The 143,518-nt window shown below is 39.4% G+C and overlaps 7 protein-coding genes and 1 long non-coding RNA gene across 16 annotated transcripts in view; 5 read left to right on the top strand and 3 right to left on the bottom strand.

Annotated features, from left to right (window-relative positions):
* The window catches only part of LOC114152322 (uncharacterized), a 10,906-nt gene extending 7,766 nt beyond the window's left edge, over positions 1 to 3,140 (bottom strand). Inside the window, exons 1-2 of the mRNA XM_028030171.1 lie at positions 2,885 to 3,140; positions 2,695 to 2,796 (exon numbers count right to left, since the gene is read on the bottom strand). The gene's annotated coding sequence lies outside the window, so the exon portion shown is untranslated. The remainder of the gene's footprint in view (positions 1 to 2,694; positions 2,797 to 2,884) is intronic.
* Positions 3,141 to 5,846: 2,706 nt separating this feature from the next.
* On the top strand, positions 5,847 to 12,303 carry LOC114151732 (transmembrane protein 273). 3 transcript variants are annotated; one of them, XM_028029098.1, is made up of 5 exons: positions 5,847 to 5,953; positions 8,278 to 8,331; positions 10,015 to 10,143; positions 10,234 to 10,259; positions 12,041 to 12,303. In XM_028029098.1, the coding sequence occupies exons 1-5, from the start codon at positions 5,893 to 5,895 to the stop codon at positions 12,095 to 12,097; spliced, it is 327 nt and encodes a 108-aa protein (XP_027884899.1). In that variant the 5' UTR covers positions 5,847 to 5,892; the 3' UTR covers positions 12,098 to 12,303. The 3 variants fall into 3 exon arrangements, with proteins under 3 accessions (XP_027884899.1, XP_027884900.1, XP_027884901.1); XM_028029099.1 differs by having other exon boundaries at positions 10,015 to 10,122; positions 10,213 to 10,259; XM_028029100.1 differs by having other exon boundaries at positions 10,015 to 10,122.
* Positions 12,304 to 16,480: 4,177 nt separating this feature from the next.
* Positions 16,481 to 34,104, top strand: vstm4b (V-set and transmembrane domain containing 4b). Its single transcript, XM_028030140.1, has 8 exons — positions 16,481 to 16,702; positions 18,813 to 19,220; positions 29,292 to 29,345; positions 29,557 to 29,664; positions 30,169 to 30,202; positions 30,351 to 30,475; positions 30,854 to 30,918; positions 31,399 to 34,104. The coding sequence occupies exons 1-8, from the start codon at positions 16,651 to 16,653 to the stop codon at positions 31,522 to 31,524; spliced, it is 972 nt and encodes a 323-aa protein (XP_027885941.1). The 5' UTR covers positions 16,481 to 16,650; the 3' UTR covers positions 31,525 to 34,104.
* Positions 34,105 to 38,725: 4,621 nt separating this feature from the next.
* lrrc18b (leucine rich repeat containing 18b) lies at positions 38,726 to 40,962 on the top strand. Its single transcript, XM_028030141.1, has 3 exons — positions 38,726 to 38,948; positions 39,113 to 39,371; positions 39,593 to 40,962. Exons 2-3 carry the CDS (start codon positions 39,117 to 39,119, stop codon positions 40,016 to 40,018), a joined length of 681 nt encoding a protein of 226 aa, XP_027885942.1. The 5' UTR covers positions 38,726 to 38,948; positions 39,113 to 39,116; the 3' UTR covers positions 40,019 to 40,962.
* A 6,806-nt stretch (positions 40,963 to 47,768) lies between these two features.
* On the top strand, positions 47,769 to 80,619 carry arhgap22b (Rho GTPase activating protein 22b). Of its 2 annotated transcripts, XM_028029081.1 has the most exons (10): positions 47,769 to 47,942; positions 59,166 to 59,365; positions 62,359 to 62,446; positions 74,040 to 74,168; positions 76,977 to 77,184; positions 77,285 to 77,417; positions 77,494 to 77,567; positions 77,652 to 77,773; positions 78,187 to 79,189; positions 79,812 to 80,619. In XM_028029081.1, exons 1-10 carry the CDS (start codon positions 47,900 to 47,902, stop codon positions 80,032 to 80,034), a joined length of 2,223 nt encoding a protein of 740 aa, XP_027884882.1. In that variant the 5' UTR covers positions 47,769 to 47,899; the 3' UTR covers positions 80,035 to 80,619. The 2 variants fall into 2 exon arrangements, with proteins under 2 accessions (XP_027884882.1, XP_027884883.1); XM_028029082.1 differs by lacking the exons at positions 47,769 to 47,942; positions 59,166 to 59,365; positions 62,359 to 62,446 and adding an exon at positions 68,064 to 68,457.
* Positions 80,620 to 85,864: 5,245 nt separating this feature from the next.
* On the bottom strand, positions 85,865 to 116,777 carry mapk8b (mitogen-activated protein kinase 8b). Of its 5 annotated transcripts, XM_028029084.1 has the most exons (13): positions 116,456 to 116,776; positions 112,359 to 112,532; positions 105,764 to 105,944; positions 104,904 to 105,033; positions 104,192 to 104,250; positions 102,459 to 102,597; positions 101,782 to 101,947; positions 98,836 to 98,907; positions 97,021 to 97,203; positions 96,439 to 96,563; positions 93,763 to 93,826; positions 93,054 to 93,131; positions 85,865 to 91,907 (listed from the first exon to the last, which is right to left on the bottom strand). In XM_028029084.1, exons 3-13 carry the CDS (start codon positions 105,883 to 105,885, stop codon positions 91,726 to 91,728), a joined length of 1,320 nt encoding a protein of 439 aa, XP_027884885.1. In that variant the 5' UTR covers positions 105,886 to 105,944; positions 112,359 to 112,532; positions 116,456 to 116,776; the 3' UTR covers positions 85,865 to 91,725. The 5 variants fall into 5 exon arrangements, with proteins under 5 accessions (XP_027884885.1, XP_027884887.1, XP_027884884.1 ...); XM_028029086.1 differs by lacking the exons at positions 98,836 to 98,907; positions 112,359 to 112,532 and adding an exon at positions 100,832 to 100,903 and having other exon boundaries at positions 116,456 to 116,777; XM_028029083.1 differs by lacking the exon at positions 112,359 to 112,532.
* A 1,560-nt stretch (positions 116,778 to 118,337) lies between these two features.
* frmpd2 (FERM and PDZ domain containing 2) overlaps positions 118,338 to 143,518 on the top strand; it is a 29,063-nt gene continuing 3,882 nt past the window's right edge. The window contains exons 1-25 of the mRNA XM_028029055.1: positions 118,338 to 118,562; positions 124,180 to 124,315; positions 124,604 to 124,767; positions 125,666 to 125,731; positions 125,817 to 125,996; positions 126,089 to 126,164; positions 129,235 to 129,322; positions 130,794 to 130,950; positions 131,061 to 131,132; positions 131,217 to 131,391; positions 131,499 to 131,634; positions 131,920 to 132,058; positions 132,861 to 133,013; positions 133,096 to 133,281; positions 133,367 to 133,526; positions 133,918 to 134,095; positions 134,881 to 134,984; positions 135,143 to 135,223; positions 135,953 to 136,060; positions 137,601 to 137,717; positions 138,911 to 139,092; positions 139,938 to 140,036; positions 140,666 to 140,759; positions 140,855 to 140,940; positions 141,880 to 142,075. Coding sequence (XP_027884856.1) covers positions 124,183 to 124,315; positions 124,604 to 124,767; positions 125,666 to 125,731; positions 125,817 to 125,996; positions 126,089 to 126,164; positions 129,235 to 129,322; positions 130,794 to 130,950; positions 131,061 to 131,132; positions 131,217 to 131,391; positions 131,499 to 131,634; positions 131,920 to 132,058; positions 132,861 to 133,013; positions 133,096 to 133,281; positions 133,367 to 133,526; positions 133,918 to 134,095; positions 134,881 to 134,984; positions 135,143 to 135,223; positions 135,953 to 136,060; positions 137,601 to 137,717; positions 138,911 to 139,092; positions 139,938 to 140,036; positions 140,666 to 140,759; positions 140,855 to 140,940; positions 141,880 to 142,075 — 3,130 coding nt within the window. The 5' untranslated portion in view covers positions 118,338 to 118,562; positions 124,180 to 124,182. The remainder of the gene's footprint in view (positions 118,563 to 124,179; positions 124,316 to 124,603; positions 124,768 to 125,665; positions 125,732 to 125,816; positions 125,997 to 126,088; positions 126,165 to 129,234; positions 129,323 to 130,793; positions 130,951 to 131,060; positions 131,133 to 131,216; positions 131,392 to 131,498; positions 131,635 to 131,919; positions 132,059 to 132,860; positions 133,014 to 133,095; positions 133,282 to 133,366; positions 133,527 to 133,917; positions 134,096 to 134,880; positions 134,985 to 135,142; positions 135,224 to 135,952; positions 136,061 to 137,600; positions 137,718 to 138,910; positions 139,093 to 139,937; positions 140,037 to 140,665; positions 140,760 to 140,854; positions 140,941 to 141,879; positions 142,076 to 143,518) is intronic.
* Positions 138,883 to 143,518, bottom strand: part of LOC114151698 (uncharacterized) — a 33,860-nt gene continuing 29,224 nt past the window's right edge. For both annotated transcript variants that reach the window (XR_003596986.1, XR_003596987.1), the window contains exon 2: positions 138,883 to 139,111. This is a non-coding gene — a long non-coding RNA (uncharacterized LOC114151698). The remainder of the gene's footprint in view (positions 139,112 to 143,518) is intronic.

A 143,518-nucleotide genomic window follows, 5' to 3' on the forward strand; every position in this document is an offset into this window, starting at 1 on the left:
TTTACAGGTAGAATTTAAAAAAATAAATAAATGAACTTGGTCCATATCATTTAAAAAAAAATACAACTGCATCCCATGTGTACAATTCTTTTTATCAGGAAGGTGCAATAGTCCAGACGCTAACATCTGGACTATTGCAAACAAATGCAAAGCTATTAAAATTTCCAGCAGTTGAGATATAACAAGTGGCACAGGAAATGAGACACAATCAATTACAAATCTCAGTGTACCTCAGCAACAGCTGCTCTACTGTATCTTGCTCTAGCTACCCTGAGTTCTCAGAATAGTTCAGTAACCCATTTATACCTCCTGACCTGAGAGCCTGCCACTCACATAAAACCTAAGGCTTCAACCACTCATGCAAGCATCTCTTCAAAGAAAATGACTTTGACCAAATGAATAGTGAATCTTGCTGTTTGAAATATAACGAAACAGAAGAAAACAAAAGCATTATCGAGTCTAGACATGTTCACATTCACTTTGATGAAGGGCCTGATGAAAAGTGGGTGATCAAGACAAATTATATATTTTCCTTTGCAAGCAACTTTACGGACATGCTCAGATTTACTCAAAGTGAACTTCTGTTAAGTTGTTCCCTAACCTAATGTATGAAGATGTGTTTTTTGGGGGGCAGTTAGTTTGTAGAAAAGTAGATAAATCATTGAGTGATTGGGAAACTAACAAATGTTTTTGTTTTGGGTTTTTTTTCCCATAAATTTAGCCTTTGAAAAATCTTAACCAAAAGTGCTTTTAGCTCTGCCATTCAACTCTTATTTGTTGTACTTTTTTCAGCTGAACGAATGGTGGAAGGCAGACTAAAGACAGACTAGTTGGTTTTAGAAATTGAAATGGAAAAACTTTAAAGGTTTATACCCTGAAGGTACATTTTTATGTTAGCATTATTTAAATGTCTACACTGTCAAACTATTTCAACAACATCAAACTGTCGGACAGCAGTTAGTCTTACAAATAGTCAAGCAAAACCCCCTATTTAGTTGTTGTGCTTCACCAGGCACCAATATTGTTTGGAAGCAATTAACGCTAAACCACAGTGTAACCACATTACATCCAGCAATCCAAACTAACAGAACTATAGTTACATGAAATGAAAAAAAAAAACCTGGAATAACCTTAACAACAGTCTCCTGTGAAGGTTTACATTTCATATCCATTATAATAGTCCTGCAAGCGATGGATTTAAACATTTTTAGTTAAGTTGTTTGAAATGACTCAAGTTAGCTTATCCGGGGAATGACTTTGACTAGTGGTTAGCCTTCAAACACTCTGCAGTTGTTTAGCTGAGAAAAAAAAGCAGCAAACTTAACAAAAGCCTTTTGTTAATTTGTAATTGTTAATACTAAACTGCCTATTTGCGGAATATCCGCTGATTTTTCAGTGGTATGTGACTAATTTACTCATGGGAAATGGCACCTAATATTTTGTCTAAGAACATATCTAAGAGTTTGGAGAGAAAATGCAGCTTGGGAAGCTAAAATACCTGGGCGTAATGCTATTTGACATACCAATTGGCTGGCGTTTTGGGAGTCATTTATTTTCCTTAGCACTGCTACTCTGGAGCAAAAATAAGACAGATTCTATGTGTAGCATTGCATTGTATTCAATAATATAGCATTGTGCCCAATAGAGATAAGCATTTTCAATTTGAGCTTCTATTAACTACCAGTCAACTTTCCACTGCTCTGAAGTTGTTTACTTGAGAAAAGTGACGCAGACTAAACGGTTACTTTTTAAATTTTAGTGATTTATTGCTCTCTCTATATATATATACAGTACAGACCAAAATTTGGACACACCTTCTCATTGAATTCAATGAGAAGGTGTGTCCAGACTTTTGGTCTGTACTGTGTATATATATATATATATATATATATATATATATATATATATATATATATATATATCCCATGGAGATAAACATATAATGTAGTTGTTTTTATTGCTAAGATTAGATCAAACAGCGTCAATTAAGCTAGCAGTTAGCTCGTCATGTCTCTGAAGAGTTTTGCCCTGAGAAAACAGTAAACAATTTAACAGTCTCTTATTAGATTGTAGTAATTTAATTTCAGTAAAATGGAATTGCATCCCATGAACATTTTTAACTTAGTTTTAATCACTAAAATTAGTTTTAATCGCTCAAGCATATTGTCCATTTTGCTAGCAGTTAGCTTTCCACCTCTCTGGGGATTTCTACACATTTCTACAAACTCAGTTAAGAAAACTATTACTAATGTCTTTTTCAGGATATCCAGACAGTTCAGTTCACCAGGTAAAAGTCTCAAGACCTTATTGACTTCACTGTATGTATTCACTGTATGTAAGGCCAGACTTACTGAATATTTGGCTTTCTAGGACATCTTGGTTGCCAGCAATCTTCTACCTCTCATAACTAGATATCAGTTAGCAGCCACGGTACTTTCCCAGCATCTGCTTGTGTATTTATACTCACAAACTGAGATAGCCATACTAACTGTACTGTAAAAAGGCTCAAACTATAAAGAGTAGATATTCTTTTTCATTGTAGATATTACATTATGGGTGGAATGAATAAGACAACATGTCTGTTTAGTGGTTTAATAGTAAGAAAACATATGAGCGTTTAGCCAAAACACTATGAAACGTTCAGTGTCTGCAATTTATCACATTTTAAATCATTTAATTTGAGTTCTTCCTTACCTTGGTGATGGGTGTGTCATGCTCACAGCAAGAGGTCTCCCCACACTAACGTATGGTTAAGAACAAATCCCCAGAGTTAAGTCCAGCAATCCAGAGTGGCACCTGTAGCCAATACTCCAGTTAGTAATTCCTCGTCACTAACATTTTTTCCATAGTTACACGTTTGAGATCTAGGACAAAGAAAACTCACCTCAGTGAGTCAAGCCCCTGGATCCATGTTCAAATGCGCTGGTGTGGCCGGCCTGCTCTGCGCGAGCTCACAAGGTACCAAAATAGACGCACAAGTCAGCGTGGCCAAACTGAGCAGCAACACAGGACCCGGCTTGATGCCTCTCATTGGAATAACCAGTAGGTGTCGAGTGGCAGGGTAAGACGGGCCAGCCACCATGAAATGGACACTGTCATTGGTTATTTTTGTAACCTAGCATTCAGATCTGATTGGTTCTTGAATCAATATTCTCTTTACTGTCTGGTACCTTTGAAAACAAGGCTTGTCATAGAAGAGGAGGGAATGACTAGTTTGGACAATATATAGTGGCTGGAGGGTGAACCTAGCTGGTTATAACACTGACTTATATTTAGCTGCCAACTTCTATTGCCTGAGTCACTCAGAGAAACGAGTGTTTGATGTTGCACACTGCCTCACAAAAGTCCAGATTAGGTTTGTTGGGTGCAGACGTCTGCTGACTGGCATGGCCAAGGCAGTGCTGGACTCATTCTTGTTGCTCAAGCTCTGTTTACAAGGCCGTGATGTGGAAATGTGTGACCAGATAGTCTAGTTTTAGGACTGATGCAGCTGTTGTTGCTGTGTGATTATGCTGAAACTTAGGAGGGGTGTTGTGTTGACTTATTGTGCCTCACGGAAGGATAATACATGTGATTTATGTGACGGATCATCTCTGCACATTCCAAAAGTAGAGATGTTTTTATTTCTCCAAGCTCTACTGTGTGGCTCCATGCAAGCGTTAAAGCTATTAACAGCTATCTGTTTATTAATGCCAATAAAGTTGTTTTTCCCATCTTTCCTACATTATTAATGTCCAAACACTACCACTGTTGCTTCAACCTCGGTAAAATGATACAGAAAATGGACTTCAGGTTTTTCCCAAAAGCCAAAAACGAAAGTAACTTTTTTAACGCATCTGTCCTTGTAATGATGACTGCGCATTATTATCACATGTACAGCAGTTTCACAAACTCATGCTTCCTGTAAAAACTTCGATGAAAAACCACTGTGTATCCATAAAAACTATCAAAACATAGATTAGTAAATAATGCACTTTTATGGTATTTATGAACGTGGAGGAGAAGGTTTGGATCGAAGCACAATCATGTATTAGAGTGACCCAGTCAAAGTCCAGACTGAAATCCAACTGATAGTCTGACCTTAAACACTTCATCCAAGCTTGGGTAAAAACATTCTGTCTCCAGCTGATAGATATGCTGTATAAAAAATGGTGAATACGAATGCATGAGTCATTTGCACAAAATATAGAAAACCAAGCTAGATTATTTTCCCTTCACAATTATACGTTAATGTTTATAGCTATGTCAGATAAAATCCCAATAAAACGCATCAAAAAGGTGTAAATACTTTTGCAGGGCGCTGTGTGTGTGTGTGTGGGTGTGTGTGTGTGTGTGTGTGTGTGTGCGTGCGTGTGTGTGTGTGTGTGTGTGTGTGTGTGTGTGTGTGTGTGTGTGTGTGTGTGTGTTTTCGATATGCCATAAACTGGACAGCGGACTTCCCCTCTTTGTCATGGACTAAATAGACCTTGTTCTGTGAAGTCAAAGTGTGAAGAAGTAGGTCAGCGTAGAAGTGAAACCGTGTGAACCTTGTGAATGAGGTCCTTAGGGATGTAGCACAGATGCTATCTTCTGTGTTCGATGCTGGTTTTCAGCAGGTGTAAAGGAAGTTATTTATATTGCTGTGTCTGAAGTTTGAAATAATTGAAACTAACCAAGGCTGACGAGGCAATTAGCAAAGATCAAGGCTCGTTTATCAGATTAAAATACGCTTTTGAAAATGAGATTTAAAGCTGCAGGATGCAACTTTTATAGATATGTAAAAAAAAAAAAAAAACATTAATACAATATGTTTTTTTGCATATCTATTAAAATATTTTTATTTCCATATTGTGACAGTTTGCTATGAGGCAGATAATCTGTGAAAAGATTGTTCTCTCACCTTGGGCTGCATCTGCAAAAATGCACAGCTCCAGACCAAAAACAGTCAATCAGAGCTAGGAGGAGGGTCTTATCGCTGCCAATCATACACATGTATGTGCTGCTAAATGTGCTAATGGTGGAGAAACAACTCGCCGTTGCGGGAAGTTGTGGGGGAGGGAGGATGAGCAGCGCCACACGAGATTGAGACTGACAGCTCTAAGACCCGCCTCCTGCTCTGATTGGTTGTTTCTCATTACTAAAGGGAGCACTGGGCGAAGGTAAAGTAGCTAAATTTTTTTCACATATCTGTCTGATAACTTAATTGACTAAAAATGTGAAATTGAGTCCTAACACTAATCTAAACCATATATTTTGATGGTGTTTGAAAGAAAAAAAATTAAAAGATGACATTTTATTTACTTTATATTTTTATATACTGTAGTGCTGGGAAAAGTGTTTGTCCCCTAAAATAATTTTTATGTTTTGTTTTGCTAGCCTAATGTTTCAACCCAATTTTGATATTAGACAAAGATAAAGAGTAAATACAATATGCAGTTTACCATTGATGATTTCAGTTAACAGGAAAAAAAAAATCCCAAATGAAACTAAACTGGCTCTACATGTGAAAAAGAAATCACTAAATGATGATTTAGCTGATTAAGATTTTTTGGAAAGTTGTGTTTCATTTCCATACCAATAGTTTACTGCAGTACCTGTGCAATCATGGAATTGTTTTTGTAGTGGTTGATTTTAATAATTTTTGGACAAACTGGAACATTTTAGTGAAAAAAGGTCAAAAACAGAAAAAGCTTAAAATGGACAAATATTTTGTAGAAGCACTGTGGTTAAAATCCACATCAGTCCACATGCTGAATAAGTGAAGAAAATATTGTACGCTGAGCGCAGAGTTTAGGACGTAATCATTTAACCAGCAAAGCTTTGAAACCACAAAACACAGGAAGCTGCGAGTCTTTTGTAAGAAAGTGTCAGAGCCCTTTGAGAAGTCAGTAAGCGCAGCAGAAACATCCGGAGATGAGGACAGATCAGTTCCCTGGGTGCATGCCAGCCGTAATCAAAGCTTTCCTGATTACTGGTGAGTATAACGAACGCCTCGTTTTCCTCTGGTGAAAAAGCTGCATCACTTTTAGAACACAACGGAAACAAAACCACAAATTGGAGAGTCAGGGTGACAACAGCAAGTTCTCACCCTGACAAGTCAAGAGTCTTGTCAAGAGTCTAAAAGTAACTTTGAGAGGTCACAAAGACACGGCTGAGTTAGAACCTTGGATTACAAATTATGTCTTTTTGCAACAGATTGGATTTAAATTATTTTAGGACCTTGTAACGACCAGCTAAGATACACACTAAAAACGCTTAAACTGAAAAGGAGGAACTCCTCTTTGACACTGATGTAATGGCAAACTTTATTATGGTCTGCACTCCGAGGCAGAAAGGCTACCCTTTAACATGTCAAAAAAAAAATTCACAGGGGTAATAGCTTATTTTTGATTTTTAAATAAAGGCTCCGGGCTGGGACCTTTGTATTGGCTCGTTTCTGGTAAGCCCATAAATCCGTCGCACAAACGCACCCAGCTTGATTCATTTTTCTTTTTATTGAATTCCATGGCTCATGAAAATAAATAATTAGAAAATAAACTGAACAATACTTCACAGCATGCATTAGAACAGCCCAAAGCGTTAGAGTACCAATTATATGCTGTTTACTAGGCATCTGAAAGACACATCCAGCTCAGCAGACACTGTAACTAGTATTAAATTGTTTTTTTTCTATTCTACTGTTGAGAAATCAGATATTGGTGTGTCTTGTAACATTGAGTGAATTAACAATTTAATGTAAAGGGTTAGTACAAACGCATTGGGAGTAAATGTGTTTGACTGCTTGGCGTCCCTGTTAGACACGACCCATTATGTAAGAGGTCACATCCTGGCCACTGGAAACTTTATCCGACACTCTGCAGGCACTCAGCATGTCGAGCTGAGGTGACTGAACTGATTTTTATTTTTTTATATAAATAGGAGCACGTTACTGCCGCCCACTTTCATGTGGTTTAGATTTTACGTACCTTCCATACAGTAACGACTCATACAGCAAAAGTTCAGAGTAAGAAGCGTGGCGAGGTTCGGGCTGTGAGAGATCTCCTTACTGAGCGTTTCTGCACCGTTTTAGCAGCGCAGTTCCCACAGCACCACTCCACCTATTTTGGCTCCAGAGCCAACAGCTGGGGGACCGAGTGCTCGGCTGATGGGTGCCATAAATTTGAGTTTTCCTCCTCTGCCCTCGGTGTCCTCAGCTAGATTAACTAGCAATGACAGCCGACAAGAGCTCACTCAAAATTTGTAAAAACAAAACACACACAAAAAAACAACCCAAGCAGAATTTTATTCACCAAAGTCAGCAATTTTTGGTTATTTGGGGCACCATGCAAAGTTTGTGTTGTAGTTTTTCCTTTTGTTACTCGATTCTAATTTGATATTCAGTAAGACTGAGGCAGCAAAGTTGTAGAAGTAAGTAATACTGCCAATTACTAGGAGGTAGCAGTCATTTAAACCCAATGTTTTTGACAATTTAAGGAAAATTTGCAATAAGTTTACAATTATGCATTAGCACAAAAAAATAAAATAAAATAAAATGTGGAAATCTGTTGATTTTGTGTAAATACCCACAACCATGAAATCACAAAAAACTGGAAGGACTGACTATTGAATCTAGAAACATTACATGCAGTAGGCTTTTTGTATTACCAGTGGTGCCCCCAAAAGGGGAACAGCGGGTGCCATGGGCCCACGTAAGAAATACTGGCTACCCCATTTCACACAATGAAATATTGTTTCAAATTCGTTTAATCAGATCCATAATAAGCATGTTGTATCTATATCTTTCTTAGTTGTGTGGAAGTTGCTGGTTAAGGTCTGAATTTCGTTTTTAGGTGTATTCTACACGTGTGTCTGTAGGTACTGTGTTTGAGGTAGGAGCCAGAAGTCAGAGGTTTACCTCTCTAACCACAGACAACATGGCAGCATGGAAGCAGCGCTCCGGTTCCGTCTCAGCAGATTAAAGAGAAGACAGTAGATGTTGTGATTGTTAAAAAAAAACAGGAAATAGTGAAACTCTAAAGGAAAGACAGGCTGATCAGTGTTCAGAATACACCTGACTACAATAAAAAAAAATATAAAAAAATCTACGGCTGCAAATGTTTGACCCAGAAATGTTATTTTCAAAGTGCTGCTTGTGCATCAACGCACCCCACGCAGGCAGGTGTGCAAAACAAGTGTCACAGTAGAACTCGGCCTTATCTGATCGCAGCGACAGAAACAGCTGTGGGTTTACAGTCTTCCTGTTTCTGCACAACACCATCTGTGCGCTGAAGATGATAAAGTAAAATCTCTGTTTTTCAGATTGTCTGCTGGTGAACGTAAAGGGAGATGGAGGAGAGTCTGACGACAAGCTAGGTGGGTCAACAGAGAATGAGCTAACTCCTTGGCTAGAGCTGAATAGGATGTAGTATTAAAATATACTTTTATTTTAAAACAATTTTTAGTAGAAATTGTTTATTTATATATGAGGCAAAAAAAACTGATGGTAATGTAGTTATTTAGTGCACACCCACTAAAAGCACCACTTTTGAGCACGGTGGAGGATTTGAGATGAAGAGGCCTGTAGGATATTGAATCTTGCAAGACTAAGCGACTCTTTGAAAATACAACCAGAGTTTTATGAAACAGACATCTGGTGGTCATCTGTAGCAAAAACAACATAGAAATAGTTCAGCAGACAGAAAACCAACCATCTCCAGATTCTAAATCTTACAGAGAAACCAGCTGGCTGAGCTGAAGAGAACAGAGAATAGGAGAGGCACCATGACTCTGGAAGATCTAGAGAGATACTGTGTGCTCCAATCACAAAGTATTGTCTTTACGACTGGGAGCAGCTGGTTATCATTCCAAAAGCTCAAATAGTACCTGAACTACGACCCCAAATCCCAGAGTAGAAAAGGAGGCTTCATGGAACAATATCTTCCATCGACCACAATGGTCTATCAATGTCTACTCCAATGTCTGTCTGAACAGGTTTCTGACCAAACAGCCAGAAAGCAGTAACTTGTCCTGGATGGAGCCGTCCAGGAGTATCATCTTGCTGCCTGAAAATTGAGCTGCTAGCTGCTAGCATCTCATGACAGTCATTAGATGGCCATACTTCACTCTACAGTCAGATGCCTCACTATCCACAATCACTCCTTGAAGAAACTAAGGTGATATAGGTTACCGCAACATCTACTTCCCCTCTGGGAGAATTAAAGCATTTTTGAGCTGAATTGAAAACTGCTGCCTAAGATATTTCCCCCACTAAAATGGATGGACTCAAACTAAAAGATGCATTTTTCAAAGTTCTTCAAAAAGAGATTATATTTCTTTTTCAGCTTCTTTATCAGAGAAGCCAAAACATTTGTTCACCACCCTTACAGGTGTTGGAGCAAGTAAAATTTAGTAAAAATATCTGCAAAAACACAAAATTTTACTAAGTATATTTGGTTAAGTTTTCAGTACAGACATGTTAGTACACTTGAAATTAGAAAAACTTTACTTACAAGTAACTTTTAAGCAAGATATGAGTTTGTTTTAGGCCAATAATTCCTTAATATTGCTGGAAAAAAGTACTTGTTAATGGCAGATTATTTCACTTTTAATCTGGAAAATATGTCTTATTAGTTAAATAATCTACTGATTTAAAACCATTTCTTGGTGAGGTTTTGTGTTTTTTGCAGTGAAACATTAAAAACCTGCAGGACAGATAGACTAATCTTGACATGACCATTATCTTCATCACTCCACCCGTCCCAGTTTTAATGCTTCTAGTTGGTCATCCGGCTTCGACTCTGACCTGCTGTGACCTCCTGGCCCTGAAAGATTCCCAGATATACCGGATTCGGATTGCAAACACTCGTGACGCAACTTGCATTGCAGACGGGCAGCGTGACACCGTGAATCAGACCGACGAGTAAACATGTTGTGAAATCAAACGTGTCTCCTTCATTCACGCTTGCTAGGCGTTTGACAAGCTGGCTTTCTGCTTGGTCACGTGGGGGGGGGGGAGAGGGAGGCCCTCATGTTCACTGCCGCTTGTTTTGTTTCCAGACTTCAAGTACGTTTTGATCGGAGGTGGGATCGGCCTCTTCCTGTCCGCCCTGTTTATTCTGTCCAAGCTCTGCATGATCAGGAAACAAGCGGAGATAAACTTCCCAGGTGAACAGATACACCTGGCAGGTGAACACATTCGTCCTCCCAAGTATTAGATGCATTGTAAACTTTGTTTGCTTTTTTTTTTTCATGAAGTAAAACCGTTTTCCTCTTTAGACACGAGCGTGAGGAGACCTTCAGAGGTAAGCTCTTGTGTCACAAATTTCAATGTGTTTTATTGCGATTTTATGTGACGGACCAACACGAAGCAGGGCAGAAAGTGTGACCATTTACTCTGACGCCACTAAATAAAATCTAATGCAAATGAATTACCATGAGAATTCCTTTAGTAAAGGCTTCAGAGGTTTGTTGGAGAACAATAGAGAACAAAAAGCAACATGAAGACCAAGGAACCCAGCAGGCGGGTCAGGGAGGAAGTTGGAAGCAGGGTCAGGTTATAAAGCAAGCTTTAGATAAAAGTGGAAAGTATAGGCGTGCGATTTTTGCATATTTTGGTATCAATCTGATACCAATGTGATATGGGCCATATTGCAGATACAGATGCAGATACCGATACTTTTTATTAAAGTTTTCCATACAAATTTGGATAAAGCTCATAAGTGTCTGCTAAATATTTTAACACATTAATTAAGCCTGTTGCAATAAATCAATTAATTGCATGATAAATTAAAACAAGTTGAATAATTTCCAGTTGCATGATTTGCCATTTGTCTCTTTTCTCTCTTTCTACCAAACCTGGATGACAAAACTCTTCATTCTGGTTTTTTGGTCTCCACTCCCTTTATTGAAGGACAATTTTGCACTTCATAATTCATGTTATTTGTTGTCTCTGTTGTTTTGGATATTTAAAATGTCTTCCAGTTCCAGTGTTAAATGTTTGTTCAAATTTAAAGTTTACTGATCTTTGAGAGTGTGTTCTTGGATTACTATACCATTATCATTATATTACCTGGAAATGGTCTCAAAACAACAATATTATCATTTATTACATTAACTTCTGGGACACTAACCCTCCAGCAAAGTTTGTTATTGTGACAAGCCTACTATTAACATCAATGTGTGCATTTTTTCTAAATAAGTGTGAAAAATTTGCATTTGAGAGCAAATTAAAACAAAATCTTTTTCGAGATGGAGCTGAGAAACTGCAAGACAAAATTTCAAGATGGGATCTGAAACTATCCATCAGTTTCAGATCGACCTTACCAATGTGGTAAGGAAACATGAAATATCAATAACATATTATATTTTAGTTGATATTGATATTTTAGATTTATCCGCACACTTCTAATGGAAACAGCAATAACAGAACCAGCCAAGAGATTTCATGGCAGCTCTGGATGTGGGGTAAGCTTTTCTCTAGGTACAGGAAAACTGTTGGGAGGTTAGACAAAGCTAAAAAAAAAAAAAAAAAAGCCACAATGTTTAGAGGCAGCAAAAAAATCTAAGACTAGGGTGGAGGAACAGCCAGCCAACACACAGCCAGAGCTACAAAATGTGCTAGATTGGCCTAGTTAAAGTCCAGGCCTAAAGTTGCTCTCTTTCCAATCTGACTGAGCTTGAGCATATTTGCAGATAGGCATCAGCCATGGTTAGCGTCTGGATGTGCAAAGCTGGTAGAAACAGACCGCAATAAACCTGCAGCTACAAACGCAGTGAAATGTGGTTCTGCAAAGTGTGGAGGGCTGAAAGCAAATGCTCAGCATGCTTTTCGGGTTTTTATCCAGAAAATAATCCAGAAATTTCTGAATCCTTTCCCTTCCACATCCGTATTATTCACCGCTTTGGGTCGCTCTGTCAAATAAAATCCCAACAAAACACACTGAAAAATGGAGTTGTAGATCGACAAAATGTGACAAAGTTTACCAGGTGTGAATATTTTTCTGACACAGTCAATTAGCATATTCTGTAGCAATAAACTATCCCCAATCTTTTTTTTTTTCTTTCTTGTTACTCTTCACCACAGCCGCAATCTATTATTTTGAATCAGCGCAGCCAATCAGCTGGCAGCGGTATCGAGTGACAAGCGGTGCTAAAGGTCAGGCAGAGTGCAGAGCGGCGTCTGGGTGAGGAGTCACACACACGCGGCTCCATGTTGCTTCTTGTGCTGCGGCGCTGAACGGTCCCACCTTTTCTACCTCCTGAAAGGCATCACTGTGGAGCTGCTGATGCATGTCTTATTGGTTCTTTCTTGTCTCGCAAACTTTGTAAATAAAATATTTTTCGACATGTACCATGTGTGTTTTGATATTTTTTTAGAAAGTATTTTACTAAGGAAAAGCACTCTACTCAGGCGGCAGTTTTAAACATGTCCACCAGATGGCAGCACCCACCTTCAAAATGCCCTGACATTCGGATCACCAGAGAACTCAAAATATAAAGGTGAAATATAAAGGTTTCATCACTCATTTTCCACTATGTGTGTTAACTTACTGCATATACAGTTTCATAAATGAACTCATTCTGACTCCTGGAAGGGTAAGTGGGAGTAGAAAGTGGATGAACAGACTCATTTGAGGATTTTGCATCTTTAAAGCATGTGTTCAGTCAAACCTGCGCGTCAACGCTGCTCAGATTGGGCCTGCTGTGTTTCGGTGCCGTTTTACCTCCACTGCATATGGTGGATATTAACATTATGAGACCTCTGCGAGCTTTCTGACAGCATCTCTTCCACAATGGAAACACATGCAGGAGAATCAGAGAAATCTTCTCCAATAACCCAGACGGCGTATACGCAAACAGGGAGTAATAACTATCAGATGGAGACGGGTTTAAAAGGATGATTTCAGCCGTTTTCTACACACTGGCTGAAGTTCAGCTTTTTCCTCCTCATGAAAACTGAAGAAAACGTCACCCTCTTTAGCCACATGTTAGGTGGAGTCAGAGTTAGCAAAGCAGCTATATTTTCAACAAACTCCGAGCCTCTTATTCTTCTAGTGTACCTCTGTTTGCTGAAGCCGTCTGGGCAACTGTTATCAACACCTGCTATAGGTTGTGCAAGTGTCTGCAGCACCTTCAAATTAGTGTCAACGGTTGGGGAATTGGACCCAAACGCAGATGGGGAAAAAGGAGTCTCCTTGAACAGTAACACAGACACAAGAGGAGCTGGAAAACATTCGACAGGAAACAGCAAAGCAATGGGAATGGCATGGAAGACAATGGAAGAATCTGATGAAGAGGTGATCAGTACCTGGGTGAAAAAGCAGGACACAAACAAACTAAATCAAAATACATTCACTAATATAAGAATCTAAGATTATAAGAAAGAACCTCAACACTAAGGCATGAGTATGGTACACGGGGCACAGGGGCGCTGCCAGGAATCTTGCAGAGCAGCACCACATGAGATTGTGATTGACAGCACTAAAACTCTCCTGTCTCTGATTAGTTGTTTCTAGATAGTACTGGGAGAAGGCACATGAAAATAGATTTTTCACAGATTATCTCTCATGCCGTACTGTCACAATATAATGACAGTTTTAACAAATATGTAAAAAATAATAATAATTTCTGAAAAGTTACATACTGCAGCTTTAATTTCACTTAGGAGAGGACAGGTCAGGAGGGACGTGAGTTAGAGCTGCTGCTGACTGACCACCTGTTGTTAAGTGGTAAAAGGTTCAGGGACAAGTTCAATATATGAATATCTTGGTAATTTATTTCCTTAATTCATTAAATGTTAGTGAAATGACGGCAAACAGTCTGTAGCTAAGCTAACTATGCTGAATGGTTGATAATCTCACAGTCTAACCACCTCGGAGAAAAACTGGGTTACAAATTGACACTTTGTCTTTTTCTCTCTGTCTCTATTTTTTTTAAACCCAACTTTATTATTTTTCTAGGCACCATACAATACTGCCACTTGTCTTGTCTTCTACTGTCTGCTGCTGAACACCGTCACCGTCAAGCAGGAACGAACCATTTCATGCAGACCCAGGGGGGGTTCAGGGCAAATGTGTGCATTTTGCTCTCCGAGTGCTAACATTTAATTTTTACTGCTATAAACAAATTCAGGAAACACTATATAATTAATTTTGTATTTGACAGGTCCCCGTTTTTTGAATTTTTATGAACAAAAAATAAATAAATAGTGGAGGCCCCCCTGTTGGTCAGGGGCCCTTGGAATTGTCATAACTTTTTCCCCCCTATACGGAGAACCTGACAAGGCATGACAACAACCCAAAGTGACAAATCAAAGAAAAAGACCCCTTTCTCATTATCCTTTTTACCTTCTAAGCCAGCTCTTGCTCTGACGGAAGACTGCTGATTTGATTGACTTCCCATCATGAATCATGTCTAAACAGGGGCTATAAGTTGCCTTTGCATATGGTGAAGAGGGAACTTTCATAGATGGTGAATTATGAATAAAAACAGAATTCACCTGATCATAGATCAGGACAGAAATTAATGACAATAAATCATACTTGCATGCACCATTATTCAGTGTCTAAAATATTAAAATAGAGAAAATGCCTAACTAGCTAGTTAGTTATCTAGCTAGTTAGATAACTAGCTAGCACTATCTAGCTATCTCGCTAGTAGGACGGATGGATGGATTGATAGACACTTTGAACAACTTGAAAGGCCACCATCTCTACGTCATTTTTTTTTAACATGGAACCAATTAGAAATTTTGTGTATGAACAGAAAAAATGACTGAGAGTCAATAAGCCTTAGTGTTTTACTCACTTACCCTTGACAACAGGTAAAGAGGCAACTTCTCTCCATTCTAGCCATCAGCCTGAATGGATAGCTAGAATCCATTCAGGAAAATGCATCAGAAATCATCTTGGCGTTGTGGTTCAAGCCCTAATTAGGCAAATAATTTCCAACATTTTGCACTGACTCCCAAAAAGATGGGGTCTTTGGGAAAGTGGTCTCTTCTTTGTCAGGGAATCATATCTGTTTGTTCAACTGTTGCCAGACTAGGAACAATTTAGAGGCGTCTACAGACTGTCGCCTTTATCTTCATGTTCACAGCCACCCTGGTCTCCAACGTTCTGCTTTCTGAGGGTCGATAAAAGCCCACAAAGAGTCTCAAAAACTGACAGGGCTGTAAACAATGATTCACTGTGGGATCTTGTAACTGGAGACATGACGGGAGAAAGATGGAGACACATACAGGCCATTCAGAGATCCAGCATAGAGAGTGAAAAAGTAGATTAAGAGGGAAAAAAAGGGGGGGAAATGTCATAATTTCACAATGTTTCAAACAGGTTCAAACTAAATATTTAGTTAGCAAGCTAAATGTTTACCTTCGAAATATTTAGTACTGAGCTAAATATTCAGTTTACAGACTAAACATCTAGCTTCAAAATAAATATTTAGACAGCAAGCTAGACTAGGTTAGTTAATATGCTAATTTACATGACGCTAACTGGAAGTGTACTCCCAAAATAAAAGCTAGCTCTTGCGAATGTTCATATTAACGCCACTTGGCATTACTGACATGCTTCAGTTGTTGCTCACGTCATCTCTCAATCGTTTTTTCTTCTTGACATGTAAAACATTTCAGCGTGAAACACAGGATGAGTCATCACAGATATTTATCAATGGATCTATAGCAACAGGTGACTGCCACCAATAGGACTTTAGCTTATATGTAAGTTTTTATTTTGATTTTTCACTTCCAGTTAAATATTTAGCTTCAGGTGAAATATTTACTTTGAAGCCAAATATTTAGGTCATCAAATAATATTTAGCTGAGAGCTTGCTAACTAAATATTTAGCTCAGATCTAAGTATTTAGCTAGCTGACATTCAGTCTGAAATTACTAACATGGTGAAAATATGACTATGAACTCCCATGTTTTTATGACAGGCTCAATAACCCAAATTATTGGTGCTAATTTTTGACTAACTTCACAAACGAAAGTTACAACGGCTTAGCTAGTTGAGCAAAAGCATGTGTGAGCATCGTGTTGCCACATATTCAGGGTTGGATGTGGATCTGGACTTTGACTGGACAACCAACATGAATTTGGTTTGATCCAACTATTATTTTTTTTTAGTGTTGTCCTGACATTGGGTTTGAGTTTAATAAAACTTTGACTAATTGGGTCAAATATGTGATATTTTAGCACACAAAACCAGCCGGCGTGCTCCTGCCTGTGTGTTCCAAAATAACAGCTCTGACTGAGGTCTGCACCCGCCGTCCTGCACAGCTGGAAGTGTAATATGCCCACAGACGATCTCAAAAACACACACACACACACACACACGCCACCTCCCTGCTCTCCTTTCCTGCTCAGGAAGCTACGTTTCCCACTTCTCTGACTAGAACTAAAGCTTGCCCGCATGTGTGTGTGTGTGTGTTCTCACACACGCCAGCACGTCTGTTTTTGTCTGCTCCGCGTGCGCGACGCAGACAAATGTGCTTTTACTGTCTGGGAGGAGAGTGGGAGGGAAGGAAGGAGTTTCTGAGTGGAAACAGAGCGTCCAGTGTTTCATATTTCACCTCCTAGTCAAAGGGAAGAAAAAAAAAGAGAAAAAGAAGAAGAGAAGGAGGAGGAAACCTGTGGACAATTTTCTTGAGACGCATTTAACTTGGAGTTTATGGAGGCTGCAGTTGTGGAAAATGAAGATCTCCTCTCTGGTCTTTGCTCTGCTAACCCGAGCATTGTGTGGAGGTAGGAATATTGGTTTTGGAATGTTGGGTTTTTTTCCCCCTCAACTTCTGCTGGAGTCAACATGGTGAAGGTTTTTAGACTAACTGAGGAAAACAGAGAATCAGAGATGATGTAGAGTTGGATTTTGGCCAATAATTGGGGATGACTACTGGACCCGTATTCAGAAAATGAGAAGGAATTCTAGAGTAAAGATTCATGTTGTTGGACTGTTTAAAAAGGTTTTCCTTTCTCATTAATTTAAAACAGCTTCAGGGTTTAAGTGAAACAGCAAAGATATTTCTCTGTGGTTGCATCTGTTATTCTGATAGGCACCGATTGTTTTCTGACTTATTTTTAAAGCATTAAGGTTAAGATTACTCCCTAATGTGGCTAGGATTACTCCTATCCCCTTTCTGGTTAGGGTGTTAGGGTGCTAGGGTGGTACTAATGGCCTTTATTTGCAGTATTTAGACAGGGAAAAGGCAGAAACAGTAGAAGGAAGACATGCAGCAAAGGTTCCCAACCCTGAAGTTGGGAATTGAACCCCAAATGGCTTCATTGAGGACTAAGAGCCTGTGTCTACGGGGCACCTGCTCTACTCTTGTACTACGCGACGGCCCCCTAACTGACTTTTGTAACCCAGTGTGGTTTGTGGAACTGCTTACATCAGCACAAGCATGCGTATTGTAAATATTCCCATTCAACACGTAATAGCAAGAGTTGTTCCTCATTGTCTGAGACTAACTGTTTGTCATCATGAGTACCAAAAATAACCACATCGTCAGAGGGAAAAGGGAAGGCGACGTTCCATCTGGTCCTGGAACCAGATTTGCTGATGTGTCCATTTTGGGGTTTTATTTAATCTGATAAAGACAAAACAGCACAAAATTGGGAAGTGGACAGTAAATTATTGATGGTACCTGAAAATATTTGGAGGTTATGAAACTGCAAATCTTTCCATATACTGTATATCTCTACCAACTAGGTACATCTAGAGAGTTAAATTCCTGCCTGTTTTCCTTTGGAAAATAGCTTAACCCTCAGTTGGATTGGATGGAAATGTGAGTGTTCACTTTCACGCTTTGCCACAGTCTGGACAAATCTGTGGCCAAACTAAGGCTACATTCACACAGAAAATCTTGATGCTCATTTCCAATTTTTTCCTGAAATTGTATCATTTTGCGTGGTCATTCATGCTGCTAACTGAATACGAGTGCAATCAAACTTCTTTGTGAACAATTTATAGATCCCAAAGTGACCTGCATTCACAGAAGAAAAACGTAGACGTCACAGCAGAGCACTGTTTATGGAAGTAATACTGGAAGGAGCCATTTATGGATTGTTTTAAAGTTTATCCAGAAATGGGAGCCAACAGGATTGTCACAAAATAATAAGACTAAGGAAGCTAATAAAAAGAAAGCACAACTAATAACAGCGTTTCATGGAGCATTGACTGCAACTTTTGTAGCGAAGTCTGATTGGATGTGTAGTCGGAGTAAAGAGTGGTGGGATTGTGATGTGATTCACTTTGATCACAGACTTCTTTTATTTGATTATATGATATGATTTATATGATTATTACTTTCATCCATTGTTTATGTCTGGATTTGGTTTAGAATTATAATGTCATGTCAATGATGTAGAAGTCGGATAAAATGCGACATGACCGTTCAGACTGCAGACGCTTCGAAAACAATAGCATACGTATTCAATTTAGCAACATATACTGAAGAGGCATGTATTGGAATTTCTTATAGGGGAAAAAATTCAGAATTGGACCATTCAGACTTCAGTTTATGATTATAACTTTGGACATGGGCAAAGAATGTGCAAAAAAATTTGACCCACATCAAAATATTTTTGATGTGGGTCAAATTTGCTTTCTCTGTGAACGCAGCTTAAAACTGCATTTCACCTAGGACGCCATCCCTGTGGAGAAACATAGTGATGGACGAATGATGGGACAATTTTTTTGTTTCAGCAGGGGCAAGGAAACTGGACAGAGATCATGGAGCTAAATGCAAGAAAATCCTGGTATAAGAACAGTCAAAGGCATAAAAAGTCTTGAGACTAGGGCAGAAGTTGACACCAAATATACTCAGATGTAACTCAGATGTAACTTCGTCCTCAGATTTCTGCTTGGCTATCAACGCCACCATCACTCCATCGCCCTTCACGGTTGCCCAGGAGGGTCAGAACATCACACTCACCTGCGTCGTCTCCCAGAGACGGCGAAACACAGCCCTACCCGTCGTCAAATGGACCTTCTTGCCGGCAAGTGCGGATCGACCCGAGGACGAACTCCTGATCGCCCGGGTCAACATGCGGAAAGCCCGCTTCTATGGGAACTACACCAAGAGTTTCCCCTGGCCAAAGTTCAAGTTGACGGTGGTGAAGCAGGGGAAGATCTTCGAGCTGCTCGTCCAGAAGGTGTCCGAGGAAGACAGAGGACTCTACATGTGCCGGGTGCAGGAGTTCAAGAAGCACCAGGACCGCTGGAAGGCCTCGACCAACTATACCGCCGCTACTGAGCTTAGAGGTAAGGGGCCTTGATTTTTCTTTTCCTCGTATTGGGAATTAATTGGAATCATATGGTTCTGTATCAAATGTCTTACATCCCTGAAGAGTGGCAGATAGAACTCACAAATTTAATAGACATTTGTTTCACAAACCAACTTTTGCGTCTTCAGAAGCTGCAGTTTCTGACCACAAGTAGGTGATGTAACTTGTGTAGCTGTTATTCCAGAGAGGAAAAAGCACAATTCTGCGTTTCATTTGGGAAGGGGAAATGTCATCAGTTAGGAGCAGGCCAGGAGATAAAAGGAATCCTGCACATCACCAAGCTGCGGCTGAGTAACTGATCCTGGAAAACGAGCAAAGTGTCTGAGGTTTTTCACTGCCAAGAACTGGCAGGAGAGGCTTTAACACAGTGGGATGGATGGCATGGCCTCTCGCCCTAAGATGATGCAGAACATTTTAAAAGTTATTTTTCTGCACTTTTAACGATGCGTTTGAGTCAGTCTTTTATCCCCACTGAGCTTCAAAAGTAAGAAACTGGTTCACTTGTTTGAATTTGTTCTGGGTCTTTAGACAACCCAGAATAACTTTCTCTAACATTTGGACCAATGTCCCTTTGCAATTGCAAGTTACACCTCAACCTTATGCTTTGTGTTTCCATCAAAGTGCTATTCGCTCACTCCGAAGTTTTATCATGTGTCACTTGTGATGTAGAGCCTCCTAGTGAAGCTGTTTACTTTGACTTTTTCCAATCCTTTTTCCTGAAAACTCTAAGTGAGGTAATTAAATCGAGGAGTTTTCTGTATTATCAACATTTGCCTTACAAGGGTTTTAAAATAAGCTTTAGCTCTGTCAGTTTGCACAGGTCCAGCTGTAATTAATTCGTCTTTCTGTTCCTTTCAAACTGTGCTTGCAGCTGCTTTTGAAAGAAACTTCTCTGGACCCTTTGATAACTATAGACCTATGTATATACAGGGTTTCATTCATTTCTATGTCTTTAAAAAGGATTGATCTCATTTTAAGATTCCAGTTCAGTTTTAGAGCAAACCACAGCACAGTGATAGCATTACTGAGAGCAACACTGGGTTGGCATTTCTGGTATGATCTTAAGGTTTCACATCCAGTTGTACGACAGATTTCATAGTGTGGTTGTTAGCAATTGCTTGTCCTAAACCAAGACGGACCCTGGAGTACCTCAGGGTTTCGCTCTTGGACCTCTCCTCTTTTCTTTAGGCATGTTTACCCTTGAGAGGCATCATCCAGCTGCATATTGTCTATTTTCATTCTTGATTATGATACACAGCTCTACATCTCTTTTCATTCCAGAGACACTTTTAAAAGATTTCATGTGCTTTTATTCCTGCTGCTAAATGACTGCCAATGGTGTGACTGGACCAGAAATGTTTCTTTTTTTAAGTGCAAGAACAAACATGTAGGTTTGCTTCACTTGCTTAAAACAAAACACTCAAAGCCAACCAAATATTTATGCCATTCAATTCCAGTAGTCTTTATAATTCAGACATTTTTGCTGAACTTTTAATTCTGACAAAAACAAGTAATTAAAAATATCTCCCCATGTACTGCTGCTCTCGTCCCATCACTCCCTGTTGTTGGCTGGGTCCAACTAATCTATAGCTGCTTTGGAAATTATAATAATATGACTTGATTCTCATACGTTTATTTTTCTTAGTATGGCCCTAGTACTCTAAATAGGCCTTATAAAAAAGACAAAAAAAATTAACCAGAAAAACTATATCAATATTTTTAGTCAGCTCAGTTGCTGATTAAAATGGTTCATCTGAAACCATTCTAACTAATAAAATGCTGGTGAAGACAAAAAGCAGACTTTGACAGACACAGTTCTGTCTTTGAAACAAAACAGAACAACAATGTTCCAAAGGTGTGTAATACTAGTAATTTGGTCTCCTGCATTCTGCTCCAATGTGTAATGTTTGGCCTGAAGCAATAAACTGAGCTATAACTTATTTTCTTTTTGTGCCGCCTCTGCATTAACTAGGTTGTTCTCATGGCACACCTCAAACATGTGACTAATGGTCCTCAGATTATGCTCTATCCCTCTTTTTACTCTGTAATTGTGTAGTCATGCTTTATTTTCTAAAGCCACATTCCAAGCTACTGACACGTACCTGTGATTTTATGTTGTTTAAACAAAACCTTTGGTGGTTTCAGAAAAGCTGAAAACTCCAACTGCTGTTTAACAGAAAATTACTCATTTTTAAAATGCAGTTCTTCAACAGTCTGGCGTTTATATTTGAGGACCATTGACTCTATTTTATGCAACACTACTTGACTCTAAATATACACTTTTTCGCTGCGGTTTCTCTCTGATGTTGCAATCATATTCCTTCGTGATCAAACAAATTTAACACATAAAACAAACCGTGAGGATTAGTGTCCCTATAACCAAGTGAAGTTGTTAGATGTAATTTTACTTGAGCATATATGCACTTCCATTAACCAAACAATTGTGCGATTTGAATTTATCAAAATAAAACAGTTTAATGGAAACACGACAATTTAGAAAAATCTCACATTTTTCGCTAAAATGTTTTTGCGCTAGGATGACATGGTTTTTCTGCCGTGTGGAAAGACGTGTTTCGCAAAACTACGACATACACACATTTATTGCTGAGCAGGACTTTTTCAAAGCAAACTTCTATTTCAATAAGCTTTCTATAGCTACTGAGGTTACTGAAGAGATTGAGTCACTATGAAGGGTTATGCCTCACAACCTAAAATCTAAAACATCCCAAATCTTTACATCTACCAGTGTTTCATTCTCAACCGCTACCAGTTTCTCTACATGTTTTATCGATGTAGTCAGAACATCTTAGCTGTTATGTTCAGCTGAGGCGGCTATGGATCACAGAGGATGCTCATTACCCCTAAGAGCTGTAGCCATTGGCCTTAATGTGGAGTCTCTCAAAGTGGAGTATAAAAAGAAAATTCAAAATGCAAAAAGCGAACAGAGATAGGTGTAGGGAAAAAGGTAAAGCTTGATTTTAACAGTCCGGAGGCGAGCCGCCTTATGTGTGGGTCCTGACACACTGTGGTTAAGGAAGTGGGAAGTTATTTCAGTCCAAGGAAGCACTGCTCTATTTTGGTTTGAGTAATAGTCAAAATGCTTACTCCACCATATTTTCATGACCCCAACAATTTAGACACGAGAGCCATTAGCACAATATGTGTCAATAGGAAACAAACCGAACAGGCTGTGTTCTCCGTGGGCCGGTCCAAGCTGAGTACCGTACGTAGATGTCATGTGAAAACACAACCACAGCCTTTAGAAAACCGCTGAGCTGCACATTCTTTGGGAGTCTTACAGATAAATGGGAGGGAGATTTGGTGGGCTTCATTTCCACTCTCCACTTTGAGCCCCTTCTTGTTCATGTTGAGAGATTTTTCAGCAAGGCCAGTAGAAACAGTACGAGCTCTTTGGTTGAGTTTACGCTTTTAGCAAATTGTATTCTTTCCAGAGGTTTGTCCAATCTAACAGGTTATTTTCACACCTGATGGTCTGGTCGGCTCAATTGGAGACCAAAATTGCAACATTTGTTACATTTTCAGATGAAGCGGTTCGCTTTCACACTGCACTGTCAAACAAACCAAACTGTTTGAGGAACCTGTTCACACCCTCCGTGTGGCGGCGCTGCATCAAGATCCACTGAAATAAAATACACGAAGGCCTCTGTCAGGTCTAAATACCTATTAAACAAACACAGGAAAGACAAGAGAGTTAGATTCTCTGTTTCTCGCGAGGAGAGCAGACAGAGATGTGCTTTCAGTTACAAATCTCCAACCGCTCTGAAAAACACATCTCCCGCTCCTCTGTTTTATTGATTTTAGGAACCCTGCCACACGGGGCGCTGCAACTCTAAAATGGTGGAGGGGAAAACAATTCACATAGTTGCAGCGCTAAATGATAATCACTAACTAAACACATGTTATCTACAATCTAAATCCTTCTTGCTCCAGGCACGGCGTCGAATGGGACACGTTGTATAGCTTCAAAGCAACGAAGAACAAAGCAGAGTTCTTTGCAGGACTGTGAAACTCAGCTGGGAACAACTAACACCTCCATCTCCCAAGGAACCCAGCAGAGTAACAAATCCTGAGAATAGCCGTCACCTCTCTCTCCCAAAGGAGGCCTTTAGGAAAGAATCAAACTTATTTAACACACAGAAACATCACTTAAAATAGAAGGAAAAGAGTAAAAGCATATAATTTAACATTATCTAAATGTAACTACAAGGCTACATGATACAACAAATATTTGATAATACTAATAATACAATTTACCCAACAGCCTCTGAAGAAGACATTGAGCACAACTTCCTTCTTCACAAAACAAACAAAAACGAAGTAGTGTCAGATTTTAACGGTTGTAGGATTTCTCTTTTATCTTTGGTAAATAAGAAAAAACACGAGCCATGTCTCCCGCTAGCGCTGGTCTCACACGTTTGTTTTGGTTGTTTTTACCCAGAATGCCCTGTGCCACAGTCCACTTCCTGCTTTTGGAGCAGTCTCCTGCTTGCTAGCTGTTCACAAATGCATTGAAGCCACACCAGAGTTCAGTACCACCAAACTGATAGCTAGGTTTTTAGGATCAGAGCCGGTGTTTTGTTGGGGTAAGGTTGCGCTAGTCCATATTACATACAATACTATTCTGATTTCACACAGAGTTAATTTTGAAGTGCAATGTCATCCGCATATAATCTAATATTAAAAAACCCTTTATCGTAAAACGATGACTTACAGTGACTTTGGCAAACCAACGTTTGAAAGATCTATTTTTCCTCTGTGGTACAACAGGGGTGAAAATTTCCTCCCATTATTTATGCAAAGCACTGAAAGCAGTGATATAACTCAGCTAGACATTCAGCAGGTTAAAAGCTCCCCTGGGGCTTTTAACCCCCAGCAACATAGCTCATGCTTTAGATGACTCTCACAAGAATACTGGAGATTAGACGTGCATACATGTGTGTGACATCAAACTAATTGGATTCTAATGGTGGGAGAACATTAGGTGGCCAGGTGTTTTTACAATCAGGCACATTCACCGAACCCCCAGCAACATAGCTCACTACGATAATAAACAGCTCATCAAGAGGTCAGGAGGTTTGCTGGGAAGTTCAAGGCCTCAATAATAGCCTTCATCTACATCTGTTACTTATCCAGGTGGGATAAGTAACAGATATTAGAGATTTCTTTACAAGTTTCTCTGCTCTTTTGAACAATTATGGTTTTAGATACAGTATCAGAATCATGAATGTCTTATTAATTCTGAACTTTTAAAAATGTATTTGAGTGTTTGAGAGTGGAACAACCATTTTGTCCTAGTAACACAGGAATAAACCTATAAACTTTTCATTAAATTATAGATGTACGCTCCCACTAATGTTTTGGTGAGTGTTGACAGCACTTCTGTTAGCCGCCTACAAGTTTCTGCCACAATTTCGACTGGTTTGCTTAGTACTTTTAACAGAAGTTATTTAAACTGGTTGGTTTTGATGCTACTTTAAAGTATAGTCCACATGTTTTCAAGCCTTTCAGGTAGCTTTATGTAACCCCTACAAAAGCAGTTTTTATATGTTGTATTTCCATCAACACTTTTTTTCAATGGGCATTTTGAAGTATCTCATTAGAAAAGGTTGATGGAAATGGCAAAATTCAAAATAATGAAGAAAAGTTTTTACACTTGCTTGATAGCAACATGAGCCCCCAAAACACAGAGGAATAAATAAAACAGGATAACACCAGGCATCAAGAAAGACCTCGGCCTCAGTGGAAAACTGTTATGAAATATATGTTACATATGTCAAGTTATGTATGCTCTAAAATCCCATAGCGGTAAAAGTTCCAAAAACTCTGAGGAAAAACCCCACAAGTGAAACTACCTAAAATGCTCATCAGACCTGTAAAAAGTTTCAAGGGTCCAAATTTTCCTTACATCTTAAAACGCAAATTAGAAGGGAAAGCAATAAATACGCAAGACATGCATCAAAACTGACAACAGGAAGTAAGTGGATGGAGTAGTAAAGGCTTTGTTAACAGTTTGTCTTCTCATTCATTTACAGTCATCAATAGTACAGCGGATCGGAGCAGTGACGATTCCATCACAGAGGTTCATTATGCAGTCCTGTTCATGTCTGCGTGCCGATGTTTACTGGCTGTGTTGGCGCACAGAAAGGAGCCACAAGTCTAAAACACAGAGTGCAGCTGAACACAACTCTGGCTTTTGTATTCAAACAGAACGTGAAAGAATCCCTCCACTGTGGCCTTTTGGCTTTGTCAGCCATTTGTTGAAAAAAAGATATGTTTCAAGATGAGGGGAAAACAGTTTCATGGCACACAAGCCCTGCAGATTCAGGAGGTCGGCCATTACTCTGACACGCACTGCAGTCACGGAGAACCACTGGCAAAAACGTAAACCTGATTTAGTTTGGTGATAACCTGCTATGAAGGAATGATGTATATTTCTACCAGCTTAGCTGCTATTTAGGAGAAAATAATCAGTGAGAGAAACATAATAGTGTGCTCACTACTAAAGGTTTATGGGAACGAATATGTGTGGGAAATTTTCATAATAGCCCATTTGGTTTTACAGGCACGTGTACTCAACAGTTACATTGTCTTAATGTTTATGTGTAGAACTAAGAGCTATTAAACACCAAAACGAACTGGGTTTATTCCCAACTATAAATAAACTCTGCTACTTAAAGTTATTTTTTCATTTTCAGTTATTGTGACAATGGAGAAAGAAAGAATCTTCCCTATCACCATTTTTAACACTTAACTGAATTACTTACCTGAAACAATTTGAAGCCTAATGTTAACACCACTGGTGTTAGCTGATGTCCAAATCCTGCTACGGCATTTAGCTAGCTTAAATGCTACACAGCTGCAGACATGTGGGCAGGATTCCCTCTCAGGAGAGAGGGAAGTTCCCAACAGCTGGACTTTCACTGTGAGTCCAGGAAAAACTCAAACATTGGGTGTACTAAAACGACGTCAAAGCGACAACATTTCATATTGTCAAATATTCTATATCACATAAGGGCGACGGTGGCTCGGGAGGCAGGAGTTTGTCCTGTAACTGGAGGGCTTTCAGTTCAAATCCCCGCTCCGTCTATCTTAGCCATTGTGTTCTTGGGTAACTCGCCCTGCCTGCAGCTGGTGGTCAGAGAGTCTGACAGCCTGGCGCAGGACAGCTGTGGCTACAACGTACCTCACCCCCATCAGCGTGTGAATGACTGTATTACGACAGTCTTTGTTTTCAATTCTTTAAAGGATAATCGCTTATGGACACTTTTTTTTTTATAGCATTTTATCCAGTTCAAACAAAATCTAGAGTCAGTCCTTTGCAAGCCACTCTTTGATGCATAGTATGTTCAAACTAGTTCTAAAAATTTGAAAAATATTTTGCTTACCATTGAAAATTGTAAAAGAATCAAGACATGTTGTAAACATACCGACCTATAACAGCGTTAAAACCAAACTGCGTCCCGAACTGGGAAATTTAGTACGGCCGTCTTCAATAAATTAGAATATGACGACACAGATGAGTTTTGTTTGTCAGATTAGAAGTACTTTAAGTAGCATGTAGTACCTTTAAGCAGGTATTAACATTTCATTAAGCCCACATTTCTGTTTTTAAAAAAGAGATTTTCTATGGGTCTAAAATTTAAACATGTTTTTATTAACTAATGAGAAACTCGTCATAGTTAAAGGTTTTCAAATATCCATCTCTGTGTGTAATTAATCTACATAATGTGTTTCAATTACTGATAAAATTCATAAAATAAATGGACTTCAGATATTCTCGAGCGGCTCTATAAAATAGGAAGGGGATTTCTTTAATATAATGAAATAATTTTTTTCTTCTTTTAATGAGGTTATCTTTAATAATGCAATTTTGTTGATGATCTGAAACATGTAAATGTACCAAAAAAAAAACAAACAAAAGAAATCCATAGGGGTTGGGAGGATAATGTGAGCTTTCATTAATGTCACTTGTGAAAAGGACATTAATATTTCTCCAGACGGACTTTTCCTGCTCATGTCCTCCTCCTGATGCCGTGCCGTCTTGGTAACGTGTCGGCCACGAGGTTTGGTTTGTTAGTCTGCCAGCTGGCCTGTGAGAAAGTCTCCAGTAGGCGAGATGGCGAGCCAGCCCGTCGTCAGCTGCTGGTGGTTGTGGGTATTTCGAGATGTGCTAGTGGGTGTCACTTCACAAGCTTCCTGCCACTGGCTCGACAACAGTACCGCCATGTTAAGACTGCTGTGGTTGGATGGGGTGGAGAAATGAGCGAGTGTGTGTGTGTGTGTGTGTGAAGTGGGGGGACTTCACTTTGAGCATGGGAAACATTGGGAATGAGAGGATCACCAGTGGCTTTTTATTTGAATTGTTCAGGGTGTAAATAAGACTTGGAGTGACTTGAAGTTAGCAGATTCAATAATAATAGCCAGCCAGTTTGACAGAGGAGAAAGACATTCTTGTGGAACAAACATTCAAACATCGGATTGTATGTTGTTTCCTTTTGCAGATTTATGAGTTGAATTTGAAGAGGATATTCAAAGTCTGAATTTGCGAGATAGAACTAAGGATAATGGTATAGCTGAGTTTCAATTTTTGATTTCTCGTTTCCCGTCTCATGGCTATAGTAATTTAAGCCTTAAACCAAATGTGTCGAAAGTTGAACGTACTCGAAGTCCACCGGTTTCAACGTTTTTCTCAAAAATGCTGAAGTAAACTTATATTAAATCTGTTTTACCTAAAATCAAAGAAAAAAATATATATATATATTTTAATGAAATAAACATACCTACTGTTGAAGAATTGGGATCTCTCAACATACAGAACCACTGAATGTAACAATTCTGGTATCTGAATATTCCAATCTGAAAATATACCAATTCACACAAATGTGTTCTTAAAAGTTTTCTAATTTTTCTGGATGGATTGTTTACTATTTTTGTCTGGGGCTGGATATGGGTCACTCTTTCTGAAAAAAAATGCTTCCTGTATTTTGCCAAATTGAACGAATGGGTGTGTCCACGAGCTGAAAACGAGTGGTTAATGATAGAAACATATGTAATGAACTTAAAGTAGAAAAAAAATGTTATCCACATCATAAAATAAAAATAGAATTCTCATTTACTGATAGTTTTAATATTTTTCAAGGTGGCCACCATGGATGTCATGGAGAATATGTTTGCACTAAAATACGTAGCATGTATTGCCAGTAGACAGTAGACGGCGCAAAACCAGCGCAGGTAGGTTCGCTAACCACTAATTCACTAAACAAGAATCTTAGTGCTGCTAGTGCTAAACACGAAAAAAGAAATTAACAGAAGCTAGTGCTAAACTGTTGAATCCATTTAAAAATGACCAGAAGCTAAATAAATCCATAAATCCATTTAGAAATTACCGGACACTAATGCTAAAACCGCTAAGCACAAAACAATTGGCAGAAGCCAAAGCTACTGTAGCCATTAAGACAACGGTCACAGTCTGTCACACATCTTCATTTCCTTCCAGTTGTCGACTGTTGTGAGACTCACTAACAGCAAAGTCTTCAGTTTCAGCTTTAGGCTCTGCTTTTTCTACATATTACTTTATAGTCATTCGGTTCATACAACTTTAGTCAAAAATATGAAATAAAGATCACCCAAGTCTTTAAATGGGTAACATTTTACTCAAATAAATTATTCCAAAAGTTCAGAAATGGCAGCCATCTTGGAAAAATGGCATCCTAATGGCAGAATTCAAGCGGCCAAAGGGAAATAGGAAAAGCCTGAGACCTCAGAGGTAAGCGTACAATTTTTTATGCTCGTATCCAGACATAATGGGGGAAATCTGAAAAGTGAAATCAAACATGAATGTGAAACATTTAGATGCTTTTACACAAGGGAAGAGGTCAGCTTTGGCTCCATGTCTTCCTACAGTTAGCTCTATTTAAAGCACAAGCGTATGTGTAATCAAGCTGCAAAAAAAAAAAGGGAGAAAAAAGCCACAGTGATGACTACAGACCTCACGTGTTTCTTTTCTCTCCCCTCTCTTTCTGTGCAGTGCATGTTCTACCGACCACCGAGACCAAAGAAAGCCTGTGGAGTTTGTTTGAAGGTGAGTTGTAGTATTTTTAGCAGATGTGTCCACGTCTGTGGCGAACATGAGCAGGCGAAAATATCCCTGTCTGAAGGAGCAGTTTAGAATAACTCCGCATTATTTTTGTTTTTTGCTTTGTTCTGCCTGTAGTTAACGAACATGATGTTTTTTTGAACCAATGTATATGTGTGTGTGTGTGTGTGTGTGTGTGTGTGTGTGTGTGTTTCAGACGTGTACTTGTGTGCGGTGCTGATCTGCTCTGTGGGTCTGCTGTGCATGTGCATGTTCACTGTGACCATAACCTGCCAATTCATACAAAGGAAGCAGAGGCTAAAAGGTCAGCAACACTTTTTTTTTTATTTCATATTTTCTGGGTTATGTAGTGTGATCACCAACATAAGATATCGTAAAATGGAAGGAAAAGGATCCATGGTTCCCAAATGTTTTCAACCCCTTTGACTTCAGTACTCTTAGATAAAATGCAGTGCAAAAAATTACCTTCAGAATTCACCCAGTTAATAAAGACGTTCCACCTGCATCCTTCATAGCCTCTAAAGTGAATATTCGCAGATGTTCTCCATCCCACATGACCGAGCTTGAAGTATTCTGCAAAGGATACATTTCCACCTCTAGACATACTTTTATACATTTCTTTGTTAAAAACCTAAATAAAAAAAAACATGTATGCTTTTGCTTCTACATCTTAATTTGTGCGGGTCGATAAGATACATTTTTGATGAAATACATTGTTGTTGGTACTTTTAATAAGGCAATAACATTTATCCAGTTCTCTTCCTGTCGTCCTGCTGATGCTAAAACTAAATCTGTTATATTTTCGCAGATCAGTACCACTTGGTTAAAAGCCCTCAGAACAGGTAGGATTCCCTGAGTCTTTTCTTTTTTATTATTATTCATTTCCGTTTCTTTCAGAACTCCTCTCCTGTCAAGAATGAAAACCAACTGGAAAAAAAAAACAAACCAAACACACTAAAACTCCACTGTTTAAATCTGGTTTCACTTCAGCTCAGGAGAGACGGTCACCAGCGTAGTCAGCGTTTCTCCTGCTCTTCCTAAGAAGGAGAGGAGATACAGAAAGAAGAGGAGCAGAGACTACCAGGAGGAGAAACCGCCAGAGATACCAGCTAAAGGTGAACGCAAACGTGGTGCTTTTACAAGAACAGAAACAAGTCTGGAAGAATATATCGCCCTCCACACAGAAGTACATCAGAATTTAGCTCGGAAAATTATATGGGAAGCCGTTGAGCGTTTTTAAAGTTAGCAAAAATGCTAAGCGCTAAATGAAAAATTAGCTAGATGTCAAATGTTATCGTAACAGAGTTTACAAAAACAGTCAAGCGTAGCAAAATTTAACCCTGAAAAAGTTAAAGGAAGCCAAGTGTGCAAAACAAAACATTAGCGTCGCTGTTAGCACAGCAGTGAATTAGCGGGAGTGTGCCCACCACTGTTGTTTTCAACAGCAGAACATTCAGCTTTCCACAGAACTCATCTGTATTTTGTCCTTGCAGCCCCCATCGAAGACAAAACTCGCAAACCCAAACTATTAAAACCTCAACCAAGGAAAGTAGTTCTGGTGAGTTTTTGCTTTCAGTTCATAATCTTGTTTTTAAGTATTCTTTTTAACCTAGGTTGTATATCCAACATGTTTGGAGGGGAGCTTTATATGTTCAATCCATGTGTAAAACATTCAGTCACACACAGTCCACATGCTATTAAAAGAGACCAACAAGGAGTTTAAGGTGTGGAAGATGAATGTGAGAATTTTCCATAAAACGTGTGATGATGTGGTTTTTTGATTATATATGTTTTAAAGTGCTTTTAAACCCAGAACTCCTGGTTGGTGGCAGCTGCAGCAAGCATGTTCACATTTACCCAACCCAAAAATGTTATGCACTTAGTAAATCTACACCATCTTTAGCCCTTTAATTAGCCTAATTAAGTTTTTTTATAATGGATTTTTTTCTTCTTGTCATGCTTCATCCCACCGCTGACTCCCCTCTCCTCCGTCATTATGTTTTCCTCCGCCCTTGCCTCACCGCCATCTCGTCCCCAGCCCAGGATAGTGGAGGAGAATCTGACGTATGCGGAGCTGGATCTGGTGAAGCCGATCCCAGAGACGAAAGCATCTCGGAGCGGGACTGTGTACGCTCAGATACTGTTTGAGGAACAGCAGCTTTGAGACGGAACACAAACCACTAAGAAAAACAAAAAAAACTGTGCCTTGTATAAAAACTGTTGTCTATTTATGCTCTGTTTCTGTGCTGTTTTGTAAAGATGGTTTGCGGTGGAGATAAATGGGTATTTTTTTTGATGCGATAAATTTCTACATGTGGTTTTGTAGATATTTTGTATACCTTCTTCATATGATAGCAACATACAATGTGACTTTTTTTTTTTTGCTTTCTTTCGTTTGTTTTATATTGGAGTATTTGTATGAAATGTGGTTAAGTCCGGTGTACCCCAAACTAACATGGTAGACGACTTAAGCTTAATGAACTTTAAATTTACTGGAATCTGCGGAAGGAAACACTTTGGAGAGGTTTCTGAAAAGCTACAATAAAATGAACTGGCATTAATCCAGATTATACAGCCAACAATCAATAGGCCCAGGCCGTGTTCCCTCGCATCAACCACCTGGTCTCCACTATCTGGACTAAGGTGAACCAGTCTCCTTAACATATGGGAGCCTCATCTATGGTTGTGGTCTGAGATTCATCAAAACCAATGAACTGATCTTACTCAGACCCAGTCCATGAGAAGATAAGGCCTTTAACAAGAATGCTCATTGGATTACCAAAACCCCTCCACCGTGTCAAGCTGACAATTCCTTGGACGTTTCAGATGAGAGTCAGTTCCTCTGAGTTTGAAACCACTGTTCTCAACAAGGAAAGGGATTACGCCATCCATGCTTCAAGTAGAGGAGTCCCAAGTATTTTGCCGTCTTGTTCTGAAGGATTGGAGTCTTGTATGTGGTTACGCTAATTTCCTGTGCTGAAGAAAAATAAGTTCATGATCTAGTGGCCCGTCAATGTTCCGACTCTTACCAACAGTCATAAGATACAGGGCAAGGAAACGATCGATTGGACCAGGTTTGCCCTTGGAGATGGTGCGAAGAGCGCCACCATCCAGGGTGAGGCATCAAAAGGAGTGAGTTCAGGTGGGGTCTTTTTGGCCATATTGAATTTTTTTCATTTCGGAAAACAGCAATGGAAGCATTTTTTTTTTAATCACAAAAATCACATGATCAACAGCTGGATGTTGCCACTGGCACAAACCAAGAAGAAGATAGCAGGAAGTACTGGGAGGACGATGGTGCGGCATGTTTGTTGATGAACAACATGTGACTTTAATTGCATAACAGAAACAATTGCAGAACTTTTTTTTTTTTTTACAATACAGGAATATTGACAAAGTTTTGTGCATGTTTGTAATGGAAATGCATCTAGTGGATGAAGTAAACATTTCTGAACGAGTGACAAAATTACTGACATATGTCATCATGACTGTGAACTAATCCACTCTCAAACATCATTTCCTTCTAATGTGTCCACAGCAATATTCCCCTTCAAAGCATCTGGGTTCAGTCTGTTTCCGTTTGTCCTGCAGCAATTTATTATGACCACAGAGTTGATTCAAACCAGTAATTAGCTCCCCGCATCCCCCCACTGGCAAGTATGCGAGACCATGCAGGCACTTTCATCTGGCACCAATGTCAACTCAACGGACTGTTCACAGCACACACACATTTATACACTCATGAGAGACAGGACTGGGGTTACAGGAACCCTGAAATGGAGACAAGAAAAAGCACACCTGATTGTTGAGGTAATGCACATGAATTTTGAATGCACTGTTTGGCATAAATGTCTGCTTAATTTGAATCTCGGTGGAGGGAGGGAGGGGGGGGGATGTTTGCTGATCGAGAACAAGAAGCCACAACACGTCCTACAAATCTGTGCAACTCTCGTTTTTCCACTTTCCATCACTGTGTGTGGGTGAAAACAATTGGATCCCCTCTCTTTTCCACTCAGCGATCGTTTGGACTCAAGAATGAGAAAAACAAAAGGGGAACCATTTTTAAACGGTGAACTTGAAGCCCAGACGCAAAGGCACCCGATCCTTCCCTTCCCTCAAGACTTTCACCATCTTCTCTGGGCTTATCCATACAGCTGGAGGACTGCTGCCTGCATACTGAGGCTCTTAAAAGAGTTTATCTCAAAAGGGAAGTTTCGCCTCATTTCCTGTCATCAAACGTGAACTGAACCAGCGCATGACTGTTTACCAGTTTAACTTCATATAAAGCCACTGAACAGACGGTACTGGCTAACTAAAGACCGTGATGTCAAAAACATCGGTTAATAAAATTAAGAAAGCAGAGTCGCATGACTGTGCATAACATATAGCACACACTGTTCTCTGGGTGTTTGTAGGAAAAACGCTTGTTGTCGAGTGTTTTTCCCGATGTTTGTATTCTCTCTGTATAAAATAAGTGACATTTTGGTGGATAGTAGAAGTGTCTTAAAAATGCCTTCAGACTGTGAAAAGTAAAGTTCCTTCCAAACCACATTGTCCATAATGGGCGTCTACTAACCAGAACCATGTGTGTGAACTGTGCCTCTGTGCCACTTCTCGCTTTTCGCTCTCTGCCCTCCACTGACCTTGGCACTGGTCCACATTCCTGCATTTAGGCTTGTGCCTTTTTTTTTTTTGGACCAACGTGTATAAAGAAGTGAAATAAATAGACGATAAAGGTGAAAAACTTTGTAGGAGAAGTGTTTCGGGTTATTTTTTCATAGTTTCGTGTATGCTGATGTTGGTTGGTGAAGATAAAATGTCTCCCAATTTCAGGGACAAATATCTTATTTCCAGACAAAAAGTAGTCAGCATCACGTAATACAAAATAAATCAGCTTCAAACATTGCTAAAACATAAAAGGGATACAATTTTTGATTTCTTCAGATGGCAATAGCAGCTCGTAAAACGAGGAAGGAGCTCAGTCTTTTCACAGATTATCTCTCGTATTGTTCTGTCACCACAAGTCTGTGGCTCAGTTTTAAGATGTAAAAAATATTTTTAGAACAGTTACGTACTTCAGCTTTAAGTAAAAATGGTAGATTGCGACAGGAAAACAAAGAAAATTAATATTCAGGAAGGGGAACACAACAACAAACTAAAAAATAACAGACCTTAAAGAAATATGGCAAAAACTAGAAAGAGATTAAGTAAGAGAAGCACTACTTTAACATATTTTTACAGGAGTAAAGGTAACAAATATCCATTCAAGAAATTACTCAAGACTAAAGTAGTACTTGGTAAAAATGCTACTCAATTACTGACTGACCAGAACAATATCTAAATATATTAATCTGACAGATGATTAATATGTCATAACCTGGAGGTGAAGGTCAATCCTGTCTGGGGATTAAAACATGCAGCCCCTAAAGATATACAAATGATGTCAGAGGAAAGACACAACCTATTGTTAAATCTGAAGAGGTTGTGCATGATTCTGGGCGTCTTGTGTACGTCCTCCTTCCGGTCCATAAAAATACAGCGCGTAGTAAACACTTCGTCTATGTCCAACGGTTCCTGTGTGGTCACGATAATCCATAGCTACGCTGGCTTGGAAGCTAAAACAAAAATCAAATGAAAGGCCTTGGGAGGAGAAGATCACAGGACGGAGGAGCGCGATCACCGGATCCCCGACCAGCAGTCGGCCAGTCTTGGCTGAGTCTCTTCCTCCTGATTCCTGTCTGACTACGAGGGCCCACCAATCCCTCCAAACCCAATCTGCTTCCAACTACAAGACAAAGCAGCCAGCTGACCGTGCCGGCTACACGAGTTCACAAACATTTTTCATTGTCCTCCAAGTCCGGTCGGTTTAAAAATACACACCGAGTCAGTTGGCCTAGAAATTTACAGAGCTGTGCTTGTTTTGCCAAGATCCCAGTTAAGAAGAAAAAAAGGAGAAATACTGTAGATATTTTCATCTCTGTGACAGTAAAGAACATACAATGCTGTGAGAAAGCACTCCTTTCTACGCCATAAGAGAGAAAACATTGTTGTGAATTTCTTTTGTTACCGCTACTTAAATGTGTCAGATCATCAAACAAATCTAATTATCAGACTAAGTTGAGCTGCGTTTCCATTGATCATACAATTGCACAAACTAGAGTTATGAAAATAAGTTTGCTTAATTTAAACACGGCAATTTTAAAAGAAAATTGCCGTGTTTTTCCATCAAACGTTTTTGAATAGGTCGGGCTGTATCAAAACTTGTGTATTTCACAAAACAGCAAATGAAACTTTTTCTGCGCCACACGAGTCATGTGATCAACAACCAGATATTACTACAGGCGGAGCAGAAGAAGAAGATAACAGGAAGTGGTAGGAGGATGGTGGCCAGGCATGATTTTTAATGACATATTGCAACAACAGGCTTATTCATGTGTGATTTTAATTGTATCTTTTATTTAATGGAAATAAGAAATGCTATTTCACAATTGTGAAATTGTGTTTTTTCAACATTAATCGAATATTCACTAAGTTTTGCCACATTTATAATGGAAAAGCAGCTACTGAGGAGTTTTCTTCTGCCTCGTCTTTGTTGTCTTTTACGGACGGAAGAAAAAGCAAAGAGGCTCGAGAATTTAATTCTTCTCCCTGACCATCCAGCATGTAAGGAACTGAAATTTAATTTACAGATTTTTTTTTTTGTCCCATTAAGCAAATAAAAATAAGAAATGGTTTTCCTCAACTCCATTTCAATCTGGAGAGACTCACACAGAGAAGAAAATAGCAGTTAAAAAGATTTAATGGTACAATTTCTTTGGCGCTCGGACCCGGCAGAAGACCGTGAGCCGAGGATCGCCGTGAGCAGGCGGTCTGCTCGGCGAGCTCGGGATACTCTTCCCCCCCGGGACCGAAACTGGTGGTGGAGCGGAGCTTGGAGAGGAAGAGCACAAGGGATCCTGGAGGACGACCCTCATGGTGAAGGTGGAGAAGGGGAGGAGGTGGGTCGAAGCACGGCTGACGAGCAGGAAGACCCCAGGGTAGCTCGGACTTTTGAAGGTGTCTTTGGACGACGATTGGCTGGAGCGGCGTGAAGCTCCGGTCCGGATTGGCTGCGGTCGGGCGTAGTGATTAGATGATGTGGTGAAGCTGGTCGAGTCTCCCAGTTTGAATTTTCGCCAAGGCTCCATTTCTAATTCTGACTCTACGTTTCGCATTGCTTCAACCTCTCAGCACTTAAAACTCCAACCCAACAATCATTTAGAAAAGCTTTCTCAGAGCTCCGGCAAACATTACGTCCAGTCTACAATGGGCTTGTCTGGGTGAAACGTGAAGAAAAAATATACAAAACCAAAAGGAGCTCTTTGATTTTGTCGCGCTAAAACAAAGGCAACACAGCAGCCACACAGTTTAGAGGAAAGGAAATCCTTTAAACAAACACAGGGCTGGCTCTGCCCCCGCGGTGCCAGCTTTCCCAAACATGTCCTACAGTCTGTCACTTATCTCTGCTTCTCTAGTTTTCAATTAGAAGGTTTGAAGAATAATAAAGAAGGAAGAGTAGTGTCTGCCCAAAGTGTACACAGCGCTGTTAAAATGGTGGCTTTTTGTGGCGTAAGAAAAGGTTACAGTAAATCATTTCTTGCCTTTAATGAGACATTTATTCTGCGTGATTCAACGGGAAAGTTAAACGGTTGGGGGGTATAAAAATTAAAAAGCTACAATCTGAAGTGTTCACGCCATTAAACGAAACCAGTTGAAGTACTTTCTGGTCCAGTTTCAGCATTTCTGCAGCAGAGGTCTGTCTGCATCAGACATACTGACTCCACAACACTTCCCCACTCTGCTTGAAAAGGACCAGTCCATCGGCGTCATCAGCCAATAATCTTATTTTGAATGTGAACAAAGCAAAAGAGATGACTGTAACTAAAAAATAAATAAATAAAAATGGGGTCAAACCCTACTTTCATCACAGGAGAAGAAGCGGAGGGGTTGGAGGAAGGGGCACACCGACTGCAGTTTTCTGGTCAATCGCCGATTACCAATCTTTAAAAAGCCTGACCTGCTGATCCCATTTTGGCTAATACCAGGTTTTTTTTGCCTGAAATGTTGCTAAATATAGCAAGAATGCTGCCGAGTTGGCAACAGAGGGGTGACTAGTAATTCTATAACACGACCTGGTGGACCAGTCTTTCAGTCAGACCTTTCTCATGGGAGAGCAGAAGAGGACAGCGGTTGATTTTTAGACCTTACATCACATGTAACTATGGGCCGGTTGGTGCACCCCTAGTTGGAGGTGTATAAATACCTTGTGGTTCAACTGGGCAACAGCAAGATGCTGGAAACACTAAAATTCCAAACCAAAGACATCACGCAAACATTTTTAGGAGTTTTGTTCATAACATAAGAATAAAATGTTATGGTTGTAGAACAAACCCTAAGGGACAGGTGATTAAAAGTTATAAAAATCTTAGGTTTTTGAGCATGTTTAGGGGGTGTGGCCAAGCCCCCTAAACTGCATGTAACTTTCACATCCAACAGCCAAGTGGCACCAAACTTGGCATGAGTCATCCAGGTTGGATGTGCGACGATCCTATGTGGTCATATTCTGACGTCATCTACAGAGCAGAAGTTAGTATTCTGTTTATCCTCACTAATAATGTGGTTTTTTATAGTTTATTTTTTCCACTGTGCGACTGCCAGCTGTGCTTGTGCTTTTTCTATTAGAAATACTATCATAGTTCCAATTTATGGCTTGGACAGCCTTTTTTTTTTTTCCATTTTACTATTTTGTTTATCTAAGAACTATGTATGTTTTTCTGCAGCTTCTTTGATGGAGTTTATTTTCAAGCTGACACCGCCCCCTGCTGGCACAAAGATGTTATTTTTTAAAGCACGTCAACAGAAATCATTTCACACCTCATTGTGTCTAATGCTTTTTAGAAGCTGGATATTCTGTTGCACTTCATAAGCTTTGAAGAAATGTTCCATCTCGCTGGTCATTTGTGCTCACTAGATAAATACAGTGTGCATCTGTGTTATGTCAGAGCCGTTTTTTCACTTTTTCTATTACAAAATTCATTAGAATTCTAAACATTTTGATCAAAAATGATTTTTGTTTTGATTGAAATTAGTTTTGGTTTGAATAATAATGAGAAGGTTTTCATGAAAAGTCACTGAAGTTTGTTTTTTACATAATATTTTTAAGTGGAATCATCAATAAAACTCGTTAATCCTTTCTGCTGTCTTCAGGCTGTAGATAGTGCGGAGGTTTGTTTTTAAAATAGAGTTGTTATTATTCTGTTGTCATGGAAACAGATTGTGTAATTTAAAAAAATAATAATAATCTTAGTTCCCCAAAGGACAACCTGTTCCACTGCACAAGTTGGACAGTGAGGGCTGTAAAATCCGTCCACATAAAATTAAAGTTGCTAGGGAACGGATAAAAACAAACGGCCTCTGAGGCCAAATGAGAAATGCGTTGAAGCTCTAACAGCTTGTATTCAGAATCTTTCTGGTGGACGTTTTTAACCAGAACAATTCTTCCATGGTCTGTGATGCTGTCAGTCCAAAGATCCAGCCTCATTAATCCTGGTAAGTGACCAGATTTGTTGTTTTAAACTAAAGCTCCTTGCTGGGTTTTGTTTTTAACTGCGTCGTCATGGAACTAAACGAAATGTATCCGAGGACCGAGATGAAGCCTAAAGATCATATTTAAACAGTCCGTTGTGTCTGACTGCTAACTACGTGTTCTGCAGCAATATGGCCAAGAAGAAGAAAGGGGGTAAGAAGCACAGGCCGCTTACTCTGAGAGCGGTTCAGAAATGCGTGGACTTGACAGCGGATGGCAGACGGAGGCTGGACCTCAGCTACAAAGGCCTCACAACGGTGCCCGCTTGTGTCCAGAAGGTGACGGACGTCAGTGAACTGAATCTGAGCAGGAACCTGCTGAAGAAGTTGCCACCTTTCATAGATCACTTCGACAGCACCGCGGTGTTTGATCTGCACAGCAACTATGTGAGTATTTCTAGCAAATCTTTGACTTTCAGAGCTGAGAAATTTTCTTTTTTTCTTCTAGAAAATTTATGAGCTTAATCTCAAAATTTCTGGAGTTTTTTGGCAGAAATGTACTCCTTCCACGCCGTCGTAGTTACTCAATTTCCAGATTGTGACTCATCGGGTTAGGAAGCGGCAGCTCCACCGCGTGACCATGACTGTCGTTGCTTCTCTGATCGCAGCTGGAGGAGATCCCTCAAAACATCAAAAACCTCACGACTCTGACCGTCTTGAACCTGTGCAACAACCGTCTGACGAGCCTCCCCACCGAGATCGGCAAGCTGAGCAACCTCCACATCCTGAACCTGGGACTCAACCTGCTGACAGCCCTGCCCACCTCCATCGGCAACCTGAAGGAGCTGCGCTACCTCGGCCTGTCCTACAACCAGCTCACCGCGGTGCCCAGCTGCACCGTCAAGCTGAAGAAGCTGGAGAAGGTCAACCTGGAAGGGAACCCCATCAAGTACCCGGAGGTGGCCGGAGTCAAGAAGTCGTTGAAAGCGGACCGTTTTCGCGTGGTCAAGGAGAGCCTTCTGTGTAGGAATTGTCTGGAAAGTTTTCAAATCGAAAGGGAGAAGCTGGACTCCATGGACGGCTACGACACCTAGCGGCCGGACGGGGTGGTGGTGGGGAAGGAGTTTGTTGACTTAAAATGCATTCGCGCAACTCACAATGAGGTCAGTGAGAGCATCATTTATCCTTGATCTTTTTTTTTTATGGTGGATGCATGTAATGCTGGTTGGGTGAGAGTTGCTTTGGGTTTTTGTTACAGCACATCTAATATGAATTAATAGACACCAATTTAACAATAAACTATTTGGTTTTTATGCGAACACGAATAAAAATGATTTTCAAATATAATCAAATATTGGAAGAATATTTAATTGAAAATTTATGGATTTTTGTTTAAATAGTAATATTATATACCAACATTTAAGCTGGATTAAATGTAAGGATGAACTGATGTGAAAATTTGGGCCGATAGGTATCCAAAATTCAATATTTACTGACAAATATATGTTAATACCTTTTCGACACCTTGGGAGAAAAAAGAAAAGAAAACAAAACAAACAAAAGAAAAACACTTCAGCACTTTTTCTCTGCTTCAGTTAAACTTCCCACAATCCCCCACTGCATCAGTATCACCGTCATATGACCAATCTGTTCTTACATTTCTTTAGATTATTTGGAATCTTTTCAGCCAACTTCATGATGCATTTTCTGCATTCAACATCTGTGGCAGTAATCTGCAGGTCAAATTCTGATTTTAACTTGGGCCAGATTACTTTGGACACATCTTTCTCCAATTAATCACTTGAAAACTTTTGCAATTTACTTAGGTCGTCTTTGTATGATACTGTTTTCAATAATGTCAAGAAAATTATGTACAACCCTGATTATCCTCTTTAAGAGACCATCAGTGAAAAGCAGTGTTCAGTCAGAGGCCTCTTCTAATTTCTTGTACTACAGACTGCTACAGGAGATTTTTCTTTTTCTGCCTACTGCCATCATCATCTAACTTTAATTGCTGATTAAATGAGTTACAAAAATATTTAATTTGTCTTTGGGATCAATAATATACTTTTGAATTCGGACATTGTTCTGTAAAACTTTCCAAACACCAGTGGCTCAACTGTTTAGGTCATAACGCTCAGAACCTCACATCTGAGATTACAGAACATTTCCTAAGGCTCAAAAGACTTAAAGAAATGAATGCATCACTGTATGTTTAATGAATCTAGATATACAAGCTTAACTTTTTTTTAATAAAAGTATTTTTTTTAAATAGGTTTTCTGTAATATTTTTAATCAAATATTTGACATTTAAAAAGCAGCACTGCATGTTTTGACAGTTGTAATCCGCTAGAGGGCAGCAAAGGCTGACTGCAGCCGCTTTTGGTTACTACCGCCTTATTAGATTAGAAAGATCCAATCACAGTGAAGGGGTCTTTATTTCTCTGATTTGTTTTGGGTTCTTGGAACAATTGATGAGGCAGCAATGTTGTTTTGACTCTACAGTTTGAAAGGAAACGCAAGTTTCACTTTTTGTCTTTTGTTCATTTCTCACTTTGGATCAATGTGGACAGTCCGATGGCCTATTTGTGTCAATGTAGATATGGGGGGAGGGAGGAGTACATTTCTGCCAAAATAACTTTTGAGATTAATTTCAGAAATTTTCAAGGAAAAATGCATTTTCTGCACTCAAAAAGTCAAACATTTCCTTGTGCATTTCTCAAGCAGTTCGTAGCAAATGTAGCAATCAATTATTTGCTTTAAATGACGATACATTATTTGCATCGCTATGGAGGAATATATTCTTCACTTTTTTGCAGAATTGTTTTAAATTGGGCCACATTGGAGGAGTCCTGAGACTGAATAGCATCTCAATCAGACTGAATTAAAGACTTTAGGTGTAGAGCAGGGGTCTCAAACTCCAGTCCTCAAGGGCCGCAGTCCTGCAACTTTTAGATGTGCCTCTGCTGCACCACCTGAATAGAATAATTAGGTCATTAGCAAGACTCTGGAGAACTGATCTACACAAGGAGGAAGTAATTAAGCCATTTTATTCCAGTGGTTTGTACTGTAGCACATCTAAAAACTGCAGGACATCTTAAATGTTATTCTTGGTTCTCTGGATGAGCTGTGTTCTTGGAGTAATTTTGGTTGGCCGACTGTCCACTGGGAAGAATCACTACTTAAGATTCTTTTTCCTCATTTTTTCCCCCCACTGTGTTTCTCACAAAATGGCTTTGTAACCATCAACTGATAAATCTCCATGACTTTGTTTCTCCTTTGTTCTTACATTTCTTTAGATGATTTGAAGTCTTGTTTAGCCAACTTCATCATGTCAGATGGGTTCTGTTCATGTATTTTTTTTTATTCTACATAGTAGAATAATGTAATCTGTTCAATTAAATCATAAAAAATTACATTTTTACATAGGGCTAGGTAACTTTGGACAGAGTTATTCCTTAAATGAATTTGTCGCTTGAAAACAACATTTGTAATTTACTCAGGTTATTATTTTCTATAATATTTATGGAGTAACAAAAAAAATGAAAAACAGCCTGTTGGTGGAAAGTACATTTTCACAAATCTGAAGGTAAAGAAAGACGTCATGAAAAAGAGATAGTTGCGAAGACTCAACATTCATTTGAGATGACACAGAGGACTAACCGCAGATGGACGGCTGCTATCCTGTCTGCTCCTCAAAGAGTCACTGGTGGATGAAGCCATGGCCCTTTTGTTAATTGTCGATGACAGAGAACAGGGGGAAGGTAATGGAGGGCAGCACCAGGGTCAGAGAACCAGACAGGCAGCACACGAGGGAGACGGCCACTGGGGAAACACCTGAAAGTCTTCAAACAATCCTACTTCTCTCCTATCTGCACTTCCTTCATTCTAATTAAAGATGTGAGATGAGATCAAGCTGATCAGCATGAAATACAAAATCATATTAAGTTATATCCTAACTGAAGTTATCCAGTGGCAAAATTCTCAGCTGCCAGTGATGCACACCGATAGCTACAAGGTTAGCTGTACTATCATAAACATCATACTAAAGCTAAAGCGCTAAACCAACATGGTATTTAGCAGAAGCTAATGCTAATGTGCTAAATTCAAACATCTTAATATCCACCAGGAGACAAAATGCGTTGCAACAGTATATGTCCGAGGAGAGGAAAGGAACTGCTGCGTAAAGTCTTCACAAACTTCAAAATAAGAGCATGAATATAAACATCCAAATACTTCAAAAATTCTTAAGGGGTGATAACCAAAACGTCAACATACATGTTGAAATTTACTAATGTTAAAGTTCACAAAACCACCAAGTATATTATCAACTTTGAATTTGTTTGAAAAAACAAACTTAGGTGAAGCTAACTGCGCTAAATGTTTTCAAAGTTAGCAAAATGCTAAAGCGCAAACAGAATGAAGTAAAAATGTGTTTTGGATTAAAGAATGCCTCAAATCAACATGCTATAAAGATATTTACCTCCAAAACATTGAAAAATGTGCTTCTAGATAAAACACCAAGTTTATTTAAGATCCCAGCAGCCTGTCTGAAATCAGTTTTAATGCATTTGGTCAGAAATGATCAATAAGTAATGCTAAGTCAACAGTCACACCTTCAGCAGCCACCCTGCAGTGTGTGTTTTGGAACAGCCCTCCAGCACCACTATGAAATATTAATCATGGTCAGTATCAATATTTTAAAGGTTTTCCAAACATTGCGGATTCCAAGGCTCTTATTAGCATTCTGAGCGACCTCCGTCTTGATTATGTGACCTTAGACGTCAGGTGACAGAGGAACACAATTATAGACATACGAGACAGGCAGAGCTATGCTAGCTAGCCTCATTCCACAAGTACACATCTTGGTTACTCTTTAAGACATCAATGTTGCAAACCATGGAGCCAAAAACAAGCAATTGTTGACTTGACGACCAGCAATTTGATCTGATGGTAACTACTGAAGATCTTATGACCGCCCTAGCCAAACCATTGATACTGTACTCATTAACTGCGTTTCTAATGACCTTGTAATGGCGCAATTTCATAAAGGAATGAAAACATCATTGTAACAATAAAAGGTTCAAAGAAATTAACTGAATATGGTGAGATCTAAAGTAATCAAAATGCAAACAAATGAAAAAACAAAGTGAGTGAATCTCAGTCGGTTTCTGTAATCATGAAGATGATGTTCTATACAATTGCAAGTGCAATGTTATTTGTGGAGTAGAGAAAGTACAAGTTTAAGTTCAGAAACTACTGAACTTAAAGATGGCCGCCGGTCTCCTGGATGAAAGTAGTTGAGGCCTGAGATTTACTTTGGTGAAATGTGTGATTATTGGAACTATGTAACAGGTAACGAGAAGATTTAATGAAGCCAAACAGTGACTCACAGAAGAAGCCTGCATTTCTCAGTTAATGGCAAAGTGGGTTGAGGTCAAAAAAGTCAATAGCTTCCTATTTCCATCAATGTTTTGTTTATGCGTTTTGTTTTGTTTTTGAAGCATTGAAGTTAGAAAAGGTTGATAAAAAAGCCTAAGTGTCTATTTGGCATATGTAAATATCTGGTTTCAATGCACTCAAATTTTCTTTACCTTTGTTGATCATTTTCCTGTGCTGCTATTCAACTGACCTTTCCTTGCCTAAATACAGCAACTCTCAATGGTACGACGGTTCGTCAACTAAAACAAAACTCGACGTACACAAGACGGCTGGAAGAACCCCAAGAGTAAAACAGAAAACCTCCACCCTGCGTCCAACCCTTCCCATCACTCCGAGCTGCAGAGAAAAGACCCGACTTTGAGACAAGCTCGTCTATAAAAAGCTATGTGGTTATGGCTAAAGAAAAACAGAATTTCTGGTTGTGGGCTGGCTTTTGCTATTTGGGTTTTACAATGTCCTCTTCCCTCTGCTTGCTTTCATTGTCCGCCAATCCAGGGTCTGATAACACCTGATCAATTTGAAGAGACAGACCCTGAACCACACCCAGCCTGTAACCCAGTCTCAGTTTTATACCAAACACCGCCTTTAATGGCTTTTTAATTAAAATTGTTCGTTTAGAGATGTTTCGTTGTAGCTTCTAGTTTCTATTGTTGCATCTTGTGAGACCCCGTCTGTTAGTTTTGACTCCATTTAGCTTTGGACTGGGTCTGCTTCGTTTTGCCAGCTTGTTATCTTTGCTGTGTGTGTAGATGGTTGGATGTAAAGTGTGGGCACACGCTCCCCCTCTGGGTCTTTCTCCCTCTTTACTCTGTAATAAGAGCAGCTGTGGCTTACGCGAGGCCAGCTCTGATTCGATTGCAGTGAAACTAAGGCCATTATCCTTTGTACGCCGGAGGAGGGCCAAGCAGCTGCGACAAGAGCAGCGGCAAACGGCAGGCTTCAAGGTTTCCTTCGAGAAGACAGCAGAGAGTGGAAAAATTTCACAGATTAGCCTCCTAACAAGCAAAGAAAGGAACATTTTACACATGATACCGTGGCCAAATCCAATCAAATTGCCCTTAGAGCAAACAGAAATAAGCTACAAAGGTGATTCTCAAGCAAATATTAATTTGTGGCTGATGTCAGAAACTAAACTTGTCTCAAAATATATATATATATATATATATATATATATTTGTTTATACATAAGAGATTTTAAAAAATTTGAAGGAATTGCCATTACAGATGCAAAATTTTGCTCAATTTTATGTCCAAATAAAGCAAAGGCTACTTTAGATAACATTTTCAGATTGCTCTACCAAACTAATTATTCTGTGTTTCAGGACTGGTGAGATTACACTGATCATAATCTGAATTACCGATCATCAAACGCTATCTCAGTAGATAACTGGTCTGTGATAATGGCTGCCATTCAGACAGCAAACTGTAAGACATGGAGAGCTGCAAGGCAGCTGTCTTGGTCCAATTATATATGCAATATTAACACTCCTGTACTTCTCTCTGATGGTAAATCATTTGTGAGTTGATTTCATGGTAAAAAATGGTCGTAGGGTGATGACTGGTCGGCTGCACAATCAGACAAGAATGCAAACCAAACTTTTTATTGTAAATCTTTTGATGAAGATGGCGATGGGAAGCAGCTTCAATCATAAGGACTGGCATCCATTGATGTCTTTGCAGATTTGCAGCGACCGCTTTTTTTTCTCTTTTTTTTTGTAAAGGCAAGAGAAATGTTCATATACTTCATACGCAAGTAAGTTTAGTAAGATGTAATCAAATATTGCATTATAGAGAAGGTGTGTGTCAGTGTACCAATTCTGTATTAAAGATATTTTTTGTTGGTTAGCACTAAGAAAAGGCCCTGCCATCATGCCATCTACTATATACAAAAAAATCTTGTAAGCATCTAGACTTTTTTACACTTTTAAGTCTGCTCTGGTCTAAGGGGAAATGCCTTTTATGATTTAGTGGTGTACATGTATTGTGAATTTAGGAAGATTTGATCAAATCAACAAACACTTCAGCGGTAGAAGTTATGGTCGGTTTGTAAGCTAGCTAGTTCCAACATTTGTAAATACCGCGGTCTATGAACCCAACCTGCGTATGCTACTTCCAAAGACAAATTAGCTAGACTTAAGTAGAAGACATGGCGATACTGGCAAAGACAGCATGGAAAAACAATCACAGTTCAATACCCCTGTTCCTCATTTCTGATGTCTGTCATATCGCCTTGACAACAGCTTTTATATTTGTCTGCTTTTTGAAACTGCTTCACTATTCTACCATTCCAACTAAAAGTACTTTCCATTTTTCCATTTTCAGTATGCCTCTTATTCCAGCTTAGCACCAAGAATGTGACAGTCGTTCTCCACATCATGGACATCCGTCTATCTGGCGGCTCTTGAAACTCTCGACTCCTGCTGTGGCTCACGCCTCGTAAATCTTCCCCAAACTCATAAATATGCTTTGGTTCCCAGATCTCTCAAGGCTGTCATTATCAAGTTACTTGGAAAAAAACTTACTGCATTTTTGCCTTCCACTCAACTTCCCAACTGTAGGTTTGAATGCAGCATTCAGCAAACGTCCAGCTTCTTTATCCATAACACGTCCAAGTGTTTGACTGATGCAACTCATGTCAACTCAGGAGGACTCTTCCTCATGACTGTCAGCCAAATTATACCAATTTATATTATAGATATTTTTGTATTGGTTGTCTGTAAATATTAAAATATGTAGACTCCAGAACATGTAATTTGTGTTTATTTGCTCTATACGATATGCGTTTTACCAAATAACTACTTATCAACTAAAAGTTAGCGCATCAAAGTTGGTGAAATTATTGATTTCTCTACGCTCCTCTTCTTTCTAAGCTCAGCCCTTCCTCACAGTTTCTTCAGTTAATTACCGGCTGCTGCCGCTCAAGGTGACAGGAAGCTGCTGGAGGGGACCATTTTTTTCCCTCTGCCCTCCCGGTTGTTCAGAGACGTCCCATAGGAGCGCCGGGAGGCTCTAATTACGACATATTGTCTAAGCCGACGTCTGCTCTCGTCCTGAAACGAAGGTTCCCCGGCTAAAACAAAACCGAGGTTAAAGATAAGGATGGATTTTGGGGTCAGAGGTAGATAGAGAGGAAGGGAGGAGACACCTGGCAGATGAGTAGAAAAAGAAAGAAAAGAACTAGAGACACCTTTGCATGTGTGCACATTTTGTCGGTGGTGGACCCTTCCTCACTTCCCACAGGCGGGGATGTAAAGCTATGAATAATGTAACAGGGAGGGGCGGAGGACCACTGGGTGTGGGCAGAAAAAATAAAAAAAAGGAAAAAATAACTGTAGTTCCTCCTCCTTCCTTCCCTCACCGCCCCCGTTTTCTTTCCATTCTCCTCCCCTCGCCACGGTTCACCCAACCCCCTAGCAGCCGGCCGCACTGCAGAAGGTCAGAAGAGGAGAAGAGGAAGAGGAGAGAGGCAAGGCAGGGGTGGGGTGTGTGTGTGTGTGTGTGTGGATGTACGGGAATATGCCGAGGGGAGAGCGATGACAACCATGCTGAGCCCAAAGATCAGACAGACCAGGAGAGGTAGGTCGCTTTTCTCTTCACGTTGTGTGTTTCCTGGGAGCTGCAGCATCACCGTCTGCTCTGCGCTCAGTTGGCTCAAGCGAGTCAGAGACGCACAGATTTTCATGCAACTTTTACGCGTTTCGTGAAAACAGTTTAAATTAAGATGAAACTGCGTCTGCAGAAACACTTTCAGTCGTCACATTTTCTCCTGCCCACGCAGGAAACCTCCTGATTTGCATTTTACTCCAGCTGGATGCTGCTGCTGGTGTGTGTATGCGTGTGTGTGTGTTTTACAGGGAGAGAGCAGCATCTCTGGTTCCATCAGCGCCACGAGTTTGCCGTCACACATCAAAACACGCGTGTGTGTGTGTCCCTGGCGATGGATTTATTAATAAAGCGTGTGGATGCAAGTCTCCTTTCCTCTCTTGGCACTAATCTCCATGACGACAATTATACAGCTTGATCAGATTAAGTTGAAATGAATAGGTCCTCGTCATGAATGGGAGCGTGATGATCAAAGCGTCTGCTGTACTGGTGTAAAATTGGTGACAAAGTGGATTAAATCATATTTGCATAAATGCACAAAGTGATTTTAGACATGGCTCAATTACATAAAACTAAAATAAGTTGGTTAACAATTACGTTGGTTTACCATGTGTTTAAATAACAAACCGCAAGAATTCACTCTCTTTTTATCTGAAGTACAATGACTTAATTATGTCCTTGCTTTATTTCTAATGTAGCGAAAGCAAACGGATAATAAGTCGGCGCGATTCTGCCTGAGAAGCATCTACCGCGTCGCTCCCGTGAAATGCAGCCCGTGCGCCGACAACGCCACATTTGCCGCACGAGGCGCATGAAAAAGCGAGTGTGTGACAGACGTAGCAGGGAGTAACGCCTGCTGAGGCAAAGGTCAGAGCAGGTCAGAGCAGTTCAGAGCGCTGACCACAGAGCGCGTGCTGGTAAGTAATTGAACCGCTTACGACGTCACGTCAAAAACGTCAAGGAAAAGATGTAAGCGTAACCGTGTGATTATCTGATATTGACGTTAGGGGGAAGATGGTGGAATATTTATCACCTAGAAGGTTGAATGGGCTCGTTTCACCTCTTTAAACTCTGAATGCTGGCTTTAAATCATTTTTGTTCTGATTGTGGAGCTGTGTATTAAAGACACAACAACATATCCAGCTAATGACACAATACTGAACTCCCAAGAGTACCAGAGATTTTAGATATAAAATCAGTATCAGTATCACAAATCATAACCTGAGCTTCAAAGGGTCTGTAGTACTTACAGCAGAATGTTTTAGTTTAGGTTTGACTGGCAGTATTTTTGGTTGTCTAAATGTAAAGTGGTTCTAATGAGGGAAGAAAATATGAAAATTGAATCTTTTTGCAGAAATAAAATGGAATTTTGCAAAGCAGTGTAGTGATTTTGTAGAAAGTCATTAAAACCATTCATCTGGTTCTGCCAGCCAGTGGAGGTTGATCAATAGTGAAGTAATGTTTCCTCTTTGGTTGATCAAACATCAGCAAAATTATTATTTTTTTTAAATAACGTGCAAATATATTCAAAATTCATACTCCTTTTACAATGTTATCTTTTTGAGATATCCATCAAGAAAAAGAAACTGCTCAGTTGGGTGAAAATATATTTAAAGCTAAAGTTTTAAATAAGTGAATACTAATTTTTGCTTAAAAAAAAAACTGCCAATGTTAATTTTTAGGTTAGCTGTACAAAATCAAATAATATGGCTTAACATGGCTTGCGCAGACTGTGCTGGCTAGTGTTATGTTTACTATATTAAAGAACGATGGTACTACCATTAAACAGAACTTCTATTCTATTTGTGGTAGACTAGACTAATAATTTAACTATATTATGTTTTATTATGAATTCTTGGGTCAAACATCGATATAATTAGCCATCTAGCTTCCCAGACAGCTTTTCTGGTTTGCTAACTGGCTAATTAGCTAACTTTTAGCTGGCTTGCTAGATACCGTTTGTATAAATTGGTGCAATTATCTTATTCTTCCTTAGCCTTTAGTGTTTATTTAAAGCTAAAATAAAAGGTTTAAAAGAAAAAAATATTTTTATGTAAGCAAAGGTAGAAAACAACTAGCTACGGCTTGTGTCAAAATCACTTCAGAATCACTTTTTTTTAGAAACATTGTAAAGATCTGAGAATAGTTTGAGTCAAATGGTCCATAGAGGTTTGTTTTTAATCAACAGCTCTATCCTACAGTGGAGAGAAAAAAAATCCCACTGCTGTGGCTTCAGTAATCTCTTCAAATGTCAACATTTTGAAGCTGTAATGGGTTTCGTGGTGCAGTGGCTGGCACCAGGAATGAAGCAGCAGCTGTAATTGCCCACATATCAGCTGCTTCTCCCTCACGCTGCGTTTTTGATCTACGTTTCCATGGTTTTATGATCAAAGTGTTACAGTGCAGCACCATGCTGACTTTCTGTTTATTCCCAGGCATGTGACTGAAAACTGACAGATCTGGGTACTGTAAGGAAGAATGTGGATTTAAAAAAAAAACCCCACAGATAATGTGGGGGATGATTTAATGCACGCACTCGTTGCTGCAGATCTGTTCCACTTCACTGCAGGTTTCAAATAACAGGCATGTATGTCAACTGCCACACCTCCAGAAAGTCAAGGATTGATGCCACACGCAAACAGAAACACACACACACACACACACACACACACACACACACACACATAACACATGCATTAGTCAGTATGAGATAGCTGGATGTTCCACTCTGATGCACCTGTAACTCTCTCCGCCGGTTTCCCCAAGCCATAAATCACCGAACAACAACTAGATTAGCCAAATTAAATTCCTCCACCATGCCAGTATGAACAGCTGTGTGTGTGTGTGTGTGTGTGCGCGCATCCATATGTGCAATGCAGCTTTCTGTGTCATTTTCAGTAGCCTTTGTAGAGAACCCACTTTAAGTTACTAATGGGGATTCTGCTCTCTGGTGTGCATAGAAGCCATTTACTGCTGGTGATAAATATACAACTCCATGATGTATGAGGTGGCACTGTAGAGACCTAAAGCATGCAGGAATGTTGCATCAGATGTCATAACATTTGGGCTTTGTTGCAAGCATGTGGACGACCATTTGTGCACATGGCAACAGATTCTCATGTGCCACAAATGAGTCCAGTTGCTCCGTGGCTGCCAGTTCAGAAACTGATTGAACAATTGAGAATAATAAATAATAAATAATAATGAATAATAAATTAAACATGGAGAAATGCTCTAATCGCCCATGTCTTGGTGAGTCTGGTACTGCATGTGACTTAAAATGCTCAGTCGTGTTTTTGAATTGTGAGAGGAAGACTACATTAAAACATGTCGGTAAAATTCAATCGTCAGACGTGTTTTCACAAACATTGAGCAAATTTTGAAGGCTGGATGACTGGGTCAAGAAATCTACAAAACTGCAACTTATTTGCAGTGGTTAGAATTAGGGCTGAAACGATTCCTCCAGTGATTCGAGTACCTCGATTATTAAAATTCTTTGAGAAAATTTATCTGTCTCGAAGCTTCGTTATGTTTTATTATTTAATGCACCATGTTACAGCCAGGTTATTACTTGCATTGCGCAGAATTCTCACTTCCGCCTGAGTTGGCAACAAAAGCTAAGTGTTAGCAGCATAATGTCCAGTTTTCACGTTCGGCCTGGAAAGATTTTATTGATTGATGATAATGTCTGGGTTTTTGTCATTTTTCGGGGGACCAATAAGCATCTTTAAAATGACGGGAGCGATGCCTGGAGTACGGCAGCTTTTCTCCTCCTGGAGCTGCTGGTTCAGAGCGAACAGATGGGTGCAGCGCTGCAGGTGTATTTATACAGGTGAGCGGATAGACTGAACGCTGCAGGCAGCTGCGCATTAGATGATTAACGTAAGTGTAGCTTTACGGATGAACCGGAAAATTTATTTCATATCATCCCGATCTCAACAAATGGGTGGCGGAGCTCATCGTGGCAGCTGGTAGATGTGTTTCTGTCTGTGACGAACAAAAGTGTTAAATCCCGTCGCTAAGATGTCTGGGCAAGGTGAGAGTTCAACTATTAAATTGACTGAAGATGAATACAGAAACGTAAAGCTGGAGTATAGAGATTTCTTCATTAGCATATTTGTGAGCCTGCTTCTTTATTATTAAATTGAATATAATTTCAGATTCTTGTATAACTTTTTTTCAGGTTAACTTAGAAAGTGAGCTATTATTGTTACAGGTTAATTTTCTAAACTACAGAAAAGTTATTGTTAGGGAAGCTCAACTGTGTAAAATTGGACTGATGTTGATATCCGATAGTAAAACTGCTGTTATGTTAGATTTACCATTGTTGGGGCGCGCTGTGGTGGCGCAGGGGGTTAGCACGCCCCACGTTTGGAGGCCATAGTCCTCGTCGCGGGTTCGACTCCCGGTCCCGACGACCTTTGCTGCATGTCTTCCCCTCCTCTCCTCGCCCTCCTTCCTGTCTGCCTACTGTGGAAAAAATACGAGCCACTAGCGCAGCAAAAACTCTTCGGAGAAAAAAAAGGAAAAAAAAAAAAAGATTTACCAATATTTTGTTTTATCTTTTTTTTATCCAATTACCCAAGTAATCGCAAAAAATAATCGATAGATTACTCGATTACTAAAATATTTGTTTACAACAAATATTTGTTTTAAAAGCTGTCCATGGACAGACGACTGGGCCCCGGGGGGCCAGGATTGTTGTGTGCGTCATGATGTGTTGCGGAGAGAAACCTCAAGCAAAAGGAATAAATGATAGGTGACAGTCAGGTAAGTACAGATGATCTGTAAAGACACATTGGGTGCTGAAGAGGAACAAGAGAGAAAGCACAAGGAGAGAATGGAATGAAGCTAGGAGCACGAAGAACTAGAAACTCAATGAACTGAGGGCAATAAAATCCAAACTAATCATGGAAGCATGAGGATTGTGAAAGCTGGCTTTTGCAGTTCAGTCCAACAGACCACCTGCTGTAGTTCAAACTTCGGAAAAAGTCTTTGCTGGTTCTGATGAATAGATGACAATACAGCATCAGTTTGTCCTATACGGAGCTGCATAGCAGGACGCCAGTTAGGGTACAAGTGATCTTCCCTGATGCTATGGTCTCTTGATTAGAAAGGAATTTTTACCGCACAGTAAGTGAATCAGAAATGGTTTGAACAGTACAACAATGAAGTGTTGATCAAAATCAATCAAACATTTTTGGTAGGTACTGGACAAGCAAGTCCAGTCCATGGCTCCCCATCTTGCAACTTAAACTGACCCAAAATCAGTTTTAGATTTGAGAAATGCATTTGTGGGAAAACGAGCCATTAAAAATGTCATGTGGGGATGCTATGGTAGCGCAGAGGTCAAGCACAACCCATGCAAGGATGGGCTGGATAAATGACAAAGGCTGTTTTGAGTTAATGTTTCAAGTTATATGATGTAATAGCATAATAATGCAAGAACAAGCGCTCAAAGATCAGTAAACTTTAAATTGTAATGAACACTTAATACTGGAACTGGAAGATATTTTAAATATCAAAATATGAATAAAATAGAAACAATAGAATGAATTATGAAGTCTCTAAACAAATATTGTCCTTCAAAATAAAGGGGTAGTCGAGACCAAAGCACCAGACTGAAGACTTTTATCATCCAGCTTTTGGTAGAAATTATTAAGACAATTATTAAGCTCGTTGTAATTTATCATGCAATTAATAGATTTTTTGCTCATTGTGACAGGCCAAGGCCTTTATTCAGTTAGCTTTAGTTTATTTGACCAATAACGTAGACTGCCAGTGCAGTTATGAAATGTGTGATCCTTAAGACCCCCACAAACTCAAGTGTACTGTGTGCCTTACAGATTCCGTGCACACCTTCAGCCGACGGTTTGGTACGGACTGCCTAAATTTCTTGACAAATTTCTTCATTTTCCATAATCAGAACAGTACTAGTAAGTTTTATGAGCTGGTTGCACCGTTTCTTCTTCACCAAGACAACTGCAGCCTCTTAGCGCAGCAGTCTTGTTGCAGTCCTTGTGACTGTGCCTACTCTCAACCTCAACAGCTCGGTGTGGCACACAAAACAGTTTGATGTGAATACTGTCAGCCTCTGAGCAGATTACTGTGCAATGCAGAGTAAAACTGGGGGCATTAATCTACCCTCTTTCATTGGACTTAAAGGATCTGCTGCTGCAACATCTTTATGCTAAACATCAGATCACACCTTCAGGGTTTTAGTGGAGGTTTTGCCTCCGTTGGTCTTCACACACTATTTTGGAAGAGTTCATCTGTTATTCCTGGATGTTGCGCTCCCTACCTAAAATTACAAACCCTGAAAAAAAATCATTGCACATATGCATAAATTACTCCTGGGAGGGCAAATCTAGGCCTAGAGAAAGTACATCTGCAAACAGTCCGGGATGAAGCAGAGCCTTTGTCTGACTCGACCCATCCTTAATTTTCTGTTGAGGACATGTTTCAAAGAATTGCAGTGATTGTGCCCAAAAGCTGGTCTTACAATAAAAGCGCCTCCCTTTCAGAGTTGTAGTTCATTGTTGCAGAAGTAACCACAGAGCAGTTCCACCCAAAACCCGAGGAAGGTCTGAATCACTCTGCATAGAAGGTCCAAATTTGTGCAGTGGGCAGTCAGGCTTGGCACACACAAACATGCAGAATTACGAATTAGTTGTTGTGACTCAGGGGTGAATCATCCAGTATGTTCCACTCGGGCTATGATCTGCGCGGCTCACGTGTTGAACAAAGGAGGTATTTTGTGTGGATCCTGGGAGGGTGAGGCGAGATGAAACAATGAAGGGGAGATAAATGGATGGGATGATTGGGGTGGGAAAGGTAGCAGTCATAGTAAGGGAATATGGCTGAAAGTTTAATAGTGCTTGTTTTACTCTGTCTCAGCATGTGTGGACCATGTATTCAAACATGGTAATGAAATGGTTTTGATAAGAAAACTGTCCTAAAGATCCATTTGCTAATTTTAAGGTTCCGGCAGCAGGACAGCAATGTAAGCTAAGAACTATAGATATTTGTTTAGGCATTTAAAAAAGAGCCTTTGAGCAACAGATGTATCTAGATAACAAAAACGTATATGAAAAAAATACTTTTGCAGAAAATGGGCATCAGAAAATAGAGATGGTGTCTCATGTTTCAGATTTGAATTAGATTTTGAGTTACGAAGAATTTGAACTTGACTTAGACTTGACTTAAATAAAAAGTAAAAAAAATAAAAAATTCTGCTAAGTCATGGTAACATGTTCTGTCCAGTGCTGTAAAACATTGAATTGCACGACCTTTATCCCAGTACACATGCACTATTCAGAGTGACGTGATTCAAAAGCATCACACATACTTCAAAGATGTGAGGACTGTGTTCCACCAAATTCCCTCCAATTCCCACCATTCAGGCCCATGTAATAGATACAAGCCAAAACAGAAAACAGTATGACAGCATCATAAGCTTAGGCTTTCCAGCAACATTCAACCAGAAAAGTTAAAAACCATCACTGGGTCTTTCGGCAAGAAAATGGTCCAAAACACAGGAATGGTTCACCAGAGGAAAAAAAATGTCTTCTCACTCCTCTGATCTAAATCCTACACAAGACTTTTGGAGTATACCAATTAGCAGCATGCTTTAGAGAGGACCTAGAACTCTGGACGATTGGCAAATGAGACATTTTGGAAATATAACAGCAACCAGGTGCCTAAAAGTTTTTTAAAGTGAGATTCAACTCATCTGGTAAAAGATTCATTTAATTTAAAGTTTTCTTTTAACTTTATCGGAGCTGCCAATAAGTATGGACCCCACATTATGTTCATGCAGTTTAGCTCCAGTGTCTTGGTAACAATCAAGTTGCTCAGGTATGCTTTGGTGTATTTTTTTATGTCTTGGCTGATTATTTGTTTTTATTGGAGTGAAATGCTCCTCCATCTAACTTGGAATGCAATTATCAAGAGCCGAGGCAATGGGGAATCATTTCATAAACACTACTATACAGGGACTGGTGCTGTCTACTGTACTATGAGCCGCCGTGGAAAGACAAAACCCATTTAAATGTAAATTAGCAACAGCAAAGAATGAAACCTGCTTTATTATGCTTATAAGTGACACTGTTCTCATAAAAACGCAACATTTATTTATTTGCATATTTAAAAACAGTTGGCCAATGAGAGTTTGCCTATAATCCAAGAATGTTTGGCAAGGAATGCTTAAAAATGGTGCTGCTAGAGAAGTTGATGGGCTCTTAAGGGGGCTTTGAAGGGACCCGAGTGGCTGAGCATAAGAAGGGAAAGTAATTAAATTTTAAGTAGGAGAAACGGAGCGTGACAATGCAGAGAGGGAAGAATAAAGATGTCGGTAAGGCTGGAATTATAGGGGAAATTTCTTGGTAAGGGGACAGCATTCATTTGAACTTTTTCTCCACAAACTTACACTATTTTGGGGGAACTGTTAAGTTTTATTTATTCGTTTCAGCAAAGAGGACGCAAGACTTGTGCTTCTCTTTGTTGCCAATTTTATTTAAGTGTTAAACAAAATTCCTATTGGTTTCTTAAATGACATGACATGTTCCTGTCTCAATTTTTCAAGCATTATATCAATTAAGATATTAAGAATTGTTAATTTACTGACTGTTGTATTCACGAACAGTGCAGGTGTCCAGACCCATTTCTAGCAGGACAAAAAATGTTTTTACCTTAACAGGACTTTGTGATATATCAACAGAAATAATTGTATAATGACTAATTGTAAAATTGAAGCAAAACGTTTCATGGTTTTCCACTTTATTCAAATAATCTGAAACCATAAGTGTGACTGGCATTTGGTGTGTAGGCGTGCGCATGCGTGTGTATGCGTGTAATTAATCTATACCACACTTATTGACTTGAGTTACTGAAAATCAATTTTTTTAAAAATATTCAAATCATGGGTGGGACTGTATTGGATTAGTTTTTATTAATTACATTAATTTAAATGAGTTAAAAATTGTAAGGCAATTAATCACTTTTTTTTTTTTTTTTTACGTACAAAGGTTCTGGGCAGAACCCTTGTATTTGTGCGTTTCTGGTACATCCACAAATATTAGACACAAGCAACATCAAACAGTCCCAAAGCTAATTCCAATTCACTGAGACGACTTTCTAACCCACTCGAAGCTGTGCTGCTAAGAGCGGCATCCCTGACCCGTGTTGCTGTTTCACATTTACTTTTGTGCCAATCCCTTTAATTTGCCAAAAAAAAAAAAAAATACATTAAGGTTGGAACAAGTGAAAAAAAAGAATATTTCTGTAAGGCTCTGAGAAAGTATTTAGGTCTTCTATGTTCCTAAGAAATAACACAATGCTATTCCATTGGGGAAAGCTAACTATAATAATACTGGCCTTACAATTAGCATATCAGATGTAAAATGAGAGACTAAATATTACAGAGATTACACTCCCATTATAAAGAGAAGGTATCCGGTAGCTTCCTCTAGTACATTAATCATCACTGCCTCACTAGAGGTTGCCATAGTAACAATTGATTATTTAACAGTGGGCAAAGATTACTACTAGACTGCATTGAGCTTAATTTAAATAGAAAACTGACACTACTTTGGTTACCAGTGCTAAGACCGTTCTATTATTTTGTCTATTATATTTCTGAGTCCAGTTTAAGCTGTTTAATTATTCCGTAAATAATTCCAGTGTTGCAAATGCACCAGCTTATTACACCAACAACCTTTTGAGTCGGCACTCTGATTAGCTCTAAACTGACAAGTCATGCCTGTTAAGGTTTAAACATATGCTGGAGGTAGGAAGGAGAGTCATTAAAAAGGATAAATATTGATTTTTTTTCCCTTCCTATTCTTCCACCCGTTGCTTTAGCGACATCTGAAAATTGATCACGTCCAAGAGTGTGCGTGTGCAGGCGTGTGTGTGTGTGTGGGGGTGTGCGCGCGTGGTTTGAGAGTGGACCACCAAGGAGGCTTTCTGCACAATTGAGCTGTAGAAGTTCTAATAAATCAATCAATATCTTTGATCTGCTACTAATGCTAAAAACAAGAATTTGATGCAAAATGTTGAGTTACTGAAGATTCTTTTCCTCATCCAAACACTTATGTTGGAATCAACAAGGTTTTGGGTACAACTGTAACGCCCAACAGGACAATACAACAATTCAAATGATCACTCTGGTTGCAAAACAGCATGAAGCTCCACCAACATGTTTGACACGTAGATTTTCCAGAAGGCATTTCGATCGTCTACAGGCCTTATTTAGGATTAAAAGTGTTTGTTTTGGAGCAGGAGCTTCTTTTGTCCCCAGCATCCTTTAAGTCCATGTTGATGTTCACCGTCGCTGGTAATGTTAGGATTTTGTTTTTAAGCTTTGGATTCATCCTTTTCTACAAATGATAAAGTGTTCATTTTTTGTATTTTAAGCAATACAGCGCTTATTTGCTTATTTATTCATTAATTGAACTGTTTATTTGCATATTTTAATGCCTTTAAAAATATTGCATACAAAAGACTTGTGACTAAATGAAAAACCTGAAGTGCAAATTTTTTTTATCTGATTACTCAATTATTTTTGTAATCAATTATTCTGATGATTAGCCTATAGCTGCAGGCCTAATTGCAGCTATATAAAAGTGTCTTTTTAAAAAGTGACATTTTTAAACCATATTAATCTACTATTTAACAGAGATCAATCTGAGCAGCGCCACAGCTCAATAGCTGCTCTGCCTTTTAAACCCGTCCTGGCCTGAGCTCAGGTTTCACACGTTTGCTCAAAATCAGTCAGCCAGTCCCATGTGGTCCTATTATCTGCTGCTCTGCTGGGGTGTAGAGCAAAACAATCTCTTCCAAGGACCTCTGAAATTGAAGTGGGGCATTCCCGTCACTTGAGGCTGTGTGGAACGGCTGTGTGTACATTTCTTCTCTTCTCTGTTGTGTCTGCTCTATTGTTACAGTATTTATGTCTGCAGTCCCAATCCTCGTTCAGACAGGAGAACTAGCAGCCTGGGGCAGACGGTTGTAAGTGGTCATGTCTGAGGAACTGCAGAGCAAGTGTGTATAAAGATTACAGAACAGGGAGATAAAATCCAATTTGCCGTGTTTGGAAGCAGAAAATACGCGAGGCAATAAACTGAAGGAATAACAAATCTGCCCTATGTCTTTATATAAAAACATCTCGTATGTGTGGCTTTTGCTTGTTTGCAGCCAGGTCGAAGAGCATGGTGATGGGCGAGGTGTCGCGAGGCCCGTGCAGGCCAGCCTCCCCCAGCCTCCAGGAGGGGGCCCTGAAGGCCGGATGGCTGAAAAAGCAACGCAGCATCATGAAGAACTGGCAGCTACGCTGGTTTGTGCTGCGCTCAGATCAGCTCTACTTCTACAAAGATGAAGAAGAAACCAAACCACAGGTAATGTTTCAGACATATCAGGGGCTTAGGTCAATAAAACTCACAACCTGTATACACTTGGTATATTACACAAACATGCTCATGGATTAACGTGGAAAAACAAAAGGTCATTTGAAAGTATACAAGTGATGGTTAAAGATGAAGTATTTTGTTTCACAAAAGCATTCCATGTTAAACTTTACACTATTGGAGGGTTCTCTGTATGACGATTGCCAAGCATTTCAAAGGTTACAGTTTTAAAAACAGTCAAAATTCTGTCATACCGTTCTAACACTTCAAAGTATTTTGAATGAGATGCAAAGTACCAAAGTGACTGGAGGAAAAATTACCACCACCACCACCAATACCCAAGTCAGCAAGTTGGTATCAATAGCTGAGATTTTTTTTTTATTGCACCAGCGGTCTTTATTCAACAGTAGCTGGACAGTAGGAAGGGCAGAAAGAGAAGGGAATTCTGTCAGTGTAACACACACCTCAATAGATCTCAATCCAATGAATCATCTTTGGGATGTAGTGAAACGTTTGATGTGCATCATGGGTGTGTAGGCAGTAAAACTGCAGCAGTTTCATGTTGCCATCCGGTCACCACAGACAAGAATCTCCAAGGAATGTAACCCAAACATTGAAATAAGGACATTCTGTAAGCAAAAAGCTTTACTACTACAGTGAAAATCCTTCCAGTGGGAATTTCTTTACTATTGCGCCCAGATGCTGACTCATATTTTCCCAATGAGAGAGTGAGAGAATGGAACACCCGTGATTTGACGATCATGTAACCCAGGAGAACGCACGCATTCCTTTAAATGCATGTGATAATCACCTTATACAATCTTGCCAAACTCTGAACTCATATCGATCCTGATCTTCACTCTGCATGACTACTGCTCATTTAAAGCAGTCCTACCCTTTAGTGCCATTATCATCCTCCCACCCACACAGTGACTGAAGGCCTTGACAGTCCGTTCTTCAATCAGATCTTGCCAATACTCATTCACCCTGAATTGATTTGAAACTCCCAATGGATTTAGCTGCAACCTCACACACACACACACACACGCACACACAATCACCTCCCCCTAAAAACCTAATATGTGACTGTCAGTCTACCCTTTTTACACCCCCTCCTCTTCTAATCGATTGGGAATCCAAAGGCTAGAGTGGAGTTGGTTGTGTCTTTGTGGGGGTGAGAAGACTAATCTCGGAAACCGAACAAGACTACCCCCTAAAGAGATAAAAGGATGTGATAATTGGCATCAGGAAAGCCGATACTGAGGGGGGATCTAGACAGGTTTTCTCCTCCCTTTCATCATGCAGAGATAAATCCACTACAGGGAAAATGGACTCTGGTTATCAGACAATGGATGATGGGAACTGCCATTAATGAACACAAAACACAGCCCACCCTCAGATACAAGATTATTTTAAAGTGATGAGGCCAGAGAAGCTTTTATGGCCTCTCTTTATTGCTAAATGTTTTTAACAATATGTTCAGATGTCAAGATCATCACGATCGTCTTGTAGTCGTCTTATCTTATTTAGTACTGTTGCATTGCAGCAAGAAGATCCTGGGCTCGAATCCCGGCCCGGGGTCTTTCTGCATGGAGTTTTCATGTTCTCCATGTGCATGCGTGGGTTCTCCCTGGGTACTCTGGCTTTCTTCCACAGTCCAAAAACATGACTTTCAGGTTGACTGATCTCTCTAATTTCTCCTTAGGTGTGAGTGTGTGCATTATCGTCTCTGTGTTGCCCTGTGATGGACATCAGCACCCCTCACAACCCCTCTAGGGATAAGCATGTTTGATAATGGATGGATGGATACTTGCACAGAAATGACTGTTGGGATGCTAAAACATGTGTTCATAACAATGCATAGCTGAACTGTTTGAGGAAGTATTTCTTCCCCCCTGGTATGCTTCTAGGAAAAACACAGATTTATGAACTCACCACGCTTAACTGGGCTGCAGCTTCTCATGAGCTTGCACACTTACACACAATTTCAAAAGCATTGGCTAAAATGAGTCTCCCATCAGTCAGCACAATCAACTGTTTGATTTGTGTTCTCAAGTTACGAGTTGCCTTTATTCCTCTACCCATTCATCTTCAGCCAGCTACTACCCGTGTTATTCTGAGCACACAGCTCCCGTGGGATATTCATCCTGCCATGCCCCTGAGCCCCATCAATCCAGAACCCCCCCTTCCGCCCCTTCCATTTGTTTCCATAGCAACTAATGCTGGCGACAGCCCAGCCCTTCTGGCTGAAGCGGTTTTGGCAGACTCTGCACACCGTTTGATGGAGGGTGCCAGTGAAGAGATTAACGGGGGTGGGGGGTGACCTGCAGAGGCTGGCATCTTTTTGCAGCTTTCTTGGCCCCTGCGTCTTGGAGGCTAAATGGATATTGATCTGGATAATGTATTCTGATAATCTGTGTTGGTTCTGGTTCAATCACAGAAGTGGCTAAGCTTAAGAGGTGTTACATAAGAAAAGGAGAAGAAAGAGAAAGCAGAGGAGGAAATATTTTTCTAAAGAACGTAGATCTACACATGTTGGAAAAATCCAAAATGAATGCAGGTTAAAACACAAGGGATGCATGCTTGTGTGAACGCTTGTTTACAGGCTGTCCACTCCACGTTTTTGAGTTCTGTCTTAGTCTTTTGGTTTTTCATACTTGTGTTTTCTTTTTTTTCTCAGCTGTATAATTATTGTTGTTTTTATCGTGTATTGTTTTTTTTTTTTTTTACCTTTTTATATTTTTCTTTATTTTGTTGTTTCTATTGTTTGCAACTAGGTATGGATGGATGGGGAGAAGTACGGGATGGAACAAAAACAAAATGCCATGTTTGCTTTTCTCATGTGGTCAATGACCTGTTGTTGATGGATGATTAAATAAAATTATTTTAAAAAACACAAGGGATAGAAATAAAAGAGTGTCTTAAAGTAAAGATGTACTTCACTTTGACACAGTTATTTAACTGAATTTCCCTGTGTGTCTCAGGGCTTTATACCCCTACAGGGATGTCAGGTCAATGAGCTCACGGCCAACCCAGACGAACCAGGCAGGCACCTCTTTGAGATCGTACCAGGTGAGAACCGATACCTTCCTTCTTACTCATCTTTGTCCTCTTTGATTTAATGCACCAGTCTCACAAAACGCCATTCGACTCCACTTTTTCCAAGCTCACTCCTAATATCCAAATATTCATCCAGCAGAGGGCGCCGTTTCTCTAGTCACTTTCCTCTCTTCTCACACTCTTGAATCATTTACCACAGTGTCAAGAAAATCCGAGCTCATCCCACTTCCCCATGCTGGAGATTTTAGTTTAACAGTAATAATAAATAAAGTTATCTTTAAAATGAATCACTCAAGTGATATCAAGGCCCAACAGTAGACTTAAGTGTCAATAAAATAAATCTAGTTGTGTGTGTTGTTTTTGTCTCATGCAAACTTTGCTTTAATTCTACTTTTTTTCTATCTAATCATAAGAAATCACAGTCAGTCAGAGAGAGTCATTAAACAGGAAAAGCAGGTTTCCTGGAAAAAGAGGAAGTTTCCAGCCTGCAGATTTATAAAAATAGCTGAGACTATTTTAAAGCATGAAAGTTTTAAAAAATTAAATCTAAACATTTTGAGTAATTTGATAAGATTCAAAGTAAAATACTTATATTAATATTGATTTACTTGTAATAATACTTACACTTATATTTGTGAGAACACTTACAAGAAAAACAAGTAACTGTAACTTTGGTATTAAATAATTAGAATCATGGATTATTCTTGGTTTCTTTTCAGAAAAAACATCTGTAATAACTCACATTAAGATCATAATAAGAGTAACTAATAAGTTATGGTTATAAAATCATAAATGAATGATAGATCAGAGAAGCTGAAGAAAATAAATGTGATATAAGTTATGGTTATAAAATTATAAATGAATGCTAAATCAGAGAAGCTAAAGAAAATAAATGTGATATAAATGTGATTTTGACATTGAACTTGAAATGGTGTAAAAGGTTGTAAAACTGCAATTAAACATCACTGATATGTTGGAGGTAGATGGTAGGTGAAAGGTGACAGGCTAAGGGAAACAGGGGAACTAACAGGAGAGCAGAGATGATCAGCACCTTATAAGGAAACAGGAGGTTGAGCAGCCCTGAGACATTGGCACAGACATCATGACATGATGTCTCTTAAGACAGTGACGGATATGAGATCATCTGTCTAAGCAGACAGATGAACCCTATATAAGGTGGGTGCAAAAGAGGAACCTTTTGTTGGATCCTCCGGGCAGCTTTGAGCCAAGATCGAGATGGACAAAGAACTCTGCAGCTGAAGAAGAGCCGGAGCCACGGAGCCGGAGACTGTCCTGCACATGGAGACCAACCCGTCAGGCCCACAATCTGTGGCTTCGAATCGCACTTCTCTCATCGGCTGGGTTCTGACCCCAAAGACAAAGATGAAGACAAAGACAAGGAAGAAGAACTGGTGCCTTTTTTCCTGCCAGCACCAAGTCCTGTGTGACCTCAGCATCCATGCGGAGAAGAAGCTCATCGGACCTGCGGAGATCCTGGCCTTCATCGATCAACATCTTCCTCCTGCTGCCACACCTTCTTCGTCATCAAGCCAGGTCTGGGGTTCGAAACGCCAAACTCCGTCCGTCTCGCTCTAAGGTTCCTTTTTTAGTTCTCAGTGTCAGCAGTAGGGAAAGATAGACTAGATGATTGATTTTACTTATTTGATTATTTCTGCTACTGAATTAAGCTGTACTGACCCTTGCAAAAATGCCTTACTAATAAAATATTTAGCATAAAGAAAATCTAAAAGATGTTGTGGACATTCAGTTAATGAGTCACCTTAAAGTTCTTTGATGGTTGTAAAATAGCTGTGATGTTTGATTCTGGAGAGGAAAAAGTGGAAAATGTTTTTAGGTTGCTGGTAGCCCATATTTAAAACAACATCCTTGGGACTCGCCCGAGTCACTAAAACCTACCTGGTTCAATAACAAGAGCAAGTTGCAAAATAGAGAACGAGCGACCGTTAACAGGTGTGCTCTGTGAAACTAGTTGGCTGTAGGCTGCTCAGTCTGGCTAATTCACAGGGGGAAGAAGGGTGGGACACCTGGATGTAGGCCGTCAGATAACCAGGCGAATCGTTTCTCGAAACCAGCTTAAACAGAGTTTACTTCAGTTCTGGACAGGGTAAATCCCAGCAGATTTAGGAAACTCAACGTACCCGTTAGACGGAGAGCTGGTAGCACATCTCCCCTCTCAGAAGAGGAAGTACGAGAGTGAGAGAGTAGAGACAGAAAGGAGGGGGGGGGTGTTGCGCAACAACAACAGGGACTGACAAAGTGACAGTCAATTTCAAGGTGGCAGAAGATTGTCTAGCTTGAAAAGAAAAAAAAAAGCACCTCACCCTCCACCTCTTTTAGCTGCTGTGAGACTTTAGATTTCAGAGGCGTAGGAGAGCGGTCATGCTTCACACACCAACTGACAGAGAACCCTTGACCGTTGCTTGTACGCGTCTTCAGACCAGCAAAAAGCTTTACTATGCAGAATTATTGTAGTTCCTACTATAAACTGGGCAGGAGTTTTGACAATTCTTCAGAAATTATAGACCTTTGGATTTTTTTTTTGGACTCCAAAATCAGTTTTGATGTGTATCTGAGATCATTATTGTTTTGGAACACCCAACTGTGTTTAAGATTTCTCACAGTTTCACTTTTTATAGCTCATCAGGATCACTGGCAATGAAAGACTTGTAGCACAATGCCAAAGATATATATATACAGTATATATATATATATATATATATATATATATATATATATATATATATATATATATATATGACTGAAAGATAGACGTCACTGTTTGTGGATATTGCTTGTGTGTCAGATTTACAGGCATTCAAGATATGCGTGAATGCAAAGAAGTTTTTTTTTGGGGGGGGGGGTTTGTTTTGGCTCTATTGGCCTTTATTTTGATAGTGAATTGACAAGACCGTGGGCAACGAGAGAAGAGGAAGGACGTGCAACAAAGGTCATTAGGCCAGGACTCAAACCTGTAGCAGCCATGAGGACTAAGCCCTCCATAAGTGGGTTGTGGTTTACCCTTCCGCCACCACAGGACCCGGTGATTGGAGATTCTTGGTTGAGAACACGCAAACTCCACGTAAGAATGTCATGGATTCAAAACCCATGACATTCTTACTGCAAGGCAACAGTGATACTAACCGTACCACTGTATATTTCATTATTAAATTGGAGGTTAACAAGTGTTGTAATCCAAATATAAAGATCAAGGCTCATCGCAGTCAATAACTATATATTCCTCATGCTTTCCTTCAGCATTTGTTTGTTGGTCTCTTCTTGTGTTTAGAATAGTTGACAGGTTTGCGAGTGTCTGTGTATTTCTTCCTAACCAGTCAATATTACAGGAGGGTGTGATTCCCCCCATGAGCTTCAAACTGACAGGTCTGCACAGCTGGACCCGGAGAAGAGCAGGGAGTTTGACCAAAAATTCAGACAGCTGAGGAGGGAAGTTGTCAAGTGGAAAGAGAAAGGGGGAGGAAGCAAGACATGATTGGGGGCGAGCATTTTGAAAAGATATGTGGACTATCACTGGTGGAAGTTATCGCAAGTGTTTTTAAGATTTTTATGGATCCACAGGGAAGAAACTTAGGTTACCATACTCCCTCTTTATTCAATCTAACCCTCTGAGAATGACAGACAGTAAGGCTTTACTTACTTACTGCTGTGTGAAAGGAAGAGGTTTGAAGCTTTAGATTGCACATGGTGTTCAGCAGTTATGGTGAAATAAAGGAAATTTGCATGTTTTCTTTAGGATTTTGGTAAAAAGTGACAAATAGGGTGATTGACACCAACAAACGGTTGCGTATCATAAGTTTAACTGCAGTTGTCCATTATCCACAGTCAGCTTCAGCTGAGTTATAAAATGTAAATACCGAGAAATGGCAAAAACATTTACAACTGATTCTGAGATTTACATTTAACCTTGGAAGCTACCAAATTAGATTAATATGGTTTAACTTCTTGTCTGAAAAGAACCATCACTGGCATATGTTCATGGCAATCTAGTGTTTGTCATCAACACTCTTATGATTTTAAACTGTGTATTTTAATGCATTCAATGATCAATCAAATTATTCAAAACAATAAAAGCCACATTTTCAAATCCAGAATGTGGGATAAACACATTGAAAGCACAAACGGATATAACAGAGCATATTGGCTGCACTTCATTTAGTTATCTTGTGTTCCACTGAGGCGTTGCTCTCAATTGCAACCTGCTTAAACTGTAGACATGTTGTTACAAGACACAAAACGGTTACCTTTTAAATCAATCCTCCCATGCCTGGCTTACTCAGACATTTTAAAATTCCTCTCAGATTCTGGAAATTGTGAGCCCTGAATCAATAACTGCATCACCAAGGAGTGTTTTTGTTACTGTCAAATGGTAATGCTTAGTGCGGCACATTCTCCGATTGGAAAAAGTATTGATTTGGGGGTAAACTGATAAAGCCTGATCAACTTTCAAATAGGAATCTAACAGTTTCTTGAAGCCTTCCTAGTAAAAAAAAAATTCCAGCAACTTGCACCTTTTAATCATCATTTGCAGTTTATCCAATTGGTATCTTAAATTTAAAAATCAGTGCTAGCTCACCAGCCATAAGACTTGCAATAGACACAAGAGGGAATAGCTTTTTCTATCATTTTTGTGGAAAAGAAATCAGCAACAATTGGAAAATGACTGGGTCCATTTAAAGTAGTGCTAGAATTAGCACAATAAGCTACTGCAATAGTGCTAATGCAGCAATGCAATTTACTATTAGGTATTTATTGCTAATGCTATCCATTCAGGTGGTATGCAGTGTTGGTTTTATTTGCCGAGCAGCCGAGGTTTTCCACAAAGTTCTTCAATTGACGTGTTGTATGACTAGCCTGGTAAAAAGCAGCTCTATGTTCTATGTTCTAATGCTTACTCTGACATTTTAAAATTTCTTTCTGATTCTGGAAATGGAATGTGCCACAGTTCAGCTTTTGGGCTCTTGGTTTTGGAGAAACGATTGTTTGCTGTAGGTGTGGACTGTGCTGAAGTTTAAAATTTTACCCAATCACTAACGTTTGGGTCAAAACCAGAAAGGTTTTGTAGGTAATGCTCCAGTTCAATGCTTTGAAGCTTACCGGAAATTGCCTGCACTGTAAACAACCAACCTCCACTGTGAAGAGAGAAGTGCCAAGTCAAACGAGATGGATGTTAATTCAATATTTGGAGACGTGGCCAACCGGATGGCTTCTTTAACCTCCCCCACCTACATTGCCAACTACAGGAAGACTACATTTCTAAAACGCCGCAGAAAATCTACGTCCTCATTGACAGCATTGCTGATTGGTCAGGTTGAAATTCTGCTGGAGAAATCCAGGTCAATGGAAGAAAGCCCAGATGGAGCACCAAAGGGAGATGAGAATAGAATGGAACTGCACAAGAAAGCAATGACCAAGCTATTGTATGATAAATGCTTTCATTGTTTCCAAAGATTAGATCCAGTTGGACTTGAGAAACACTTTCAGAGTTGCCTGTGTTCATGGAGCTTGACTGGCTTTATAGGTTTTCCCTGTGTGTGAGTGGGTATGAGTTTGTCTGACAAAGCTTAGAGGACAGCCCATCTCCCAGTTACTCCTCACAGACACTCTAAAGAGACAGAGAGAAAAACTTGTTCCACCCCTCCTCGGGGATTTGCCTCTCCCCAGGGGGGCTGAGAGTACAGACCTGCTGCCGGCACTGCTGAGTGAGAGAGCAACGGAAGAAAAGAGAGCATGAAAAGACTGAGGTGTAGGAAGCAGGGCTCGTCTGACGGTTTCAGTTTCTACCAGAGTTGAGTATGCCTCAGCGGGAGGTTCTGGCCACCGGCACACCTACCTGCGTGCCGATCGGCTTCCAGAAGGAGCCCGTGTTGTTGGAGGAGCTGCCTCTTCATGCCGGAGCCCTAGGCCCAAGCCTCTCCCCACTGCAGCCTGAGACATGGGGCCGGTCTGCTGCAAGCCGGACAGACTGAAAAAACAACATCTCCAAGGTAACAGGAAACAGATGCTGGAGAGTTTTTACAAGTGTGGCAGACAGTGAAGTGGAGACCCGAGTGGCTTTGAGACTGCTAGAGGCTAAGATTTACAGCAGAATCGGAACAAACTGTTTTTGTGTTTTGAGTTAGGCAGTCATTTGGGGCTCATTTTACTTCTGGGATTTAAACATTTGAGGAAGACTTAAGCATAATGTACATGAGTGAAATGTGCCGCTTACGATGGCAATAGCTTTCTCTCAGGCATCTTTTGTGGAAAGAAAGAAAAAACTGTGGCGATAAAAGTTTGAGCTTTTTTTTGTACTTTAGCATACATAGCTTACATATTTCACTCAGGTCCCTCAGGACCTGGTCCAAGTCAGCCAGTTCCTCCAAAAGACAGAACCCCCAACCCTAACTTCCATTTGGTGACTTAACTCAAAAGTTTCTTTCTACATGCAAGGAATGGTCCAACCAATATACCACAAAAAGGAGGTATATGTACATCTTCTTAGGCAAGAAGATGTTATGACATTAAGGGTGCATTCACATCAACCCTGCTTAATCTGCTTTAATTGAACTCTAGTTTGTTTGCTTAGAAAGTCCGGTTCACTTGGGGAGGGGTAAAAGCACAAACTCTGAAGAGGACCAAAAGGAGTGAACTCTGTTCTGCCTACAAACCTACATCTCAATTCGGTTGACGTAAACTCTAGTGCAGTATGAATGCATGTGGATGCCAAGCAGGGCGAATACTAGTCTAAAAGTAAGAAGCAGACTAGGAAAGCAGGAAGCAGGCTACAGCATAGGGCAGTGGTTCTCAACCTTTTTTGGGCCAGCGCCCCCTATCTATCATCCAGGTGCCTTACCGCCCACATCAAAGAAGATGTCGGCTACTTGCACCAAATATTATTTCATGATTAATATTACTATCATTATTGTTGCTGTCTTGATTTTCATAGTTTCTGCATTTATCATCAAAAATGTATCATCATTTTTAAAGGTGTCTAAGAAAAATGCAATGGACATTCAATTTAAAATTGGTACGCCTATCAGCAGCCAATCAGAGTGGAAAAAAATTCTTGTTCTGTGCCATTTTCTGATGTTCTTTGTTAAATCTTGCATAAAATGAGCAGATGGAAAATGTACAATTCCAGCTTTGAACAATTTTCAAACTTACTTTGCTCTGCAACAGTAAAATTGCAACTGTATTAATCAGAACTTTTCTTCTCTTCAGTGTTTCTGTCCGTTTCTGGTGGTGCAGCTCTGTGCTGCCTTCAGGAGAATGGGACATCAGTGTATCATCCATAAAATGTAATCCACATGGCATTTACTGTGCAAACCAGAGCTTTAAGAACAAAAGTTTAGGTCCTTTTAATGTCATACAAATGGGACAGAACCATGGATGTTAATTTCAATAAAACTGTCTATTCATTTATAGATTAATAGTTTTACTGTACAGAAATTGCAAAAAACAAAGCTGATACTTAATCAAATCCCAATGTGTCAAATTGGAAGTGTCATGGAGTCACTTAGCATCATGACATTAACACAGACATGAAAAATAATACTGAAGAAATAAATCTATAAAAATAAAATCTAATTAAAAGCACAAGTGATAAGTTTCTTACTGTTATGGTCTGTAAAATACATTTATTCTAAGAACTAGATATGGTCTCAACAAAACCAGGCACTTCAATAATATTATCTTTTATCTGAAAGTAGTGTCTGTTTGTTCTTGCCATATAGTATCCTGTATTAATTATTGCTCAAAAGGCCTTGCCATATAGGTTTATTCCTTTGTATTTAGTTTCTTAGTTTGTTCTTGCATTTTGTTCTTTGTACATTTCCACTTAGTTTCCTTTGATTAGTTTGATCTTTTCTTTGTTTGCCATGTCCTCTTTAGTTTCCCTCTTTTTATTAGTTTGCGTCCCCTTTATATTGACATGCCATCTTCCCTCATCATGCCATTCACCTGCTGTGCTGCCTCATCATCTGATCTGCCCTCATTTAAGCTCTTGATTTTTCACTGTTCAGCATGAATCAGGATCAGACTCTCTGTTTTCATATCCTGATTCACATCCAGTTTGTTCCTGTTTCTGAGTTTTGCTCAATGTGTGCGTCTTTTTTTTCTCTCTTTTTTTTAAACGGTGCAGAGCTGTCAGGGAGCAAATTGATGGGGAAAGGCAGACTGACATACCTGTTACGACGACGGAAAAAATCCCAGTAAACTGATAAGTGAGATTTCGAAGTGCTGGCACAGCCGTTGCATACCAGACCACTTACAGCACCGATGTTAACTCTATAAAATGAATGCACTCTATAGTGAGCACACTAAATAATCATGCCAAAAAATGCCTATTTTGGCATAATAATGCCTTCCACTCATGGGAGGATTTTTTTCTTATTTAAATGGGTTCATTTTTCTGAGGGGTACACAGTGAGGGTATCGTGATTTTAGTCATTACATGTTTATAAGAGCGATATTCCGTTGTCCTTCCATGGAAGCGTGCATCATCCAGATGAACATTAAAACACTTTTCAATACAAGTTGCTGCTTTGACACAACTACATCACTGCCAAACCACATGTATAAAAACCCTCAATAGGACATAAGATATTTGAAAACCAGACAGAAAACCAGAGAAGTGAATCACAGGAAGGCCGTTAGCCGGTGTAACACTTAACTGATGCGGTGAAGCTACCAGTAGCAGGAACACAGAGCTGCGCCAAGAAGCTAACAGAAACACTGAAGAGAAGAAGAGCTGCCACAGTTGCACACCTCAGTTTTTAGCAAGTAGCTCAAAGTCTAAATGGCTATTGTTGTGCTTATAAGGGGTAAAGTTAACCTTCGCGCAAAACCCCCCCAAAGAAATCGCAGCACCCCCTACTGTCCTCTGAACGCCCCCATTTAGAAACACTAGTGTAGGGCATTCTGGGTAAATACAACCAAGGCAAATACACGAGAGAAAAGGCATGCGGTCTTTTGCCAAAGACAAAAGAGAAAGCCTACAACCTCTAAAATCCGACACCACTCCACTTTTGTTTAGATTTTGTAAAGAAGGAAGTTGCGCTCGGTGTCTTCTTCAGAGGTTTTTGTCTCCCTTCCGTCAGTAGTTGTTGGTGCAGCACCACCACAGGTGAAAGTAGCACCAGGTCTGGTGGACCAAGATAGATCTACATCTACAGCTGTGGTTCCCTACTCACCAAAACACACATACACCCTACTGCTGCTCAAGTGTTCAAATTCACTGAGCAGGTTAAAAGTACTGGTGGGCATCTCTGGCTCTTATCTTCCCGATAAAACTTTCCATCACAACAAGTCATTCTCCGTAATCCGTGTCATTCCACAAGGTACAGTTCTGTACCTTTATTATTTCACTTTTCATCCTTCCATTTGCAGACATAATTTAATCTTTTCTGATATTTCCAACTACATCTAAACTTCAGTGTGAACTCCACAGTCAACACAGCCATCTACTAGGACATGTTAGAAGAATACTTCATGTTCTCCTCTCCCAACATGCAGTCCAGCAGGACTTGGCACCTGCCCACACTGCCAAAAGCTGCTTATAAGACCACAGTGTTCCTGTTCTTGATTGGCCAACAAACTCTCCTGACCTTTAACCCCATAGAAAATCTGTGGGTTGTTAAGAGGAATATGAGAGACGCCAGACCCAACAAAGGTAGAGAACTGAAGGCAGCATCAAACAGGGTTTCCATTACAGCTGCGCAGTGCCACAGGCTGATCTCCATGCCACGTCACATTGACGCAGTAATTGCAGCAAAAGTAGCCTCAGCCAAGAACAGAGTGCATGAATATACATCCTTTTTATTTATATGTTTTTCCAAGACACTGAATTTGGGGTCTCCTTAATATGCAAGCCATAGTTATCAAAATTACAAGACCAAATGGTTTCACTTTGTGAAATGAATATTTACAAAATATAAGCTAAGCTTTCTGAAATGAGTGACAAATACGTAAGAGACTTTTTTGGGGAAGTACTTGTATTCCTTGACTTGATTTCTTATTAATTGTTAGAAGAAATTATTTCATTCCCAATTCACTGTTTAGTCCCCTGTCAGTTTAGGTACTGTTCACACTGAACATCTTTACTTTCGTTTTGTTGTTCACTACTCTGCTGTTGCTGACCAACACGAGCACAAAGCCCATCTCCTGCTTGGCAAAACAAAAACACATCTCGATGGTCCAGAAAGCTTTGGGGAAAATATGTGAAATATCATGGATGTTGTGTATCCTTACAGCATTTCAGTAAAAGAGCAAAACACCACAAGTGTGTATCACTGGAGATACAGGATGAGATGCATCCAGACTCCTCGTCTTTTTTGATAACTGAGTTTGCTCGGGCAGATTGAATCATTCATTTGATTTCCGTGTTGATAATTTGTAAACCTTGTGTTCCTGAATGAAGCTAGATTATATTCCTGTTCTCCTGGTTGGTACGGTCATACGGTGCCGCCCTGCTCATCATGAGAGTGTGACTTTAAAAAGCTGGGTGACAATGGCCCTCAGCTTCCATTGAACTGCTGTTTAAATTTGGTTAAATGACTGTGACAACAATGACTGTGGCAACACCACCGCCCGACACTAATGGCTCCAAACAAGAAAACAGAGACATTCTCTGAATTACTCAAGTGCGTGCTAAAAAGATTTTAAAAAGTTATTTTTTTATTTCTTGCTTCATTCTGATTTTTTCTTTTCATAGAATTTCTTATTTAGCAGTATTACCTTATAGCAATCTTAATTATGTTTCTTTTTTCCCCCCCAGATTTTGTGTCTTTATATGCAGTGTATCAGTGTGTTTATGTGCTGATATTTTAGCTAAAACAAGCTGCTCAGGATTAGGTCAAGCACTTTGAGCAGAACTGATGGAGCCATCTAGTGGCGAGATGGATGTAATGCATCTTTGTTCACCTTTAGAAAACAGATGGTTTGAGAGAATTTTGCATAACTCCAAAAGTAATAAAAATAGTGTAAAAATTGTTTGATTGTATAACATTATAGCAAACAATAACACATAAGCCGAGGTGGATAGATTGTGGCTGAATTAGAACAATTCCTCCAAGATTAGTGGTTTAGAGGTCAATTACTTTTTCCTCACAGAACCATGTAACTTTTTATTTTTCTGCCTTCATAATCATCTTCATTTAAATACTGCATTTTGAGTTTACTTGTGACATTGGACTAAAATTGGTTTGATGATTTGAAACACTGCAGTGTGTCAAAAATACAAAATAAGAAAAGGTAATCCGGAAGGAGGGTAAAGACTTTCACACCAGTAAGGAGTTCAACTTTGCTATACTCTGATGCCGGCAGCTAGCCCACATCTTTACATGAAGGTCAGCATTTCTCATGTGAACACATTGCCAATAAACAGTAGACATTGTCTATAATAATAATAATGTCTTTTTCGCCACGTCTTATTCTGCATATTTGACGTATTAACTTCCTTTCAAACTAATTCGAGATGCTTTAGTTTAAACTTCCCACACCGTTTCATTCCCATTACTATGTCATACGTGTCTCGCATGTTCAGTCACCTGTACTCCTCTCTCAACTCCTCGTCTTTGTCCCTCGCCAGGTGGAACGGGAGAGAAGGACCGTGCCCCGATTAGCCATGAATCCTTCCTGCTCATGGCAAGCTCGCAGACCGACATGGACGACTGGGTCAAGGCCATACGGCGGGTCATCTGGGCGCCATTTGGCGGAGGTAAACTCAAGCTTCAACCAAAAACACATGGAAAAGATATGGTTTATGTAGGGAAGATGAAGACCAACATTCTTCAGAATCACAGAGATGTTAAAAAAAAACAATGCTTATAAAGTCTGAAGACTGACCTCCAAAAGTGGGGAAAATGTTGATTTTCTGTCGGCCACACAGGCTCCAAAAATCTACAAAATGCATTTGAAACAAGATTTTAATGCCAACATCATACCTGATGTTGGAAATGCCAACATCATACCTGACCTTTAGCTTATCTGTGTCAAGTTAGATGATATAGCCGCTCTGTCCAGTTCCTAGCCAGCAACATCTTCACAAACATGATCCAGTCTATCTATTCCAGGAAAGTTCCAATATAGACTAAATTAGATCACAGGGAGCTTCTATTTTGTTTCTGCCCTCAGCTGAGGGGAACCTGTTGGTGTGTGACTGGTTTTGGTTTGAATGATGGTTGGTTTGATGCAGGAACCAACTAGTCTGATGTTAATAATTAGCTTCACATCCCAGATTAGTTAACTTCAGAGGATAGAAACATATCCAGACATGTCTGACTGTATAGAGGACCAAGGCGCAGCTGAACACCAGTGTCTTATGTTACCACAGCAACTATATTAATAGTGGCATAAATATGGAGTAACTTACCAATAATATCGTGGATGACATCACTGGCAGACTTGTTATATTTGTCATTCTGTCTCAAGCAGAAGCTTCTTTAACTTGTACATTATTAAACTACTTTCAAACTTTTTTTTTGTATATCCACTGTATTGCTTAGAGTATAAAACTGAAAAGAAGTATTTAACAACGGGTAAAACTACAGCAGAAATATATTTTAAAAAAGGTAACCATATTAGCCAGCTTTGTAGCATTAGCTTAGCAACGTCTTGCTTGAGCCAGTTAGCTCAAATCTTACAAGGAAAAAGAAACATAACCCTAAACTGTGACAGTGTGAGGAAATTAGCAACAATTACATCAATGGAGATAATAAACTCGGTTCTGTATGTGGCTCGGTTATGTTTCCAGCCGCCATCTCAGATTCACGGGTCCTGGAGAGGTGTGTGGGCGTGGGCGTGTGTGTGTGTGTCTGTCTCGTCTCGGTTCACAGTCCAGAATAGACCTGTCGCCAGCTCTCGGAGCTGAGGTCAACAACGCATTGACCTCCACGTGTTCTTCTGCTGTGCTGCAGTCGTCTAGTTTGCCTCGGCTTACTTGATTCGGTTCTGGAGTTTGGAAATGAAGGATTAATCCCCTGGTTCCCCATAGTGAAATGCCAAACACGGGATGGATTAACGGAGTGAAATGCGGCTGTGGGATGTATGAAAGACGCTCTCTGCTGCCGTGCAGCTCCTGCATGGTGAAGTACCACGATTACTGCGAGCTGTCAGCCAGCTGTGACTGCTGCAGCCAGTCAGACAGTAATTAGTTGCTAATTCAATACACCTGCGCTGCCAGAATAGCTGGTTTATGCTAAGTATATTTATGTTTTTATTAAGTATTAAGTTAAATAAATAGTGCTTAACTAATTATTAAGTTAGTAAGGACTAAAGTTGGGGGTGAATTGTATTGATCTAACATTTATTCTAACAACATTTTGTCTTAATGTATCATTTTAAAGTCACTTTCATATTGTTATTGCATTATGATCAAGCATTTATCTATTTTAATTTCACCATGAACTATTATATCTAGAAATAAGCAACATAAATAGGACATTACGATCATAATGATTATTATGCATATGTATAGACAGACAGATAGATAGGATGCATTACACTCATATGCACAAAAAACATGTATATGCATTTAGACTTTCAAATATGTTTGAGAGATAAATTCACAATGCTACCACTATTTATTGTTTAAATATTATTCTATATTACAATATTTAAATGTTTAAATATTACACTATCAAATATAGCAAAAAATATATATATACATACTGTATATATAATTTGAAAATAATGGCACAAAAACATCCAATGAGGATGGGAAGGTGAAATAGCTAGACAAGAGTTCTGTCTGGACACGCTGTTGGCTGGTGCATGTGGTGTATGTGTTACTGACTGACTGTACTCCCAAGAGCAGAAATAAGGAAATACATAGATAAGACGGTTTCACACTGTGCGTATTAATGTATAATTAGATATAAGCATTTGGTGGGGTGTCAAGTGTTCACGGATTTCAGCTATTTGCAGGTTAGGGTTGTGGCCACCCACCAGAGTGAATCCCCTTGTTCCACATTCAAGAAAAGACCTTTTGAATCGCTGTCTACTGTAACCAGTCCCACCAGTTTTTCATCATTCTCCGATAAGGGAAATTCATGCAAAATAAGCAGATACCCACATTTTTCCGTGACAATGCATAATTGTGAGTTTACTGCACATTTTCCACAAAAATTGTCAAAAAGATTGGGTTTAAGTCACTGCTCACTCTGACCTGCAGGTGACAGTATGTCTTACTAATACCACACTTCTGCCTTATCCGTACTTGATGTCAAATTATAGTCCAGAATCTCAAATATTTCTAAAGAACCACCACAAAATCAGTCATTTTGTCTGCTAAAAAAAATCACAAAAACAATAGCAAAATACTGGAGGACTGTGTACTGATCACTGTACATGTCTTATGACTATAGTTCCAGTTACCTATAGTGACACAGTAATCCTAGTAATCCTGTTCCAAACCACATCAACTAATATTTAAAAGGCTGTTAGGTTTATAAAACCTCCCTCCACACTGCAAAGCCTCGAACAATTTCTTGCAATCAGACTTTCTGTTTCAAATGTTTATCTTCAGGAATTTTTGGCCAACGTCTGGAGGACACAGTACAGTTTGAGAGGAAGTTTGGACCCCGGCTGGCACCACTGTTGGTAGAGCAGTGTGTGGACTTCATCAGAGAGAGGGGCCTGGACGAGGAGGGTCTCTTTCGGATGCCCGGACAGGCCAATCTGGTCAAAGATCTTCAAGAGGCCTTTGACTGCGGAGACAAGCCTTTGTTTGACAGGTAAGGGGTAGAGGTTAGGAGGTTGATGAAATCCAATATCTAGTGTCCGTGACTTTTACAGTTCTGATAATTCTTTCTTTTTACATGTACTGACTCACAGTAACACAGACGTCCACACGGTGGCGTCCTTGCTGAAGTTGTACCTGAGAGAACTGCCTGAACCAGTCATTCCTTTCTCCAAATATGAGGACTTTCTAACCTGTGCACAGCTTTTGGCCAAAGACGAGGAGGAGGTTTGCACTGTTTAATTGTAAGGAGTTTTGGTGCCATCACTTTCACAACAACTAATATATTTTGTTTTAAACCAAGGGGATCCAGGAGCTTGGGAAACAAGTTAACACTCTACCTCTGCCCAACTACAATCTCCTCAAGTACATATGCAAGTGAGTCCTCTTCCTTTCAACGCAACCTCGGCAAACAATTTGTGTTTCTTTTAGTCTAACTTTGGGAATGTTTTGTTTTTTCAGGTTTCTTGATGAGGTTCAGTCCCACTGCAACGAGAACAAGATGAGCGTTCAGAACCTGGCCACAGTATTTGGACCAAATATCCTTCGAACCAAGATGGAGGACCCAGTTACTCTCATGGAAGGCATGAATACCAAATACACGACGGCTCGCAAATGTTTTCATACCCCATAAACCTCTTTACATTCTGTGATGCTTGAACACCAACACAATGTAGTGCATAATTGCATAGTGAATGGTTTCACTGCTGGTCTTCTTTGGTCTTTATCAAGCTTTTATTTCATTAATGGTTTCTAGATCTTCACAGATCAGCTGAATTTGCATTGAAACTCAATTACACTGAGGGCGACTCAACTGGAAACTTTCTGAATGCAATTCCACTGAGTTTTATTTAAGGGTTTTAGAGTTAAAGGGGTTGAACAGAAATGCGAGCCATGCTTTAAAGAATTTTAATTGTGGAAAAACATGAAAACTCCATACTACTTTGTGTTAGTCTTTCGCATAATCACAATAACCTTTTGCATGCACATTGTCTAGGAACTTCTCTGGTCCAGCACCTAATGACAGTCCTCATTAGGGAACACCAGCGGTTATACTCAGGGAGGGAGCACGAAGGACCTGCTTTGCCCCTAATGGAGTTACCTGCCCAGGGGCATCAGCTCCAACACCGCAGCCTGGGAGCGTGGATATCTGAGGAGGATCTACAGAGTGGTCCAGGTTCCAACACTGAACAAGAACTCCACAGCAGTGCCTCATCTCTGGACGCCAAACTGTCTGCGGCCATCACCCCTAACCCAAACCCTGGACCAAAAATGGCACCTTCAACGGGGAAAGGAGAGCCCGTTGTCAGTCCAAGTAAACAAGCCAAGACCATGCCTTCCTGGAAATACTCTTTCAAAAGTTCTTCAACTCCCCGTTCCCAGCCACAGGCTAAGCAAACTACCACAGGTGCCACAGTGGCAGATACAAGTGCTCCATCCGGTGGCGGAGGTAACTGGCTCATGAATGGTCTGTCCTCCTTGAGAGGACACCGCCGCACTTCTTCAGGGGAGCGATCCGCCAGAGATCGTGACTCTACCGGGTCGTCCCAGAGACTGTCCACTTATGACAACGTCACGTCTTCCTCCAGCACAGGGAGCGTTCCCAGTGTCTCCAGCACACCGTGGTCGAGCTCCTCTTGCGATATCTCCATTCCAGACTCCAGTGGAGAACCTCAGACACATCAGAACTTTGGAGGTGGAGCGGATAGCGATGAGAGGACGGAGTGGACAGAGAGCCAGAGGGAGACTGAGAGGGAAAAGGAAGCGGGGAGGATGATGGAGCCGGGTGTGGACTTGGATGGATGCGAGGCCATGGAGCTTTGCAGCAGCAGCAGCGCAGCATTCGGCGAAAGCGAAAACGTACCCATGGTGGCAGGGGTGCCGTCCATTATTATGACAGAAGACGGAGATGGGACTACCCTGACCCTGAATACTCTGGTGGAGGAACTGAAGGAGGAGTTGAGGAAACAGAGGACAACATATGAGACCAGGATTCAGAAGTAAGTAGAGACAGCAGTATCTTTTTAACAATGGAAAGCAAAAATACTATTTTCTTACTGGTTTTATCAGCATGTATAACTGTTGTATAACGCCGCAGATATTATTTATGAATCCAGCTGTTCTGTTTCTGGCTTCAGAGGTTTATTAGAGAACATTAGAAAACAACCAGCATTATGAAAATTAAAGAACACAGCCCACAGGTGAAGGACAATGCTGTGGAGAGGTTTAAAACAAGGTTAAGTTGTAAAATAATATCCTTTGACCACTGTTCAAGCCATAATTTGTGAATGGAAAGAGTTTGGCAAAACTGCAAACCTACCAAGAGATGACCATCCACCTAAGCACCTAGGCAACAGGAACAACAATCACACAAGCAGCCATAACTGTGGAGGTGTAGACTGCAAAGACTTTGTAAAGTTAAACAGTCAAAAATCAACAGTAATAAATTGGTCTGTCATAAGGGAAAAAGATTTTAGTCATTCAGTCAGATATGTCACAGTCTCAAATGAGATATTTAATTAGCAAGCTATATAGTCAGCTTACAAATACAGATACAGAATAGATACATCATCTCGTACGATCGCCCCTGACCTTTGTCTGTCCTGTGCTGCGCCCCTTCAGATTGGAAGAGTCCAGCACAGCGCTGTGTGCCCAGGTGGAGCGTTTAGAACAAGAGATGGAGCAAGAGAAGAAGAAGCAGCGCATGCTGGAGATCAAGCTGCGGAACTCTGAGCGGGCGCGGGAAGACGCCGAGAATCGGAATCGTCTCCTGGAGAAGGAGATGGAGGATTTCTTCTCCACGCTGGGCAATCTGGCCCTGGGCTCAAGGACAAGCGACATTTGACTCAACATGGATTTCCTGTTTTAGCATTAGTAGGAACAGCGCCGTAGCCATCAACTGACGTCTTTGGGCTCGAAGCAGCAAGACGCTTCTTTAAGAAAATAACTATCAGTAAAAGAATGAAAGGAAGCATACTGTTGCACATTTCTAACAAGCTTGAAATTGATGAAAAGAAATGCTGAAGGAAGTAAATGTCATCATTGTTCTGTGAGACTGTCCTTAGGAGGGTTGACTCTGTGGCATGCTTGAAACTGAACATGAAGATGGAGCTCCTACAGTTAGCATTCCCCGTTCACTGAGGTTTCATGTTTCTAATGAAGGCAGCGTCATCAACATCTCAGGTGCCTGTTTTGTGACTGAAACATGGTAACATAAGTTCCCCAAAGCGAGCGCTTCTTCAACCACTACTTTCCATCGGTCTTGTACTAACACTGTAGAATTGTAGGAACCATTTATTATTTATTTATATTTACAGAAGCAATAGTTTGAGATTCGATCAAATCTGCTTTTTACCTTTTGCTTGATTCTGTGATTCTCAAACTTTTTATAACTGTTACCATCTCAGTAAATACCACGTTTTTGGTGAAACACCATTTTGTCCAGATATATATTATTTATGTTTTCATGGTTTTGGCAGTTATTTTAAAACTGTCATAACAAAATATTTAGTTTTTCAGTTTCTCTAAAGGTCTCCAAGTCAGAATTCCCAGTGAGAAACGTAGTTTTTTTTCTCCCGAGCCCCAATTTAGAAATCCAACATGGCTGCCTTCCATGTGAAATTGGTAGATAAAAGAAAAAAGACTGTTTATGGGAATTTATAATAATTCGTGCCATTAAATCATCATAAATACACTCCTGTACAACATCTTATACGGGAACCTGATGATACAGTGTTTGAATGCACAAAACCGATAAATATACATTGTTATTGGCTGGTAAAGCTAACAGACTTTAGCCTTGAATACAGAATTTACCAAATCTTGCTGGTTCTTAATTTGGAACTGGTTAGGCTGAGTTTTATCTAAATCATAGATTCAAGTTTCAACTTCAAGGGCAAAAAAATTCATCAAAAGTCAGCAGACCTCGTTATTGCTTCACTTTCACCTTACTTCTGACAGGGATTATAAAAAAATTTTCTCCACTGCACTTCTATTTCGAAAATGTTCTGATGAAGGAAAAGGGTCTGAATCACAGACTATATGTCCCTATCTACCTTGCAAATATTTATTGCTAAATTTTGCTAAAATTCTTGTGACGGGAGTCCTAAAGGATTGTACCTTAGTTTGAGAACTATGGCCTTAGGTTAAGTAATACTTTGACCAATATTTGTACCATAAAGTGCTGCCAGCTTGCTACTTGTTAGCATAACACCAGACCAAGAAAGAGCTAGCCACATATACAGTACAGACCAAACGTTTGGACACAACTGTGTGTCCAAACGTTTGGTCTGTACTGTATATTGAAAAAGGCCTCAAATACTCATTAATATATGGTAAAATCTGCACTTCTAAAACACAAACTGTTCCGACTATTTATTTGATTAGAAAAAGGAGTTTGGGCTTCGCCTGGATTACCCAGCTAACTGGGTTTAGCTATTGTGTACATTGCAAGGTCAGTTGATCATTTGCTTTGTTGTTTGTTTTGGAAAAATGAACTAATCAGTGGTTAGTGTGTCTTCATACCTGGTCAAATAAAATTATTCTGAATACAAGATAAGCAATTTACCTTTAAATAAACATGGCTAATTGGACTATGTACAACAACTTTAGCAGAGGTCTTTCTATTTTCCATATTTGTACTACAAACAATGTTAAGTTTGTATATTGTATTAACAAAAGCAGGTATCAATAAACTAGACTTTCAATTTCCTAAGTAAAACCTAAACACATCTGGACTGGACTTCTGCCACAGCTGCCTCAGTCCCATAGTTGTCCTCAGGCCCTTCCAGTGCCTCTTGTTCGTCACCATCTACACGGTTTCTGAATCCATTCGATGGCAAATCCTGGCTCTTCTGTTGGGCCCTCACATTAATGTCTGTCAGGTATCAAGGGTTACGTTTACAATTCCTCAAGCATTTATTATTTAATCTATCATACGGAGCCAGTGACTAATCACTTAGCTCCCTTAAAGATTTGTTCTGTTTTTACTTTTCTGTTCCGCTTAAATGTTTCTAATTATATTTCACATCTGACAAAGAAAAAATGATTCCATGCATTAAGGGGGAAATCCTGTCCAAAACAACCTCCAGTGAATTATAAGCCTGGTGGGCCACCAGGCTTTACTTGCATCCCCACCAGCCTAAGATTGTTTATTTTAAGTAGGGTTTTTTTATACACCATTAACGGTGACCATAAAGACAGATTAAGTGAGGTTTATAGTAGAGGCGTTGAATTGGGCGTAAGGGGGTTGTGCATAAATTGCACCATCACCACACTTGCCCATTGGCAGGTGCATGCTCATGCACCTCCAAATTTTTGTAACTTTTAAAATTTTTTAACACAAAAACACGGTGGGCCGCTGGTAGATTTCCCTAGCTCCACTACCAATGGGCTTAGCAAGTTTTCTGGGGGAAACCCTATTTATCCTTTCAGAAATGGGCATTGTGGGTAGGCTGTCAATGCGCTTTGGGAGTCATTTGCGGATAAAGGTTTTCGCGAGTAAAGTCCAAACGCTACTGAAAAGACATTTTAAACAACTGTATGTTTTTAACTTTTTTAGATAATATGTTGCTTTTTGAGATCTACTAGCCTACTTCATGTTGGTCGACAGATTCTGTGCAAGATTCTTGATTTGACAGGGCAGGCAACTGAAACTGAATTTAACCTTCCAAATAATGTAGTTTATTGTAATTCATAACTTAATGGGAAGACATTTTTTCTCATAAGGCTTGTTTGGGTTGGATCATTTTTCCCCATTAATACAAGAGATCATCAGTGGAAAACCTGCATCCATCACTACGGTTCTCTTTGACTTGAAACATTTAGGTGTAAAAAATCAAGTCAGAAGGCGAAATCTGTAAGGGGAGGAGGGAATACGTTTCCATTGCCCTGTTGGACACAGTAAATACCAAAGCTGGACTGCCTCATCAGCGATTCACTCACAGGAGATCAGAATGGACTGCCTGGAAGCCATGTTGATTTTGGCACATGAAGCTGAACACTGCCCTCAGAGAAACAATGGAGTTTCCTGGCTGTGCCTTCAGGGAAGTGTTTTTGAACATGAAAAAAAAAAAAAAGGAACGAAATGTTGCTTGCTTGTCCTAAGATGTGGTGCTAATATTCACCCACATCACCTGCTCTTTTTCTTTTCCTCTGTTTTGCTTTGTTGTAGTATGGAACCAATGCCTGAGGCTACTGAATCATTTAATGGTGCCAATTCCTGTTTGTAAATTGTAAAGTGATTGGAAGTTTTGCATCTAGAATGTATCAATATAGTGAATGAGTTATATATCAAAAATTAACGGCAATAATTTGGGTTATTTAGTCTGTCATAAGAAAAACATGGGGGCTCATTTTTTAGTCACATTTGCATCAAGTTATTCACTCAGTCATAAGTGTCACAGTTTCAAACAAAATATTTCATTAGCTAAATATGTGGTTTACAAACCTAATATTTGGTTGGCACAAACAAAATTTTTAGATTTGAACTAAATTCTTAATTTGCTAATGCTAATTAAAAATTTAGCTCCAAACTAAATAGCTTTAAGCTAACTAGTTAATTTGTAGACTAAATATTTAGCTTGCTATTTAGATTGAGGCTAACTATTTAGATTGCTGTTTTTTTATTATTATCTAAAACTTTTGGTTTGGAGCTAGATAACTAAATATTTAGTTTGCAAATGCTAAATATTCAGTTAGCCAATGATAACTAAATACTTTGGTTGGAGCTAGACACTTAATTTGTAAGCTAAATATTTAGTTTGCTAATTAAATATTCAGCTTGAAGCTACATAGTTAGTTTGCAAACTAAAAAATGTAGTTTGCTAATTAAATATTTATACCTTGAAACTGACAGATAAATGAATGAATAAGAATCAATCTGTAAGGTTTGTAAATTGTAAAGTGATTGGAAGTTTTGAATCAAGAATGTATCAATACAGTGAATGAGTTTTGGATTGAAACCAGCCCTGTGACAGAAATGTAAGACTTTTTCTTGTAGTCAACCGATGCATTTGGGTCCAGCCGTACCTTTACAAAGTGGGACTAACACAGACGGTTTGGCTCATCATGTAAGAGTTTTTTTTGCAGTTTTAGTCTGACCCTTTATAAACCGACTATTACAGTTCACTGAAAACTTGAATTTTGATTGGACACTGTGATTTTTGAGACACAAGGATCAAAAAAGCATCGTTATTTTCCAGGATTGTACAGTTTTTGAGCTCCTCACTTCCTTCACAAAGTTTAGACTGTGATGGTGAAAAAACCATGGCAGGTATTGTATGTAAGTAAGATTCTTCTCAACATCGATGGTGCTTATTTATTATAGATTCACATTGTTGTAATGAATGGCCGTGTCTGAGAAATAAAGACAACTGTCACACAAGACAAAGGTGAACCTGAACGTGTGAGATGGAAAACAAGTTCATCTGCTCATAGTCAAGGTGACTGGAATAACAATAATTTAGTAAAACAATTGGAAAGTGCTTCTTTGATGCAAAGTGTTTACAATGTCAAGCTGCTATCACAGTTTCCTATCTTCCCATTGAATTGAAAATGAGTGTTACAAGTGGAAATGCATGTGATTTTGTCAAACAAATCCAACACAATCTGAATAGTGGGCGTGTACTGAGATCAAAGCCGTGCAATTCAAAGTGCTTTGCTGTATCTGGATGGGCTGCATTTTTAATGTATTTTTACTTTGTTTTCCCATATTTCAAGATATGGAAAGTGGTCAGAAAATAATTACCCAGATTGACCAAGAAGAAGTAGTTCATGCCATCAGGTCCATTCTCAATTTTAAGTATCCAACTTGACAGGTGGTAGAGCTCAAAACCTGTGGTAGTCTTGTTTATCTGGTGATCAAACTGTGTACACAACCATGTCAAATGCTAACATGGAAAGAACGGCAACATAGACATTAGAGAGCTGGTGGTATTACTTGTGTGTGACCAAAACAGTTTAAGTCTCCGTAACGACAGAGAGAGAGAAAGAAAGAGTTCTTTTTTCATAGCATGTCTCCCAACAACAGATAACATTTACTAGCCCTTATGAGGACTTGACGTTTCCCTTACCTTGTTATGGAGGTAAACATGGTAACTTCTATTCAGTCTTAGTCGTCGTCCCACTTAACCCTCCCGGAGTCGTAGCGCGGCAGATGGCGAGGTCGGCCGGACTGTAGGGATCAGCCAGTCATATTCCGAAAGCGCACGCGACGTTAGCGCGACCCCGCGCACAGAGTACGAAGCTCGCGCGGGGTCCACTGGACTGCGCGAGGGTTGAAAGTGGTTTGGTTGACTGCAGACCAGGGTAAGTTTAAGCAAGTTGCCATTTTGCTGCTAATGAAGATCCACACTCCTCTGGAATAACTGAATGCTATTTTCTCTCGACTTTCTTAATTTCAACGGTAAGCGAGAAAAGTATATTTGTAATATTTACCCTTTCGGGACACAGAAAGTCAGTGATAATTAACTCAAGGTTTGTTGATGTACCTAAAAAAGTAAAGTGTAGACAAATCAAAAGCGTTTCAGCTACATACATTTTTTTGGAAGTTGTTAAGAGAAGCTAATAATTATGGTACCGCAAATTATGAAAATAACATTGAAAAGTGCTAACTAAAAAAAATAAATAATAACATAAACTTTTGCTTTTACAGTAAAAAGACATGCAGTCACAAATCAAAGTGTATTTCTTTATTTGCAGTAGATGTTCTTTCCATTTATCAGAGGTGGCATCACAGGATCCCAGTGCATGTTTTCTTTTAGTGCACTTTTTTTTTTTTTTTCCATTGGTTGCGGTTGGGACGCACAGATCCAGGAATTCTTAAAACTAGTAGCATGGCTGGATTCACTGGCAAACATTACAAACCAGCACCATAGTATAACATAACGATTTCTTGTAGGTATTTACTCACTTTTTTTTGTGCATCTTATACTAATACAGCCCACATCAAAAACATTCTATCAGACCAGGGTTATTCGATGAAACATCAGTCTCTCCATCAAACCCAGACAGTGTTTTTGGGTGGGTGTGACAGATTACGTAACATTATAACTATAAAACAAGTCACAAATAAAAAATCAATCTTATTTGTAAAAAAAAAAGAAAAAAAGAAAAAGAAAGAAAACATGAATTGACAGTACCAAACATTTTCTTTACCTTCAGGAGAATGCTAACAAATGCTAAACCTATACATACAACTAGCACAGTTTGCTGAAGGTATTGCACATTTAGTAAAAAAGAAAAAAGAAAAAAGAAAACAATACAATAATTCTTTTACTTCTGGGTGAAGTATACATAATGTACAAAACTAGAAGTCTGCTTGAAACTGACAAATAGTACACTTTCAAATAAATAAATAATGGAATCTGTTATTCACACACCTTTGAAAGCTCATTCTGCAGGTGACAAAATATTACCAAGAACTGACAGAAATTCAGCGTGAGGTAGTTCATCAAAGTCGACTTAAATCAGAGTAGATTTGCTTAGAGAGATGAAGTAATACTACTAGAAAAACAACAATGTAAAAAACAGATAGCATGGATATGTGTATGACTCAAATTGATGCCCCCCAATGTTGGGCAAAAAAATTATTAAGAGCACTTCTGACAATAAATCTTTTCCTGATCTGCTTTTTTCCCCCCTCTTTGCTAGTATCAGTACTGGATATTGTTTGCCACTGTTTGCTTCCCTATTAAATTGAATTTTTTTTTCTTTTATTGGAAGCTTATACTTTGTCACTGTAAACTACAGCAACTGTTGCACTGAGTTTTATATTTGATGGATTTGGCTGCAAGGGCATCAAAGTTACTTTGTAATCATTCTGATATTCTTTTAAAACGGGTTGCACCAAATAAACTCGCTACAAAAAGCAATAATAGGCCTAATATGTTAACTGTTCCTTCGTACACTAGCGCTTGCTTGCTAATAAGTCACGCTCAAATATGAGTGGCAATGCTAAAACGTTATTTTTTCAACGCCTGCGCTACTCAGAATATGCTTTTTGGTTTTTCTATTATGGTTCAGGAAAACAAAAAGAAAATGAAATTTGCAACGAAAGATCTCCGCACCTTACAGCTTCTTGTTACATTAACAGCTACACAATCTTTCATAATAGCCAGTGTTTGACTTTTAACTACATTTTGTTGAAACGTAGAATAGAACTTGTTATATGCATGCATATATAGCAGTATAATTAACTGTTAAATGTGTTACATTCAAATAAATTAAAAACAATGTCTAACTGCTAATGTACTGTTTGTGTAACTAATGTGGCTAACTCATAAAGCTAATATTTGTCATATTAACTATTAATATACTTAATGTAATTAAGTATATTTGTCAAAAATACTTAATTATTTCCAAAAATTAAGTGTTTCAAAGCTAGCTGGCAAGCAAATTTATTTTACTAAAAAACATAGTGGTACAGTAAGCACTGATGTTACAAACATTAGCATAAATAAATGGTAATTGCTAATCCTGTTTGTTTTTGTTACCAAAAAAGATCAATCATTACTTCATCTAAATAATAAAGAAAATAAATCATCTGTCAATGTAGAAACTAGTACAGAATTATACCTCACTTTGCTCCTAACCTTCCAGGAGTTTTGGAACTAGCGGAGAAGCTAACTTGCTACTTAATGACATAACAAAATATTAAATGGGATTAATTGTTGACATAAACATCAATACGTTTAGTTAGTAACCGCTAATCTCATTTGTTTTAATGTTTGTCACCCAAAAATAGAATCATTGCCTATAATCAGTTATCCAAAAAATGATAAGTAATTTGTCAATATAACTAAATATGAAAGAAAAAAAAGAAACGTTTTGTGGCTAGTTGATGAGGTAACTTTGTTAAGGTATTTGTTCCTTTCCTATTACCTAATTACATAATGAAGCTAGAGATAAAATGCCATTAGTTTTTGACATTAACACCAATATGTATAGCTGCTAACCGCTAACCGTTTTCTAGCATGCTTCGTTTCTAGCTGATATTTATCGGTTGTCCTTATTTGTTTGATTCATTCATAAAATTTGCTATCAAATTAGTAAATAATAAAGTTATTCTCGCTTTTATTTTACCCGCCGACGGAATCACGTGGAAGCAAAAATTATTTCACTGAGCTATCGTTTGAACAAACCTAATCCTTAAGAACCGCTAAGCTGTTAGTCAGTTTTTCACCTTAGTTCTCTGTTGCCTTTTTGCGTTCTTTGCGTTTGCTCATGCGCTACTAACCTCAAACAAATGCTCGCTTTGGCTAATGATAATATAAAATAAGCCAACTCGTTTGGAATAAAGAAGCTAGCTTGTATTTTCCCTTCCTCTCTTTATAAAAACGTTACAAATGATGGCTCGTAAACTAAGTTTCTCAAAACATATTCAAATGTTTTAAAAAAAAAAGTCACATATAATAAGTAATAGAATTCAGCAAGGCATTTAAAACTAATTAGCATTAGTGTTTTTTTTGTTTGTTTTTTTACAAAACAGATAATGACTTCACAGATTAACAAACATATTAAGGACCGTAATTATCTGGTGTGTTTACGATAGAGTGTGTGTCAAGTTTTAATGATGCAACCCGATTTAGTAAGTTCAGCTGTAAGTCTGCCAGCTGTTCTGACACAGATATGGTGACCGGTCGGGACCAACTCAGAACAGAAACTGGAGCAGACGGTTCCGTCTGTGTTTACCGTGACGTTTCCCAGATGACGAGACGCCAAAACCGATGGCAACAGCGAGCTACAGCTCGCACTACTACAGTGTGAAAATAATAATATCATTTGGCGGCTCGTCAACAAGCTAATCTCCTGCTTTCCTTATGCAAGCAGCCAATTTCACCGCAGGAACTCGACCGTAATAGTCGGGATACGGAACTTAAAATGCTTAATCCAGTAATATACATTAACTTAGAACGTTAAGAAAATCTCTCTTTCAACTCAAACATCTGACAATATCAACCAAAAGGGAAATCCTAAAAGATGTGTTTTTAACATATGTTCTGGTCGCTGTGAAACAGAGACTTCTTCTCACTTTGATGAAAGACCTCTGAAATGACTTAAACACTTGATAAAGCTCCTCAGTTTCTTCCACGTTACGACGCTTTTCTTCTTTTAGACCTGCGAGACGACGCTCTCCGGTTTCCAGGGCCCAAACTCAAAACAAGTAAAAAAATAGACATTTTGTGAGAACCACAACCCCACCACACAGTACTGTTATGACACAGACACCACTGTTGTTACGCATAACGAACACACACCCTTCCGGCGAAACGAAGGACGAACGACAGGCACTTTACCTTTCCAGAATCAGAACACACTCAAAAGACGTTTATTGCATTCGTTAAGAATAGGTTGAGTTTGTTTGTTTGGCCGACACACATGCACAAAAAAAAAATAAAATAAAAAGAAAGAAAAAAAAACAAACTCCTTTTCTCATTTTCAATTTCACATGTAGTCGGAGCTGCGTTTCCCCACCGCTCCACGCAACAGAATCACTTTCCTCTCCATGACTTCGAACAGATGCACATCAACAAATCGGAATATCACTGAAACGTTCATCTACTTCGACAACTCAATTCAAAAAGTTGGACTTTTGTATTGTCAAGATTCGTGACGGTTAGAAATTTATTTTCTGCATTTACGGCTATTAAATTTGATGATTATGGCTCGCAGCTATTAAAAACCCAAAAATTCAGTTAGAATTTTTTTTTAATATTGCATAGAAAAAAGATGTTAAATACAGAAATGTTTTGGTTATGCCTAAATTATGCCCTACACAACCATAGGAAAGTCAGTCAGTAGATGCTTTTCCATTACAGATGTAAGCAAAACTTTGCCAATATTCTGCTAATGTCGAAAAGACAGAATTTTGCAATTGTGACGTTTCCATTATATAAGAAATGCAATATTACAAAATAAACAACTTTTGATATGCTCAAATAACTTCATGCTAGTGCTGAAACTTTTTATCAGAAAACAAATTTTTTCGAATTTGGCGTGTTTTCATGTAGCGAATTTGACTCCAATATGTCAAATTGTGCGATTACATGGCTAATGGAAACACCGCTACCATCTACTAATGAGTTTCCACAAGAGACGTGTGCAACACTTTGTCAGTATTCCGCTAATGTCGAAAAAGCACAATTTCGCAATTGCAAAATTGCATGAGAAAAATAAAATCACACATGAAGACGTTTGTTTATGTCACTAAAAAAAATGCTGAGTCATCGTCCTCAACTACCACCCGTCTTCTTCTTCGTGGTTTGCTAAAGCGGCAACAACCAGAGTCACCTCCATGCCACGCCGCATTAATGCAGCAATTCATACGAAGACAGCTCTGAACAAGAATTCAGTGCTTATGTGGGGATATACTTTTCAGAATGTCAACATTTCTGTTAAGTGTTTAATAGTTTCATGTAATATTTAAATGATCTGTGAAGCGAGTTCTCGTTAGCTTTTCACCATAATCAGCAAAACAAACAGAATTTAAGTATTGTGTATAGTTGATCTATACAGTAGTAGTTTTCATTTTTTTTAATGAATTAATAAAATAACCTTTTTGACAACATTCAAATTCATTGAGATGCATGTTCACCTGCTTTCCCTACTTTACTGAAGCACATTCTAGTTTCACCACCGACGTCACAAACCTCACAGCACTTTACGTTTTTAAAGAAACTCTCAAATCACAACGACGAATCCTTCCACAGAACTTTCCCACCCAACCGGGTCCACGCCGCTCGCTCGGACAAACCAGGAACTTCAAAGCACTTCAAAATAAACCGAACCCACATCTTCCCTCTTCTAGGCGAAATATGACAAAAGGAGTCTCAACCAAATCTCAGCGTTTTGGGGTTTTTCCAAATAGGAAGTGAAAAATCTGAAAATTATAAAGCATTCATAAAAAGTGAAATTTTACAATGTAGGAAGTAGTAGTGACTCATCGTGAGCAACCTTTCTTTTCTTTTCTTTTTTTTTTTTTTTTTACAAAGAAATCAAAATTAGTTTCAAATAAATGGATATGTCACATGCAGCCAAAAAAATAAAAAAAATAAAATCAAGATTCCTAATGTTTTAGACTAAATCAAATAAGGGAAGATCAAAGAAGAGTCTGGAAATTAAATAAGGTTTCAAAGGCTCACCGAATGTCTGTATTGAAGACGAAACTGACAGCTACCGTCGAATCTGTACAAACGTGATCTACGATTATATGGCGAGTTGTAAAAAGCAGTGAGAAGAAAATATATCAACTGTCGAAAGATCTTTCAAAAAAGAAAAATAGATAATTTTAGAAATCTTACTGTCAAATAAAAACACAATAACCATTTTCTAAAAAAAACAATAAATTATAGACTAAAAAAATGTACATTTTAAAACAGAAACAAAAGACTATGAATGATTATTTGAAAAAGGAAAACAGGATGAAGATCTGTTGTTTCAGACATTTTACTTAAACAGCTATCTGACTAATACGCTAAACTACTGGAGACGAGCACAGAGGGGAGGAGGGTACTGTGGGTGAGGGGAGGTGTGATAGTCATCTGCAGCAGCCCACGGGGCCGCCGGCCTTGGCAGCGGGGCCTGCGGAGCCCGGGGGGCCCGCGGGGCCGGGGGCCGTCTCCAGGCTGCTGTCCGTGTCGGTCAGGGTGGGGTCGGAGGATGAGGACGTGGAGGGATGGTGCTGGTGCTGCTGCTGAGGGCTGCTGTTCACTGCTGCACCTGTACTATGAGGAACAGGAAAAGGTCAGAGGTCAGAGAGGGTCGGGGGGGCTGTGAGCAAACCTGAGACTGCAGATACTGCAGGTATGAAGTTTCTGCGGAAAAGAATAAATCTATGAAGGTGGCATTTTACATTAAGAGTTAAATAGCTAAATAAACAGATTAACTAATTCTAATTATGGCTTCACCGACTGACGTTTTCTGGCCAATCAATGATCTTTAAACTACCCAATGAGCTGCCGATTTTTTTAGATTGAAAAGTTGCTAAATATTATAATAGTCAGCCGGCCGATTTATTAGTACACCATTAATTCTAATAGTCATTCATTAAAACAGATTCCCAATTATGCTTCATCTGATTTCTAATGGTCAGGATTTAAAAATTTGTCAAATAAAAGGCTAATTAATGATTAAATGAACTATTTGTCCCCATTATCTGACATTAGATGCAATAAACAGTTACAGTCAATACAAGACACAACTAATGATAAAATGCTGGTTGTTTTTGGTAAATATCTTAGGTGACAGTAGTTTTCCTACAGATGAAAGTTAATGAATACAGACTCTACGGTGGCCCAGAGTGGTCAACAGAATGCAAAAGCAACAAGTTCTGCTAGAAAGTTTAGCAAAACTTCAGTTTTAGCATAACTTCCATTTCAGCTTTTGCACTTTGTTGACCCTTCTAGGCCACCTTAACAATCTTGGACTTTTGGTTATGGACTGTTATTAAATATTTAGTAGTTTAAACAAATATTAAACTATTTAATAGTTTAATATTAAAATTAAATCAGGAATTTCACATTAGATAGTCAACTAGTAATCAGTTCCACATGAGTTACTATCAAACCAAGGAAACTGTGATGCTCAAAGCAAAGCTTTATCCTAACACACTCTTCACCCAACAGACATAATTACATTAAAAGCCTTAGATAATGTGCAGTACTTTCCAGACATAAAAAGTGGTTGAGCTGGTTGAGAGGAAGGGCAACAAAAGTCAGGAACATGGGTATTTGTACACTGCTCAATCTTGATGTATATGGGATGCTGATTGCAGGAGTAGTATATGGAAATGAAAGATTATAGGCATAAAGGTTTGAATAAAAAAGAAAATGCAGCGTTGCTCAAACACAATAACATTCCACCAACCTATGGATGCAGGCTGTCCCCTGATGACACCATTCTTCGTCCTTTCCTCCCAGTCCAGCACTTCTTTATATATCAACTCTGCACAAATTGAACAAAACACGCTTCTGCATTCAGCTTCTCTTTGGTTCATTCAGTTCAAAATGTAACAGCGGGAGAAAGGAAACAGTCACACAGTTTGGTGATCTAAATGTAGTCTCTTCGTGCATCGCGGTTATGCAAAGACTTTGAAAATAAACTTTTAAGGATTTATTGTAGAAAAAAAAAGGATAATCTGTTTGTAAAACGACAGGTGTGACATTTTTAAGGAACATTTTGAAAACACAACGCTGAGAAAAACAAGACAAAACTAGTACAGAAGTAGATAAAAAAATATATTGCATGCGATTATTTTTATATTCTAAGCTGTTTGAATCTGCTTGATAAATCTACAACACTTTTAAAATTCTTTTTTTTTTTCCACAGATTTTCCCACATGATACAAAATGAAATATAAAAAGTGGAAAAATTTGTAGAGTCTAGTGAGGAGCGTCCATCAATCTGTTGTCTAAGCAGAAAAACCCCAGACCCGGATTCAAACAGCATTCTCCAGGTTGGTTTAGTCTAAAATTATTCAGAAGATGCATTAGGAAATGTATGATTTCTGGGTTATACGACGTGAAGTGTCGGCTGTTCACGGGGGGTGAAAAAAAGACGAGAGCTTCTCCTTTACCTTTCCACTCCTCCACTGTGTGCTCCCGCTCGTCCAGCTGCTTGTCTGTGATGGCGGGCGGCGGCTTTAAAACAAAGCAGAGACACAGACACACGGTGGGACGCTTTAGTCTGCCTGTTGAATGTTTCTCCTCAACAACGAGCAACGGGAAGCAGAAACACTCATTGTTAAATGACCGTGTATTTCAGAGTGAAGGAACAATCCCTGGAGGCAGATAGCCTGGATGTCTGCAGTGTGTGCATCATGTGGTTACATCTAATCCTAATCCACACCTTGAATTTTCCTGGTTTGTGGATGTTTCTATTTTATAATATTGGATTGGGTGGATGAAATGTCCAAAACATTGGATATTGTGTTAAGACCCTAACTTTGCTTTAAAGAGTTCAACATCTTCATCGCTGATGGTTTTCTTAGGGTTTTTTCACTATTTGGTGTTTTCACACCAAATAGTATCTTGGTAGACTTTGTTTGACTGGAGACCAAAGTTGCAACATTTGTGATATTTTTTAATCAAACACTTTACCTCCTCACCTGTGGTGGCGCTACACCAAAAAACACAGAGGGAAACGACATGAAAGCCTCTTAAGAAGCGCAACTTCCTTCTTCACAAAATAGAAACAAAAATGGAGTGCCGTCAGGATTCGTCTTTTGTCTTTGGTAAAAAACGGAGTCACTTCTCTTGTTAGCCCTACACTTATGCATCTGTTTTGTTGTATTTACCCAGGATGCCCTGCACAATACTCAACTTCCAGCTTTTGGAGCGGTCTCTGATCTACATGGTGTTCACATATGAATTCAAACTGTACCAGAGTTCATGTCAACTGAGCCCAGTTGTAGGATTTTAGGCAAAACAGAGACCACTTCAAAAGCAAGAAGCTGACTACAGCAAAGGGCATTCTGGGTAAATACAACCAAAACAAATACAAGTGTCTAAAGCTAGCAGGAGAAATAGATCGTGGTCTTTTATCAAACACAAAAGAGAAATCCTACAACCACTGAAGTCTGACGGCACTCTTACCTTGTTTCCCTTTTGTGAAGAAGGCAGTTGCGTTTTGTGTCTTCTTCAGAGGTTTGCGTGTTGTTTCCTTCAGTAGTTGTTTGTGCAGAGCCCGCACAGGTGAGGAAGTGAACAAATTTTTCCAACAGGTTTGGTTCAAAAATGATGCTGTAGAGAAATCCTGCAGCCACTAAAATCTGACACTCCATTTTTGATTACATTTTGTGAAGGAGGAAATTGCGTTGAAAGTGAACTGCACCGACTGAAAACGCAATAAATGTTGCATTTTTGGTCCTCACCACCAACTTTATGCTGAGTCACATTGTTTACTTAAACAATGTGATTAAAACATAGAAAAGGTCAAGGGGGTGTGAATAAATTTCCAGAGGACTGTAAATATTTAGGGTAAAACAAAAAACCTACAATATTATGTATTCAAAACAAGTAGGTCTTAGTTTTCATTTTATGCTTTGTACACATTGTTGATCTTTTTTTTTTTTTTTGCCTTAATGGATTCACACGTTCATCCAACACGGTTACCTCTCACCCACAAGTTAGTTTGTTTGTACAGACCAGAAACGACCCGTCTTCTCCATCCAGAGACGGCCTGAGAGCTGATGTGATAATGAGGCACCACAGTGTGTGTAGAAATGCACTTGTCAAATCTAAATGTTCAGCGTTCGTGACACAGAGGAGACAAATGAAAGCAGCCATTTGCTCCATATGCCAATCTGTCTGATTACAGCCATAAATCATGATGTGTCGGATGAGTCATTGTGTTTCTGAAGAAAGTTCTCGTGTTTATCACTGAATTCAAAGGCTGAACTTTGCAGCACAAATGTCTATTTCTAGTCAAGACTGTAGAACTTAAGTCTACAGGGTTTCTGTAGGCTTCACCAGGGTAAACTTAAGACCATTATGAATTAAATTAAGTTGTAACATAGTGGTTATATTACAGGCTAAAAGGTACCGTTCCTTTAAATTTGTTCCTTTACTTGTTATCATAGCTGCATGTGTGGCTTTCTATTCTGTATTAGCCACCAAAGAAGCAAACCTGACATTTCTGGGGTTTGTTTGTGGCTCTTGGCAGTAGTTTTATGCTTGTCACACTGCATATGGCTTTCTATAGTCTTAATAAATGTAGCATCATATGGGTTGGCAACAAAAGTGATACAATGGCAAAGAAAATGAACACCGTCCAGCTAAATATGCACTATGATAGACGCAAAAAAGGCAAGCTAGCTAGTTACCGTTAGCCTCCACTGCCTCGAGTAACATGGACACAATAAAGTTGTCTGCGTTCAACTCGACAAAAAAAATGGATTGATTTACATAGACATCAACAGTCCTGCCATCGCAAAATGTAAGATTTGTGATTAACGTATTTAAGGCCAACTTACCTTTTTATTAATCAACTTCAGACATTTTAAGACTTTTTAAAGTTTTAAGTATGATTAATGTAGGAAACTACAGAAAGAACTTCTCTAGCAATACTTTTAAAGTACGTATATAGAGTTGCATCTAATTATCCCAAAGATTTAAATATGACGATTGCTATGACTTGCTATTGATATATTTTCTGACTAAGCACAAATACGGTGGGTTCAGTGGCTTTGAGAGATAAGTCCATCGTGACTCGTTGCTTCTAACATATCTTTGGTTTGAGCTGAAGTACTTACTGCCTCCACTTCAGTCGGATCGTACCACACATTAATGTAAGGGTGCTGGAGAGCCTCGTCCACAGAGATCCGCTTAGAAGCGTCTATTACCAGCATTTTGGATAGAAGGTCCCTGGCTTGGCTCGCTGAGAGGAACGAGAAAAAGAAAAAAATAAATAAATCAGGTTAAATATCTAATTTGCTCCAGCTGAGTGGGTTTGTCGTTTGGAAGTTCCAGCTGTAGCAGAGGTGGTGGGAGATGAAGCAGGGAGTGACCGCTGACAAATAAGACACGGCTCCAAAAAAATGAGCAAAAAAGGGAAAAGGCTTATTTCAGAAAATTATGAAGGAGTACAAGAGTTTTTAAGTAGCTGGAATTAAACAGGTGCAATGTAGTTTAAAGTTCCCCTAGATTCTGATCTCTGCTCGATCAAGTAGCTTATAGGTGCAGCAGCCATTTTTAAACTAGCTACCCTTACCTGACAGGTTAGAAATGTCTTACAAAAAGAAAAACACCCGAAAATATTTTTGTAAGTTCATGTAAACCTTCACACCAGCTTTTTTAACAGATTGGGAACCAAAGGAAGACCAACTGGCGCTCACCTTTCAACTTGTTGTGTTCAGAGTCAGCAGGGAACAGGACATCGGGGAAGAGCTTCTCAAAGCTGTAGCCGGCGTAACGCGGCCGGTTCTCCACGTAGGTCCTCACCGACTGGTTGAGCTTCATGAGGAACTCCTGAGACGGCGTCCCCAGCTGCTCGATCACCTTGTTCCACTGGTCAATGTCTTGTGTGAATGATATTAAGAAAACTACAGGGATGGATGTGCAAACGTTCCAATCATGGTCGTAGAGGAAGAGGAAAACACATTTTTCTGAAGACAGATGTTTTCCAGTCAGCCTCACTGAGAGCCTCTACTTACCAACACTGGCTTCTTTACAGTGGAAGGAATTCTAATGACCGCTACTAACCGTTTTACATGTTAGCTGAAGTTTGAGTTGCTCACCTTTAACTAACCCAGAGGCTGAAATATAAGAATTTGGTTTTCTTTGTAAAGAGAGAAAAAAAAAACACCACATAAATACAGATGGAACACACAACACAACTAAATGCTTGTTGACATCTTTGTTCCACCTTTACAATAAACACAAAGGACAGGATTGTATGTATAAAGCTGACTCAAGATAAGAAAATTAGGAACATGCTGCCTGTCACTTAATATTTCATTACAACAGTTGGCTTTTTGGTGATCAAAAAATAATACATTAAAGCTCTCAAAATGATTATTTTTCCAAATCAATATATTTTTTTCTTATACTTAGTTTGTTTTATGAATCGCATATGAACATAACTTGAAGAATTAGCAGTGTATTAGCCTAAAAATATAAAAACTCTCAACACAAATGGTAAATGTCATTTGTTAACTTTTTCAACCTACAAAATAAAAGGCCTAAATTAATGTGATTGCATAAATGTGTGCATCCTTAAAGCTGCAGTATGCAACTTTAATAAAAAAAAAAAAGACAAATTTTTTCTTACATATTTGTTGAAACTGTCATTATGTTGCAACAGTATAATTAGATAATAATCTCATTATTATTATCTCATAGTGTTTAGCACTGGATTGGTTGTTTTCAATGCTAACAAGAAACAACCAATCAGAGCCAGGAAGCGAGTCTTAGCGCTGTGAATCACCCTCCATGTGGCGCTGCTTGTCTCACCCTCCCCCATTGGTTAATTCCAGTTATAGGAGCGTGTGCACACTTATTCAGTCATTTATTTATTTAGTTAGGTTGTTGCAGAATATTTCGGTTTGTTTTCCACTGAATTTTCCAGGTTTTACGTCACAATAAAGGTTGAAAAAGTTCTGAAATCATTGTGGCCAAATTTCTTTTTTCAACATGACAAAAACCTGGTATGAGGGGGAGGAGGCGGTGAACTTTTAAAATCCACTGTGACTTTGAGCCAGCTAACACTTTTAAGTTCGGTTACATCCTCTTATAAAAGCGGTGTAGCTCGAAGAATGAGAAGAACATGTGAGCAATTTTTATGGTAAGAATGTCATAGCAGAGAATCAGCTGATGCTGAAAAGTTTCTTTGAACCTGGATATCTTTCTTTGAGTTCATAAAATTAGTTTATTGAAAAAAATAAAATGGACTATTTTTGAATTTTCACGTTGGAAAATGATGATGAAGCACCTCAAAATGCTGGCTTTCCGGACAGGAGGAGACGTCTCTCCAACCTCAACACAGCATTGAAAGTTGCTGAACTTTATCGCTCATTTAATGTGGAGAAACCTTGAAGGTCTAGTTTTGTGTGCAAAGATGTCAGACAAACACCGAGACTGAGTATTCAGATTACAGTGATGTGGGGGTGGAGGTGGGGGAGCAGTTGGATGGAGGTTTAACTTCAGGATACGATCAGTGCCTGGAAACAACACACTACCTCGGACCATTTCAGCCATGATGCATCCAACAGACCAGACATCAACTGAAAAATGAAATGACAACCACCAAATTAGCATGCAAACCAAAAAAAAAAAAAAAGCAAACAGGACAACAATAAAAACAAAATGAGGGGGGGGAGATCTGAAGTAAAACTCATGATGGACATGAGGTGGCGTGACAACGGAATGATTTCATGCGGTTCAGTGCATTCTGGTAGAGGTCAGGGTCCCACAAAGCTTTATCTACTGAAACAGAGTAATAGCATGTTTTAAAGGGGGTTCTTGTTAGAGGGACACCGATTGTAGTTCTCTGACCGATCACTGATTTAAAAAAAAGAAAAGAAAAAAAAGATTTGCAGATGCCAAAGATCTTTCTTGTCTGAGAAGTCGCTAAATATATCGACAAAGTTGCTAAATTGGCAACAGTGTGGGTGACTGTAGCTACGTTCACACAGCAAATCTTGATGTCCAATTAGGATTTATTTAATAGCTGAAATCTGCTCCTTTATTTATTTATTTTTTTTGGAGTGGTTGTTCAGACTACTCATTAAATGCGACAGCAGTCACTTTTTTGTGAATAGTTTAGAAACCTAAAGCGACCCCATAGATGCCACACAGCAGAGCACTGCTTCTGGAAATAATAATGGATACATCCGACTATGGGTCATTTTTTAAGTTTATTCAGCAATATCAGCCAACAGCATCGTCACAAGCTCAACAGCATAAAGGAAGATATTAAAAATGAAGAATAACTAATAGCAACGACCATTTGTGGAGCGTCGACTACAGCTTCTTCTCTGGATGCGTAGTCGGGACTAAGAGCGATGGGACTATGATGTGATGCACTTCTGCAAACATCTTTTATGGTTCATAACTATAATTGACAATGGCTGATTTTCAGACCATTGCGATGGTGGATAAGATTGGTTTCACATGCTGATCTTAATCTACGTTAAAAATCGGAATTTTGTATCAATTCCGATTTTTAACGTATTATATTATATACATATATAATCCATTCCCTAACATTCTTGTATATTCTGTATAATCTGTGCATATAGCTCCCATATTCATATTTATATTTATACACAATATCTATATCTCTTGCTATAACCCCTTATAGTCCATACATACACAGTCTTGTACATCTGTAAATAAATATTTATATCTCGTAGAGCACTTCTGGATAGATGCAAACTACATCTCGTTGCTTGTACTTGTGACAGTGCAATGACAATAAAGTTGAATTCTAATTCTAAAACCTGCTGTGTGAACGTAGTCAGTCATAGCTGACTTTGCAAGTTTATCTCTATATTTAGCACACAAAAATCTCGCATTAAAGAAAAAAAAAAAAGTCTGTCAGCCAGTAAACTGCAATCAGTGCATCCCTAGCCGAAGCCCTTTATTATTATTGCCGATTTATCGATGCACCCAAATTTGTGTTGCTGAATTTGACTCCTTTTTAAGAAGTCAAATTTAAGGGATTGTTTTGATGTTGAACAATCCCTTAAATGTGAGACGCTGACTCTTGTTGCTGTGCATCAATGCAGCTTCTATATGCTCACTGCACCCCTCTGTAGATATTTACAATTTAATTTCATGCAAACATAACCAAAAAAAAAGAGACATCTCTTTACTGATGGAGCTATAGATAACAACAGCAGCAGGAGGATAAATAAGGCTAATTTATGGTATTTTGACTTCTCCTCTTTTGAAAAGCAAACTATTAAAATTCTGCTCGGGTCTTTCATGTGACAGTCACGGCGCCGCTAGCGACAATGTTGCTGCTCGAGCGGATAGAGTCGTCTGTGTATCCGTAGAGACAGCAGGTGGGTGGAAGCAAGTCACAGCGCCAGAGGGATGGGGTACAAATTCAAAGAAATGGAATTTTAATAGTTGCATTTGACAGGAGAAAGAGTTAACATGAAAGACTTGGTGCAAATGTTCTGTCAAGCAGCTCAAGGATACAATCCCTTCCAGGAAAAAGGATTTTGTGGCGAACCATTTCTGCCATAATGCAGCCCACAGCCCATATATCCACTACATGAGCGCAGCGTTGAAGGAGGGAGAAAAGAAGGGGAGCCACAGATGCAACAGGTCAGCAGGAAGAATTAGGGCCAGCGTTTTACTGTTCAACACCTCAAAAATACTGCAAGATTATCAATCTGTAATCACCAAAAACTCACCTAGTGGTTATTATTATGCACTGCTCACTGGCTACCATATCTGTGGATTATCACAGATATGGTGCTTTCAGGAAGACGCCATTTTGATTAGGAGGAGAAAATGGAAACCTGTCATTCCTGCCAGACTGTTACACTTGCCTCACAGATAAACACTGCAAACTAATTCTGGCTCTGATTTTAGCGGAGTAGTTTCTGCCTGGCAAAAAAGATAAGTATTCATGTCACTTCAACTTTTTGTATCCAGGTCACAGTTTTTCCGATTTCTATTTGTTAACGATTTTGAAAACCATGAATCCTTTTCCTCCACTTTGTGTTGGTCTAACAAACACAAACACAACTAGAAGGTTGTGTTTGTGATCTCTATCCAGGTTGGAAGGAGAAACCGCCGAGTCATGCACAGGAGCCTGTTTTTCATACTGGCAGCTTTTAGCCAGGCCTTATTAAGCTCAAAACCAGAAACGTTTTAATAAAACATCAAACACATGCTGAAGCACTGCTGCCACCACCAGAGTCTTCACACAGGAAGTTCACCCCACAAAGCAAGGATGCCCCACATGCCAACTTCCCCTCTGTGTAACCTTTACCGAATCGGGGTGTGTGGGCGTGTGTGTGTGTGTGGGAAGTGCTGCTGAAACACCTCAGCAGGAGGGAGAGGTGGGGAGGGATTAGGGACATGCAGCGACCCAGACGGCAGTCCCTGATCAGTCATTCCCCGCCTTCTCCATCACTCACCGTTGGCCTGGTAACCCATGCCCAGGATGACCTCGGGGGCACGGTAGTAACGGGTCACTACGTAGGGCGTCATGAGGAGGCCGGTGGCAGCGGTCCTGGCCAGGCCAAAGTCCAGGATCTTCAGTGTGCAGTCAGACTTTACTACAATGTTGCTGGGCTTCAGGTCCTGCACCGAAAACACAAAAACATAACAGACCATTAAAAACGGATCGAACTGATGGATCAAATATTCAGGATATTACAGAAAATCAAATATTCTGTTTCGGTTTGAGTCACTTGAGAGTTCCTACATGTTTATTACAGAAACAAGTACATTTTCAGACTGAAAGTTACAGAAAATGAACATTTTTAAATTATTAATCAAAAAGTTTAATTTGTACTGAGGTCAAGTTTTGAATACAGAATGTGCAAAAAAAAAAAAAGCATTTTAAAAAACTGACAGACGGATAGATGGATAATAAACATATCGGAAAAATGGCGCACATTAGCGACGCAAGGTAACGGGTAGAGACAGATAGCGGTGGATATCAATGGTAGCAATGGATAGTGAAGAACAGCAACAGATAACGATGAATGCAGATGCATAGTGATGGATAGTGATAAGTAATGATGGATGGTGACATATAGTAAACGGACAGCAACGGCTGCCCAACAGATGGTGTGTCAGCAGGACCCACCCTGTGTATGATGCCTGCAGCATGGAGGTGTTTAATCCCACACAGCATCTGGTAGAGCAGGTAGGACAGCCTCTCGTGGTCCAGCTCCATCTGAATCACTTGACACAGGTTGGCGTCCATCAGCTCCATCACTAGATACCTGCAGAGAAACAACTCTTGTTACCACGGCTCCTCACAAAGGAGGCACTGCGGCACAACCTTCCCATGTTGGCCTAAACCAGGCTGTACTACATGAACTAGTCCTGCGTTGATGCCGCTCTGCAGCCCAGGCCCACTCTGCAGCGGGAAATACCGTCGTCTAAAAATGGAGAACAAATGCCAGTTCCATCCACATTTTCACAAATTTCCAACAACATGCAGTCAGGGCTCCTGTGTTCACGTGAACAAACAACAAACCAAATGGAGCGTCCATCCTCTACCGCTGACTGAGTCTGGAAGCCCTGCGGCAGTGATTTGTCCACTTTCCTTTTTAGCTCCAATCAGGCAGACGGAGCCGCATAGAAACACACAGCCGTACCCTCTCTATTACACACACACACACACACACACACACACACACACACACACACGCACTTTCTTCTTGATGCATTAATCATGGGAGCGCTCATCATACTTCATAAAACAATAATTATTTGCAATTTATGTAATCTGATGTGACCTACTGAAATGTAATACTGAGATGTACTCCCATTTTTTGGACATTTAAAAACTTACTACAGGCACATTTTTGTTGAGGCAAACCCAGTTTAAACACTTTAAACTTAAAAGCAGGAAAATTACTTTTTATTTTTTTATTTTATTTTTTGCAACCATTCTAATGCCAATTCCTTCAATTACTATGACAATTACATTCTAATATATCATCGATAAAACACTCCAGGCTGAAAGGAACTGTGACCACAACCAGTTCCCATAAAACAAAGACTTCCACTTTGAGCTAAAGAGAAGAACTGCTGTCCTTAAATCTATTTCATATGAGTTATGTCAGAATATTTTACAACAATCATAAACCAAACATCCACAACTACCAGAGAATCAGTAAAAAATGAACATCATTTTCAGGTTTGCCTGCGCTCTAAACTGGACTCTGGTTCAGTCCGTTATCTTTATCAAAACTTTGTTAATGCTACATGTTGCCTTGAAATCTGGAGGGAGATTGCATTATTATACAATGTAGGGCTGAAACGATTAATTGTGTTAAACGTATTAATTGTGATTAATCAGTTATTGAAATAGCCATCCAGTCAATAACAGTAATTGATTAATGACATACAAACTTGAAAATAAGGCTATTTGCTAAATAAACTGACTCAGAGCAGTAATTTAGCCAAAACTGTACAAAAATACATAAACATTTTGCATTTAAGATGAAAAAAAAACAACACACACCTGTGTTAATATGTTTTACTCAAAACTCCTCACATGGCATAGATTTACCGTCACCTGATTCAAATCCACTAAAGAAATGTTTTGTTATTCCATCTTAGGCAATAAAATGCTTATTCTCTTTTTCAAAAGAAGGAACTGAATTGTCTTGTTTGCATCTGTCGATGTATTTCTAATAACATTTAAGATGAAAAATCTGCAGAACGTGCCAAAATGTTTTATCCGATTTATCGACTAATCTTCTGAACAACTGAGCAAATAATCGACACCTAAAATAATGGTTAGTTGCAGCCCTGAGTCCAACCAATAACTTAAAACTTCACAACCAGAGAAGCATCAGCACTCACACATCTTGGAACTCCTCCAGTGTCTTCTGAGGCGTGAATACGTTTAACAGGCCGATGATCTGGGGAAATACAACAGGAACAAACGTCAAAATGCAGGACTTGTAATAATCTCTGCAGACCCCACACATTCTGGACACAAGCCGTTTCGATTTTAACGTTAAAAGCAGCCATCACAGAGACAGCAGTGTACACTGTGAAACTGAACAGGCTTCAGTGCAGTACCAACATTTACATCAGAAATATGGCTCTTCATAAACAGACATGTTCTGTTCCTTTTATTTCATGTAAAGCTGGAAACCAAAGTCTGATTCCTTTTTTTTTAACAATATCTTGTAAACAGCAGAAGGGGAAACCAGTGGCTGTGGATTCATGTATAATGGGAATACTGGTGAGCCGGCAGCTTCCTCGTTTACTCTCTGTCTCTCTGAATATGGAAGCATATCAGTAGATGATGTTTTTGTAATGAAGACAGATACAGCCCAATTAGAGGGATGCGCAGTGACAGCTAACATTTTCCAGAGATTCCCTCAGGGTCAGCTTCGCTCTGTCTGAACATCTCGTCCTCTCTGCTGATTCTGACTTGTTTGTCACTCTGGATGCTGTGTTGGCTCAAACACACATGTATATTTGTTTGTTTAAATTCAGCTTTAATTGTGTGATGGCTAAAGCCAAACACAGGGGAAGATTAGAGCGGTAGAAGCGGAGCTCTTACGTTCTTGTGGTTGACACATTTCATGAGCACCAGCTCCCTGTAGGCCCGCTTGGCGTGGGTTTGGTTCTGGAAGGGCCGGCTCAGCTTCTTGATGGCAACGTTCCTCTCCAAGTTGTGGTCATACGCTGAACTGAGGAGACAGAAATAAAAGAGAAAAAGACGCAGTTAGCAATGATGCATCTGGGAAAATTTTAATCTACAGTTTTTCAGTTATTTCTTACATACGTTTTGATTTATTTTGCAAAAGAATGAAGAAAACCCCAGGAACAAATGAACATTTTTTCCCTTTCTTCCTCCTGTGTTTAGATATTTAATTTGTTTTTGTTTTTTTGTTTTTTGTCTGAAAAGTGACTAAATATGATCTTCCAAAATGAAGAAAATCAACTGGCCTATTTTTCGGTGCACTCATCAAAAACACGTCTTCCCTCACATCTTTAGCTGGATGCTGAAAACACCCCTCCTATGTATATAGAAAATGGCGTCACGATAGGAAAAAATCTGTTGCTAGTTATGATTTTTTTTTTTTTCCATTACCATTTGCAAAACTTCACCAAAATGTTCAGCTGAAAGTTTTGTGTAAAAAGTAGAGCATAGCGTAAATATAAATGAACTGACCCACATCTATAATGTCTAATAGTTCTCTCATTTGCTCTCGAAACGAACATTAAGTAGGAAGGAACGAGGCGACGGCCCGCATGGAGTCACATTAGCACTTCTTTGCAGCTTGCGTGCTGTTTATGTATCAATAACAACAGTAAATATTCAATTCACTGGAGCAAAAGGTAGAACTTAAGAGCTAATATTTGTTAAAAACGATGAAATATCGTCAAACGGCAGGTTTTATTTGTCCCCAGACTCACCAGACAATCCCCTGTGCTCCGGATCCAATAGGTCTGAGGTTCTGGTAGCGCTTCAGGACTGTAAAAGTTGAATCGCCCACGTCTATGCTGTAATACTCCTTTTCACGCTTGTTCCGGTTCATGATGAAACCTTGGTAGAACTCTGAGGTTGGGCATCCAAGAAGGGCAGGCCTCTCAATATCTGCAGTGGAGACAGAGCATACGCTTAAGGACAATAAAACAATTACATAAAATAAAGATAAAAACTTTGTTAGAGGTGAACATTTTTTCTGGTCTTAAATATTTTTATTTTAATATTTAAGACCAACAAATAAATAATTTACTTGTAACAGTTTTCTTAACGTTGAAAGGTTAAAATTATACTTTAAAACAATGTGTCAGTGTTTATACCGGTCGCATCATCTTATTTTGTTGTAAAATCCGCCGCACCTTAAAGTTCAGAGCGTGAAAATGTTATTCATTCATTCATATTTTATTTGACCATAAAACTAAAGTATTGCGCTGAACATAGATGATTCAAAGATGAGAAAATATTAATAAAAAAAGAAACTTTAATTTTCATCCATCTACTGACTGGCCTTAGGTAGCGGATACAGAGTTTGCTTCTCATCTTTTGCAAAGTCAGCATCATGTGACTGTCAGTAAACGCACCATGAAACATAGAAACACATCACAGAGATCGTATAGATCCATTTATTGCAGATTTCTTGGTTGATTATTGAGCTTTTTTGTTGTTGTTGTTAACTCTACCCGTGAAATTCCTCTCAGTGTTTTCTAGAGTTTGTTGGCTGTGAACAGAAGGAAAAATGGAAAACCACAAACTATACACAGAACCAGTTCTACCACCCGGGTCCCGGCACCGGTTCAGCAGAATGACAGGAATGCAGGTCTGACACTACCTCACAAAGCAAAAGCATCTTTAACACCGGGTTTCTGTAAGCTGGACTTAACTCGAGATTTTTTTTAAAGATCCTTAGGATTTAAACAAAATCAAGTTTTCACATAACTTGGTTAAGTCTGATGAGGTGGCATCACAATTCATCCATTTCACAAAACTGTAATGGTAACATTTTATTCACATCACACGAGTCACATGAATAGTCCGATGTTACCACTGGCAAAAAATATGAAGAAGACACAGGAAGTGGCAGGAGGATGGTGGTGTGGCATGGTTTTTAATGAATTATCACACAGACAAACTTATTCATGTGTGATTTTAATTGCATTTCTTATTTAATGGAAAAACTGCCATTGCAAAATTGTGTTTTTCTGACAGTAGTGGAATATTGACAAAGTTTGTGCACATTTCTAATGGAAATGCAGCAGCTGTTTTCAGTTTATGCTAAATGCTAAGCTCATATAAACAGGGTACTCTCTGTTTTGATATGACTTATTGATAAAAAAAAATCTACGCGTTATCAGTTTTAGCTTTTAGAGAGAAAACAACAGATGTTGATAGTTTAACATGTCAGTATTGGTCCGATAAGTAAAACTGGAGATGTAACAACTGACGTTTATTTACATCTCGTTGATTCCTGGTCCTTTTTTATGGTGTCTATTGCCTACGGGAATAGTCTACGTAGGTGAATTACGGTTATTGGGTGTAACAGCGTTATCAATATCACACTTCGCTATCAGCCCAAATTTTTAATTGATGCATCCCTACAGGTCAAATTGGACCAAATCAGCAGGACAGAACATCACATCAGAACTCAAGACACAATGGAAAACAATCGGTGCAGCTGCAGTTATATTGAAATGATTTCTTCCGATGTGGATGAAACCAACTCTTTAAAGAGAATTGTTGTCATAAATGATCAATCTTAAACGTGCAAATGCAAGCCTCGTTCTACAAGGCTCCAATAAAGTCTACACTCACCAGCAAAAGCTCTGATTCAGATGGCAGAAAATCAACCTGGCCATGCATACAATCCAAAACGGCATCAATTCCAGAGATTACTGCGCCTCTGAAACGCATCAGATGAGCTGTGCATGTAGTCTACATGAAATCTAAATGTTGGGGTTATGGAGCAGTGACCCAGGCAGAGGGAGACAGGAAGCAGGAAGCAGGGTTTCATGCTGGGTATGAGCATGACAAACCATTAGTGGGATTTGGAGCACTGAACTGAGAAGATATAGGCTTTGCAGAGACTTGTCTGAATACTGCCATCTTACCCCGCCCATTCCCTTTTCCCATCAGTAAACCTAAAAGTATTTTCCTCTTCTCCCACCCCTCTATTCATAGGTAACTCCGGTTCTTTAGTTGGTCCGGTTTATCCGAACCCGAGCCAGTCCCGGGAGCAGCTAAGGCAGGAAGCGAGCGACACAAAAGTCGCTCGCTTCCTGATTAAAAATTGACATTGAAAAGCTTGATTACATTGCAAAACAGGTTAAAAAAAAATAACCGATTCTGCAGAGAATCTCAAATACTAATCCTGGGAATTCTGAATCAGTTTGCCCCAGTGTACTATAAGCCTGGCGGGCCCCCAGGTTTCACTTGCTCCCCACCAGGCTAAGCATTGTTTATTTTAAATGGCGTTTTTTATACATCAGTACCAGTGACATGGATGATGGATGAGATCAAAGATAGATTTAGCCATGTTTATAGTTAATGCATTGAACACTCCTGCAGCAGGCCATTCGAGTCACATACTATGATTTCCAAATTATGATCCCTGCTATGTACCTCCAGATTTTTGTAACGTTTAACATTTTTGAAAACAAAACATGGTGGACCGCTGGTGGACTACCCTAGTGCCTCTACCAGCAGGCTGAAAATGCTGAAAAATGGATTTTAAAGTGTTTAAATTGCTTGCGATAAATTGCGATGCTTTTCTTAAGAAGGAACAGAAATGATTGGCAGATTTGACTGAAAGAAGGTTGACTACAGGGCTATCCTTAAATAAAAACAGTTACCCTATGCAAAAGACATAAGGCTGGCATGTTAATTCAACTGAGAATTGATGCTCAAAAATTCTGTACACAGACATTTTGTATGTAATATCACATACCTGAAATGATTTTGCAAAGACGAATGGACAAACATGTCAGTCTCCAGATGTATAACCCTCAACTGACTAGCAAATGTCTGTTGGGGATCATTGAGTGATCAGTCTTCATCGTAATTCTTAAACCAACAAAAACTCTTTGCATCTTTTTTTTCCTAAAACAATATGAACCGTGGTTCCTCCAATTAGCAACTATCCACTGCTGTGTGTTGATTACTGGTATAAAATCCCAGTGAAACCCAGTGAATTTGTGTGGCGTGACACATGAGGAGCAAGGGTTCTGAACAACTTCTGCCTGCTCCTTTCCTCCGAGAGATGCGCAATGCTTTCTGCTTGGCTTCGTCTGAGTCGTATTCCCCCTTCCCTCCTGCCATATTCACCTCATCTCAGATCAGAAGTGCATCTAAGCAAAACCGTCCTGGGGCACACAGAGACGGAAAATGTGTTCACATCACTAAAGAGCCGAAACACAGTCATCTTCCCCTACAGAATGAGGCTAACAGGGGGCTGTTTAGTTTAAAACAAACAAAACAAAGACGTACACAAGAGTAAACACGGATAAGAAAGCAACAGCTGTAGAAACAGTCCTTATCCATTCTTATCAGGGACACCTTCCACACCTTTTCTCTGTATCAGAGCTACAGCAGGCCTGATATCCTGTTGCTTTTGCTCTCTTAAGGGAAAAAAATACAACTGAGTTATTTGTAAATGCTGGGTTTAGAGTGAGTAGACTTCACAGGGGATATTTTGGGATCTGCAATGTTTTAGCAGTGTGTGTACAGTAGAGCGCATGTATTGGGATCAAGGGTGTGGAGATCACTGTGTTTCATTGCGTCAGGTTGGGGTCCTGACGCAGATGTAATTCGGAATGAAGTTAACTCTTTAGCGCTTTAGCATCAACTTCTGTAAAATACCTTTGGTGTAGTGCTTTAGGTTTAGTGCAACCACCTTTTTAGCTACTACTGAAATTAGAAAAAGACATTCTGACTAAATACAATCAAAGGATGATTTAATTAATTAAAGAAACACAAATCTTTCCATACCAACTTGACCTAGGTGAAAAAGTAACTCGCCCTTTTCCCAAATAACTGCCGGTTACCAACCTGCCTTATGAGATTTTTCAGCTGCTGTCAGAGTGGTTTGGTTTAAATTATGTATTACTTTGTTTCCATCCTTGTGATCTCCCCCAGCTATGTGGCATACTGGTTTATAAAATCTATATTAGTTGTGGGAATAAATAAAAGTAAAAGTCCGTCCTGGATGGATAGATTACTGCCAAACAGTTTGAATTGGAGGTGAACTGATACATTCGGCCGACATTCATGGACTTATTGATTATATAATGTGACATAAGGTACTATTTCTCTATAATTTCTGACAGTATTAATGTAACATCAGTATTCTATTTCAATTTCTTCCCCAGTCATATAGCTTTTATCAGTTTTCAATCATTTAAAAAAAAATTATATTCAGTATGTATTTGATGCAATTTTTCATTTATTGCAACATTTCATTTAATCATTTTCTCTATATTTATGTTTTTATTTACTGCTACCCTTAAATCATTAATTGATTTATTTTCAATATTTCATTTTTACATTTTGTCCACTCCTGTTTTAAATTGGCATTTGTTATCATTGTGTCACTTTTATTGTGTAAATCAAACGGGGGGGGCGGGCGGGAAACAAATTGGGTTCACCCAGCCACCCGTCCCAATAAAAAAATACAAAAGTCATGTGCCACCAAATATGGCAGCCTAGCAATCTTTATCGATTGATTACATATGTTGAAAATGCAAAGTCGACTGTAACTTGGTGCAATGTACAGAGATGCTACAAGAATAATTTTGAATCTCGTCAGTTGCAGAAAGAATAATCAGAAGTCAATTCCAATCAGTGCATCTGTCCCCAAGCTGAGAAAATCAATTAAAACACACTTTGAATCTCAACGTTTAGCCACGGCTACTATGTGTGGCCATTTAAGGGACTGTTAATTAGTCTGGTACGGTCGCCATCTTTAACCTTTGAGATGTTTCTGCCACAGCGTGTTAGTTTCCCCACATAATATACAGTAACTCAACACCCCTTCTTGTCACATTTAGCCTTTCTTTGTTTTTTAACAAGCAGCAAAAACTGTCAGCTTAATTTGTCGCAGAAGCTGAATCACTTCTGACATGAAAATGCCAAAGCAAATAGAGCCGACATTAAGAGTGTGTATATTTACTCCCTGCAGAAAGTATGCTTTTGTCAACAGATTCTTTTGGCCATGATCAAGCTCTCCCTGAACATCCAGATCCAGTTTGTGTCGACTATAACTGTGTTTAAGTCATCGGGTGCGCGCTTCCTGTTTGCATAAAGACAATAACATGCACCTGACAGGTTTGATATATCCAAACGCAACCCAGAGGGAGGGGTCAGAGGTCTGCACCAAAAACATATAGTGTATAAATATTTCTCAGAGTATCGAAAGCAATAGTTAACTCACACCTTGACCCAACTGCTGACAGTAAAAGATCAATAAACCCCACATTAAAGATGAAAAACCATGACAACATATGTCTGGTCCAACACCACGGATATGTTCCACTCATGAGGATCATTCCTCTACATGACCCGGCCTTGGTCCTTTAGCTGATCACTTCTTAGGATCGAATCAGGGCTGAAACGATGAATCGGATTAATTGTGATGAATCAATTATTGAAAAGATTGTCAACTAATTCAGTAATCGAATAATCATTAACTGGAGTATACAGACTAAAAAATAAAAAAGCCATTTTGCTGAAAGATCATACTCAAAGTTGTAATTAAGCCAAAAATGTACAAAAATGTATACATTTTGCATTTAAGAGAGAAAAAAAAAACGCTAAATATGTGGTGTCCAGAACTCCTCAAGTGCTACAGTGTTAGCTTCATTTGGCTCAAATTCTGTTAATAAACTCCTATTAAGAACCTTTTGTTATTCAAATATTAACCTGTTAATCCAAAAATGAATCACCAGATCAGTCATACACTTCATAAAGCCTGAGCTTTTCTAACATCACATATTGAGCTTAGAAGTATTTTTTAGCTGCAGATTCATTCTTTGATACAAATGAGCAAATGTTCACTAAAGGAATTTTGTGTTATTGTATTTTATGCAATAAATGCTTACTTTCTTACAATAAATAGAAAAAGAAATTTAAATACTTGTTTATTTGCATCTTTTAACGTTTTTCTAATATTGTATAAAAAGGCTGCAGTGGTTAAATGAAAAATCTGCAGACTTTTTCAATTTTCTTACTGAAAAAAGAAATTAAAGTAAAAGTATTTAATTGTAGTTAAGCCTGATATTATACCCAGCTCTTTGATTGAGGATGAACTTTGTTTTACCACCTTATGTCTTATTTGCACAGAAACACGAGACGGGAGCTTCAAGCCTGTTTGCACAGCGATGGCAGAACAGGAGGCGCCGACACCGGACAGAGACAGACCCGACCATGATTCTACATGACTGTTGACCGAACTGAGACATGCAATGTGTGTTCAACAGTATTCGGATCTTTGCAACCAGATCGGACAAAGGACAAACGGCACATTCAACCACCTACTTGGCACACGTCTTTACGTACAGATGCGTGCCTGCCGAGACTCTGGCCACCTTTCACGTTTTGGTGCTGGAGTCAGGTTTCTTGGTGCATTCCCCTGCAGCAGTGTGCAGTACATGGAGCCAAAAACATCACCACACAGGCGTCTCAGATCAATAGTGGAACAAGATGCATTCACTGGAAACACAGACAACACGCAAGCTGAAACCTACCTCAGCTTGCTTCAGCTATGATCAGTGTCGTTAATAATGACACTGAAGATGGGGTGTGTCCGACCGAATTCGGGCGACACGTCCTTTGAAGGACGTCGACGGAGAAGGCCGGAAGAGAGTGGTGAACGGTCAGGAGCAAACAAACTACTGAAAACAGTTCAATAGTTGATGTTGTGTTGCGTCACGTTTTGAAGCAAGTTGAAGCGTGACGTCACGCTCCCCAGCTCCATGCCGGACGGTAAAATGTTGCTCGCTGACGATGACTAGCATTGGTGTTAGCTGTCAAGTTATTAACATAACATGTTAAATCTCAAACGTATGCGTGATATAGAAAAGAAAAAGGGATGCAGTGCTTTGCTACTAATCGTCAACTCTATGACGATGACTGAAGTCAGGAAAAAGTTCTAATTAAAAAGAAATAGGGAGAGGAAAGTAGGTCGGTTTTGCTAGCTTGACTTTGACAACTTTAACTTGTAGATGAGCTGCAGGATTCTGTGCGTTTCGATTCAGTAAAAAATAAAATAAAACGGCAACCCACACACCAACTCTGGCAGATTATGAGTAGATCAGGAGTTTAAATTAGATAATCAAGAACCACCGTGTTAGATTAGCTAACAGTAGCAGTAGCTGGTCTACCACAGCGATTACTTATTAATAATCGCAAAATAAACATCAAACCTAAAACATAATACTGTAACAGACTTAATGTTCTGTTCTTTGTGTGGGGAAATGTTTGAGGGTTCTTTGGTGTTGAATCTTGAAACATATAGCGGCGCTTAGGCCTGTCGCGATAAACCGTAAATCGATTAATCGTACGATAAAAAAAACCTATCGACGTCATTTAATTTATCGTCCATATCGTCTCTGCTTGTATTTTTCTCTTTCTATTGATGACGCTGGATGTGTAGGCTCAACTCCGGCGCTATCCACTGACCCCTTCCTTCCTCATTTTTTAGGAAGGGAAAAATGAGAAGGGAGGAGGAGGGGACTATTACGTCAGGTAGTCAGCGCGCACATCATTTTGTACTGCTGCAGCTTTAGAGCCCCGTGAGGAGTTAGCAAGGTAAAGAAACACTATCTCATATTGGGGGAGGAGGGACTCGAAATGGAACTCGTTTCAAAGCCGAACGCAACTGCCGCAGTGTGGGAGTATTTTGGATTCAAACCAAATGACCGAGGCGAACCGCTGAACCTTTGCGAGCCGGTATGTCGCATTTGTCATAAAATAGTAGCAACTAAGGGTAGCAATACAACCAACTTGTACGTGCACCTAAAGCACAACCATCCAGTAAAGTTTTTCCAGCTGAGGAGGAAAAGTACAACCGGTGGCCCGTCTTCGTCTTCAAGTTCGCGACAGTCCACCGTCATTGAAACATTTCATCGACAGGAAGCATACAAAAAGGACGGCGCAAAGTGGTGCGCGCTCACAGACAGCGTAGTTCGCTTAATTGCTAAAGAGATGCTCCCATTTAATATTGTTGAAAAGCCGGCATTTCGAAAAATGTTGCAAACTTTTGATAGACGGTACGAAATCCCCGGAAAAACATACATATCACAAACGGCAATTCCACAACTTTACAGCAGTATTAAAGAGGACATACTGAAGGAGATAAAAGACATTTCATTTTACTCTGCTACGTCGGATATGTGGTCAAGTTCAAATATGACTCCTTATATGAGCTTGACCATTCACTATATAGCTGCTGACTGGACCCTGCACTCTAAATGTTTAGAGACCAGGTATGTCCCAGATAACCATACTGCTAACACCCTGGGAGAAAACCTGAAATCTGCTTTAGCAGACTGGGGACTGGATGAGGACAAGCTGGTCTGCATTACAACAGACAATGGCCCTAACATTGTCGCTGCAATAAGAAATCTTGGCTGGCCATGGCTCAACTGCTTTGGCCACAACCTCCACCTTGCTGTTTCCCATGGTCTAGACAGTGACAAAGAACGTACAGCACGTGCCATAGGACTCTGTAAAAGTTTGGTCAACACTTTCAACCTGAGCTTCTTTAAAAAGAGAGATCTGAGGAAGGCACAGAATGAAGCTAATCTCCCTCAGCACAATCTCATTCTGGTGAGTTTTTAAATTAATTTATTCAAAATATTCAGAGCCATGTTTATTTATTTTTTATTTTTGTAGCATGTAGACCTGTAGAATCTAATTAAGACCATTTTTTGTTAGAGACCGAGAGTCCATTTAATTTTTATTTCTGCTTGTTTTATTTTATTAACCAGTTCCAGTGTTGAGTGTTCTTTTGAAAATAAAGGATATACATCTTTGGCAAGAAATCGTATGCATTATTTCGTCATTTCCATTAAATCAGTGTAAAAAGGTCTTCAGACAATACTATCGTCTATCGCAATAGTTTTTTGAGACAATTAATCGTTCAGCAAAATTTGATATCGTGACAGGCCTAGCGGCGCTGTTTTCAGTTGCTGTGGCAACAAGTGCGTGTGTAACATATCCGACACAGAGAGCGAGGAAAAAGTGGTTTTGAGTTCCTCTTCAATTACTTTTCTGTGTTATTTCCTCTTTGCTGTGGAGCACAGCACTAAATTAATAATACCTACATCTCCAGGTTTCATTTAGTTAAAGGAGTTAAAGGTAAAGGACGGCACCAAATGGGTCCCTTCCTTAATCGAAGGCCAACTCCTTCAACCTTAAAATAGCATCTCAATGCTATTGGTATAATAGCACGTTGCACTAATCTGATATAGTTGAGTAACCTAAATAACAGATTAAAAACAAGATTTTTGTTGTGGAGCTCATATGTCTACTTACTCAATAATTTAGCAGCAAAAATGCTAGATTTTTTTTATGTTAAAATGTGAATAATTTTGACTGATTACAGACACTGTAGTTAACTCAATTGAAAATGTCTCACCAATAGCATATGGATAAAAGCAAATGACAGTACAACTGACAGACTATAGTCTTTTTACCTTATAGTGAGTACCTTGCTTGCGAATGCTGCCCTGGGCAACTGCCCATATCAAAAACCGGGAATAATATTCAACATAGTCAGCATTTTAAAACTACTAATGAATTTGGCAAATGTGCGCACCCAAGTCTATTTATGAAATCAGTCATTCTGATAAATATCTTAGTATATTTAAACGACAGTGGGTTACTTTTGCTTTACATTCATTCAGCTTTATGCTAGCCCTTAACAGAAACATTATGTATGAGCCATTTATTCATGAAATAATCGAAACAGGAATTGGGCCGCCACATCAAATTGGGTTTAGGTAAGCATAAACTTATGAACCGGTGTTGCATTGACGTATTACAAAATAACATACAAAAACATAGCCCTGAGTCAGGAAAAGGCAAACACTTGACTACACGCTCCCTTTGACGCTAGCTTACACAAACATGTCCTTACAGTGTTACCTATTACACAAGGCGTCGTCTTTTAAGGTAGCAACTGAGCTAAGTCACATTCAAAGTTGAGGCAGTCAACTTGATGCTAGCTGCTGGAAGCAGGGTGTATTCAAAGGCAACCACTGGTGCTTAGTGTTTACATGGAAGCTGTTATTCTGGGTTTATGTGAGCACTGAGTGGAGGTCACCGTTATAGCTCAACATTGTGATAGTTTTATGAGTAAAAACAGGATCCGGGGTTTATTTACGGCCCGAGCTCGTGCTAAAGTGTGCGCAGCACCGTCATAAATATGTAACTGTAGATAGAGAGCTTCTCAGCAGTCACTCTGTCTGGCCGCCTTCTCGCCTTTAGGCCAGACCTGTCCTGCCTGCTGTGCTGCTCTTCCTAAACGCTACACTAATTTAGAGCAACTCCATTCGGCCCATCCCACGGCTGACAATATCACGGGGAAAACAGGTAGAAAAAAAAAAAAAAAACCTAAACGCAGAGCTCACCCCTCTCCGGTTAATTCCAGCAGTGTCGACCTGCAGCCGCCGCCGCCTGCTGCCTCCCTCAGACGCGAGCTGGACGGGTTTTTTTAGGCAGGAAATCCTGGTGGTCTTTAATCCACGTCCCCGCCCCACTCCCAACAGTCGCACTCTCCCGTTAGCTCTCAGTTCAGCAGGCCGGGGTCGCCACAGTAAACATGTGCAGCTCCTACGTAGCCTAATCTCGGTGCTTCCGCGACACAAGCACTTTCTGCCATTTCATACCGACGTCGTCGAAACCTTCCGATGTTTCCTCGGCTGCACAATGAGAGCCGGGGGACGTTCAAGAGCGGCCCGGAAGAAACTGTTTTGCAACGTTTCAAAATGACGTCGCGCGCGACGTGTTATTTACGCTTGCTTATACAGTAAACACATTTATTTAGCCAATCGACATTATAATATTCTAAACATATTAGCAAAAATACAAGAAGTCATCATCAAGAAGTTGATTTTTACTAATAATTATATTTAAAAACTCATTCACACGGGGTGATATTTCTGTTCCACTTTGATGATTGAGGTTTCCGGCTCATGAAAATTCAGAATTCCACTTCTCAGAAAATTATGAAAGACCAAAAAGAAAACGGGTTTTTAATTTATTTATTTATTATTATGTATGGCTCTCAAGCACAGTGGAAGACTGCTAACCTTACAGTTCTCCAATTAGTGACACCTTCAAAAAGAAGGGTAAGCCACAAAACGGGATTGTTAAAGACGCTTGCTGTTCACAGAGTGCTGCTTCCAATCATAACAATGGAAAGTTGAGTGGAAGGGGAAAGTGTGGTTTTAAAAAAAGGCATATGTAACCAGATAATGTCAGCCTTGAGATAATTGTGAAACAAACCCCATCCCACAATTACATGGAGACTTACAAAGTGTGCACTGCAGGTGGCGTGCGACTGCTTATGGGATCCATGAAGAGTGTCTGCAGACGTCTGGTGGTGGTGGCATCATGATGTGGAGCGATTTAGCCAACAGTGACTTTGGTATTTAGGTGTAGGGTCAGATGGTTAGTCTCTTTGCCAACAATGACACCAAGTGTTAGCATTATGGTGTTAGCTACAAGTACAGTTGGCGTAATATAGAAATTTTTATATATTTATGAGATAAAATGTAAATAATTTTTACATTTCACCAAAAATCATTGGTTCAAATCTGCATCATATGTCAAAATTGGCTTTGGAAGCGATAAAGAGATAAAGTTCCAACAGATTAGTCAGCAGCAACTAGTAAACACCTGGTGGAACTGCGCATGTGCTGAGCTCATCATACGAGATATTTCTTGGTGCAATGCTGGTAGAAATGTTGTTAAAGGGCCAATAGAGGAGCCATGTTGTGATGACGTCCTAAAGATGGAGTTTCAGAAAGAGCAGGAGTTTTTAAAGAGACAGAGGCCCTATTTCAAGGCATTCAATTACAGAGTAAACTTTCCTTTAAGTCATATTTGATATACAAAGCATGTTTTGACAACTGAAGTCAACAGTTACTTGGTTTTGCTTAAAATGGCACTATATGCCTGGAAAGCACATAATTCTGCCCCTGTAACACCTTTTTCATCACTGGCTCTGGTAGAAAACAAATAAATCACAGAGAAATGGCAAACAGTCATGCCTGTGTTTATAGATTCTGTCAGAAAGCGGGACAATTAACTTATCAGTTGTAGTTAAAACACCAGATTAACACAGTCCTCCCTACAGTGGATTGGCCCTTTGCTGCCCCATCTGTCTTTGGCTTGCCCTGCAAATCCAATTAAGTTCTTACAGTAAGTTCCCCTTCGGCTAAAAATAGTTGAAAACTCCAGAAAAGGCAGAACACGCCGTCATTAGACACAAGTCCAGAGGAAGCAAAGTTATGGGGCTGATTAGTTCTTCCCCCCGGGGGGACATGATTGTGACCATCCTATGCCGATGGGAATAGAGGGACGAGCTGTCATGACAGACATGAGCGCCGGGACGACGGAGAGGTGGGCGAAATGGCAGTGGGGGGTGTATAAGAGGAGGAAGGATTAGAGTTCAGAGTGGTGGATGTTTGGAGGAACTTAGAGACAATCTTCTTAGGTACCTGATGAAATAAGGTAAGCTGCATAACTTGTAGAAAGCTTGTCAAATGGGTTTTCAGTGGAATATTTCTCAACACAGCACATGTGGAAAGAAAGATGTCTTAAAGCAAATGATGACTGTGTAATGTGGCTACAGAGAGCTGTGAATATATTTATATTTATATATGTGGGTAATCAACCAGGTTCCTGTGCTTTTCCTTTATGGTAGACGGTGTAACAAGTCAGTTATACAAGAGCCATTTAGCTAGGCACCACATGGTTTTGCTCAAAATCCTTCATATGGTGAAACCAGTTGCTCAGACAAAAGCAATGATTGTTTTTTTTATTTTTACTGGATCACCACAAAACCTCAATGTGAGATGTTTTATAAAACTGTAAACACACCTGAAAATGTCATGCTGACACTTTAAGCAGTGATACAGAAAGTTCTTGGAGAGCGATGTTTGTTTATCCTCTGGTCACGGAAATAGCTCAAAAGATTTCCAAGACTCTTCGGTATTGTTTGTGTACTAATGCCAGGTTATTTAGTCATAAAAACACAACAGACCTATTTAATGTTAGGCATTTGATTTTGACCTTCTCTATTTGCCTACCCCTCCAACCAGATGTGTTTGGATGTGTCCCATATGTCTTAATCAAAGGTCACCTGAAACAGCTGTTGAACTCTCACACAAGAGCAGTTTCCTTTATAGCACATTTATCCACCAGGTCTGGGAACTCTGCTAGGGTTCTGTTGTTATTCACACTGCCTTATCTGACAAGGTCAACAACTGAAATCCAGAGCAAAAAGAGGTACAGACGTTTTGCTTCCCATAGATAATTTTATCCTATCATGGCATCATCTGCGTATTGTGAGATTCATGGCTTAAAGAAGCCGCCCAAAAATGTCTTCCAACTTCAGATAAAATATTCTAGACTTAACCATGATGCTATTTTTTCTTTGATGTGACTTCACATCATCAGATAGTTTGGTTGATCTTATTTGAATTATAGTGCCCATAGCCTGATTAACAGAGCTGGAGTTTCTTGGCCAGCTGTCAAATTGCCAAAGTCAGAGAATTAAAAGTATGTGAAGAAGTATTCTGTCGACTGGCAGCCAAGTCAGCAGCAACAGCTAAGACAGTACATCCAGTTATAGCACAATAAAGTAAATTAAAGACTTTAAAACAACAAGACAACCTGCTAAAAAAAGGACTAAGATGCTTCATTAACTATCAAGCAAATGATTGAAGTTTAAATTTGCAACAAACGTCCGATCCGCATTAGAGGTTTGTGAGAAAAACGACAGGGAGAGTTGTGTGTGGACAGCTGTAAATGGTCCAGACACCATGACCTTGAACTAGAGACCCGTAGCTTTCGCATTCAAAATGTCCACACATCTTGTCATTTTGGACTTTACCTTGGAGGTCTTTGAAATATTTGAAAAGCATCAACCCCGAACTGTCTGTTTTCCTACGGAGATCCTGGCTGCATTCATAAGCGAACCTCCTTTTCTGTAAGTCTGTGATGGCCTTAAACATCTCACAGCCAAGTCCAAAAAGGGTAAGCATCATGGTGAGCTTTGTGACATTTAGAATATGTTTTGATACGGAAGAACCACACAAAAAAGAAGATATGTAATTACTGTATTCAAAAGATTTTGAATGACAAACTTTGAGAAGTTTGTCATTTCAAAAATTGCGGATGTTAGATTTGTGTAATTCTTGTGGCTCATTGTATTTGTTTAGGACAAATAGAAGTAACAACCAGCATGTCTCCGCAAGGTACCGGTCAACCCTCCACAGAAAGGATTCTAGTTACTTGAAGAACTTTAACAGGCTCCAACAGTATCATGAAAAATATTTCCCTATTGGGTGTTTTCATGCCCAATATTTGAATTGGCCAAAACTGCTGGCTTGCAAGAACAAGGTTCTGGGTTTGAACTGAGGCAGTCTCTCTTTGTTGAGTTGTAATGTGCTGCCGTGGATTCTTTCTCCAGGAGAACATCCCATCACCCTCAAGTTTCTGGTATTGCACCGTTGTCTTCCCCTTTCGTCTCTGGCTTACTTTGTGGTAGAATGGCAATCAGCACAAGGTATACCCCACATCTTGCCCATTAACCACTAAAAATACACTCTAGTTCACAACCATGGGATGATTAAGCACATACAAGTACAGAAGCTAGATGGATGTTCATGAGATTGCAGTCTCTCATGCCTGACAGAAATCTTCCAGGAGTCTTAATGGCAAATTATTTGAAATAATATTCACACTTTTCAAGGAATCCAAAAATGTTTAATTGCAGAAAAAAAATCAGATCAGTACTAAGTGCTTTGTGCACAGCCTTGTTTTGGCACATTACTTGCATCAAACATTAAGAAACCAGTGTGTCGGCATCCTTCTATTAAGTCACTTGGCTGAATTGACAAATATTGAATGATAAATGCATGAAAAGTGCCCGGTATTAGAACCACTTCTACGTTTGCAACCTCCAAAAATGTTTGCACAAAGTCAGTCAAGCAGAACTACTGTAACTCTGTTCAACATAGTTTTGACAAAAAGAAAAGCCACCAAGGCTGTTTATTGATGGTTTCAGATTGCAGAATCGGTAACAGACCTCTTTGCTTTCACACTATGATGAAGAAAAGAGACGAAACATGGAGGACATTTGCAAGGTCATTGTGTAATCTTCAGCAGTGTGTTCAGAACACTGCAGGCTTCTCATTACGTGGGGTTACCATGTTAGAATCTCCCCAGGCTTTTGCGCATACACAAAGGGTTATGTTGCAAGGTCATTTGTTATGGTGCTGTCACACCAACAGGGGTTTGGTGGAGTGTGAGGCAGTATGGTGGCAACGTATCCATGACATGTTTCCAGGCACACCAACATGGCTTGAAAAATGAGACTCCGTGACCCAACACTTCATAAAGGCAGTTGGGCCGTGCTCATGGGGTGTGATCTGCTACAGCTTGACACCATGTGAAAGAGTCAGGCCAAGTCTTTGCCTGAAGCATGGTCTGATAATAAGCATATGTAGATGGATTGTTATACTTGGAAGCAAATATTTGACTAATGATACTGGTGCTGCGGTGTCTAGCTTTAAAACCCAAGGAGGTTTTTCAATTCCACTAACATCTGGCCTCAGTCAAATAGATTGCCTAAATTTGAATAGTATAGCAGGATCTTCACCCAGTGTAATGGTGACAATACTAAGACAGCAACAATATATCTACTTTACATTTACTTTGCTGAAAGCATTTCCCTTGAGGAAAAGGTCTTTAGTTTTCCTCAAGGGACAGAATTAAGTAAAACATCAGTTGCAGTGAACCTTCACATCTCTGTCCTTAAGACATGATCAGGACAGAAAGACCCTGACCCGCACTGGGGCAAAAGACCTGTACAATGTTAAATTGAGCTAAAATAATCTTAGTTTTGATATCGTTAAATGTTTGACAGTAATTTGTTTGTTTGAATGCATATTAGTACATGTTAAATAAGCCTTTTGAAAGGGAGTGATCATACACTGCTAGTTTGGAATTTAGCATGGTTTAAGGCAGTCCCATCCGAAGCATGGAAATCTGCTCTCATTGACGTAACTCGATAAAACAATGCGCCAGGAGTTTGGCGTCCTTCTCCTGTTTCTCACCACCAGGCTCAGGTGGAATCATTTTGCGCAGAGCTTTGTTGGATGTGGTGTGTGAATGGTCAGATGTTTGTTGCCGTGTTTTATGCAGAAATGCACTTGGTTCTCTTCAGCTAGTCCACTTCGATTATCGGATTTTTGCATCTGTGGGTGACATGAATACTTTTGAGGCGCACTTATCACACCTGGTGAGGAACTGCGTACATTTGTACGACAATGATTCTCAAATAGCTAAAAACTCCTGGATGGAAATTGCAAAGTCGTCCATGGAGAAAGGGCGACTTACAATCAAGGCTCTCTTTCTCCTTAACTATTTTGTTGAAGTAAAACTGAGAATGGAGGGATGGAGTGGGGACGTCGGTGTGACGTACACTGAAACAGGACGTGTGTCCCCAGGTAGTCTGACCTGTTTAAAAGGTGTGCGAATATGAATGTCCTATGATGGCCTGCATGATGGCATAGGGTTAGGATGTGTCTTGTGTTAGTGTCCTCTGTTTGGCTTTGGATAAAATATGGGAGAATCATTAGAAACAAAAAAAAAGGTCTTTTGTGTAATGTAATGACTGCTTTACATCAACATCCACTCAGTGACACCTTTAGCTTATCTTGTTCCTGTTTTCAAACAGATTCTTCTCTGTCATGCGAGCAAAAGAGATTTGAAATGTTGTGAACTCTATTTTCTTCAGAGCTATCTAATGGGACTGAACATCGAGTATCTCTGAACCAAGCTGGCTAAAGAAGAGAATGATGGCAGAGAATAATGTGCTGCTAGATGGAGAGACAAAGTTTTTATGTACCTCAACTTTTTGTTTAGCTCGTTATCTAATATTTAAAGTTCTAGTTTTATTTATTTTTGCCTTTGTGCATCAGTGGTAGAGACGAGCCAGCTATCCAACACGAAGTCTTCCTTTGCATGACAGCTGGGTTCTGAGGTTTAAGTAAACTAACCTTCAAGCCATTCAGACATCAGGATCAGGTGAGAAAATACTGACCCAAGGTGTGTATTGAAGTTTTTGGCAGAATCAGAAAGCAGTGTGGAAAATTCATCTGATGAGAGTAAGGTGGTGGGTTAGTCTGTAAAAGTAAAGCCCGAACCGACCCAGCTTAGCTCACTGAATTCATTAACCCCCTCACCCCCTCTTCAAACCTTTTAGAGTATTTGCAACTTCTAATCATGGGTTTACCTTTCTGTAACATTTTCAAACGGAAAACGTTGATACTCTTGATAAAGTTGGATCTCAATCGGCTTGTTATACTTTGAATGTATCTGTTTGTGGCCCTACTTGCTACAAAAAATTCCATGGAAGTGGGCGGAGGCAAGAAAAAAATGGCAACATTTTCAAAGGAACACCCTAAATAACTTTAGTTTATTAGCAAAAAAAAAAAGATTTGGGGCTAGTTACACTTTAATGTTTCAAATTGCATGCTTTCTAAGCCAAGCACTTGATTTGAGATTTTTCATCTCAAGCTGAAAAATCTAAAGGCAGACTTTGGACACGAATAGCATAGGAAGCTAAATTGTAGGTATTTTAGGGATGTACTAGATATAATTAAGTTATCCTTAGTGCCCCAAATTATAGAGCAGACTGAGTGGGTGCTGGTACAACAGATCAATGTAGCCGTGCATGTACAGCAGGACGATTCCTTCAGGGTTTATTTTCTTAATCTTTGAAAACTGTTAGCCTCTTGCTGTTTCTATTGATTAATCTAGTTACGTTGATCACTAATCCTCTAACGTCTCCTCATCCAGCATTTCTCGCACACAATACAAGGTCATCGGTAAATATCCGTTTCTATTTCAGGGAAAAGAAGAGCAGAATTAAGTGTTGAATTGGTGTTGGATTTATTCCAGCCTTTCTCTCCTTAAATCCTACTAAACCGTAGGCTTATCGGTGAACAAAATGTGTAGGGTACCTTATTAAAACTGCAGATGTACCAGTATGTTTGTGCTCAATGCAGATGGTCCAGACCATTTAATTCACAGCCTTGTGTCATTTTTGCATGTGCAGCCCATGTGTAGCAGGATGGGCACATTTGTGACCCTGACGGAGGTGCTAGAGGCCCGGGGTTCACCCCTGGAAGAGGACGAAGTCTGGTGTCTGCTGCTGGCCACCGCTGATGCCTTACTGGACATCTCCAAAAAAGGTGACCACGTCTAAGTACGAACTTAAACGTACAAGAACTGTGCCTTCTTAAACATACAGTTGGTCAGAATCTGCAGACTCATAGAAAAAGGTTGAAACAACGCAATAGATGAACATGTGACGTAGATTTGTGCCCAAAATAATATGAGTCACGTAAATTTCTTTTTCTCACAATTCTCATTTATGCGATTCAGAACCGATTTAAAATGTCCCAAAATTGATCCACTGTTTGTTGGTTTACAATTTGTAAAAATGTCTTGGTAAAGGGATTGTGGTCTGCTGTGTTTAGGTCCAGGTAATATGTGTACTGTGTTGAGCCCTGGCTCAATGCTACTGTCAGCCAATGGGAGCCTGGCCTTCAAGAGCTGCGCACGAAGTGAAGATGTGGCTTCTTACACAGCTCCCGAGGTCCAGCAGGGTCTCACTGCTTCCACCAGGGCTGCTGCTGAAAAGGTCTGAGAGCAGGAAAACCTTTCTTCTGCTTACAAAAATGAAAAAAACAAAAAACAACCAAAAAACTTTTTTTTTCTTTTTTTTTTTTTTACCAAAGTTCATGTTGGTTATTAGCCTGGGTGAAGACCTGGGTAACCTGGGTACCCTGGTACATGTTAGCACCAAGCTATGGTATGCCCGAATACCTGAACAGTACATGATGAGACATACAAAAATAAAATAACTACATAATTACCCCTAAGAAGAATCCTTTTATGTCTATATGTACATTATGCTAGTGAGCTGCTAAAATGATGCACAGACTGAATGTTCATAGGTGTCGACCTCACTAAGAATAAACTCGAAACCTTCCTCTTAGCTAAGTTTGAAATGTTATGTTTTTTGTTTGCTTTGAACAGTTATTAATTATTCATGAGGGATGTAATAACCATATGTGTATATAAGAGATTTAAAGAACTCCCCAAAAGTTCAGAATACTCAACTTGTTGATGTTCTAAGCTGTTTTCAACATGTTCTATTAGCAATTAGCACAGTTAGCAATGTTCACTAACTATAACAGCACTCTGTACAGCAGTAATTTTTATATTTTAAACATTTTTTACTTAATTATTTTGTTCTACAGACAAATTTACAACTCTGTTGTGCTCTGTGGCAGATAGCTCAGTCAAATAAAATAAAATAATGTGCTTTTGTACTCTGGTTAGCTTTGTGGATTTTAGCTTCAGCTTTTTTAGCCTCTCGTTGCTCCTCTGCCAAGCTCTGAAGTTCACTCCCCAGTTTTTATTGCCATTAATGTCAGAGATAATTCCCCACAGCACAACTTTTGTGAAAAAAATAAAAAACTAGTACCTATTTTAGAATAAAATGTCTAAAACAGTATTGTGTGCATGTCCCTCAGGTGGTAGTATACTCACTGGGAATGACTCTTTACTGGTGCGCCGATTATCACCTACCTCAGAATCAGGTATGTTCCTCACTTCTTTTCTTCTCATCCCAGTCGCTGTCTTCCATTCTCTAAGCCGTTTTGGGTTTTGCTGGCCTCTCCTCAGCCAGTCCAGATAAGCACAGAGCTGGAGGGTTTGCTGCTGAGCATGTGTGAGGACATGGCGGTGAGGAGGACCGACCTGCTGACGGTGCTGGAGACCTGCGAGTTCCATCACAAGTCCTCCATGCTGCCATCCCCAGAGCGCCTCATCAGGCAGCTGGTAGAGGACGTCTACAGAAACTCAGTGAGTGGCCGTATTTTCTTCTTTGTTTTTTTTTCTTCTGTAAAACCAGTCCTCTGCTTGTTTAATCGAGCCGGAACGTGCTGTCTCTACAGGCCGACCACGTGGCCATGACCGAAAACGGATCCCAGCTAACAGACCGCAGTCAGATGGTCAGGAATAGATTACACAGTAAGAAACTGATTCCATTTGTTTGAGCTGAAGTTTGACATCGTTTGACTTTTTCAGGAGTGTGCTTATTGGCTTTCTTGCTAAGAGACACAGTGATTAATACAAGCAAAGTACTAAATATGTCCACAGTAAGCTTTTCCATGACAAGTTCCAGGTCTCAACAACCAGTTTCATACAAGCTGCGTTTCCATTACAAATGTGCGTCAGTCTTTGAGTGTATTCTGCTAATGTCAAAAAAACACAATTTTGCAAATATGTTTAAATTAAATGAAAATTGCAGATGAATAAGCTCGTTCACGTGATAAGTCATTAAAAAACATGCAGTGCGATGCTCCTCCAACTACTTCCTGTCATTTTCTTCATGGTTTCCGACAGTGGCAACATGCAGTTGTTGGGGAAAAAAGACAACTTTTCAATTGTTTTCCAAATGTAACCAATTTTGATACAGCTAAAAAAAGACTTCATACTAATGTCTAAACTTTTTATTAAAAAAAACAGTTTTTAAAAATTGCTGTGTTTACAATAAGCAAATTTATATTGGAAATGTCAAATTGCTCAATTATATGGTCAATGGAAATGCAGCTGCTGAAGAAATGAAATGAAAATTACATGTGAATGACCTTGTTCTCGAGATAAGTCATTAAAAATCACGGCAGTGATGGATGTAAACAGTTACATGAGATATATTCATAATTCAGCCATGGTGCTAGCGCTCATCATCTGCAATGTCGGGGGAAAAAACCCCATCATCCTCCTTCTAGTTCCTGTCGTCTTTTTCGTTGTTTTCACCAGGAGTAAACAACAAAAAGTTGTTTACTCTTTCACAGTCACATGTGGCTGTTGATCATGTGACTAGTGTGATGTGAAAAACATGTTTCGATACGACTGATAAACCACTTTGTGCTGGAGCAAAAATGTCTCAAAATTGTTGTGTCTTCATTAAGCAAATTTATTTTCATAATGTCAATTTGCGCAATTTTGCGGTTAATGGAAACCCAGCTGCAGATAGGCACCAGTAATTGTACAAAAACAAAAGACATTGTAGTTTATTGCTAAAATCAAAGATGCATAGAACAGCAAAATAATGTTTGTAAAAATCTGTGTGGAAACCCTAAAAAAATAAAAAATCCAATAGCATCTGATTAGTAAATAAAAGCAGTATTTCCTTGATGGAGACAGATAATTATTACTGGTGCACTTCCACCGCAGAGCTGTTTGATCCGATTTAAACGGACCAGAGTCCGTTTCCTCCAATAATCCACTTTGCTTGGGAAAGTGTGAAAGCTCATCTGAACTCTGGACTGATCAGTTGAACTCTGATCCACCTGGAATCATCACCTGGAGTTTAAGTGTTGCTATCTAGCAACTCAAAGAGAGACAGAGTACAAAAGGGAGAAAATCATGTTTCGTACATGTGATTTATGAATATGGAACCAGAATGCCTTTAAATCCTTGCGGGCAGGGCTAAAACGATTAATCGTGATGAATCGATTATTGAAATAATCATTAACTAGTGTTATCGATTATCGTTAACTGGAATATACAGACCCCAAAAAACATTTTTAAGCCAAAACTGTACAAAAAAATTATTTATATTTAATATATTAAATATATTCCAGAACTCAAGGGCTGAGCTTTTCACATTTTGATGTTAGAAGTAATGTTTTAGTTGCAGATGCATTTGCAAATGATCGTCCACTAAATGAATGCTACGTTATTGTATTTTAGGCAAATCAAAAATCTGTAACATTTGCATTAAAAATAGATGAGGTCCATTTTTATGTTGAGATTCTTGAAACTACAGTTGCTGTCAATTTTGCTTAAATTACACATAATCTTTTTATATGTATATTGTGCTGGTTTTTAAAAATGACTGATATCTTTGGACAAAAATAAAGAAAATCTTCAGTGACGTCTGTAAAGTGGAAGACAAAGAAAAACAGAATTGTGAAAGTTGGTGTCTGTAAAGAGCAAAACAAAACAGTAGTAGTAAGTGTGGATTAGTGTTAAGAATGGCAAAGTTAAACCCGACTCCGCCTTTAAGAAGAACTAAGTGCCTCAGACTTAATGGCTAACGTTAAAGCTAAAAATGTTAAACGAGAGTGGAATGCCTCCCAGTGTGTCACTCTCGTTTAACATTTTTAGCTTTAGCGTCAGCTTTACCCGTTCAGTCTGAGGTACTTATTTAAGGGCCATGACATGCATTGTTTTAAGTATATTTGTCTTTTGAAAAAGGTGCTAGCGAGTAGCATGGTAGCATGGTCTTTTGATTTTTACGGTCTATCTTTTCAAAGCAAATATCAAATAGTAAGGCTAATAGAAAAACTGCTAACCCAAGTCTTTGCAAGAGCAAGTTAAACACAGAAGAGTCACCTTGCAGGGGGGATACTTCCAACCTTTACATACAATTTTGAGGGAAAACAGCTCAGTAAGCTAAGCAAGTTAAAAGTGCATCAGAATGTCCCATCTAATTTCTTTAATTAGTGCATAAGCTGAAAAGCTGTGGCGAGCCGTTTCCCTCTGTACCGCGTCTTTAAGCTGGCTTACTGGAACTGTTGGAGGTCCAGCACATAGACGGTAGCGACATTTAAAAACTTAAAAACGGTCAGGAGGGCTTCCTGCACCATGATTTGAAACACAAGTGTTTACTCCAAAATCCGGAACACATTGACTGTTCGTTGGGAAATAATATGATAAATAATGTCCAGCAATTCTGCAAAACAGAAGTGAGACAGTGCAAGTCAAAACCCCTAGTTACTAACTTCACGTTTCAATATGGCCTCTTCTCGCATCAAGAGTAGTGAGTTGCGGTGGAAACATGTTGGTTTTACAAGAAATACATGTAAAAGTGTCTAAATTAATGGTATACGGGGCACCTTACCTTGGCCGTTACAGTTTGGGGGTGTTAATTTCACTATTAATTTATTAGCTAGGAAGCTAATAAGTCTTATTTTTCAAAATATGCAATTATTAAGCTTATTTAGAACAGACACATGACCAGAATCTAATGTTTAAGGTACAATACTGCCAAAGCAATTATTAATCTAATCTTACCTAATGTGTGTTTCAGGAGGTTCTTTCAGTAACTCAACATGGACCCTAAAAAAGAAGATCCACAGAACCTTTTCAGGAACATCGTATCCAGCTGATACTACAGGGTAAGAAGTAAGCAGAGGGGCAAATCCTGGCAAATCTTGGTTCCTTTGCAGTCAATAGAATCTTGTTTTCATTTATTAATCTAAATAATATTGAGTATGGTAATGTATAGCTGGTTTTATTAGATACACCTGGTAGATATTCCAACTACGTGGCAATCAGGATGCATTAGGAATCCAGACATGGCAGAGAACAGCTTTGAACATTGTTGTTGGTACCAAACAGATCAGTCGTGATTATTAGAAGTAGCTTTTCTACTGGTGTCAGAGGTCAGATTTGAATGGAAAGGCTGGCTTGAGATAACAGCAGGACTACATAAACTGAATAAATAAATGTGTTAATCATTTTAATAATTCTAACTGGACTAAAACAAGATAAGTTTGGTATGATTTACCTTCAGGTTCAGGTAGTGAGGAAAAAAAAGAATGTATGTCTTTTTATTTGGTGTTTGTAAACTACTGGTTTTAACTGCGAGTCAAGTCAAATCTTGAAGAAGACGGTAACAGTAAAAATCCACACTGGGTGTGAGCTAACAACAAGGAACTGAAGAGATTGTCGTCTCTTCAGTTTCTTGAAGAGACAACAACCTTCAGGGAACTGAAGATTGTTGGCAATGATTTTGTCACGTCAAACAAAATCATTGCCTGGTTTGATGAGTCACAATTCTAGCCAAGAGAAGCATGGATCCTTGTATCACTGTTTCTTGGTGGTGTGTGGGATATTTTCTCGGTACATGTTGGGCCTCTTCGTATCCACTGAACGTCATTGGATGTCACAGCCTACGTGAGCTCTGACCATATAAAACTGGTTTGATATCAACTGTGTTTCCTCTGATGATTTTTTTATGCGCATTTTGAAGAATCGCGTTAGAAACGGTTAATGGAAATAGCAAAAATTCTAAATAACTTCTCAGTCTTGCAAAAAAAAAGGGTTTATTCTTGCTGGAGGTGGTTTTTGGCTTTTCTGAAAAAGAGTTAATGCGCTAAACAGAAGATGGAAACACATATTTCAAATAAGATCTAACAACAAATGCTTCCATTCACTGGTGGGACTGTGCCTTACCAGAGGCACAAAAGTAGCCAATTGTAATCCACAGTGAATTTGCCTCAGTTTAACTAAACACATTTGGGGCATGGTGGAATGAGAGATTAGCACCACAAATCTGCATTTGTCAGCTGCTAGCATCTGACTAATGCTAGCATCATGCTGACTTTGGATCATAATGTGATCCAAAGTCTTTGAAGAATGTGTCCGACTCTGACACCTTGTACCTATGCCACAAAGACTTAAAGTAGCTTTGAATGCAAAAGTGGCTCCAACCTAACAAGGTGTACCAAATACAATATTCAATGAGTGTATACAACACAAACTCTCCAAGGTATTGCTAAATTCATGAATATATTTAGTTCCAAGCCATTATCTCGTGACAGATGTCTCCTATCCAACTGAGACTAGAAAATTCTCTTCCCCCAGGATTCCCTCGGGAGGTCGGCTCAGAGAAAGTTACCCCAGCTGGCAGCATTTGAACCGTACCTCCTGCAGCCCATACATGGATGGCAATCGAACTACCAGTGCAAGATCCCTCCCGCAGTTTGAGTCCGCAATGAGTTTGAATGATAAGAAAATGAAAGTGAGGCAGCATTTCATGCTCTATGGTATCAAAAATAAACTGAATTCTCATTTAAATGGCATCTATTATGTCCTGTTAGAGATTCCTCTCCCTTCCTTTCTGGGTTGTAGGACATGGGGCCTGAGTTTCTCAGAGCTTTAGAGGAACCCCTTGTCGTTTTGGAACTACCTGGATCCATCCTGGTAAGTTCATGCTCTCCAAAACTGCTTTCAAGCATCTTCGCTTGTTTTGGATGTCAAGTTTATTCCCTTTCCCCCTTTCCACAGACAAAGAAAGGGAAATCTCCAGCCACCCATAGAGAGCTCAGTGTGGTGATGCCAAATGGTCAAAGCATCCTGGTCAAGTGTGAAGTGAAAACCAGAGGAGGGGATGTATTTGACATGATTGTGGCTCATTCAAACCTGGTGGAACACTTCTATTTTGGCCTTGCATATATAGATGGTAAAATAATTGTAGCGATTGGTTTGCTGTGACTACCTGTTGAATGGGTCTTTCTATGTCAAGCCACTTACCAAATGTCTTTGATCTTGTCTCTATTCTGTGGTCAGATAATGAGTTTTTCTTCGTTGATAATGACACCAAGATTTCCAAAGTGGCTCCAGATAGCTGGAAGAAAGTGCCTACAACAACTTTTGTCCTTTTCTTCAGGATCAAATTCTTTGTGAACAACATTTCTCTTCTTTTGTAAGTTATTCTTTTTTTATTGGTGAGGGTGAACACTTGATGGCAAGTGCTCCAGCTTACTGGTTTACTAAAACAGTTTCCTTTGAGAAGTCTTAATAGATTCACTAGTAGAAGAAACTTTCTCTCGTGATTAGGAAATACAGTACTTCAAAGATTCTAATTATGCGTGCTAGATCTAGAGCTCCAGTTGATTTGTTGCTGGAACAGATCCGAAGTTACCAATAGAGAAAGTCAGAGTTTCCCAACTCATCTGAGTAACTTAATGTCCCTGGTTTCCTCTCTTAGGCACAAACAGACCCGTCACCAGTTCTACCTCCAGCTAAGGAGGGACCTTTTAGAAGATAGACTGTCCTGCCATGAGGAGACTGCTCTGTATCTGGGAGGTCTGGCCTTGCAGACAGAGTATGGAGACTGCATGCCTGAGGTTGTACATTTAAAAGAATCAGAATACATTCTGCCCAGTAACCAGTGGACCGCCCAGTAATTGTAGAGATTACGCACCTGGGCTTCCCACGAATAGCTAATATCTGTGAATGAGACCCCTTCTAAAAATTCCTATAAGTCTATGTTATTGGTTCAAACATCAAATATGCCTTAATTTGCATTAACAGGCACAGTGGAAACTGTTTTAGCACTACCGTAGAAGCTAACATCTACAGTTTTTCTTATTTTTGCCATAAAGGGTTGGCGCCAATATCCTCAAGCCTAGTTCAATGCATCAACTATAAACCTAGCTTTAGATTCTAAAAATCTATTCTTTTTGTCTATGGCATAAGCTTGGTGAAGACGGTTAAATGTTTGCAGTTGGTTTTGTAGTTTTGTTGTTTCCTTATCTCATGCTTCACTTGAAGAACTCTGTAGGAAAGGCACAACCCCCACTTTGAAAACCCTCGATTTAAAGCATTTAAGTGAAACAAAATAGTAAAAACAGAAGACATTTGTAAGGTGGCAATTATATTCTGATGTATATAGTCCAAGCCAATGACATTCCCATCAGTGACAGTTTATGATATGGCTGACATAGGCAACTACCCAGGGTGGCATCTTGTAGGGGGTTGGATTAGCCCCTGCCACATCTCTCACCAGACTATCCCGTTAGAATTCTCTATTAAAAGTTGCATTTTCATTATATAAATATGCTTTGTGTAGCATTGTGTAGTATTCATTGTGTATTATACACAATGAAATGTAATATGTTGTGAAAACCTGTACTCTACTCTGTTTAGGTGTACGGTAGAAACTACTACCGACCTGACCAGTACGTCTCCAAGAGTGTGATGGAGAAACGTGCCTTGCCTTACGTTCAGGCAGAGCTGCTGAGACTTCATGCCAATAACGCCCAAATGCTCACAAATGAATCAGAGCTTGAATTTCTGAAGGTAGTAGCAAAGTATTTAGAAACTCACAATGCTCCATCGACCGCTTCTAAAAGTGACGGCTGTTCTGTTCTTAATCCCGCAGATTTGTCAGCAGTTGCCTGAATACGGCGTCTTGTTCCACCGTGTGATACGGGAGAAAAGGCCTTCGGACGGAGAGATTGTTCTCGGAGTTTGTGCCAAAGGTGTCATCGTCTACGAGGTTAAAGATGGCTGCCGGTCCACCGCTCAGAATTTCTTCTGGAGGGAGACGGCTACCATCTCCTCTAGCGTGAGAGAGTCCTCCACAGTGCCACGTGACATTCTAACGTGTTTCTGTTCGTGGTCTAAAACGCGCATCTTTTATGAATCTGCAGAAGAAAAAATTTATAATCGAGTGCCGGGGCAGCCGGAAGAAATACAACTTTATCACAGAGAGGTCCAGGATAGCCAAGTACTTGTGTAACCTCTGTTCTGCGCAGCACAAGTTTAACAATGAGATGAGCTCCCGGCAGCTAAGCCACAGCCTGGTCTCAGGTAAGGTTTGGCGGCGTAGACGTCCGCTGCCAGACTTCCTTTGTAGATTCATTGCACGTATTTAGCAGAAGGGACTACATTCCATCGCAGCTCTGCGCTTCAGCCACTACTCTTGCATGCTGTAGAGCACAGGTGTCAAACTCCAGTCCTCGAGGGCCGCTGTCCTGCAGTTTTTAGATGTGCCACAGGTACAAAACGCTGGAATGAAATGGCTTAATTGCCTCCTTCTTGTGTAGATAAGTTCTCCAGAGCCTTAATGACCTAATTATTGTATTCAGGTGTGGTGCAGCAGAGGCACATCTAAAAGTTGCAGGACACCGGCCCTTGAGGACTGGAGTTTGAGACCCCTGCTGTAGAGGATGGCAAGCATAACCTCTGCATCTTTGTCCAGAGGACAACATTGTGCAGTACGCAGCTGTGTGCCGCACTCAAAGCAGCCAGCTCAAGTCCATTTCGTGTTCCGAGACGCCCCAGGACGACAGCGGTCTGACCACGCCACAGGAAGAGTCGCTGACCAAGCTGTGTGACGACGTCGCGGCCAGAATCGAGGCCCGTGTGAAACATCACAGGTATTTTTTTTACCTTTTGTACTAATCAGGGTTTCCCCGAGTGTATTATAAGTCTGGCGGGCCACCAGGCTTTACATGTATCACCTTCAGGCTAAGCGTTTTTTGTTTATTTATTATAGTTTGTTTAATACATCACTAACAGTGATAGCAAAGACAGGTTAAAGAGTCTCTTTGGTGAAATGGTTGGAAGCATAATGGCAACATAGTAAACTCAGTACTATGTTTATTCACCAGAACTTCGTAACAAATGCCTGTGTTTACCTGTTACATGCTAACAACTTCAGCAAATTAAATAAGTTATAGATAAAAGATCAATGAGTTTTGGACACTTTAATTAGGATGAAACAACTGAAGTGCAAAAAATTTATATTTATTTTAACAGTATTCTTTTGTATTTGCCTATTTTAAGACTTATAGTTGATGTTTAGGTATTGTTAATCATGTTCTCCAATTACACAGTTATCTAGTGATATTTTCAAATTTCCTGTCAAATTTTTAAAAAATTTATTCAAAAATACGTCGAGTCTGTATACATGCTTTTCTTTCACTTTACTGTTATCCATTAGTTTGTTTTACCTCATAAAATGCAAATGAAAGACATTGAAGTTAAGCTAAAACCTGACAAGATGTGAAAAACTTCGAATGTATAAATGCTTTTCCACAGAAAACCATGAAATGTACTTGCTTTTCTTTCCCTCTTGAAAACATTACTTCCCCTATGCACAAAGTCTAAACTATTTTATGTAAATTCATTTCTCATCTTTCTCCTTCGTGTGTTCCTTCAGCAGCACCTGCTCCAGCAGCCAGCGCAGCAGCACAGGTTTACGCTCTCCATCCTGTTCCCAGAGGAGCGGGTCAGAGGCCCATTCCGGATCCCCAGCAGCCCGAGGCACAGCGTCTTCACACTTACAGCCCAACTACATGTGCTTTTGTGCTTCTGCTCTAGTCAGCCAGTAGTTTCCCCTTCAAGAGAATTTCGTGTCTCCTCACTCATTCAGAGCGATTTCTCCTTTTGGCTAATGGTTGGTCGTATCACTCGTCCAACAGAAACGCCGCCTAAACTGGGCACTCCTTCGGAGAGGGAAGTCATCTGTGTTTCACTGAAGAAAGACCCAAAACTAGGCTTGGGTATGGATAACACTCTGCACTGCATATAACCCAGAATGTGTAACTCCTAGTTATTGCTAAATGTTTTCCTAGGGTTAGAATGTGAATGCTAGCTGTCGGCGTGTTGACGATTATTAGCAAAACACTGTGTCCCTTTATCATTCTCTATAATACAAATACATTTAAAATTTAGTGTGGAAAGTTGACAACCTGCCAGGTTAAACAAGTGGTAGTTATTGTTGGCGAGCAGCTTTTTGCCCTCCAGCAGGAAGCTGGGGGGCGGGGTCTTGTGATGTCACGCTGCAACATGTCAACAGAAGCAGTCCTAGTCCGGCCCACTGAGCTTGATGGGTGAAGTTGATGGTTTAAATTCATTCATGGTGCGCTCCAGCACAGGAATAATTTACTATACATAAAATACTAATATGTAGTTTTTAAAATGAAGTCAATACATTTACTTTCTATATTTAATATTGCTGTATTTATTTCCAGTCTAAAAAAAAATTATGACACATTAAAATAGTTATAACATAAGGTATTTATCTAGTGTAATTTGGCACTTTTCACTCCATAATAAAAAGCCTGTTATCAAAATCAAATTTTTCTGGCATTTCATTTTAGGTACGGTAATCTTAACTGACCTGAAACAGGAAATGTTTACTCCAATTTGGCATCAGGCACTGAGCACAAAACAACGGTAAAAGTCTCATTTTATTCAGTTTATTTAAACTGTAACTTGTACTTGCACAGGTATAGTTATAGTCGGAGAGGACACAATAGGCCGCTATGACTTGGGCATTTTTATCGCCTCCATTGTGCCTGGAGGACCTGCAGACAAGGACGGACGCATCAGACCAGGTACATGTCTATAATACTAAAACATATTCATTCTACATTAAATAATACTTAAAAATGTATCTAGATTTTTTTTCATGTAGGAATGCCTTTTACTTATTTTTTTAACAATTAGTTTAAACATTGCTCTAATGCAGGGGTGTCCAAACTTTTTGCAAAGAGGGCCAGATTTGATAAAGTCAAGATGCCTGGGGGCCAATAGTTTGTTCGGACATTTTTTAACTACAAAAGTGTCATGCAAATACACACTGTTATAAAACAATTTTCATTGTCACAATTATCTTTATTTTTCAAATGACAAAATAACCAAATATAAGCCACTCAGGCAACTCTAAAAGCAGAAATTCTGCTTTTCTTTCATATCTGGAGAGTCAGATAACATTGAACAAACTGTATAAAATACCTTAAATTTACATGAGTTTAAAAATATCTTTGCCTCAAGAACATTTTAAACAGGAGTTATAAGTAATGCAAAGTTGTCTGTTATTATTAAATCTTAAAACAAGTGAATTTTGCTCTTGTCATTTACAATATCTTTCAGAAAGTAATAGTTTGTATCACATCTACAGGTTCATAACCAAATCTTACTCAAGAGTTTAATAAAAATAAGTGCCATAAATCCAAGTGCATAAATGTTCTTTTGGCTTTTCACTGCTGATAGTGACAAACAAAACATTCAAAACACTCAGTTTCATGTCCTCAACTCTCAGAGCCACACTGTTACTGCCAGGCAAACATTCGCAAATTCTTGCTTCTTCTCAGGGCAAATGTTCTCCACCATTTTCATAACACAGTTTTGATAAATGTATCTTCAGTAAAAGGTTTGCCATGTTTAGCTATTAACATTAACTTCGTAGCTTGCTTTGGTGGTATTTTCTTTTGACTCAGGCCCAAAGAAATCGCTGTTGTGATGCCAGTGCAGCTTGGAGCTGCTTCACTTTTTCAGCACGGTCACTTCCTGTTAGCTTGTTGTATGTGTTAGCATGTTTAGTCTGGTAGTGTCTCTTTACGTCAAAATCCTTAAACAAGGCAACCATCTCATTACAAATTAGACAAGCACAATTGGCTTGATTTTCAGAGAAGAAGTGTTATAATTCCCATCTCTCTTGAAAGCGGCGGCCCTCACTGTAAACTTGTTTTCTTTGCAGTGGCCATAGCAGAAATGAACGGAGAGCGGTTCGCTGCACGGAGGCAGAGACTGATAGTATTAAAGTGGTGCTGCCACCATTTGGTGAAAGGAGGAATTACAGTTTCAAGTTTTATGATTTATTTATTCTGTTTCACAGTGCAGGCGGGCCATAAATAATACATTATAAGACCGAAGCTGCGGGCCGTATGAAATCTGGCCGCGGGCCGTGATTGGCCCCCGGGCCGGACTTTGGACATGCCTGCTCTAATGCTTAAATCTTACTTATTGAATTCTTCCACACCTTTGATGTATGACTGTGGGCAGTATGTATCAAGTCATGTGCTCAGAAGGACAAAGATTGTGTTCCACATGCTCTGGTGGGGTCACCCTTTAATGTTTGACCTTTGCCTTCAGGGGGTCGCCTGATATCCCTGAACCACGTCAGCCTGGAGGGCGTCACTTTTAGCGAGGCAGGAGAGGTCATGGAGGGCAGCCCTGAGGAAGTGCAGCTCATCGTCTCTCAGCCTAAAGGTGCTTCATGTGCTCTATATCAATAGTAGAGCACGAGTAGTCATCTGGTGCTCTTTGTCTCAGTATTGTTTGAGTAATTACTCCACAAATGCACATATTTTAACACGATGCAAAATGGTTGCTAGAATTATAGAAATATTTGTTTCGTTTCTATCCGTTACTGTTTGGATAGAAATGCCCTTTCATCTTTAGTCATTTTAATTGTGGCGGTTTGTGTTAGCACTAGCAAAACAGTTTTTTCAGCACTAATTTAGTAGCAGATTAGATGTCGACATGTTGAACAGGTGCCTTGCTAGCTTGTTTGTTAGCGTAAACACATGCAGTTAAAAATGCTTTTCTATATACTTAAAAAAACCTACATGTTAAATTGAGTCACAAATTCAAAGATATTGTAGAAAAAAAATACAGCTATTATTTAATTGAAATAACTTCAATACAATTTCTCTAGATTAACTGGCAGAATAAGTACCAGGTAGCATCTTTAACAGACAACTTGCTAGCTTGATCCGTTGTCAAGTTATCATGTTTACAGTCACAGTCATGTCCAGAAATTTCTCTTAAAAATATACAATATAACTGAGAAAACATACATGCTAACTTGATTGAAATTTGAAATCACACGTTAGAAAATATCTTTGGAAAAAAAATTGTTTTCTTTAAAACTGATATAAATTCAAAGATTGAATTTTAAAAAGCTAAGAGGTTTCAGTTAGCATGTTTGCCACACACTGAGCTGTCTGCCTTAAAACAAACACACACAGCAACATTCAAAAACGTATTTCACAAAATCAATACATCTAAGGTATATTTCCAAAAATTTATGTCCTAACTTGATTTATATATTTTAGATTTTTTTTTTTTTTTGAATTTTTTTTATGCAAGCATGGAAAAGGACCAGTGCCACTAAAAAAATTTCTGAAATTAAAGTCAGAATTCTGCCGCTTTTCTTTGAATTAAATGTCAGAATTTTTGAATATAAAGATAGTGAACATATAAAGAAACAGACTGGTTCGGCTTCAGCTGGCGTGTTTACTTCGGGTAGCTTGCGCATTTGCATTTTGAAAGAACAGAGGAAGGTTAAAGCAATTTTGTCTGAAAATATCCCTTTCCACAAAATCATTTCATGGATTCAGATGAGTAACTCTGAAAAGAAAAGCAGAGAATGAAGTTTTGTTGATTTTTTTTCTCCACAGTCCCACTAAGTCCCATCAGCGTTCGCTCTCCTGTGTTGAGAAAATATGGGTCCCAGACTACGCTGATGACAGACGGACGTTCAGGAGACGATAGCCTGGATGAGATCGTCTCCGTCATGATGACACCAAAGGCCTCCAACAGGCTGCACGTCCCACGAGACGTTCGAGCCCTCAGTACCCAGGTAGAGCCATTTTAAAGGACTTTTAAAAAAAAAAAAATTCATTCAGTAATTCATAATATATTATATAATAATATATAATAGTTCAGTGAAACTTATAATATAAATTAATTACAAACACTGATGTTTTCAAGCTTTTTTTCTGTTATGATTTTCCACGTAGAGCTAATGAGAACAATTTAAATTGGAACATTACATCAGACCACTAAAAACCATTTTTAATTTACATATTTGGGATTAATGAAGAGGACGTTTAATACCTGCATAAATGTTATCATCAGCACATAACACAATGGCTACTTAAACCATAAAATACAAAAGTATAATATTATATAAAGTGAAGATTTATAAAATGATGACAAGCCTAATCTACCTGTTTTGTATTTGCTCCAGTTCTGACCAGCATTGTCGCTACAATTAGAATGGGTATCAGCAGTTCTATTTCTCCAGAAAGCTGACATTACTTAAGCCTTTGTGAGAAACACAGTGGCAGTGGATGGAAGCAGCTGAAAATCTCACTCCAAATGAATGACGCATTGCTCATCATGGTTCATCTGGTAGATATCAAATGATTTTTTTCGAGGACACTGACAACACTCAAACTCAAGCTACACTTAGTTTTTCCTTTCCATGATGTCATTGGTATTCGTATTCAGTCAACTCCTTAAGGTGTGTTTTTTTGTGTGTGTATTTTTGAAAACCTGTATTTTCTTATTGTTGCTTCTGTGTTCCCTTCAAATCTTTTGGCTTAAATCTTGATCTTTTCCCCTGTTGGGATATTCTTATTGTTTACTACATGGACTAATACACCATGTAATAACAAGGTCCTTGTGTTTTATTTGCCTCAGGACGGCTGCCCTATACCTCCATCTCTGAACTGTGTGGGGTCAGAGGAGATCTCTGTGGAGCTCAGAAAGATCTCTGGAAATCTGGGCATCAGCATCTCTGTGAGTGTTCCGGCTTTACTTTCGAAAACCTGTCATTCTGATGAATGTGCTTTCAATGCTGGCAGTGAACGGTCAACTGTAGCACCTGATCTGAAGCAGTGGGCCACAAAGACTCTTCCACTTAAGCTGATTAACATCTGAGGTCTGACAGGATTAGATGGGGATGCCAAGAGTTGGCTCATCCACACTGATAACCTCAGCAAAACTGAGCCAGAGCATGACACAGAACTTTACACCACCAAAATACAGCATGTCAGATTATAAGGACATTATTATATCTTAGTTATAAGATATATCAAACTAAATATTACACATTTAGAAAGTTTCTGTATAAACCCTAATGACTGTGGTTGCGTGAATCTAAAATACAACTGTAACCAAGCAGGAAAAAGAAACATGTATGACAAAACACAAGTTCATCTTATAACTGATTAGCATGAAAATAGTGACTCTTTTGGTTGGTCATCATATACAAGAATGCTTTTAGTCCAAGTCTATGTGGTATACATTAATAAAATTGTGGGAACCACTTTAAGTAAATACAGTTGCTCTTAGAAGGTTGCTAAATAAATAAAATAACTCAACATATCATGAATGTAAATAAGGAAATCCTCTTCTTGACCAATTAGGGTGCAGCAAATACTAACATTCAAAACGGGGGAATCTACATCAAGAGCCTCGTTCCCGGAGGGGCAGCAGAGAGAGACGGACGTTTACACACAGGTACCACACTTCTGTTTCAAACGTATCAATGTGTAAAGTCTGACTGTTTTTCTGTCTTTATTTTTCACCTTTTTTTTTTTTTTTTTACTTTACAGGTGATAGAATTTTGGAGGTTGATGGGATTAACTTTCATGGCGTCACCTACCAGCAGGCCGTGGAGTGTCTGGGTAAAACCGGGGAGGTAAAGGACAGCATGAGAGCAAACAACTTGTAGATGCAGATGACAATTGGAAGTTTTGGCATCTCAAAAGCTAATTTTGGAAATGTTTGCAGAACACATTTCAGTTGGGACAAGTCCCAGTAAAATTAAGTCTAGTGATTCTGATACCGTCTGCAATGTAATAATCATGATCTGGTCAAGGTTTTTGAACTTAACTGATATGTATAATGGATGGGAATAGCATGGTTTTGAACTGCAATCCAAAAATCTGCAATTCTTCTGCTGGGCCCACCAAATGGAGCAAATGGAGCTCCAATCCATCTATCTTCCCCTGCTTCCACCATCACTCACTAACAAGACACCAACATGCTCTCCACTTGAAGAAATCGTTGAGGCAAACCCAGAGAGAAAAGTTCATGTTTTGGCAGTTAAGAACCATAGTTTCGGACTTGAAGGAACCAATTCTGAACATTAGCCAGTTCAGACCTGACTGCAAACTGCTGTAGTAGTACGTACTGAATGGAGGTCCTGGCCTGAGGAAGCCAAGACAACCACTAAATCCACGAAAAGAAATTACGAGACCTTGAGGTTTCCAAACTAGACATCCTCCTCTTTAGGACTGCACCTTGAGATACTGATCATAAATTTCAGGGACTTGAAGCCCCTCCTGGTGGAGTCCAACATGCCCCAGGAACAGGCTTAAGATTGTGTTGAGAATACAGACACAGCTCTTTGTTCATAGTGGGACTGGACAGCAGTCCATTTTGTACTCCCTACAAAATGCTTCAAAGTCATGACTGTCTTTTCTAAGGCAGTTTTTACAAAAGTGGCCAAATATGCTTAGAATACTAGGCCTCATTTAGCAAAAACAGACATAGATTTGGTTGCAGAAATCTTCATATGACATGTTCAAATGTGTCTTGTGAGGGCTATTAACTGCTCTGCTCTTCTATCATCTAGGTGGTCCACTTTGTTGTGAGACGGGAGTCAGTCAACCTGCCTAAGGTTTCTGTGATTGCTGATGCAGACAGTCCGGTGTCCAATCAAAGAGTTCGTCAAACCACCAGCCATCTGAGACTCAACAGTTCGTCATCCCTCAGCTCTCCCACAAGCACTAGGTCTGACCGTTCCAGAGACTACAGCTTCGTCACTGATGGTAGGACATTTCAACGCAGGTTAGGACCAGTGGACTGAATTGCACAGCACTAAAAAGTTGGAAGTCATTACAAATGTTCCATAACGTGCAGTGCACTGATTGTAAAATGTAACGGAACCACATTTAGAAGCAATAACCTCAAATACTTGTTCTCTGACACTGTTGAGGAATTTTGGACCTCTCTTCTTTCTGTTGTTTCAGATGACTAAGACCTTCATGTTCACAAACTCTTAAGCTCCCACTGCAAAGTTTACAGCGGACTTCCTCATTAGAGATAGTTCCAGTTAAATAAGTACAAGTGTGACATTTTATATATTGTCCTCCACATCAAAATGGAGGAGAGCAACCAGCAGAGGAGGAAATCTGAGGCTCTGTGTTTATAACTGTCTCAGGTGGTAGAAAGGTTTTGGCTGCCTGTGAATGTTTACACTGCTGTATTGACCCTGACCTCATCCAGACTTCCCTTAATCTTTGACCACTCCACCTATCTTCCTATACTGACTTCTTTCAAAGTACACAGGTGGATTAGACTTTCCATTACAGGCCGAGTAACTGAGTGACGTCCAATGTGTGATGCCAGGAAACCTTCAAATCTTAAATTAACTAAAATTAAGGAGCTAAAATTATTTCAACTTTCAGGAAAAGACGTTTTCAGCATGGCTGAAGTGGTGCTGGGCTAAAGATTCGCCCAAAACAGGTGTTCCTCATTTTCCACATTTTTATCAATCAGTAACTTTTCTAGCTTGAAGTTTAGTCATTAAAAATGCCTCCAGTGTTGTGGTTTCATGTGAAAAACCAATACTGCGGAAGCGCTTGAAGTCTCTTGATAAGCAAAAGTCTACGGATGCACTATTAAAATCTTTTCTCTGTTAAAACCTCGTCTAGATTTTGAAGCAAAATCTAAACGAAGTTTTGAAAATCTAGACGATAGGAAAGATCAACAGAGGACATCTTATTTCTGAATATTAATAACTGAGATTAGGAATAACAACTTTTTGAGGATTTTGGAGCAAGAGAAACATATTTTTCAAACCTAAAAATTGATTTTCTGACAAATGAATAGTGTGAGCATTGGCTACTAAACAGCCTACAGCAGCACAAAAAGTACAACTGAAAACACGGAAACTGGACAAACAAAATTCAATGAAGACATTACATATGCCTCATAGTGGTCCATAAAACAGTATTGATGCTATGGTAATTAGAGCCTAGGGCTGGAGGATATACTGGAAAACGTATCACAATACAAGTGTTTGATATCAGTCGATATCTATAGTTATTGATTGTTTTTTTAATATCTGAAATACTGCCAACTGATATGTAACCTTTCCTGCTTTACCCAGTTTAATCTCAAGATGTTTCACTCATTTTCTCCGTCCACTCCATGCAGTTGTTTTTTTTTTTTCATTTTTAAGCAGTTATGAGGTACGGTGATTAAACCTA

This window comes from Xiphophorus couchianus, chromosome 10 (genome assembly GCF_001444195.1).
Source record: "Xiphophorus couchianus chromosome 10, X_couchianus-1.0, whole genome shotgun sequence".
NCBI classification, from domain to species: Eukaryota; Metazoa; Chordata; class Actinopteri; order Cyprinodontiformes; family Poeciliidae; genus Xiphophorus; species Xiphophorus couchianus.

Coding starts and splice junctions, on each gene's coding strand:
- LOC114151732 (XM_028029098.1), top strand. CDS start 5,893: ATGAGGACAGATCAGTTCCCTGGGTGCATGCCAGCCGTAATCAAAGCT. Junction 10,144..10,233: donor TGAACAGATACACCTGGCAG/GTGAACACATTC, acceptor TTTCCTCTTTAG/ACACGAGCGTGAGGAGACCT. Junction 10,260..12,040: donor GCGTGAGGAGACCTTCAGAG/GTAAGCTCTTGT, acceptor TCTTCACCACAG/CCGCAATCTATTATTTTGAA.
- vstm4b (XM_028030140.1), top strand. CDS start 16,651: ATGAAGATCTCCTCTCTGGTCTTTGCTCTGCTAACCCGAGCATTGTGT. Junction 16,703..18,812: donor AACCCGAGCATTGTGTGGAG/GTAGGAATATTG, acceptor CTTCGTCCTCAG/ATTTCTGCTTGGCTATCAAC. Junction 29,346..29,556: donor CCTGTGGAGTTTGTTTGAAG/GTGAGTTGTAGT, acceptor TGTGTGTTTCAG/ACGTGTACTTGTGTGCGGTG.
- lrrc18b (XM_028030141.1), top strand. CDS start 39,117: ATGGCCAAGAAGAAGAAAGGGGGTAAGAAGCACAGGCCGCTTACTCTG. Junction 39,372..39,592: donor TTGATCTGCACAGCAACTAT/GTGAGTATTTCT, acceptor CTCTGATCGCAG/CTGGAGGAGATCCCTCAAAA.
- arhgap22b (XM_028029081.1), top strand. CDS start 47,900: ATGACAACCATGCTGAGCCCAAAGATCAGACAGACCAGGAGAG. Junction 59,366..62,358: donor AAGAAGAAACCAAACCACAG/GTAATGTTTCAG, acceptor TGTGTGTCTCAG/GGCTTTATACCCCTACAGGG. Junction 62,447..74,039: donor CCTCTTTGAGATCGTACCAG/GTGAGAACCGAT, acceptor GTCCCTCGCCAG/GTGGAACGGGAGAGAAGGAC.
- mapk8b (XM_028029086.1), bottom strand. CDS start 105,885: ATGAACCGGAACAAGCGTGAAAAGGAGTATTACAGCATAGACGTGGGC. Junction 104,251..104,903: donor AATGTGTCAACCACAAGAAC/GTAAGAGCTCCG, acceptor GTATTTCCCCAG/ATCATCGGCCTGTTAAACGT. Junction 93,827..96,438: donor ATCCGACTGAAGTGGAGGCA/GTAAGTACTTCA, acceptor TTTGTTTTAAAG/CCGCCGCCCGCCATCACAGA.